Here is a 121,633-nt window from a genome sequence, read left to right as displayed (position 1 = left end):
AGATTCTGTGTGTAAAATTGCAACAATTTCTTCAGTTCCAGAAAGATTACAGTGTGTAATTAAAAGAAAATGTGACGTGACCCAGTGGTAAAGTTCCCTCTGTCCCAACATTTTCGGAGTGTGTTGCATCAAGGGTCAGCTACCCTGCCATGAACTGTACTTTCCAGTGAAGCTGAATCTTGGACACGATTAAGTGTTCCAACAGAATAGTGATCCCAAACACATATCAAAGCTGGTTTTGAACATATAAAACAAGCCAACTTGAAGCTCCTGGAATAGCCTTCCCCACCTCAACCCTATTGAAAATTTGTGGATTATGCTTTAAAAAAAACAAAAAAACAAAAACACAAACAACAACAAAAAACAAAAAAAAGACAGGTCTGTACCAGGAAACCAACAAATTTAAATGAACTCTACTCATAATCCTGCCAAGACTGTTCAAATATCAAGCCAGAATTATGCCAGAAGCTTTTTTTTTTTTTTTTGCCTGTCCCGTTTGGCTCTTTTGCCATCAGAATTATTGTCTAAAGGCGAAGAAAGATGCCCAACGGATTTACTTTACCAAATGGACCATCCCAGCCTTGCCGTAATGGTCTATTTGATTCACCTTTTATTGTTTATTTTATTTTATTTTCACTTGCTGAATACGGGACAGACTTGACTGGGGAAAAGAAAGGGGAGAAAGAAAGAGGGAAAGAAAACCAGCGGGGAAGAGGGACGGGGATAAAGGGCAAAAAACAAAAACCAACAAAATAAGCAGACAAAAAATACATATATCAATCACCTGGATCACCTGTTGAGAAAGAAAAAAGAGAAAACAAGCAGAAGAACAAGAGACAAAGGAAGACCAACAGGGGGGCAGCCGCGCCACTATCCCAGAAAGAGCTGAGGAGAGCCCCAGATGAGGGGTCACTCAGCAGCCGCGGAGCAGAAGCCAGGGGGGGTTGCAGTGACGTTCCCGTGAGCTCCGCCGGCAGCCAGCTGTGCCAGAGTGACCGAGCCCCAGGCCGAGAGGCTGAGGGCACCCCACCCCCGAAGTGGCCCGAGCGAGCCCCAGGCTCCAGGCCCCGACAAGCAGCCACCAAGGAGTGAGCCGGTGTGTACCTGGACGCCCATCCCCGGACACCAAGAACCACCAACGTGGGGGGAGATAGGCCTCCATACCTTGGAGGGCCTGAGCTGTCCCTAGAGAGGTGGCGTCTGATACCCAACCTGACATATAGACACAGACATACAGGCACACACAGATACAAACATCCATTCCCACCCTCATGCTCTCATATGCAATTACTCAACACTCACCCAACGTGGAGACAGCCATAAAGAGACACTGTACACACAATCACACTCCCCAAGTGTACTCTAAGCCCCAGGTCTAGGTACCCTTGCCCCTGGAGGGGGAAACTGCACCCAGACCCAGGTAGTGTTACCCTTTTCCCTGGGGTGGAGAGAAGCAGACTGCCCCGACTCGGCAGCAGCAGGGAGGCCCCACATTCCAGACCCCAATCGGACGGCCAACTCCTCCTCCTAGCCCCCCCGCTCCAACAGGCTGCAGAGAACGGGTGTGTGAGAAGACTCCAAACCTCACTCCGCCCGCTCATATGTAGTGTTGATGCATGTGTGTTCTAAGGTGCATTTAAAACCCAGGAGAGCATGGAGTTACCTGCCAGAGAGCAGCAGGTAAGCGCATAGCCCCTCCTGCTAGCCCTCAATGTCTACGTGTATTTAAAATTGAGAGGTGGGCAACGACACCAGGGGTGAGGTTGTACACCCTGATGGTCTTTTGGAGTCCGTGTGGCGTGCCCACCCCCAAGATCCTATATGTATGTGTTATGAGAGTGTGAGTAATGTGAATGTCTAAGTTGTGGGATAAAATTGAGGCACAGGCAGCCAGAAGGGGACAGAGGGGGGGGGGATGCCTCCCCTGCACCCTGGTGACACACCTTTACCCCAAGGCCCTGCATGTGTGGGTGATTGTGGTGGAGCGGGAAGAGGGAGGCAGCTGGAGATGGGGAGGGAAGGAAGGGAGGGGCAAGTGACCCCTCCCTGGGGCCAGCTCCCCCGCTGACCCCAGTAGGCACCCCCATACTCTGCAACCCACCAGGGAAAGGGGGCCCAGGCCCATCCGGACCTGGGCCCAGTTCAGCAGCGCCACCTGGCCCCATAGAGCCCGGGACAGCCCACCCGACCCCATCACAGAGAAAACTGCACCCACCCCATCATCCACTCATCTTCCAGACTACACAATAGACGCCCAGGCTGAGATCTTCCTCCACCTCTCCTATATTTCCCCCTCCTGCAGAGTGAGTTCCTGAAGAGAGGAGACCTCCTGCAAGATTATGCCAGAAGCTTGATGATAACTACCCATAGCCCCTTTCAGGGTGCACCTTTAACCAAATATTAGAGGGTGTATATATACACTTTCGTGCTTGTGGTTTACACACACACACACACACACAAAATTACTTACCCTTACTTGATAGGAGTCTGTGACTACAAATCAATATATATTTTTTTTAAATGTTGTATAAGCAACTTAATATAACCCTTAGCAAAGGTAGGACTTATAGTTGCATTACACTACCCGGGTTTGCCAAGCAGCCAGTTATAAACTCTGTGATCAATTACTGATTTGATGCAAACAAATCCTTTTACAATATTTATTAGAAAGTTAAAGTACATCTTGAAGGAAATTAAAACATGCTTTCCTGCACAAGCCCCAAACTCCTCAGCACAAACTATTCAAGAATATAAATGAGGCAGTCTAACAGTAGTATTTTGGTGTCAACACCATCTGAGGCAGCAATCCAAAACAAAGCTGTGTCAATTTTAAAAAGTAAAGAAATCACAATACCAAAAAACAAAACACTTCTAGAGAAGGCACTATTCATAGATGAGGAAATACATAAGGACTGTACATTTAAAAAAAAAAGAAGAAGAAGAAAAAAAAAAAAAAAAAAAAAAAAGGGTATGCGAGAATAGACAAACAGCAAAAACTGATTAACCGAAGTCATTTTAAAGCAAAAGAAGTGAAAGATTCTCTAAATTTGCAGGTTCTCAGAATTTGTTGTTCATCTTTGTCACACATGACATAATACTCTGAACCCTTTTTATGTATAAAATTGCCAGTATAATGGCAGTTTGAAGCCCATGGCAGTGAAACCAAAAAATATTGGGCCACAGTCTCTTGCGGAAGGAAGAAGACCCATCATAGGAAGGTGAGCAGGCTCAGGATTTCTTGACAGGGCAGGTTGGAGGCAAGAGCCTGTGAGAGTTGGCACGCACCCACTGGTGGTCGATGACACTCTGTAGTGGGAGGCGATTGATGGGGTTGTGGCGAAGCAGCTTGGAGATCAAGTCTCGGGCGCCATCAGAGACAACTTTAGGGAACTTCAAGTCCACCTGCAAATGGAAGATTTGATTCATGCATTTATCAGCAAAGGGGAATGCTGGGATTCTTAAAGTCTTAGCTGAATCACAAACTGCTAGGTACAGTCGAGTTTGATAATCATTTCCTGATACATGAGATGTAATGTCAAGTTAGAAAAAACGAAAAAGCAAGATGTGTCATTTTAAGAATTTATAACCAGATAATTAAACATATAGATAAAAGTATTTTTATTCATTTTCTAAAACTTGTGAAAGGAATAAGCAGTCAAATGTTGTGCCCTTCAGAGTCATCCACATGTGCCAGTCAGCTACTGTTCTTATGCACATTTCAGAAAATGCAGAAGTTTAAAACAAGCTGAACTTAAATTAAACCTTTGCTTGTGACTTATTTTGTTCAGAATAATTGTTAAGATCTGGGAACATTTGAGTGTCAAGAAAGTCCGCTCAGCGTAACACTTTAATCTGAGCTAAAACTCAAAATGTGTGTACTAAATCTGGAATGCATAATGCTACAGAAGGTAAATTATCTTGTGTAGTACATTACATTCCCAGAAGAAATAATGAAAAACCTACAAGAATTTTCCTTTTTTAGTATAAAGTAAGAGCTAAAGGGAAACAAGTGCTCGACTAGAGTGATATCTAAATGGCTTCTCTCACTACAGTAAAATCAGCTTCTTCTCTACGACTTTGAAACTTGTAACTTAATCATGAGATTTGACTGACCAAGTGCATTACACATGCAGAGAAACACCAACCTTCATAATCCTTTTGTACGTTTCTGAGTGGCTTGCTGTTTCAAACGGTGGGTTGCCAACTAAACACTCGTAGCAGAGGATGCCAATGCACCACAAGTCCACCTTCTCACTATGGGTGTGTCCCTCAATCATCTCAGGAGGAAGGTAGTCCAGTGTCCCACACATTGTGCGACGTCTGAGAAGGTTTAAAAGAGGTCAGCAGGGCAGGGTGAACAGGCATCTTAAAGAAAGTGAAGTAGTAACAGTGTGGTTCCTCACCTTAGAGAAGGTGCATGGACTGACCAACCAAAATCAGCAATTTTCAGCTCTCCACGATAACCGAGAAGAAGATTCTCAGGCTTGATGTCACGATGAATTACTTTCTGCTCATGGCAATACATTAGTGCATCAGATATCTCCTCCATGTACTAGAATTTTAAAGAGGTTGGCATTAGGTTATAACTTCACTATTTATGCAGTTCAGAGTACAGAATTTTTTGTCACCTACAATTCTGGTTGAGTTCTTACCGTGGCAGTACGCCGATCATCAAATCTGCCACATCTCTGAAGCTCTTTGTACATTTCACCACGTGGGGCGTACTCAAGCACTAAAAACACCCTCTTACGGTCATGGAAGTAATTGTAGAAGCGCAGGATGTTTGGATGCCTAAGGAAATGAAGCAGAAGAGATTTAAATCAGCATGCTAAATGCACCAAATATAAGCAGGCATCATACAGTATGCATTTATACAATATCAGCCTAATCTATAAGAGACAAATAAACCACTGAGAACACACCATTTCTTTGTATATCTTGTCCCCAGAAGCATTATACATGTAAATCATTGGTTAATAGACCAGACATTAACTACATTTCTCAGTGTATAGCAATGGCACTGTTAAAGATATTTTTTTGAAATTACACAAATTATTGAAATGTTTAGATATAGAAGTACACAGCTCTCAGCTTTAACTTGGCATTGTTTGACCATTTGAATGTCCCTGCAACAGACAGTGGAGGGTAGCACATAGCCTGCCAAATGTGTGTGAATTATAGGACGGTTGTTATAATCGCCCTAAAATGAGACAGTCCTACAAAAGGTTATTTTGTACATTTCAATGAATGTATCACCACACTTCTTATTTGAACACATATTGTGTAACAAATTAAACTTGTGTTTGTAAACTCAGTGTGCTTAAGATGACAAAAGGGAGTAGAGCCAAAAAAACAAAGAAGCAGGATACTAACTTGAGATGGGCCTGAATCTCAATCTCTCTCCTGAGTTGATGCTCCACACCCTCTTTCTCCATCTGAGACTTGAACAACACCTTCAGCGCCACAATTGTTTGGACTTTCTTCACTCTCGCAAGATAGACATTTCCAAACTTTCCCTTTCCAAGTGGCCGACCAATGTCAAAGTCATCAATGGAAATTTTCCTGAAATAAAAACAAATAAAAGGTCTTTTAAATATTCAGGACAAAGACAACATATCAGGAATATAGAACTAGCCTTAGGTAGTTCACTTACTTTGAAGCTGAGCTGGAGGATGAGCCAATGCATTCTCTCGCAGGACCTAAAAATAACACCACAATTAAAACTTAGCAATTAAAAATTTTCTGAGGGGTCTCAATCAGTTATCATAAGTTTGTGTATTGTGATTAGTTTTTAAATTTCATTTTTACTTTGTTTCAAATTCAATTGCAGTCATTTTCCAGAGTGGATACGAACACCTCAGTTTACTTTTTAATTTTCTGTCTTTTAATTTAGTTTTGTTTTAGTTTTTTTCTAAATGTAGTCAATCAATTTCTCCCCCAATATCCAGTTTTAGTTTAGTTAACTACAATAACCTTGGTCTCATCAGCATCTGCATGCAAGGAAAGACTTACCTGTGGCAGTATTTTTCATTGTGTCTGGTCGTTGCTTCATCACAACTCGCTGAGGGCCTGACAGGTTCGGTGTGGCAAACTGACATCAAGAGCAAACACAAAAACACAGCCATAAGTGATTTATTCATTCCACTATGGCTAAATCACTCATGTATTAATATTACTACTACAACAAAATTTTACCTACATATATTCTTTGATTTGCTCAAAGTGACTTTTGGTATTTTAATAACACCTCAGTCCAAGCTGAATCAGATATGCTTGCTAGATTTAAGCACAGTTAACAGTAATGGGCCAAGCAACATAATCTTTTACAATTTTCACTACTTACTGGTCTTTGAAGACCTCTGGGCTCGTAATTTTCCTTATTCTGTAAAGAAATAAATACAACTCACTAAAACACAGTACATTTGAGCTATTTTGTACCCCCCTTGTTTTTAGCTTTATAGTTATTTTAGACAACCAACAAAAGGAAGCAAGCAAGAGATTAAGGCACACTTTGTAACTCATAACCTAGGATGTTGTGTCAAGGCTCAGTGCTTTCCCTGTTTATCATTAATAGTGACTTTAACCAAGAGCTTGGAATTAACTCAATGTCTGAATAGATTACTTATAAAATATGATCTGAAGTTCATCCAAGTCACAATTACAAACACAACCAGGTGTTCTTTTCATTTCTTTGCGTGCGCACACACACACACACACTGAGCTGTAGTCTGGGGAAAAAAGTAAGTGAACTTATTTATGTAAATTGTAGAAACTTTCTTCATGTATAACTTATGATGCATGCACAATGACAAACATGAATGGTGGAGTATTTCTCCTTACCAAACTGTTTCAGTTCATCAGTATTTCTTGGAGATCTTTATTTAACAGCTCTCTTCACTTAATGCAACAGCATCTAAACTAGGTTCAGATCGCCAATAATCTTTCTAGAGACAAAACAGAATTTGTATGCTTTTACTTACTGGAAGTGCCACCTCTACAATCACTGTCACTTCCTGTTTTATACCAAAATAACACAGGGTGTAACACGTTCCTAAAGTTGGAGAGCCACCCTCCACTTCAAGTTAATACTTAATGTGTAAAATAAAGTAATATAATGGAGAGCACAGATGGCTATTACTGCGACCTAACTGATGGTTAGATTATTTCTACATTCCATCCCCTCTCGCCTTTTTTTAAATTGTGCATACACCTAAAGCGTTTTATAGTGCCAGAGACAGTAATATATTTGATTTCAGCTGGTTTTCCTTATCATATACAAAATGGAGAAGGAAACACTGTCTGTGGGTGGCTGAATTACCCACCACAACTCTTTACCCGGTTTGAGAGGTAAAGACGCCTTGTTTTATCATGACCTGATCGCCACACTGACCTTAGATATGCTGGTTCAATGCTTTATATACTGTTCATAAATTACACTTACTGGATTGAAGATCGAGTTAAACATTTAAATTAAACGTTAAACAAAGAACAAGGTTTACCAGGCCTCTGTTATTTAAAGTCAGCGTTCAAACAATTGCAGTACAAGTCACTGTACTGATCAACTTTAAGGAAAACATTAACTTAACTCGAAGTAGAAAACACTGCCTCGTTCATAGAATATACTACCTGTAATCTTTTTACCTCGAGTTAACGTTACACGTTAGTCTGCTAAGATAGCTTGCGAGCACAAGGTTAGCTAAATTAAGCTAAAATTTACGTCTACGTAAACATTATATACGGAGTTTAAACTGTTATCAACTGTTACTCGGTAACGCTTCGATATAAATGTATAAATATCGAATTACCTGCATCGTAGTGAAGGAAAAACAGTATTAACTTTACAGCGTGAAACCCCAATCTTGTAACCTAGAACTTCCTCGGCCGCCAGCGTTTTCAAAAAGCTAATCTTCCCGAACGTGATTGGTGGGCTTCGCACACTTAGAGAACAGTCATTGGACAAAAGCGCTGCAAGGGCAGCGTGTCATTGGTGAACGGTGGCTGTGATCCCGCCCACATGCTGTACATTATTTTTAAAAAGCAGGAGTAACGTCCATGGTATGTGATGTATGTAGGCTGTATACAGCATTTATATCCTTTGTCCGCGTCCATAAAGGCTCAAATTTTCATTGGCTAAAATCTACACAATTCAAGTACGTGACAGAAAACCAAAAGTACCTGACACACCTGGTACGGTTTGAATGTATTTTACTTCATTTCTATGTTATGCTACTTTCAAATCTTACTTCACAAACGCAAATATTTTACTTCATTTACTTTATACTTATTATTTCATACTGAAGATTTATTGCCTTCACAGTATGGTTCTAGTCTATATTGGCCCAAAAATTCCCTCGTAAATAACTCCATACATTTTAACCATTTTTTTTAAACCACTGATCTAATTAAAATGTATAAATAGCCTACCTGACAATAATAATAAATGGTTGATTAGTCCTTAATAAAGAGTATGGGAAGTGTATTTTCAAATTTACAACATTTATTTTGCAGAAAATCATCACACAGTAACACAACAGCCATAAAAGCTATTTTGATTTATAGCTATACTTATTAATTTACTGAAAGTGAAAATGGCAAGAAATTTCAGTTGTTTAATATTGTCCTCACTGCTATAGCATAAAATTCCTTATAACTACTATATATAATTAGCAACATTACTTCAACATTAATCAACACTTGGAGCACATAACAAGCTAATTGCAACTAGTTTGTGCATTCAGGGCAGTGGTAGGAAACTTTGTATGTAGGACTTGAATGTTTTTCCCACTCACCTGTTCTGAAATGGGTAAAACAGGTGCACCATATATGATCACATCTATGCTGTTTTACTAACAGTACATGTTTAATTTCAAGAGTCTCTAAAACCACTGTCTTCCTTGATTTAACCTATGGACCTATGGTGGATCTAAAATGTATCCAAATAGCTGCGGCTCAAATTTGATCAGTAAGAGCCATAATGTACACAAATTCATAGCACCCTTACAACAGTATAACATTTTTAACCATTTTAATCTATGTGTATTTTGGGTCACTTTCAATGTGAAATGTTCACACTGGACAAATTTGAACTCAACAGTATGTAGGTGTTAAATTCTTTGTTATGTAGCATATAAATAATTAAAATGAGCAAAATATACTGTATATCATATATAAATTCATGAATCCAAACTTTTAATCCCATAATTACTTTTAATTAAGATGCTTTTAATTTTGATTATACGGTTTGTGTACCATTAAGCTACTTGTGTAGGATTAATACTTGCTAATTTAAATTCTTGTCTTTCCACTTTTCAAAAACCTTTACTGGCCACTCCAACACTCAAAACAAGAGAAATGACCCGTGACAATTTTCTGAAGCTTAAGCTGACAAGAAATCACCTACGTAAAAGAACGTAAAATGTAGTATTTGACCTTGAAAAATGATACATGCAGTTTCATGACAAACTGATCAGTCATCTTTAAAGGTGCAGTCGACATACCGTATTTGTATTCAAGCACAAATTCTGGGTTTACTTCATCAAAATAGCTTTATTCAGAACAATTTGTTCTTTACAAGATGAACCTTCATTGAATGGTTGCTTTAAATGCAACACACTTCAGTATGATGACACAAATCTTCTATTTTTTTTTTCCTAAAATTGAGACAATATACACACATTCAAGATAAGCGGTTGCTTTTTGTTGTCAGTTTCTACAAAACACATATGCAACACCCAACGATATCCTGTGCATCATCCAACCAAACAGAGTAAAATATATGTTTTCTGACAGTATACGTTGTTGAGAAGTGGTAAAGGACAGGAAACAGGTGGATCATGACTTATTTGTCTTTGTAGCTGACACCTGCTTATCTGTTTACAGTCTAACAGCAACTGTTCTGCATTTTATTTCATATCGTTAGAGTTTCTAAGCACTAAAAAGGAGAGACTTCCCACTGACTTACCTCAAAGAAACTGAGTATTGTAGGAGATCATGACATATCCCTTAAGACAATATAATTTGTGTCTTCGACGACAGATGTTTTTTTCTTAACTTTCATAATGTAGTAACCTCAGCTTATGAGGCAACCTTGCAAACTGACGAGAAAGATGTTTTTCATGATGTTTGCATCAATGTGATGAAGTAATCTGATTTGTCAACGACAGACAATTCAGTTTGGAAGTTTTATGCAACTGTTACCAATCAGATTTTTCAGAAAACACCATATCACAATATATCCCTTACTTCTAAGTCAGCTTTAATCAAGACGAGTAACATTTTGAACATAATACTGTAAAAACCTAAATAAAGGGCCAAAACATTTATTGTTGTTCTTGCACTGCTGAAAACTGCAATCCTCCTCTAAAGCACTCAAAGGTAATTCTGTTGAGGAAGTCATTTATTTTTATACATACTATTTTTTTTTATTTAATCGCTCAATAAACCCTTAATACATTTGAATACATTACTGTGTACAGCTATTCAGTTTTTGTTACTTCATTCTAAAAGCCTAAAAATACTATAAACATGGATCATTGTGAGTAGACTTTTAAAATTATTTTTTATTTATTTAAGGACTTATTGTGGCATTGTCAGAAAAAGTTGACAAAGCATTCTGAATCGGGTTCTACTTATGTCAACATGATCTAAAAGCCTATGTAACAGGGGTTTTTTTGTTGTTGTTGTTTTATTTATTTATTTATTTTTAATCCCATGTGGGTTGCTTGTATATAGCAGCATATAGCTTCATTCAATCTTCATTATTCTGAACAGAGCAGTTGGTAAACACCAGTGTGCAGGATGGCAGCAGGACAGCCAGTGCGCGACGCAGACCTGGAATAGGATCGTTCATATCTGCCATCTTGTTCTCATCGCTGCTGCCATCTGCACCTGCAGCTTCTTCTCTGTCCTGCTCTTCTTCCTCACCGCCCTCCCCCTCTTCTGCTGGTGGATTCTGACGAGGCTGGAACCTGACGTCCACAAACTCCAGCTGGCGAAGTCCACGGAGCATCCTGCAGCTCCGGGCTATCTGCAGCTCGCTGAGTGTGCAGTCCCACAGGCGCAGACGTTTCAGGTCTTTCAAGCGGCTGGCGCAGAGTAAACCTGGACCCACCTCTTTTCCACCAAGACTTAGCTCCTCCAGCCCAAGCCAGCCAGCCCCCAAGCCAAGGGAGGCCATATGTAACTGGTAGCCCTGCCGCCCTGTAATGCCTATTTCCAGAAACTTGAGCCTGGAAAGCCCTTCTACACCACAGACACCATCTTTGGCAGCACAGCTTCTAAGCCCATTAGCTGTTACACGAAAGGTGTCACGTAGCTCTAGATGACAGAGCCTCTCCCATGATGTCAGACCCTGCAGGTGCTGGTCTGTAAAAGAGGGCACATTGTTAAGGACTAACCTCTCAATACCAATCCCTGAAGGAGAGCCAGCCCCTTTTCCTTTCTGGTTCCTTCCTTTCAGTTGAGCACCAACACTCGATGTGGGTTCTGCTCTTTCTTGGGGACTAGCTGATGAAGTAGGCAGGGTCTGATTGAAGAAGCCACGAGGCAGCTCGCAACCCCGCAGCTCCAGCACCTGCAAAGATGGAGGTAGGATCTGGCAACTGGGCAGGCTTCTCAGGTCTGCATGCAGAAGATAGAGCTTACTCAGTCGAGGGCATTTTGTGGACAAAGCTTTAAGCCAAGACTCAGAGAGAAAGGTTCCGCCACGTGCGGACAGCAGCAAACCACGCAAGCGAAGGCACCTTAGTCCGCAACCCAGGTACTGACGCAGCAGGACCCAAAGGATGCGGGATGTCACCTAACACACAGTGGACAGTCCATGAATATGTGTGTGTTGAGAGAGAGAAACAATAACCGTCAATAACTGCACAAACACACAACCCATGTGTTATTAAAAGATGCTCATAGTTTATTTTTAGAGCATATTTTACACACAAAAGCATTTCAAAATGCTTTACAAGGGGCTTTAAAAAGCAATACACAATTTTATTCACTATCAAAGAAACTAAAATACACATACAATAGAAAAACACATACCAGCCAGGAGAAAATATTAGTGGATGGCTGTTAAGAATGACTAGTAACAGCTCAGAAACTGCCAATAGATGGCCCAAGACTCAAATCAGCAACTAGGTTGTTGAAACAAAGACATGTCAAAACTGGCTTTGGGATGGATAAAGCAGGCTAAGCTCCTGGAATGGCTTTCCCAAAGCTCCAACGTCAATTGTACTGAAAACTTGTAGACTATGTTTAAAAGCTGGCTCCATGCCAGGAAACCAACCAATTTAACTAAACTCAACCAATTCTGCAAAGAAGAGTGGTCAAATACCCAGCCACTGTTGCACCAAAAGATTGTTGATGGCTACCGAAAGTGTTTAACTTAAGTGCAACCAATATTTATATTAACCAAATATTAGTTGGGGTTGTATGTGTGGATTTGATTCAAACTTGTGCATCTACTTTTTCCTCTTTAAAGCCATTAAAGCTGTGTTCTGTACAATTATTCCACCCTGGACAAAGAACAGTTCAAAGAAATTATGAAAAGCCCCAAATTCCTATGTAAAGAGCTTAGAAAGAAAAATGGCTGGACTTCTTTAAGTTTCTTGAAGACATTTCACCTCTCATCCCAGAAGCTTCTTCAGTTCTAAGACCAAATAGTGGAAAGCCCCAGGTATTTCAGCTCTAGTGGGAGTTGTCCCTTAAAAGGGGTTGTTTGGTCTTAGAACTGAAGAAGCTTCTCGGATGAGAGGTGAAATGTCTTCAAGAAACTTAAAGCAGTCCAGTCGCTTTTCTTTCCAAGCACCTTGGATTACCATGACCTGGATGACTGAGAACCTACACAGACCCAAATTCCTGTGGCATTCATGCCCATGATGCGTCTATAAATTTCTCAGCACAACTGTATAAGTGGGCCCGTTTTGAGACAGGAAAATCCCGGTGTTGTATTTTTATTTGATGATACAGTTGAAACCAGTGCTTTGATGTGAGAGGATAAATTAAAACATGAGTCAACAGCTCCCAGTCTTTCATCTTTATCAAAAAAAAAAAAAAAGAAGTTATCGCTATGAGTTTGTTTCTTTTATTATCCCCAAGTAACAGACTAGATTACTAAAATGCCTGGCCTGCATTAACAGAAGAAACGAAAAATTATGAAGCCACACTGGCAACAACATCCTTACCCCTTTCCATGAAGTCAGGTCGACATTTCTCCACAGTCTTTGGTCTTTAACAAGGCGTTTCCACCTCTTACATACCCTAAAACCACAATTTAAAATATATAAACATATACACAAATCACATAACAAAAGACAAAACAAACGAAAACCTGAGTTTTGTTTTAAACGACGAATAACTAGTAAATCATTGAGAGCAAAGTTGAAATCCCCTTACCTCCCGGCTCTGACGACCTCTCGTACGTTCAGGTAGGACAACACATCGATTAAAATGTTTTCGGGAAAGTAGTCCAGATTGCAGCCCCTGAATTCATCCATTTTGTAAACAAAACTCTCAAACCTCACACACGGAATGGTACACGAACGCACACGGGTTGCGCCCGAATCAGCAATCCCCCGGAAACACCGGTCCACTGACTGTGTGACCGAGCGGCCGCTGGGCAGTTAAATCAAATCAGCGGCTTTAAGCCCAACACAACATTCCCCGACCCAAACAGCCTATGTTTCTATAAACTCCCATCAGGTTTATGATCGTGAATATGAGACACGGTTTGTTTTAAAAAAAGAGCCCCACGAAGAGCCACTTAACGTCCTTTGCATCAACAGTCCACTGCGCCTGCGCGGATTACCGGACAAGATGGCGACCAGCAATGGTGGAGGAATGGAAGTGGATGGGGCAGGCGAGTATTTATCCCTCATCTTATCGTTTCTGTCCACATCAACCAAAACCTGCGCGCAGGTTGCCGTATATGTTGTTTTGTGTGTTGTAAGTGAGCGGAAGTGACGACTCCGTGGTGTTAAAGGGTCGTAAGGAGCTTGCTCGCTGACATAGCAGGTTAACGTACTCAGCTCTGTGAAGCTGTCAGTACATTCATCACTGTGCATGTTTCAGGCAGTTCCCTCTGCTTTGCCACAGGAGTTTGCATCAGAAATTCGAAGTAAAATCTAACATCACGTGTAGTTTGATTAAAATGCTATGGCAGTGCTGCAACATCAAACACGTAAACATTAGCTATACATGAGAGAAACCGACATGCAGGCCTATATCTGTGTGAATAGTTACATATACATTAAAATGACTGTATGTAGCGAGCATAGGGCGACCGCTCAGAGTCGCGTTTTATTAATTTATAAACTGTGTCATTGGGCACATCGCTGACTGATCTACCTGTCCAGGTGTGTCCTGTTGGGAAACTGTGGAACTCGTTTTATGATTGTATATGCTATTTAACTTTTTAGGAACGATCCTGAGAATGATCTTTTGTGCCAAACTAAACAGATGATTAATGCCAAAAGGATATATCCAGTCACTTATTTTGAATGGAAAGAAAACGGTGTATGTACTGTTGCTTGGCTCTGGAGCTAAGTGACATAGATTATTGTCATCAGCTACAATCTGAATGTAAATAATCTCTCTTATTATTTTGTCTGTTATGCATTGGTCATACGTTATTGATTGTTTTGGGTTCATACTGATTTACAGCTATTGATGTGTCTCTGCTTATTTTCTTGTGTTCCATATATACATGCAGTTTGATTAGACGTATACCGAAACAGGACTGATCCATTGTTGATTAACTTTCCAGTTAATGTGATTGGACCATATTAATCACTTTTGGTTGATCACTGTTGCTTTTTTCCTAATTTTTCAGTAATTATTTGGATTTGAAGAAGTATTTCCGTTTGTACCTGGGTCATTTAATCTCAAATCACTGTTGCCCTTTTGCACAACTATCTCAGATTTGCCTAAAAAGGCTATGGTCCACAGATTGGATACATATATATTGGTTGCTGTGAATTTGTAGCTTCATATATCAAATATTTTTCAAGGTGTATTCTTTTCAAAAATGGTCCATCGACACATTTTCATTGATATCATACGAAGTTAAAATTTTACAGCTTGGGACCATAAAATTCCCATGGTGATTTGAGATGGAATGATCCCTTAGTCTGGCTTTCCAGTAATTGTTTGAATTTGACAAAGTGCTTCCAATTAACAAGTTTTTTGACTTTTTTATATATTGTCATTGACATATTGTTAATCCCAATCTTGTTTGTGTCTTTGTGTGATTGTAGCCAGCCCCAGTGTTATGGCCTCAGGGGTCACTGGGAGTGTTTCTGTGGCCTTACACCCTCTGGTTATCCTAAACATATCCGATCACTGGATACGCATCCGCTCGCAGGAGGGCCGACCGATGCAGGGTATGTGTGAAAAAACAACACATCATCCTATCACATATTTATATATTGAGCTTATGGAATAAAAGTCTAAGTTAAAGATAAACATATGCTGTTGTGTTTGTCTCTGCTCAGTGATTGGAGCTCTGATTGGGAAACAGGAGGGTAGAAACATCGAGGTGATGAACTCCTTTGAGCTGCTGTCTCACACCATAGACGACAAAGTGCACATTGACAAGGAGTACTACTACACCAAGGAGGAACAGTGTAAGCTTTGTTCAAGTGTTAAAGACAATAATGCACATATTTGTGTGTGCATCTTCTTTGATGACTCAGTTGTTCGGTAGCTGGAGTTGTGCTAAAATTAGTAACACTGGCGTAATCATCATTCAGGAAAATCAGTTCACACATCAGTTTGTCGTGATTTGTTTTTCTAGACTTAGACTCTAGTTTTGTCCTTGCCTCCTTTATTAAATTGAGACATTTTCTATCTGTGTTCTGACTTTCCCACACAAAGAACAATAAACAGTACAACAATTGATAAGTCTTGAACGCCAGAATGGGACTCTGTAGTTTTGGAGTTTCAGTTCCCAAAGAGTACAGATACATTGTTAATATGTTTGGATGTGCAAGGAGTAAAACATGTGAAGGGAGATTTCTAACACTTGACCAAAAGATGGCAGCATTGGATCCAGTTGTTGAGCCATAAGTAAATGATTTACACACAAGTCTTTTGGTCACAATTACATAAAAACTACCAAAACTCTCGGTCTCTGCCTCTTGTTTTGGATTTTGTAATTTTGTTTTCAAGTCAGTTGCTGTTAATTTCCAGAAATCAGAACAGTTATTATAACAAAAACACAACTCTTTATGAAGGCAGTTGACTCACAGTCGTGGAGACATCCCAAGCCTCTGTAAGCACTTGCAACAAAGCCTCATCAAGCAGGGTTTTTATTTTATTTTTATTTTTTAACACATTTAAAATGACAAAGACTTAAACCTGTAGTTTGTTTTGTAAGTTCACTATATTGCTTTAGTTAACTGCTGTAACCTTGAAAAAAGCGGAGCATGAGCAAAGCAAAAAAAAAAACCCCTCTTCAGTTTTCATGTGACTATGAGAGAGTTCATTGATGATTATGTTCTCCAAGCCCCTCTCAGATGTTTATTTATCAGTAAGTCAAGTCTTCAGATCATTTTGTTCTTACATTTGTCCTCTGGTCTCTCAGTCAAACAGGTCTTCAAAGACATGGAGTTTCTGGGCTGGTACACCACAGGTGGTCCTCCAGACCAGTCAGATATCCACATTCACAAGCAGGTAGGCAGATACTGAAGCCCACTGACAGGTGGCAGAATGTCGATGTTTTGACACATGTACTGTGGCCATGAATGTTTCAGAAGCAAAATGTATCACTTTTAAGCTTTTAAATATCTTAAAATCCCATATACAGCTGCTTCACTTGTGTTGTACTTACAAACATGCCTTTATACTGCTATAGAGTCTACACACAAGTAAATGATGATGGATATTTCAGATCGTTTGCTTTTGCCTTACCCTCATTTCTCTACTTCCTGGCAGGTGTGCGAGATCATTGAGAGCCCTCTTTTCCTGAAGCTCAACCCAATGACCAAACACACGGACGTGAGTTCATTTGCATTGTTTCAGCAACGATGTCAGTGGTACAAACACAAACGCATCTGCTCTAAACAAAGTGTTCTTTTGTCCCACAGCTTCCTGTTAGCGTTTATGAATCTGTCATTGACATCATCAGTGGCGAGGTAGAGTTTACTTCCACTTTTATCTAGTGCAGGTCTAATCTTGATTGCCACAGATGTTTCAGTTCCATCTGATATGTATTGCTTTTGTTTGTTTGTTTGTTTTCAGGCCACTATGTTATTTGCTGAGCTGACGTACACTCTGGCCACAGAGGAAGCGGAGAGAATTGGCGTTGACCACGTAGCTCGTATGACGGCTACCGGCACTGGAGAAAACTCAACAGGCAAGACAAGCTGTTGCCTCAAGAATTACTTGTACATGTACTACTGTCCTACTAGCTACACACTGATCATAGTCATGAATTGTTGCTAATTAAGCTTTCTTTATTTAACAATAAGCCACAAAAGGTGGTAAATCAGTGCTTTTCTCCAGCTTCAAATCCAAAAGAAATGGCTTTTGTAGCTTTGTTGAGTTTCTAAAGGCTTAGATCAGGTTAGAGGCACTGTTGTCAAAGATTAAAGGCAGACTTGACTACTTTTTATGAAAATGTGTTTCCTTTAAAAAAATGCAATATACAAATGATTTGTGATACGAGGTATGATTAAAAAAAATACAACAACAAAAACACCTTCTACAATTTCAGTTTGGCTGTTCTCTAGTTTTGTCTTTCTGCACTCATGCCTCTGTGATGCATACTAGAGCTTCTCAAGTGTTAAAGTCATGTTTTTGCATTTGAATTTTTGTTATTAGGAAGTGGGCAAAGTCAAAAAAGAGGTGAATCTGGCCCCTGGGCTGCCACATGCATGGTGGCAGGATCCACGGATTAGATGCTTTCAGCTGAATTTTCTCCCTCAGGGTTTTACAGTAGCTCTCCAAACTTACTGCCTCACACTGGGGGGAAATTTTTTACATTGTACAACCATGTAAACCCAGAAATAAATGATTTAAATGAGGTGTAACAAGCTGTCAGTTAGGGCATGGGGTCACATGGTGTCTCCTCCATCAGTCAGCTGTCCTGTGACCTGCGTCTTATTGGTCACAATCAAAATGAATCGGGGTTTAACTGTGATGTTTGGTGTCTTTCTTCTGTGTTAGTTGCTGAACACCTTATAGCCCAGCACAGTGCGATAAAGATGCTCCACAGCCGAGTGAAGATCATTCTAGAGTACGTCAAAGCCGTGGAAGCAGGTGAGAGGATGAGAGGGTCGTTTAATGACGGAGTGAGAGCGAAGAATGTGAAAATAAATCTGAAAAGCAGATGTTTTTAAATTAGATGTTTCCTCTCCTTCATTTTTTTTAAAGGAGGCCCCTCAAACATGCCCCTCTGTAATTACAAGCTTCTGTTTGACAGTTTCTTGACAGCATTAAAGTAACTCAACATTTTTCAGCATGCTGTTTATTTGTTTCTCACAGGCGAGGTGCCATTTAATCATGAGATCCTTCGAGAAGCAAACGCCCTGTGCCACAGACTGCCAGTCCTCAGCACCATAAAATTCAAAACTGACTTCTATGATGTAAGTAATCTTTGTTGCTCCTTCACACACACACACATGCACACAAAAAAAATTGGACCAAGGCAGGTCAAAATCCCGGGAAAAATGAGAAAAGGAATAATCTAACTTGCCTCTCTTTGATAACAGTTTTTAAATATAGCTAATATTTAGCAGCATTGTAACAGTTAACAGGCAGGGAAACACGCGATTCAGGGATCAGTGTATTCAAATGTGATGTGTTTACATGTAATTATAAAGATGGAACTACAGTGTTTCAGTGGACAGAGTTTAGAGCCAAATAAATTTTCGTTACGTATCGAGACACATAAAATGCTCAAAGTACTTTTCAAGCATTTACTGTAGTTGGTAAAGATGTAAAGACAAATGCATCAGTTTATAAACTGACCCCATTGCTGCACCGGCCACATAAACCATATGGATCATTTTTGGTGAGATAGAAAATAAATGAAAAGCAGCTCCTAAGTAGTGCAACTGTATTGCAAAAAGTCACCAATCTTCAGTTTGATAAGTTCTATGCAAGACGCGTGAAGTCATTTTAGTTATTTTTCCATTGTTTTTTTGAATAATCTGCCAATGTACAAGAAATTAACGGAGCAGTGGAATGTATTTTTTGCCAGTACCAGCTGGTGATTATTTAGTCACTTTTACACAGTGTACTCCAGTCTCTATTTGTTTACTTTTACCCACATTACATAAATCTTTCACAGTGTACCCAAGTACTGGGTCCAAAAACTGAAGACAAACACAATCCTAAAATCAAAGCTCACATCTCATTTTATCAAAGTGTAGCTGCTAAAAACACCCTTTTTACTGCACATTTTGATGTCATCGATATCGAATAGTACATAATAAAATGAAAGCAGCAATAAAAGATGGTCAGTTAGATAAGATAAGAAGTCTCAGTCACAAGGAAAAATTCATTTATGATTAAATATCTCTTGTTGTGATGATGTTACTGTTCATTGTGCTGTAAAAGTGAGAACTCCCTGACGCTGTTCTTCTGTTTACCCTGCAGCAATGTAATGACGTCGGCCTCATGGCCTACTTAGGCACTATCACCAAGACTTGCAACAGTATGAATCAGTTCATCAACAAGTTCAACGTCCTGTACGACAGACAGGGCATCGGCCGGAGGATGAGAGGACTCTTCTTTTGAGCAAAGCAGAGAAACAAAACGAGCACCGCAGTTTATTATTTTCTGTTCTGTCTTTTTCTTTTCTTTGTTTTTTTTGTCTGTTTCTACTTTGATTAGCTAAAAAGCAGTTCTTAAACCAACCATAGCTTTTCAGAGCAGTTAAAAAATTTCCAACCACAAGTGTATCTAAAAGCACCGATCATTAAAAGCTATGTACAAAGTCACTCAACTCTTTGGTGGGTCTGCACAGCAATGAGTCCACTATACATGAACGTTCTGTTATTTTACCCAGTTTGTTTTATTGTTTCATGTTCCTGTATGTAATAAATGATCTGCTGATTTTTCGTTTTTTTCCCCATGAGACTTTGAATCTTCTGTCAACGAAGCACATTAAAAAAAAAAGTCAGATCTGCACTTTTAAATGAGCACATGAAAGTCTGCTACGTGGAGCTCGCCTAGCTGGAGGTTTATTGGCAGTAGCAGCGCGTTTGCAGATCACCTTCTGAAGTTGTGTTCCTGCTGTTTGATTGCCCTTATAGGTTTTGGACAGAGAGGCAGGAAAAAGACTGCAGGGTGACTTATTGCTCCAGAGTGTATGGAAAATAACAGGAGTCAGCATTTATTTGGCTATTAAATGTACAGCAGAACAGACATAATGGCCTACCAGCATGCATGCTGGTACTTCACAAGTGATTTTTACCTGCCATGTGGCGATGGGTGGAGCAAAGCTTTCCTTTTGAGGCTACTTTGCACCTTTCAAAAAGGATATTCCAACTCAAAATGCTACTCGCTGATGAAAAACTGATTTGTTACAATTTATTCTTGTCAAAAAGAAAATTGATTTTTCACATACTGGCAGTTACACATTGAGTCATCGATGTAATTACACTGCATCTAAAAATGCGCTAAGACATTGGTTTTATTAACATTACATTTAAAAGATGTGAAAGTGTGCAACTTGGATGTTTTCATAGTCTGTTTTGTTCCCTCTGGATGTTTTACTGGCTCTCCTCTGCAGGCTCGTCAGCAGCATCAGCAGGCCGTGGATACTGGAAGCGGGCTGGATCGTACAGATCATCCCTGGGGTTGTAGGGTAGAGGGTGCTGGTAGTAGTAAGGGTGAGGGTAGTAGGTTACTTTCTTCTCAATGGGTGCAGGAGGTGCTGGCTCCTCCACATGTTCTTCCTCCTCGACCGGAGGGGGTGGGGGTGGCGGGACCACAACCTTTCCTTTGATGGGCCTGGGTGGGTTGTCAATCAGGCAGTCGGGATCCCAGTAGGGGTCACAATCGTACTCCATGCCCTTAAAGTTGCGGATGTGAGCTGGGGGAGACTTCTTGACAAAGACTGGGGGAGGTGGAGGTGGGCCAGATTTCTTAGGAGGAGGAGGAGGTGGTTGAGGCACTGCCACGGGAGCTGGTGCAACCTTCTGGGGAGTGCAGTGGGGGTGGTACCGAGGGTCACAGAGCACAGGTACTGCACCTGTGGGCATGTAGACAATGTGAGGCTTGCAGAGGGGGTCCTTTTGGTTACACAGGTAGAGCACATCGGCCTGTGAAATGGCTGGAGCAATAGGAAGAGCAGGAGGCTCCGTGGGTCTTGGGACCCCTTTCATCGGCGGTGGAGGAGGAGGAGGAGGAGGAGCAACAACTTTGCACTTCTTGTCTGTAGCTGGGTCACACATGATCATAGGCACTCCCAGTTTGCTCTGGAAATAGGAAGCATCAGGGCCATAGGTGTGCTCCAGGTACCTCATCTGCTGGTAGAGCATCCGCAGCTTGTCGATCTCATAGAGCTGAGAGGCGGAAAAAGAGTAAAGGAAAGACAAACTCAGGTTTATTTATGTAGCATGAAACTGCAAAAAAAAAAAAAAAGCTGCCTCAAGTAGATTTATAATCTTCAGTTGGTTAAGAAAGAAACCCTGAGAAACATTTAAAATCTGAAAGCCTTCATGATTATATGTGTTTTTAAATTAAAAAGCTCAGTTGTAATCGCACTTCTCGACTAAGCCAAGAGGTGATGTGATTTGAATCCCAAAATCCCGACCCTCTGAGATCAAAATGAAAAATCTTTTTTCTTCCTGCTTTTTTTTTAAACTATGAAGGTTTAGATTTAAAATCTTCCACATCCAGATGTAACATGCCGGTGCTGATTTTAAACAACCAGAACCTGGACTGAATTCAAAATTTAACATCCTTATTAGCTAAAATCTTACATTTGCTGGTCTGCAAAGGTGACTTGTCACAGTTTTCTGTTACTACAAAGAATGTTCAAAATAAAGAACACCTACAGTGACACATTCTGAGGTGCTTATAAGTGTTTCTTACCCCCTCAGTGTGTCCGATGCTGCTGTAGTATTTGTAGTAAGCCTGGAAGTCTGGGTTTCCTCTGTACCACCGAGGGTCCGCATTACGCTTTGGTCTGGAGTGAGTCAGAAAATCATTTGCTTTCTCTGCATCAATGCTAACATCGCCTACAGGGACCATCTCTGTTAAAAGAGGAGATGAAGCTGAGTCTCTCAAAAACAGTTGGAAAAACAGCATCGCTGCATAAAGGTTCAGAAAATTGTTCTTTTTTAACTTACGTTCCTGCTTTATGACATTCAACAAAGATTTGGCCTCCAGCAGGCCTGAAAGAGGATGAAAAATAATTTGTGGATGTTGATTTTGATTGTTTTTGAGAGGTGAACCTGTGACATTGTGAAGTAAAAGAAGCAGAGCAGACCTGGGAGAAACACAAGACAGAAGAGTGCCCCCGCCAAACACGATGAAGAAATCATCTTGAACCTCTGTGATCATGAAGAAAAGGAAATGATCATTTTAAGGAAAACTGTTAGTTCGTACAAAATAACTCTGAATCAATTACATTTCACATCTACACATTTAACAAAGGTATGTGTCTAATACCAAAATTCACTTGTAAGACATAAAAATATGTCTTCAGGTAAAACTGTTCTGCAATCTGATGCTCTAAATGCAAAGATTAATATAGACTGTAGAATATAAATGTGGCTTGCAATTATTAAGTTTATTAATTCAAATGATATTTTTGCTTCTTATTGCACGACCCAATATTGTAAAGAAAACACATCTGCCCCTGTTTTACTCACCTGACTCGGGAGGCAGTCTTCACTGGTCTGAACAAGGCTGAGTGGGTTAAATACACATCTCTGCGTCGGTCACCCTGTAACATTATCTTCTATCCAATCGGACTCTACCGACTTTGAGACCGAAATCTTGTCTCCACCTTCCTTTTAATACACTTTAATGTGGGGCCTTTGGCGCCAATTAAGAACAGAAAGCCTCAGGACTTTTGCAGCAAAGCCATAAAACAAAACAGACTTCAAATGGAAACTCCCCATTAAGTCTGGAAGTGAAGCATCACCTGCTGGGGCAACTGCAACCGTAGTGAAAATGCTGCCTACTAACACAATATCCATGCCAGAAAAGCTTACAAAAAACATAGACGACAACCCACGTTGCCTTAAACATACATTCATAATGAGACTTCACAGATTTCTAAAGCACCACCGGTTTCTAAAGGTTGTCATTTTTACCCAGTGAACACCTGCTTTTCGAACACAGGACAGCTATCTACAGAAAAAGCCGTCTTTTTTGTCTCAGCATGTTCAATATTCAGACTGCATTCTTACTGGAGGCAGTCATACTAAACATACACGCAATAACACACGCTGGTCAGTTTAATGTTATTTTCCCACATTCCCCAATCATAACGATGTTAAATGTGATAAATAGATTGTGAATAACACTCATTGATGCCCATGATGAAAATGTAATTGCCAAGTTTACATTGTTTTAGCTTCTTGCTGTATTAGATGTAATTATTTAGATACATGTCATCAGTACAAGTACAGCCACCCAGTATTGCACCTTTTGCACTGAGGGCTTCTACTTTGCTCTCTAGGATGCCCTGCAATTGCCCTCTTTGTACTTTAGCATCACAACTTGAGGACTTTTTAGACCAAAACATTTAGGCGACACATGATTACTAGTTACTCTACCAAGACTGTGTATACAATGTGTTAGTGGGTTACAGGCTCATTCATTATACAGCTGGAAGCTTGTGGTTTTGAAAGCTAGATTTGGCAGCATTAAACATTTATACAATTTGTTGCCTTTTCTGAATATCCAAGCCTTTTGAAATCTTTGGTTCAGTGACTCACAAACCCAAAGTTGTGCAGGTTGTCCTTCAACATGAAAATTGTTACTTGCAGACCTGTATGTTTTGTGGGCAGGCGTTACTCAAAGGATTAGCGAGGCGTCCCCACTGTGAAACCAGGTGTTCATACACATTTCTTCATCCCACGTTATGTGCACAGAAGACTCGGCATCAGGCAGAGTATTGAACCATCATTTTATTTTAACTCTCACAATACAAGGCTCAATATAAATTTGTCTGATTTGCATCAGCAAGTATAAAATGTACAGAAATGCTCAATGTTAAACGGATGCTTGCAGCTAAACCACAGGAAATTCTTCACAATACTAACTTCTGAAATACATATTTACAAGCAAGGTACTGTTAACAGGATTCTTCTGGAGTTCTGGGTTTCGATTAGCTGGAATTCTTGCAATAATAGTCATATTTAAAAAGAATCTTTTATCTGCTGGACTTACAAAATGCTTAACCTCATTACAAGTCTGTAGAAAACCCACAACAAAGAGTCCCCCCACCCTCCCTCAGGTGACTGAAACAAAATGTGCATGAAGGCGTGTCCCGAGTTGTTCAGACGAAAGTGATGCGCGTGCGGGCCTGGTTGACCTGCCACACGTTCAGCTCCTCGTACTCCTCCAAGGCCTCCTGGAACTGGGCGGGCGTGAAGCCACGAGAGACGCAACGTTGCTCTGCTTCAGCCATGCGAACCAACCCACCGGCTCCACGGCCCTCTGCGGCGAGCTCGCGCACCAGAGAGAAGATGACGTCGGCCGGTCGCTGCGTCCTGCAGATGAATAATCAGATATTTAAAAAGTTAACTTTAAAGCCTCAAGGAATTTTGAATGAACCTACTCAAAAATGGCACAAAGTAAGGCATGTACTACATGTACACGTACGAATGCACAAACTACATTTCCTGCCCGTTCTGAACATGCTGTCGTGTGAACAGAGCTCCATAAAAATCAAGCAAGTTTTACAGCTTCCTTCAGGACATGCAAGAAACTCATAAAACAGCTCTGAATCAGATGACATCCGGTCATGTTAGTCTGAGCTCACTGAAAGCCATATTTAAAAAACAGGTCTGGTTTTTAGCTCTAACCTTGTGGTGCTGGATTTGTCAGCCTGTAATGAATCCTTGGACATCTCCATCAGCCTCATGGCCTCGTTTACATCTTCCTTCTCTACGGTGTCCATCATGCGAAGTCGAGCCTGAAGTAGGGAGTTAAAGGTGAAGATAACGCCAAGACTGTAGTTTGAGTGAATACACGAATAAGAGTTAAAAATAATCCTACAATATCCATCTCAACTTAGGCTGCGCTGTGCCGGCACTGTCAGACCGAGACAAGTGCAATGCCCTCTGGGATGCCCGGCAATTGCCCAAGTCTCCGCCTCTCAACACCAGCTAGTCTCTCTATAGCATGAAATGAAAACACCACACAAAAGATCCCATCTGAATACTGTTATGATCAAGTGGGTTTTTTTTTGTAGAACACACTGATGACAGTCCTGGCCATGGTCAGTTTTGCATGGGTTTGCACAGCTGGTCCTTATGCACACAGGCTGACTGCCCACCCTGCAAAGCTGGCCAGGATCAGCAAAGACATTAAAGCAGCTCCCTCGTGGTCGTGAAGAGGAAAATACCAAATGAGTCATCTGAAAACACACAAATAAGCTGATGTGCAGCTGTGGCACCAATACTGCTTGTGGCTGTGTTTTGCCCCCTTGTGGACATCTGTGTGCAGCACATTGCCTACCTGTTAACCTGAAGTGCTGGTTTTGCAGTAGTTGGATGACTGCTACCTGCACAAACAGCACTTTTGACAACCAGAGGCAGAGACAGACTTAATTCAAGCTTTTTTAATAATATTCATGTTGTGAGTGGGTGTAGCGTTTTTGCTACTGGGACTGGTTTTGGCAGTCAGAGCTTTTTGTCCAGCGTGGGAAAGAAGTGCTCACAATGCAGTAGGCCAGATTATCATCACTACCTGCACTGTAAGCACTTTATCCCACACTGGACGATCGATCAAGACAATTTAATTCCATTAAAAGCTCCACAAAAGCAGTGCAACCGAACCCCATATGACACTTTTCTGCAAATATAAGTTCCACTGGAGTTTGATGAAAAACAAAAACAAATGTAACCCTGTTTCACTTCTTAAAACAAATGTCTGACAAAATTACAACCCTCCTGCAGGAGTTCAATCAGTGAGATTGGCCTGTAAAAGTTTCCAGCCACCCACTACTAAAGTGGATGTGGAATTCTCACCAGTGCAGTGGAGAGACGCAGGATGGAGAGGAGGGTACGAGCGGAGGTGAAGGTGGTGTCTTTGCTGACCCGAGCCTCTTTTCTCATTTCCACGTAAGCAGCAGTGATGTAATCGGCCAGTGACTCGGGCACCACAGGCTGCCGCTTCTTGCACAGAGATATATAACGCCTGATGGAAATTACATTTATCATTAGTTAATATTGCCCATTACGCAGACCTATTTGAAGTGAATTATCTGAGCTACAACAATAACCTTCATGTGTTCATTTTTAAACATGCAAATTCTCACCTCATCAGTTTCATGTCAATAGGGGTGAAGTGTGTGGGCGGTTGGCGGGAGTGCTGGTGCACGTAGGTGATGTGCTGGGCCAGACGCAGGTCAGCATCAGCATCCGGTTTGTCCTGGATGAGCCACAGCAAGTCGAAACGGGAGAGCAGAGCAGCTGGCAGCTGAATGTTCTGCTCGATGCTCTTCCGGGGATTGTAGCGGCCGTAGGCGGGGTTAGCTGCTGCTAGAATAGAGCAACGGGCGTTGAGGGAGGTCATGATGCCAGCCTGGAGGGGAGATTAAAAAAATGAGTGTGGATATTAAACAGGCATTGAATTTTTCCAGATACTTCCCCTAATTAAGAGTACTGGCAGTAATTAAGGATACCTTAGCAATGGAGATGGTCTGTTGTTCCATGACTTCATGGATGGCGGTTCGATCTGCATCCGCCATCTTATCAAATTCATCAATGCAGCAGATGCCCAGGTCAGCCAGAACTAAGGCTCCTCCTTCTAGAGTCATCTCACCGGTTAGGGGGTCACGCATCACTGCCGCAGTCAGACCGACCCCAGATGAACCACGACCTGTTGTGTACTGGCCTGAACAGCAGACAGGGAACAAGAAAAAGCTACAGTTAGCTGTTGATCAAACGGTTCATACTTCAAGCTTCACTCAGAATAAAACTTCCAATTTAGATATGACAAGCTGTTGGCATTCAAAACCTTGCATTAAAACACAAAAAGTGAGTGCTCTAGTCAAACCTAGGACCTAATGGAAAGTAAACGCCATACTAGATAAAGCATTAAACCAGATAGGGGACAACAAACAGGACTCACTTCGAGGAGCCAGACGATCAATGTAGGACAGCAGCTGGGACTTAGCGACTCCTGGATCTCCCATCAGGCAGATATTAATGTTGCCTTGAGGAAGAAGAGACAACGGAATAAGAGCACTGCAGTGATTACAACATTTAATGAGGAAAAACAACTTCCAAGAAATGTACCTATGGAATAAAGAAGTTTGGTCTTGTGCCAGAGTGATAAAGGAGCATAAATTATATTAAAATTATACATTAAAATCAGTATTAGAAAGCTATGTTACAATATGATTAAACAGAAGAAAAGGATTTTGCCGTTATAATCTTGTTTGCATTTGTCCTCACCTCTAATTTTCATGCCTTTGGGAGCCTGTTCCACTCCTCCAACCAGCAACAGCAGCAAAGCCTTCTTCACATCTTCATGTCCATAGATCTCTGGCGCTATGGAGCCAGCTAGTTTCTCATAAAATCCTTCATCTATAAAGAAAAATATTCACCTCAGATAGTAAAGACCAAGGTCTCAGTTTATGTGTTCCTATTGTAGTGATGTCCAACAAACAAACCTGTGATGCTTCGCAACTCCTCATCGGTCAGCTCCTCGTTACCGAGTTCATCATCCTCAGTCTTGTTCATGAGTGTAATGCTGTGACACTCCAGATAGGTTTCTGACAGGAGACCCTGAAAAGAACAAAACCACAATACATGTCAGTTTCTTTCTGGAGATGAGATTATTGCAGTAGCCCATGTGTACTTTGACAAGCACATTATACCTGAACAGCCTGACTGAAGCCTGTGCGCAGCAGAGGGAGGAAGATTCCTGTGATGGCTACGTGGTCTCCTGGCTGGGCAAGACGTGTGTTTTCGCCACGCACGTACACCGTCATGCTCCTTGGGATGTTTCCAACAGGTACTTGGTCACTCTGTGTAATACCAGACGAAACTTGTGAGCAAATGTAAACCAAAACAAATGAATAAAAACATAACAAGTTTGGGAGTTTCTTACGTGTTCCTGAATACGCAGTTCCTGGAACTTGATGAATTTGGAGCCTCTCGTCTGCAAGTACAGTCGCCCTCCAGATTTGTTGGTGACACACTCTTGGCTGGGACACATAACAAGGGGCATGAAGGAAGGAGACTGGATCTGAAGGAAAACGAGAGATACGATGAAAAATTTAGTTCCTGTGAAAGCATATAAATGTATAGATGATTAAAAACCGTCTTACTGGTTGGTAGGTCTCAGCGCCACACTGGTCACATGTGTATGTAGCCACGGCCATCATCGGTTTGACCTCAGTCGCTCGGGTCACAATACCCCGAACTGCAACAAGGTGACCGATGCTGTCGGCTCGAATATCACGCACCACTTTGGGTTTAGAGGTGCTTGGAGCTTTAAAGTAAAGCTCGCTGTGGGAAGAAGTTCACAGTTGGACAATCAAAGGAAGAATAAAGACATGCAGTAAAAGCTCAGCTCTGAATCTGATTCAACTTACAATCTCCGCATGAGTTCAGGTGGGTATTGATTACGAGGGTCTCTTGTATCTGCAGGGTCACGACCCCTTTGTTCCATCATCAGCCTGTGCTCAATGTACACATCCAGAGAATCTTTGGCAACAATCTATGTATTAAAAAAAATAAAAATAAAAAATAGACGCATTAATACTGGGCAAAAATCACAATAGCAATGCATTTTTGGCACTTAAACTGATCAACATACATCTCTTTCTTTGTACTCTGGCAGCAGCTCGTGGACGGCATCAGCAAACAGCGCTGTGTAACGTTTAGCATTCTCACAGATGCTCTCGACCAGCTCGGGGTCTTCTTCAGCTACATCATCCAGATCCACAAAGAGAGCCACCTGCTCCCTGTGGGCCAGCGCCACCTGTAAGCAGGCAATTAATTAGATGATCTCCCAACAATTACACAACCATCTTTGCAGCTACTACTAACGCCAAACACACCTTCATCTACATTTTAGAAGCAAAAAGGGAATTATGCATTTTGTAAATAGGTAAGAGCCTTTTTCATCTTTCACATGGAAGTTTGATTAAGAGCCATTTAGTTTTGCTTTCGCTTTTACATTTTAATGCAATCCACCCAAAACTATTCTACTTATAACAAAAATAAATAGTTCAAATAAACATTTACATTTATGATTTTGTCAAATCATAAATTTCTGCTTGTAAAGACAACAAATGGTGTCAAAGAACAGTGTAGCTAAAATGTTTTATTCACTGACCAGTGAAGCATCAGCGCTCATTAGCACACCAGATTTGTACTTTTTCTTTTAAGTGCAATAATATCAAAAATCTGCAATGAACCAACTCTGAAAACTAAACCTATACTCATTATTTATACTCACAAGTTGGGCTCCATACTTGAACAGCTTCTTCCCGTTGTCGTCCTCTGTGTAAAATTCCTGCAGGAACCTTTTGCATTTTTCTGGAAAACAACCAAAAATACCTTCAGTACAATTTAACAGGAGGGAGACGAGAAAACAAACAAACAACAACAACAAAAAAAAAAAAAAAAAAAAAAACAGACAGGCCACATGCAGCAAACACTAGGTGGAGATTGTTTGTTAGCCACACACACACACACACACACACACACACACACAAAGAAAAGGCTGTTTACTTTAGTTCCCTTTAAATTTCTTTAAAAAATAAATCTTATTTCTGAGCTTAAAATCTCTTTAAATTGTTGATTAACACCACCGGCAATGGGCCTACACACTGGGAGCTAATTTGTTGTCCTGCGACGACCCCCTTTGTTGAGTAACATGGCATCCTGTAATCTCGATGAGTCACTACTGCCTTACAGTAAAGCACAAACTGCCACTGATGTGTTACATGAAGCCAATTCCGCTCTGACGTTTCCTCCATAATAGTTTTAGAGCGAAATAACTGGCGATACGCAGCAGATAGCTTCTGGGCAATAATGTAAATACAACAACAGGCGCGCTCAGTTCAGTGTCCATTTTTTTTTTTGGGAAAATATCCCCCCACTTCTCGAAAGAGCCACAACTGTTAACAATATTTAATTCAGCGCTTCGAGGAACGAAACTACTCTTGGCCGTGATAAATAAAATACTCCACTTACTTTGACGCGGTAGCAGCAAATCCGCACCTCTGCTTTTTTATTTCTCTCTTCGAGGATGTTATTGTAAACAAAGCAGCACATGGCTTTTTGTGCCCAGTCACTCACGGTATCCCTCCGCCATCCCTCCGCTCTTAAAAACAGTCCCGGCTGTTGTTTTCAAACCACAGCCAGCCATCTTCTAATGTTAGCCTAGGTTAGCCGGGGTGTACTGAACACAAGGCGCAGGCAGCCCCACCACTGCGAGCTTATTTCTCTTAATCTCTTGGCGGTGGAAGTAGCTTTCTTAATGCTATCGATGGTTGATGCACCGCAAACTTCAGCCTTTAAGCGGTCGGTTAGATTCTGCGAAAGATGACTCGGGTGTTTGTGAAGTTTACTCGGACGTTTAGAGTGACTCAAGCACGGCTGCAAATTTAAACTTACCGTAACGTAACGTTGATGGTGTTGTTATAATGATCGATTATTAGTAAAACCCTGCCCTTTTCGATGTTTGTGTAACAGAAATAAAGTTTGTTTACCCAAAGTAAACAATCATTTTGCGTCTTCTTACGCTTTTAGAAATATATATACACATATTCTGACCCTCAGCGTAAACGTGCTAAACACAGAACAACATGTTAACAGGTTAACTGACAGCAGCTAACGGGGTGCTTGCTAGCTCGCTCGCTAGCGGTTACTAGTTAACCCGATTTCAAGACGTTTAAACACCTCAACTAAACTCTAAATGTTGACATTATAAAATCCAGTTATTAAAAAGCGAAGTAGGGGTTAACTTACTGCGATTGTGTACCATTAAATTTTAAGGTTGCGCTCGCGTTTGATATGAACTTAGCTAGCATTTGAGTGGCCTTTATAAAGTTCTCTGAAACGATCATCAACTTTTCAGCCTAGTGCTTTATCGTTGACTTTAAATGTTACACATTAAAAATGAAAAACTTCGCGACATTAATGATTATCTTTAGTCGAACAGCTCGTGTAACTGTTGAGACATGTGCTTGCTGCTGCACAGTGGCGCCTGCTCCTTTGTTTAAGGATCCATCCGGGTCACCGTGGAGCCAACAGCCTCTGTCACTCGCGCGCACGCACACACACAGTACCGAAGTCGTTATCAAGAGGATAGCTAATGTTCACACAAGTTTGTGCAACTTATGTTTTAACACTGCTCCCGTGTGTCGCGGGTTTCTTGACACCATGTGCAAGCACTCATTTATTTTCTATCATTGTTTTCTTTAAAGTTGAGTTAGTAATGAAACGAAGCGGTAATGTTGCGCTTTCGCACACATAAATCAGATTTTATATTATACCCAACTTCATAGCCAGAACACCCCGTGATATACGTTCACCAAGGTTTCGTGTGGGATTTTAGAAGAGTCATTTGGTAAAAAGTTAACCAAAACGGGCCAACCTGTTGCTGCCATGACGTTAAAGATGAAACATTACCTTTCTCTGCTTCGTAATCCTTGCGAGCCATGATTGCAGCTACTGAGCTTCAGTTAAGATAACTTACTTCCAAAAACGCGAGGGGGGAAACGCAGTTTATCTCAAAGCTCGGTCTTTTTAAAAAAAATTTCACTAACACCGGACACTCATTCACTTGCAGCCAACGCTTCTCCCCTATCTCGGTACAAGAAGTGGCGCGAGTCTGACGTCTCCCTCAGCCAATAGAGTCGCTTCTTTCGGCGGGGAGAGGCGGGATTCTGTGGTGGCGCGAAAATTGCGGGCAGTCTGGTGTCACCTGACTGTGCGAACTTCCGCCCCGTTTGTCAGGAATGGCGCGAAATGCGATGATTGGATTCATGCGCAACCCTGTGTCAACAGGGTGAGCGTGGAACGAATGAACCCAACATAAAGTCATGATTTACAGCTGTATTTCCCCATTTTATAACATACATGTTATATAGCAAATGTTTTTCTGACATTTTCTCACATAAGGAGATATAATGAAAATGTCGCACATTTTAATTGGCATTAGATTGTATGGAAGCTTGTTTGTGGCTTAAAAGTGCCTGTCATAGCCAAGTCAACATTTTGATGAGTCTTAAAACTTTGACTTATTGAGTAGCTCAACTTTAAGTTACTTACAACTAGGACTAAATTTTGAGACGCCTAATTATCACCCCCCAATTCATTTTCTTTATACAGTGCTGAATCACAACAGTAGTTCTATAAATTATAACGTCATATTATAAGGTAGAGACCCTACAATAATAAAGAGAAAATCCCAACAATCGAATGATCCCCTATTAGCAGGCACTTGAGGACAGTGGGAAAGAAAAACGGCTTTTTAACAGGAAGAAACCACTGGCAGACGCAAGATCAGGGAGAGGCAGCCATTTATCACAACAGTTGAGGGTGAGGGGAGGAAGGCAGACAAGTACTTTAAAGCCATTTCAGAGAAAGTCAAAATTTCTAGATAAATAACCTCAAATTTTGATTAATTAAATAGAGAAAACCTAAAGCTGATTCTTAAGGTTTTTGATCACTGTAAAATACCACTGTATATCTTGACTCTTTCAACTTGTTTTTCTAAGCTCCTGCTTCATGGTGTAATTCACTACAAAGCAATATGTGTTACTTTGTGCATGTTGTTACTTTTATTAATCTTTTACAAAGGATACCCTCGGAATTCATTGATTTACTAGTGTCTACTCATTTTGATCTTATTAGTGATTTTTGTGACCTAGAAATAAAGCAAACAAATCACACATTACAAACAGGAATAACTAGTAGTGCTTCAGTGTATCTAAATAACATTTTGAGTTTGTTCATTTTTAAAACAATACATTGTAATGCCTTACTTTTATAGTATTGCTTTGTAAAATCAGGCATCTTTAATATACATTAAGGTGTTCAACAAAAAACAAAACAAACTGTGATGTCAATAGTGAAGGCTATTTTGAAAACTGTTAAACTCGTAAGAGCTGAGGAAAGACAGAGGAACCAAGTCCAACTTTAGTGAAGCATTTATTCTGAACATCGTTATTTTCAAAACATTCCTATTAATACATCACAACAGCTTCTAATTCCAGACTTCCCAATCAACAAAAAAATTAAGAGACAAAAACAGGTCTGATAGGTGAACTTGGCGTCATTCAGAAGAACAGATGACTCTTAATATTCGTCACACTGAAACTGTAGAAGTCCTGAACAGACGATCCACCGCTGACCTCAGTCAAAGAGCTCGTCAAGGACACTGAGTGAGGTGTGACGTGTGGAAGGCTGCAAGCAAACAAGTTTTAGTTTTCAAGGTATGTTGTCCTTAATCTAGATTTAGGTTTATGTAACATATTTGTATACAAAGGGTATAAATATAGCACTAGAAGCAAAGTTCAAAACATCACACATGTGCTTCTTTTCCTCTCATCATAAATAGCCTTGTACATTTTTTTTTTCTGCACAGATCCTACAACTGTGGTCACTGAAGGACCAAAATGAATTTGTGGTGACAAGTATATGTTCTTTTTAAAGAATTAATTCATTTTGTACCTGACCAGGTGCTGTTAAAACAGATTACACAGTCATGAGAGAAAGTAGAGTAAATATGATGTATTTGGTTTTTTTTGTTCTTACCAGTGTGTATCCAGTGTCAGAGTCACTGTGATAATCTTCAATCTCATCCTCATCTCTTTCTGAGATGTCGTCTTCAATCAGGGAAAGCCTGCGAAGCACACACACAGATCCACTCTGTGATTATTTCTGGTTGAAAATAGCTTTTGTAAAATGAAACATATTCACAATTTAATAGTAAGTATTAAACAGTCTAAAAATCAGCCTTACAAGTTGAGGTGGGAGTTCAGGTCTTGCTGCCTTGGAGAGGGGGTGTTCTTGCTGGAGGAAGCCAGCCGTCTTTTGTTGGGTTTCACTTTTCGCATTTGTAACCTGGAGAACAGCAGAAGACAATTTTCCCACTTTACTGTCTACCTGCTGTATTCTGTGTCTATGATTATGCATTAATACACAGGGGAAATTAAATTTGTTTCATCATCAGCAAAACTCTGCAGGAGCTTTAATCTTCCTTCTTTTGCTGATTGCCCCTTTTGACCAGTAACACAGCACACAGAAAAGAGCAGGAACTGACATGAAATCATCTGACCATGGCAGTAATTTACAAATGCTCGAATCAGAGGCAGCAGATACTGCAGACATGCGGATCATAAAATTTTACTTACCCTGGGGAGAACTCATCCTCTGACTCCGGCTCAGTTAAGGTGCTGCTGATATCCGACTCCACGGGTCTTGGTTTCCTGGATGCCATCCGCTTGGTGGGCTGCTTCTGGACAGTGGAGGTGAGGGCTGGGGTGTGCAGGCTGCTCTGGATGCTGCTGTTGTTCAGCCAGGATCCTCTGGTGGTGGACGCTGAACCTGCAGGAGAGAGAAGTCACCACACAAGGTTTTTGATGATGACGCTTTAATTGACAAGGTAAAGTAGCAAATTTGCATTCTGCAGAATTCAGCAGATTCCCAAACACAAATGTACATGTGAAGTAAAAATACCAAAGAATAAATATTTTTAAGGCTTTCGAAATGTGAAGAATGCTATTAATTTTACATCACTGTATTTTGAACAACTATGACTGTAGACCGCCACTCAAAGTTATAAAAAGTTTGATTGATATTTGTGAAAATAGGATCTAAAATGTCCAGTTTTGCACTGTTTCTCTTAATGGTACCGAGTCATTACAGCAATTCCTGGACTCAAATTCAGATCAACTCCAAAAGTTACCACCCAACCCAAACCAACAACAGAAAGAAAATAATGGACACATGGTTCATGTGCTAAAAAGAAAAAGAATAATATTCTTGTTATTATAATTGATTATGATAAACGATTTCACAATTTGGGTTGAAATAACTGCTTTGTCCTGACATTTGGGTCACTCGTCCTCTGAATGGCCCCAAATATTAATCAATCCATTTTCTTCCACATATCCAGTTACATGGGGCGAACTAGCTAGCTGTCCACCCTGGTCAGCTAGCTAGTTCATCTCAGGGCTGCCCCAGAGAGACAAACAGAGGGCATGGGGACAACATGCAAACTCCACACAGAAAGGTGGATTCAAACCTTCTTGCGGTAAGGTGGTAGTGCAAACCAGTGCAGCAGTGTCATTGTTTTTCATCAATTTGTACATAACCTCATTGGCAAATAGTAGCTAAAACTGAAAATAATAATGAGACACTTCTTAGGATTAAAGAGCACTTCCTTGCCTTAAATCATGTCCAACAATCGTATACCTCTCCTCACCCTCTGACCATAAGACAGGGTAAGACTGAATTTTCCATTAAATTAAGTTAAATTAAATTGACTTCCCACTTCTAAGCATTTTTAAAAAATATTTATTGCTGCTATGACGTAGAGCATATCCATGCAGAGTGTTTTGTGTAGCATGTGCATCACCCTGAGCTGTGGTCCTCCTGCGTTTCACTACAGGCATGTCATGAGAAGGGACTTTGTCACCTCCCTGCTGTTCGGTGGCTTTAGAGGTGGAGCGAGCTTCCAAAGAACGCTGATACAGTTTGACTGGCGGCCAGGAGAGGGCAGCACTGGGACATGCCGATTTCAGAAACTCAGCTCTGGGAGGAGATGACAGAGAATCAGGATGGGACAAAGACTGAGGAAACCTTTGTTTGCATTTCAAACAGTTTCACTGGATTTGAGCAAATAATTGTGAATCTAAGTTAAATGAATAATATGATCAACGCAATGAGTATGTAACAAGAATGAAGACACTGTTTTATTTTGTTTTACCTGTAATATAATAATTCATGTGGATTCATGACATCACAAGTATTCTCTCTCAGACTGTTGCTAAGTGAGATTTTTTTCCTCCATATGTATAACATACAGAAATACATGTGCAGAAAAGCTGCAGTGTTACGACTGAGCATGTCTGTGTGTTTTTGCTTCTCACAGCTGGGCGCGGTCCGCCTGCAGTAACTTAAAACTGAACTCGCTGAGGATCTCCAAGAAGGCCACATTTGGATTTGGCTCCTCTCCCTCCTGTGGGTCCCGAAATGCGAAACGTATGCCGTCCCTGATAAAAAAAGACAACACAAACATAATCTCTTGACATAAAGAGAAACACAAAACGATAAACCAAAGTGTGAAGAATACTGTAATTTCTCTTTACAGTCCTCAAATCTGATGCTTTCTTACTAGCTCTGAGTTAATTATTACACACGATTTCTGGGATGAAGTAGTGTTTTTCTATGTGAAACTGTAGCCGCTTCTAAAAATGCTACCATAGAAGTAACAGAAAAAATAAATAGGTAAACTAGGTCATGGTAAGGTTGGCCTGTGTGCGTTTGTCAAGAGAAACGTGTTACTGACATGTGCAGGGCCACCAGTGGTTTGCGGACACGATGAAGATCAATGCCAAAGCTCATGGCAAGCCTCTTGGCCAAGTCTCTAATCTCAGTGAGATCCTGCCTGCTGTGGTGCTCCGTGAGCATCTCTGAAAACAGCTGAGCACACACAGACATGTTGCATAAAAGGCACGATATATATCTGGATATGCACAAACAAATTTTCTCTGTTGGTTAGTTAAGGCAGCAAACTTTTAAGTAATTCAAGTACTGGATGTAATTATAGAAGAGAACTCCCACATAACCCACGAAAATGAAGAACATGTGTTTTAATTTCAAATTAAGAGACAGTAAATATGTGCAGCTGGTTATTTAAATTGGAAAAACAACTCAGAATGTACTTCAGCTAACACACAAAGTCACAAAGTTTATTGTGTATGTGACACTCGTCCTTGCATACAAAAATGTCACTGATATGGAGCCCTGTATACTTTAGGTAGGTGTCTTATTAAAAACAAAAAAACAAAAAAAAACCTTTTTAATGTGAAAATTGAGGGAAAATCATCATCAGACTACTGTAATGTGCTTAAGTAACAAATGAAATGATAAACAGTAAAACAAACTGTGGGAATTTTTAACCATTAAATCTGGCCGACTTAGGTGATATCTGTTCCTGTCAGCAGTGTACCCACAAATATACAAAACCAGTTAACTGGCTATTTTTATAGTGAAGAAAACTCTAACTCTGTTATGCTTCGATTGGATAAGTCACAGCAAATCTTAAATATTGTTTGATTTATGACTCCCAAGTTGAAGAGTTTGAAAGCATCTACCCATCACGTATCTACTGCTGACTGAAACACTAATAACTTTGTGTTGTTTTTAGAAGACCAGCATGCACTTTTCATCTCACCTCTCTCCTTCTGTGCCCCCGCTGTGAGCCTCCTACACTGTGCCAGGGAGGCGCACTGCACAGTTTGATAACCTCTACACTAAATACAAAAGATTACAGTGACATGCAAGTGCACACCTGCTGCAGACTCAGACAGACAGTCTTGGCGCTCTGCACGGGGTTGATGAGCTTGCTCTTGCTCAAAGTCTCTTTGATGATGTCACCAAAATCCTTAAAGTACTAGCGGAAAAACAAACAAACAAACAAACAAACCAAAAACCAGAAAAACATCAAATCTATTTAATTAATAGCTCTGATAAATGTCTGAAAAAAATTAATCGGACCCACTCTGTTCTAGTCACCTGTGCCTCTTTTAGCAACCGTTCTCTCTGACTCATTCCCAGCACCTCGGTGGTTCTAAAACAGATTTTCTCACCCTCCTCCACGCTCTTACACATCCTCTCCATTATTACTTTTTTATGAATCTGCTTCCCGTCTTTCTATCCCAATTAATTCCCCCAAAGAATGTCAGTTCAACGACTGATCTCCAATTAGATTACTAAAGTCACGACTTTACCTTTTAACACATTTTGCCTACATTCACACACGACTGTGATACAGAAACAGTAAGAATTGTAATATATGTAAATGTAATGTGTTTGTGGTCATATGTGATAGGCTGGGCTGATAAAACCCAACAATCCCTCCACCTTGCTGTAGTGCTTGAAGACATCTGTGGCAGCAGTTAGGTCCAGCACCCCGTAGATGACCAGCTTACAGTAGCCAGCAAGTTGGTTGCGCTTTTTCTGAAGAAGACGTATCTTCATCTCCTCCTCGTCCTCAGCTAAAGAGGAGAGCCAGGTTGGCAGAAATGAGGAGTTAACAGTTTAGAAATGCAGAGACAGAGGGAAAGCATGCTGTGGGGCCTATAAGAGCATGAATGAAAGGGATATTTGGCAGAACATTATAAAATATGGAACAGAAAGTAGATACAGAAGAAGACTTAAAACAAGACATCAAAAACTATACCCACAGGCAGTGATGGGTAAAGTACTCTGGGTAGCTTCTGGCAGTGTTACAACTAAGCAGTTTCCAAAATATGGTACAAGCTAAGAAAAACTACATCCCTTTCATTATTCAGTTCATTCTGACATCTGCTAACAGTGTTGTCACTTTGTCAACACTGGCTGACAAAGCGACAAATTGCTTCTGGAAAGTATCACAGTTCATGCAAACATTTATTGAGAGTAGGCGTACATTTTTCAGTTGGTGTCAAGATACCATCGAGCTCAACGTCTTCGGTGTCAGTGAAGACGTAGTCCAGAAGGAAAGCGGCCAACTCGGACCGCAGAGAATCAGATGGCAGGTGGGCCAGTGCCTGGAGGGCGGGCTCGGAGCGGACTGAACCCACACTGTACAGCAACAGCAAGTCACATAACAGCTCAAATGCCTGTAAGAGAAGGACAGAATTTATGTTATCCAAATATCAAGACCCAGCTCTATATGACTCCGAAATTAAACTGATGAATAACTATTTAGTTTGTAAAGAAAATTATAGACTATAAATCTGATTATATTTGTTTATATGATGACAACAAAAAGAATAACATGATAAATTAACATATATATCTGTGTTTTAATACAAAAACATAACAAAAACATGCCAGGCATGACTAATTTTGTAAATGGTGAGCCAAACTAGAGTCAAAAGGTGGCACTTTAGGGTGGCACCACCTTGTTCCTTAGTCTCATCAACCGTCACAGATCGTCTATGGTTTCAAAACATCAAAGCTATCATCACAGGACTTTACTAACCTGAGTGTGATGCAATGGTGGCTGCATCCATCATTACACACAGGCCCAACATGTTTGAGTAAAACTTATTTTGTGTGTTTTGTGCTCTTCACTAAAGTTTGATTTTTTTAAAAGCCCAAATTTATTATACATCACAGTCTAACTGGTCTATGCTTCTTTTTTTTTTAAAAAAAATATAAGACTCCATTGCAATCATCTGCTGAAATGAAGTTTAAGTAAATAAAACAAATGCATTTTATCAGCTCATGGGTTTTGAAAAAAAAATCACTGCAAACAAAGCCTCACAAATCTTTTTAATCCTTTCACCTCCATACCACCAGGGCAGGTGTTTTTCCTGACAATTTCACACAGGCCAATATATTGTGCACCACTGTATACCATGTTCTCCATGGTTTGTTTACAGATACTGGACATCTCACTGAGACTTTGGTATAAACAGGACTGTGTAAATATTAAAAAATCAAAACCAATTACAGTGATTAACAAGCCACAATAATAAAGATAAAACAATTACTGTCCATCTCTTTGGAAACAGTTTGGCTTCAAGGAGTTGAGCAGCAGCAACAAATAAGGTTGCAAAGCAAAGGTTGAATAACACGATCGTTGAGTTCATGTTGAGTTACTGTTTTAAAGAATTGTAATCTGAGCATTTAACACATAATTATTATGATTTTTTACCAAACTGATTAGCCCCAGTAATTTCCAAGCACTTTTATTTCAAGTTATGCTTTGCCATGTCCCACAGGGTGATCTAGGTCTGTTGTTTTGGACTGATATCCTAAGATGGACTTTTGTCTCAGATAGCTAAGTGTAAAGTTGCCTTTAGTTAAAAAATGATATGGCTTCACTACTACTTCACATATGGGATTGGTGTGCACTGTAAAAAAAAAAAAAAAAGAAAAAAGGAAAAAAAGAAGAAGAAGAAAAAAGACCAAAAAAAAGAGCTCTTACTTGATCTCTGATATCTATCTGATTCAAAGGCAAACAATCCTGACAGACTCTGCAGAACGACCGCACCTCCTTCTTCAGGCGCTTCAGTTCTGCCTGGAGTGAGAGAGGCGCACAATAACAGAGGAAGACAGATTAAATATTTTCTTATCTTCTTACTAAGGCGTGTGTGTGTGTGTTGGCAGGGTTGGGGCAGTTAATTTTCTAACCTAGAAATTCAGCTCCTACACACCAACAACAGAAATCCTAATTAAACCACTTCAAGTGATAAGATTATTTTGGCTGCTCCCTTATTCACACAGGGTTGCCACAGCAGGTAGCTCGGGTAGCCCCTTTCTGCTATAGCTCAAAAGAGATTCGTGTCTCCTCCCAGACTTGGCCCAGGAAACTTTTGCTTTTGGCAAGCATGGAACCACCTGTTACAAGTAGCACCTCTACATCTTAAATTGTTGGTGACACAATCTTCAAGATACATCTTCAGAGTTTTAAAGGTAGAATCAAACACTCCCAGTCTCCTGTCTTTGTTAACTATGTCAAAGCAGTCTGTGACACACACACACACACACACACACACACACACACACACACACACACACACACACAAATCCCTGTTTATCTTTATCTAGGCCTTGTTACAGCCCCTCAGTTAATCAAGAAGCCGTTTTATCTCCTCTCCCATTATGATCCTTTTGGCTGAACTCATTATTTGAAACTTTGTTTAGAATGAGCATCCACCACTATAACAGTAATAATGTGATACCAATGGGAAAACACAATTTAAGTGCATATCACACAGGAAGAGAAAAAGCTGTGTGAGTCATCAATCAAAACATGAACAGACAAGGAATGAAAATAACTGATCAAGAGGAATGGATCAGGATGTGTTCTCTCTGGAACAGTGTTGAGAAAAACACACAAATGGCTGCATGAGTAATAATGACATGCTCAGTGTGTGTAAAAAATGAGTGAGAGAAAAACAGCAGAAAAAGTGAAAACGAGCTCAGAAAGACAGAATAGAAACTAAAGAGAAGCAAGAATGAGACAAGAAACAAGTGAAGACAATCAATAAGAAAAAGTGTGAAGCGGTGGGAAATAAATATCCGAGTGTCACTGTGGGCTCAGATGCACTCTAACAGACTGTTGCGTTAATTGCCTGCTGTCTGCGCAGCTGGTGAATTGTTCGACAACACAGACAAGAAAAGCTTAACAAACACACAAGAAGGCCACCAGCACGGTCGCCTAGGGCTGCCTGTGATGTGATAGCCATTATGAAAGTATTAATCATGCAGATTAGCTTATTTCATGCAGGTAGACTGACACTACCGGGACCCATAACCGAATGTGTGTCTGAGAATAAAGATTCAGATCATTTGAAACCTTGTTGGAGGACAAACAGCAGTTTTATAACATGAAACCAGCACCTCAGTTGGCTTGGAGTTCACCACATTCACTTTGGCCCACATCAGGTGAAAAGCTGCACACTTCATAGCTGGCACCATCAGCTGAAATGACACAAAAGAGAGTTAAAATTGACCTTCAATTAGAATAAAATGTTTTCCTTAAACTACTCCTGTACAAAAACCTAAAAACATGACATGAGAATTAAGGGATCACATTTTTAGCCTTGCAATTCATATGACATTCATGTTTTGTTAACTAGAAATTCATTACATTCCCCATTTTACTTATTATTTTCATAAAATGGCACTGCAATAGTCATGACATTCACAATCCTCCCCCTCAAATATGAAACATTGGCATAAACCTCCTTATCAAGCTCTCTGGATTCCATCCGGCTCTTCAGCAGCTCAAGACAGGAATCAAACAGCTTCCAGGCAGTCGGGTCCTTAGCACTGGAAATAATGCACACACACGCAATACAGTTACATACTTCTGTGTAAGAATTATTTAACACTATTGTCGCATGTATTATAACAGCATACCTGCTAAGGGCAGCAATCCTTTTTAAGGCAGTGGCTCCACTGTATTTGTCATCATCATCTGCAATACCCTAGGTCACAAACACAAAATGATACAGATAATAGTTCCACATAGATATTATTTCAGTTTTTGTTTCCAGTTTTCATCATACATCATTATTAGTATTTCAGTAAAACTAAATAAAACTCATGCAATACTACACCAATCCAACATGAAAAACCCCAAACTAAATTCTTGTAAAGTTTCTGATCTATTTTCTTTCATAAATACAACTGATATTAAACATGTTTCATATGAGTCATACCAACATAATTAAACTAAAAGAGCACAGCTTTCAGACTGCTTTAAATGCCACCCCCCACCCACGTGCTTTGCAAGCCTTCTGTTTACAAAGGGCAGCCAATCATAACAAAGCCAGCTTAAAGGGAAGAGAGACAAATTAGCTATATTGGCTTGACAGAGGATGAACTGAGGGGCAGCAACGAGGCCCAATACAAGCTTTTAATTAAGATTATTTTACAGTGAATCAAGCAAAGCTACTCTAGTCCAAGACATGAAAATATGGAGATAAAAATAAGCACAGTACATCCCCTTTAAACTATATTAGAAAGACTAAGTCACTAAGGATTTTTTGAGGAATCTCTGTCTTTGTAAGATAATACATACAGAAAATACATAATAATGTATGTAAGTATGTATATCTTATATACATAAGTAAATTTGTATTTATTTAGCACCTCCCAAAACCAGGATTACAAAGTGTTTCACAAAAAACCAAAAAAACCCCAAAACAAAACAGAGGATTAAAAAAAAGAAAATATAATGTATTAAATTTCAACAAAACTTGCATTTAAGTATAAAGTATGCACAATATAAAATGTATCTGCTGGTATGCAAGCATCACTGACACTCTCTCCAACCTGGAGCAGGTCATTTACGTAGGTGCTGAAACATTCGGTAAGGACATCAAACAGCTGACTGAATGCCAGTTGTGCGCGGGAGGAGAAGGTGTAGCAGTCGGAGCTGAGCGTGCTGGCCAGGTGGGCGCAAGCCTCCAGTACGGCGACCTCTGTGTGCTTCTCCACAATGCCACATACCTGGGACAGCAGCAGGTCCAAATGCTGAAGAGAAGAAGTAGAATATGAATGTAGTGCTTAGGATAGTAATTATTTAAAGGTAAATTGCTTGACCTCCCACTCAAGGACACTGAACTGAACCACTGGTTCAGCATCTGGCTGAGGAAATCTATAACTGCAGGCAAGCTTAAAACTCACAGCTGTCATGACCTGAAAGTCAGCCACTGTTTAACTGTAGACCTGACAGGCTTCAGTTCATTTTCCTCTAATATTGGAATATTATATTTGCATTAATATTAAGATGCTAAATCATAAAAGAACAGTGAAGCCAAAATAAAAGAAATAAAATTGTCTTTGAGCATTGGTAGCCTCTTTTTCTCTTTAAGCCATTAAGTTTAACTTCTCCGATTTCTTTATATTATTAGCATATAATTCACATTGAGCGTGCACTGTAACTTGGATACTAAATAAGACAAAAAAAACTATAGAAGCACAAATATTTTCTAAATATATTTCATTACATATTGACGATAATAAACACATTTCTGGTCCTCCTACCTTTTCCAGCCACTGAGCGCTGCTGTACATCTCCAGGTCAAAGTACAGGGGAGCTTTGAGGAGCAGTTTCACGTTCCTTGCATCCGCCGAGTACTGCAGGTCAGTATAAACATAAACTCTTCTTTAAAAATTTAAAGCAACAATAAAAAAAAAGCTGAATATTTGTATTTAAATGAACCTTGGCAAGCAGCTGTGGCAGTAAAGGGATGAAGTGTGTTGTGATGCGTCTCTTGTCTTGTTCCTGGATTTTCTTATCCTTCATACTGAGGTTCTAATCCCACATGACCATTCAGCAATCAATCACAGGCAAGATTTGTTTAGTGGAGAAAATGTGCAAAATGTGTCACAAAATATTTAATTTACAGCCTCCACTGTTCCATTAAACACAAGCCACACAGCATTATTCTTGCATTTGGATGTGTCACCACCTTTTTGCCCTGAGTTCTCCCAACAGGTGGGGTTGCCTGTGCTGCCTGTCTGATCACACACATCATCAGCTCTATGAGCACCCCCTCCTCCTCATACATCAGTTCTGACAACACAAAAACAGACAGTTGAACAAACAGAGTAGGAACAAAAAGGAGCAGCTATCACTAACTTGCCATTTTTATTGGTGCTGGGGAAAAATGGCTACGTGCTTAGACTCATACTCTTGTCATGTTTACAGTTTTATCTTGTTCCTCACCATCATCTTGTAGCAGGAAAGTGGTCATTGTCTCCCAGTCTCTCAGCTCAGATCCTGCCACATGCCAAAGGCTGTCCACCAGATATGACCCATGCTCATGGAACTGTTAGGAGAATGGATCTTTTAGCATGTGTCTAAACTACTACTCCACATCAAAGGAGTCAGGTGAGGTGGTTTGGATATCTGATAAGGATGCCTCCTGGGTGCCTATTTGGCAAAGGTGTTTTTGACATTATACTGGGAGGAAGCCCCATATAAGACCCAGGGCAAGCTGGAGCAATTACATCTCTTAGCTGTCTCAGTGCCTCAGTGTCACCCCAGAGGAGCTGGAGGAGGTGGCTGTGGACAGCAAGCTCTGGGCGTATCCCCGAGACTGCTGCCCCCAGACTAGCAGCAGAATATGGTTGGATTAATTTTTTCATAAGAAAATTTTACAGTGTGTTAATAAGTATTATACAGTCTCTATATTTGAAATTAAGTCAGAGTTAAAGCATGTCCTCCTGTGTCTGTGCTGGTCAAGACTAGTTTCCCTGATGTTAGACAGATGTTTAGGGTCACCATTTGTCAATCTATGAACTCTTGCCAGAAAGCTGATGCGTTCACAGAAAGGTTAACAAGTTTGACCAACTTGAGTAACATCCACTTGGCTCCGCTCTGCATTTTTGTACTTTCATATCGCCTTAAATTCCAAACAGAGGAGAATGAAAGAGAGGGGGCATAGAGAGAAAGAAATACTACCTCACTCTGGATGTAGAAGGAGATGAGGATTTGAAAAAAGGCTGCATTGTTGGCTTTGTCATTCTCCTGGCTGTGACTGGTAATCACACTTTTCAGCCTAACATATACACATAAAATAAAAAACAAGAACATTTTACATAATATTAACTAAACATACAGGTGAAATTATGCAAATGAGATTGGTCAATTATAAATGAAACTACATGTTTGTATAGAATTTCCACTTTATTTTTGAGGGTCAGTAATGAATTAGTAAATCCAACAAAAATTAGAACATTTTTGTAAAAGATAATCAAAGGGAAATATGCAATAAATAAATAAATAAATAAACAGCAACATTTCCACTTCTGTAAATTTATGTGACCAAGTGGGGTTAAAGCGTACTTGTTGTACAGGAAGCCACCAGCTGCAGATGCCAGACCTCGGTGTGAAGCGTAAACCAGTGGATAAATGTGGCCACACTCCTCTTCGTCCAGTCCTTCATCTGTTCTCCTGCAAGTACGCACAGAAAAATGTATTGAACAACTGAGGTACATACACTAGATAAAGAAGATGACAAACATTTCAAAAACCAGCAGTTTCAGTTCATTTTTGTTCATCTTTTTGATTTCCCCTAAAAACATCTAATTTCACTGCAGTCAGAGGTGTGAGATATTGGCAAGCATTAGATCACGACTGATGCTATGAATCATCAGCAATCATGACCAAGCAGACTGCAGGAGTTATGTGGAACCATCACATATGTTGGTTGAGTAAGCATCTTTGTATTTAAAATAAGAAACTGGGTGTTAAAGTTTCTTATTCTGACTTCTAAACGAATGCTAAATGTGCGAAAACAAGACTGAATCACAGAATTGGATATGACTTTTCTGTGATGCAACTCAAAAGTATACACTTCCGGCATTAAAATGTGCTATATTTGGTATACTTTGAGCTCCAACTTTTCCTCAGATAATGAGAACAAAGCATGGGGACGAGAGAGAAAAAGCCCTTTACTGTTGGATCAGCAGCAGCAGATTGACCACTTCCACTGCCACGTCTGGGTCCTTGTCCAGCACCATGCTGAGAATCCTCTCCTAAACACACACAGACATTTAGATATGCAGTGGCACATAAACAGAATACTGTTCAATCATGCCAACAGACATTCGGTAGATATGCATAATGCACCCACATCAACAGACATACATGCACACACACGAGCCCCATCATTAGGCACTAAGCCATGGCATAAATACCATTTATCTGCTGCAGCACATGTGGCTTAGGAGGGTTTTTATATGTTTGAAAAGAGCTTATTAACCATCAGTAATTGGCAGCAATTAATGCACCCAGACATATGCCCAGACAAAGGATGAAACCATAACAACAAACAGGAATGGTGGAAAAAAAAAATCCCTCAAAAGGGAAGAAAATACAGGGAGGAGGCACAAAATACTGGGAGGGAAGACATAGGCAGACAACAAAATAGAAACAATAGAAAAAGCTGAAACAATAGATTAAAAGCAGATGCTGAGACAGGCAGACAGTCAAGGGGGAGAAAGAAAAGAGGGAGACAAGAAGAATTAAATGGGCCGAGTCCAATCCAGAGGGATGCCTCACTTTAAATCTGCTGGTGAAAAGCTCCAGGCGCCCAATGAATTCCTTCTCCTGGTACAGACCCTGCAGGGCACGCACACACTGCAGACGCACTGGACTTTGCTGAGGGGGAGGAAAAAACAGAGTATGGTAACACTCTTTCTATAACCTGAATACAGACTTGTGCTCAAGCCTGTACATAGTGGAATTTCTCTTTGTGAAAATGTGAGTCTTCCTTTGTCTGTACATATTCTGCTATGGTGTAGTATGTAGGAAGTCTACAAGAGCATGAATACCAAAACCAAAATTGAAGGTTCTCATTGAGGAAAAAAAGGAATTTCACATATAATTACTTCCATCTCTACTGTTGGTTGCACTCAGTGACAAATGATGCTGTTTAATGTGAACAAAGGGATGACATTACAGGAAGTTGTCAGGGTTTTTAATATTCCACCCTTCACCAGAGAAAAAAAACAATCAACTTTTTAAGCTGAAATTAAGCTTAAAATACATATTTGTTTATAGAATGGTCATAAAGGACAAGACAGCACCTAGACTTTGCTATAACTATTTGCAGACAAACAGTGCTTACATGCAGTCACCCTTCCAAAAGTCAGTGGACATACACTTTTTGTCCTCTCTATGTGTGTATACCTTGTCATGCATGGTCCATCCCAGATATTTAAGACATCCGTCATTAAGGAAGTCCTCAGGGTCCATTTTCAACCAAAGGCCCAACTCTTCAATACACACTGCCCGGATCTCAGGCAATTGGTCCCGATAACGATGCACAAACACACCACGGAAAGAGGCATTCATCATGGAGGACAGCTCCTCTCTGTTTTCTCGCAACTACAACACACAAATATCAAACAGAGCCACTCAGACACACACATACTGTACAGAAAGACTAAATAAATGAGTCTACCAGGACTCCAACACTGTCGGTATATATTGATCTGCTGTGGTAACCATCTTTTGCTGAAGTGGGCAGAATAAATAGCAACGACCAGTCCTTATAGAACAAAAGGTGATAACTCTGATGATTATCAGATTAACATAGACACAAAACACTGTATAAATGCTACTTTACATATTTTACTATTCCTCACAGAGCATGCACTTCCTGTTGTCCCTGTACTTGCACAACTCAGAATTAACATGAGCAGTAAATCGGACAAGCGGAAGAGAATGGATGGATGGATATTTTGTTAGTAAAATACAAACTATTTCAAACACGACAGCCATTAAACAACCTGGGCAACAAGAGAAGAAAATGTTGGTGTAGTGGTGCCAATAACTAAATTATTTTAAGGGATATTTGCAAAAAATGTTCTTCAATTACTTTTTTCCTAAAGCAGATATCACAGCTTTAATGTTGTGACCGAAAAAGTGGCTTTGTCTCTAAACTTGTCTTGTTTTTCTTTGTGTGTCTACATGTGTCACCTCTCTAACGGTGGCCTGCAGTTCCTCCAGTCTGTCAGAGGCTCTGTCGTGCGCCCTCTTGCTGTTTTCCGTGTTGTATTGCTGCTGGGTGGTCTGCAGCTGAACAGAAACTACTACAGCTACTTCCACCAACCCGGTCATCAACTTTATGGCTAGCAGAGGAAAACATGGAAATAGAAAAGTCTATAAAGTACTTCTCAAACAACATATTATTGCAGAAGGTGTATGTACTTTTTATTGACAAGTACAAAAGCGCAAGTATATTCTTACCAAAAATCAAACCTACCCAGACTAACCTAATTTTTGATATGCTGCTAAGCTTTATTTTACCTATTTTTTCCCCAAGACAAACCTATTAATTAACACACTGCATTAGCAGATTAAAGGCACTCTATGTATCAAATACAAAAGTAAATTGCACTGAACTACCTTTCCTTAATCATGGCAAGAGTTCTGTTTAAAAACTATGCTGTTGTAAGTATTTGTATGCCTTTCTTTTTTTATACACATGAATCAGATTGCTCACCAAGCAGGGTACTGGTGTGTCTGAAGGCTCGGACCTGGGAGTCTGAGAGGCCGGTGAGCAGAGCCAGCAGGGAAGGGAAGAGGTATTCATCATAAACAAGGCTATTCCGACAGGAGCGCACAAGAACCCTAGCAAACTCACACAGGCCTGCTTTGAAACGCTTCAGCTGGGGCCCTGGAGTGCACAGAGGGTAGTTCACTGAATCCTGGAATTAAAGGGGGAGGAAGCAGAGAGACAAAGAGCTTTAAGCTTCCTATTCTATGCTTCATGTAGCTATCTGAAGCACAAACTTCTGGTTTGTTCTGCTAATGACAATTACATCAGTGGAAAACCAAAGTGATTAACTCATTAATGTGTCCATTTATCAGCATTAAATTTTAATGAGAGTTTTCCATCATGCTGTGCTCCAACCTTCAGATCACAATCTCTTGAGACATGAAGGCTATTAAAGTTTCTGAACTAATTCCAGAAGGATTATTTGTAGGGAGAGGACAGACAAAGACTACAAACTAGATTCAAACTTTCATTCCTGTAGGAACAAGCTTTATATTTTAAATACATTTTAACCAAACTATAGCTGAACTGTTTTCTTCCCCTTTCCCTCACCTCATTGAACTCTTTGGTTAGGGTGCTGATGATCTCAGCATTCTGCATGCTGTCAAACATCTTTCTGGTAACAACACCTGGACATGAAAAAAGTTAAAGGATAAAGAAATGTTCCAGATTTGGAAATTAAGTGACCCCCCCCCCCCCAGATGAACCTAATATTACAATACTTAGAATACTTCACCTAGTAATAATTTCATCTACACGATTTCCTCTCATTTTCATTCCACTTTTACAAAATATCAGTTTTCTCGTCTCAACATTGCATCATTGGGTTACTAGCAGAAACGCTATTGATGACTGAGTCAAAATTTCAATCTCTAAAACTTTCACCCCCTCCCCCTCTACTACCCATCTTCTGGCCTGTCTTTTAACCTCTGACCTTTGCATCCGCAGGACTGAACAATGAAGTTGATGAGCACCAGCAGTCCCGCCTCTCGGCTCCGCTTATAGCTGTCCAGCCACTCGTCTACCACCGTCTTAAGATTAACAGGGAGAAAGCAGCCAGTGAAAATGCTTCATTCAGATCAAAGAGCAGATACACACGTTAAGAATATATCAATCAAACAACATTATTGATTTCAGCTTAAAAACTGGCTTTTTATATGCTCTGCACTATAAGGCGGGGGCTTTTTATTTCCTGGTTAAATCTATTAAATTGCAGTTTTTACCAACAACTCTGTATTGCAGACACCCCTTCAGAGAAGCCATTCTCTTGATATTGGAAGTGTAACCTATTGTAAAGCAGTCAAATTTAGCTGAGAACTGTGAAACCTTTTCAGAACAGATTTCTTGAACTTCCATTTGCCAGAATTTCTGAATGTGCATAATGAGCCTCCCCCCAGAGTCCCCATCTGCATTGTCTTGCAGTTCTACACTGTAGTGACAGACTATTTATTACTGTATTTCTTTTGTTATGCGGCCTTTCTTTTGTAGTCTTTACCCAAAAGCAGCTATAGCAAGAACAATACTTGGGATAGACAAGTGCTGTCAATCATTGACTACATGGTCCAGTGAGAACACCCGTCTCTCTTAATGTATCAGAGTCACTTCTGTAGGATCACATCAATCAGCCACTGACAGCACATGATAACCCCTCATTGTCAGCTTGTTTCTCTTATAATTACACATGCCTCATTCAGCACTCCCTCCCTTCATGTGTTTATCTCTAAGCTACCTTCCTCCTTCCTTCCACACTCCTCTGCTTGGGGTTTGCTCACCACCATGGCACTCTTTCCAGAGCAGACAGCATCATAGATATCCTTTGCGCTGATAATCTGGCTCTCCTCGTTCATGCTCCTAACAGATCTAGCAGAGAGCTGCATGGATGTCCCCTGGGAGACGGATTGTGGGGAAGGACCTGGAGGGGTGGGAACTGAGCTGCCACCGGGGCTGGACATCCCCTTCAGTGCAGCATTATGCCTGGTTCTCTTGGGTGGCTTGAGATGAAAGAGATTTATTTAGGGATTTAGAATGCATTTTGCTTGTCATCTGAACTAGCAACATGCCAAAATAAAGTATATTAGACATCTATTATAGTGTTGTTGTCTTTTTGCTGATGACACAGTGATTACCAGTTTGGCCACAGAACCTGGAGCAAAGTATTGTGGATATCTGGATGACTTTGATGTTTTACTTCAGTTAAACACCAAGAAAACAAAAGATTTTTTTAAATTTTAGTGCTATCAGGCAGAGACAACAACAGGTAGTGGTAAGTGGTAACTGTACTGAATTTGTAAATGAATACAAATACATAGGGATAGTGATTGATGAAAAACTATCATAGGAATCAAGCATAAGTGTCATTTAAAAAAAAAGGATTATAACATTTATACTTAATGTGAAAGTAGAGTCAGTTTGATGTGGGCAGATATATATTGTTCTTTTTTTTTATTGGTAATTTGCTGGGAGCACTAACTTTTTGTTTTACTGCCTTTTTGTTTTACTGCAATCTTACCTCCCTTACACGGGAGGCACGTCAGCAACAATACAGTCAACAAGTCAGCAACTTTGGGAAGGGTGGTGTAAAAGGGGTGAGAAACCATCAGTGATGAGTTACAGGCTCTTCATGGTGAATACAAAATCAGAATGGACATCTAAAGCTCAGAGGTCTTTTATACCTAGTCGCATATTTCTGATGAACAAGTCTAGGTGACATGATATGGATGTGGATGTTACTTGCAGATAGCTGCATTTGACTTTTGCTGATGCTTCTGCTAATGTCTTTAATCTTGATGAAAAACCCAGTGACAATATGACAAACTAGTATACTTTTAGCATCAGTTCAAAGCCTGGATGAATGGGGAGGATTGCATCAAGGTAGGGCATATGGCCACCAAATGAGGATCATTAAGAATGTGGAGACAAAGTTTGAGAGGCAAGCTTGAAATGGTTTTGACATGTGCAGAGGAGAGATAATGGCTACAATGGACAAAGGATGTTGAATATGGACCTGCCAGACAGGAGGAAAGAGGAAGACCACAGAGAAGGTTCATGGATGTAATGAAGGAGGACATGCAGAGGGCAGGTGTGACAGGGGAGGATGCTAGGGACAAGGTGAGATGGAGGCAGATGATCTGCTGTAGCAACCCCTGAGGGGAGCAGCCAAGAGAAGAAAGCGAATAGCTGTGGCTGTAATGTCTTTTCTGTTGTAGTTGTATTCGTCTGACAGTCGCCAAGTGACACAAATGGAATTTCTGAAAGGTCTATAAATACAACATTTGCAGCTATTGTGATGGCAGATTTATCTTTTACAATCACTAATAAAAAAGCAGAAAGTTATTTTAAAGAGAAAACAAAAATCTACCTGCTTAGATACTGCTGGTTTTCTTCGCTTTGTTCCTTTCATGGTGGCCTCATAGTCACTGCCTGAGTCAGTGGGGGACTCTAACTCCTCAAGACTAAAAGACAAGGGAAATAATTGACAAGTTAGACAAAGAAATTCAGCTTTACTGTGGTGAATTTAAATGAAGGGTGATAAGAAAACAGGCAGGTATCATTATGAAAAAGTAGAATTATTATACAACCCTTAAGCTATTAGCTTCAGCCAGAGCACCCAGAGCATTAGTAGCAACTTTCACAATGCTTTTTAATAAGAACGCTGTCAAATTAGAATTATTATTTTAATTTCTCTTAACCTTTTGACATTTTAACACAAAGTATCAGCATTACCTGTCCAAAGCTGAACTTCCACTTGCCATTTTGGCTGAAGGAATGTACCAGACTCACTTTATTCAGGAGTGGAAGCTGTGAAGAAAGATACAGTATAAAATAAAATTAGCAAGATGACAAGCTAAACTTCATTAGCCTGTTTGATAAACATTTACTAAACTTATGAAGCTCTTAAGACGCATTTAAAGAATTTCAAATGAAACTACTCAATAGCCACCACTAGCAGATTAAGGATATCAGTTTACCACCTGATAATATAGTTAGTGTTGAGTAATTTTCTGCCTTGGCTAACTTTTCTTCCTCGTAAACTGAGAACTGCCGAAAGCGCGCCGCTGTGGACTGTTACTAGAAGGTGATTGGTCCTAGCAGAAAATAACTCGATGTTCATTGGTCAATTCTTCTGCATGGTTGTCTAGTAGTATTGGCAATAAATGGAACCAGTTAAACATATCTCCGTGACTCGCAACCCTTTCACCTTGCAGCTAATTTACTCTTGTGTTCATATAGATAGTTTTCATTATGTATATTGTGTTCATAGGTTTCATGGTTGCATCTATAGCTTGTAGCACCCTGAGGTGGTTGACTGGTCCCTGCCCCGCCACCGCAGGATCCTCACCCCTCAGTTCCCAGTTGGTCCATTGTTCTGTGTTTGAAAGGCTGTGACCAGCGTCAAAACAGCCTGGGTGAAACACAACTTCTGGTCTTCACCTTCAAAATAAAATATTGATGTTCTCATGTAAATCACATGAGATTACTCTAAAGCAGGGGTCTCAAACTTAAATGAGCCGTGGGCCACTGCTGGTACGGTCATTTCATTGGAGGGCCACTTTAGTGTACAAGTAGTACAAAAAACCCGAAAAATAAGAAAACATCCACAAATATTTGCGAAAATTTTTGTGTTTTGTTTGTTTTTTAAAATGTCAAATATTGCATAACCAGACAAAACTGCAAATGTGAACGGAATGTACTTTTTCTTACTCTTAACTGAAGCCTTTCATCAAACTACCAAATAAACAAATTGGTACTCTCTTTCTGGCCAAACATGTACTGCTATATTTTGTTCGCATTTAACAAAATAAAAATGGAGACAAGTGTACACATTAGTTTTCTTTACAAATAACTCTCTCACTGAACTGATACAGCCAATGATTACAAAACAATAATGCAGACTGTCATATAACTAATATTAGACCATGTGCACTGTTTCTCTGGGAAAAGGGATCCTCTTGTCCAACATATTAGGGCAATATCCCACATGAACGGTGACTTATGGATGCATTCATAGTGGAATTCAAAGATGATCGACAGAACAGCCAGTGAAATAACAGTTAGTTAATAGCAGTTATTGCAATAGAAAATGTAAAAGCAGGGGAGTATAAAGACAAACTTTAGCTTCCATGTATGCTGATAAATCCTCTTTCAGCTGCTCCCTTTAGGGGTCACCACAGTGGATCATCTGCCTTCATCTGTCTCACCTTATTCCTAGGATCCTTCTCCATCACATCAGTCCTCTTCATGTCCTCTTCCACTAAATCCATGAATCTTCTCTGTGGCCATCCTCCTGCCTGGCAGCTCAATCTTCAATATCCTTTGTCCAATATCCCTCCTCTGCACATGTAGCCTTGCCTCTCTAACTTTGTCTTCAAACTGTTCAACCTGAGCTGTCCCTCTCATGTACTTAGTTTAACCTTGTCCATTCTCATCACTTCAACTGAAAATCTTAGGATCTTAAAGCTGCTCCCTCCTATCTTTTTGTCAGCATTACCATTTCCAAACCATAAATCATAGCAGGACTCACTAATGTCTTATAAAAAAATTCTCTTGGACCCTTGGTGCTGTCCTTCTGTCGCAAATCATCCCTGACTCTTCTCCACCTACTCCACCCCCTTTTCACTGTCCGTTGCTTGGATGGTTTGCCCCAGGTATTTAAACTCATCCACCATCTCTGCTCCTTGCAGCTCCACTGTTACATCTGTCTCCTGCTCATTCATTTACTCTTATTTAACTTGAGGTAATTTTTTTAAAAATCACTTACGCATACATCAGTTTTTGCACTATTGTGGCACTTCTACTTTAGTTATACTCTTTATCTATTGTAGACTACTATTTGCGCTGCTGCTGTAAAACAATTTCCCTTGTGAAATGAATAAAGTATGAATCAAAATTGGGACTCTTTCTTTCAAATGCTCAAAAATTGTAATAAAAACATGATTATACGGTTGTTGTTTTTGTTATGTCCTTACGTAGTCTTTCTGGCTGTCCCATCAACTACAAGCCTCCCCTTTTATTTTGACAGCAGTCCTCCTTCCGGTATCACCCTGGTTACGTCCCGAGTGTTTGACGCAGTTTGCCTGTCAGATGATGCTGTGGGCCGGGAGCGCCTCTTTCACACTCCCCGTGTATTTACGTACAACAGCGGGTCTCCCAGGAAGGACAAATTAAATGAGCACGGCCGATGGAAACGCAGGCCTGTCTGTGATGTAAAAGCCCGGCCCGGATGTTCATTGCACTTATTGGGGAAAAACTATGACTGTTTCAAACGACTGACGATTTGGGATCCCGTTACTCCTTACACTTTTGCGTGCATCCAAACCGGCCAGACATTCATTCATTTATAAGCTGCTGCAACCACAGTCTGGCTTTATCCGAACCCTTTACTGGAGTCTGTTTTTTTTCTAAGTCCTGCAGTGAGGATGGATACCAGGGTGTCTTTTCCCAGTCATCGGCTGCTGGTACTTCTCTGCACGGCTTCTGCCCTTTTAGGGACCCGGAGCCCTTTGGCTGCAGCGGGGAGAAGCTGCTCGGACACCAGGCAGGTGTACTTGGAGAAGGGGTACAGCACAAGCACCGCTCCGCTGACTCAAATTTCTGGTAAGACGGTTCCTACACTGCAAAGCGGGAATAAATTAAAGTATACAGTTCTCGGGACCCACATAGGGCAGTCTGTAATGATATATATAGGGAAGGTTTAATTGTAAGTTTTAGGGTAGGGTGCAGTTATGTCGCAGCAGAAATGTAGGCGCATCAGCATGGGATAAAAATAACATAATGCACATTAAGGTCAGTGTAAACTCACTGCTCCGCACTGCAAGCATCTTTAAGGGAATATTGTAGCAGGAAATGCCCTATAAACACAAACGCAACAAATCTCTGTAGAAAAGTGATAAAGAAGTACAAGGTGGCTCCAAACTCACTAAACGCCCCAGAGAGCCGTTGTAGGATCACCACGGTGAGTTTTTACCCCCCAAGAGAAACAATGCAGTATGGTTTAAAACAAATTACACCCGCCCCCTCCTCCTCTCTGTGCGGTTTAAATAGGATGATTAAGGGGATGAGCAAATTGCCAACACCGGTGCAACAAAGAACCTCGCCCCTAATTAGTCTTTGCCTACTGGCTCACTGTTAAATCCCTGCATATACACCCATAGGCTCTGTTCACCGCTGATAATCTTATCTTGAGAATGAGAAGATTGGATGCGGATTACAAACACTTAGATTTTGAATAATTTGAAGTTGGTGATGGGGTAGAACAGAGGAGGAGGGGGTACAGGAAAGTGGATTTTAGATGTTAAATTGTTCAAAATAAAAATGTCTGACCATGTGAGGGTGCAAATGACAGAGTGAAGATGTAGCTTACTTCTTGGAGGTTTAGCTTTGCATGTAAATCAGTGAGCGGATGTGTCTGCTCCTCTCAGACACACATAGAGCTGCTTTTAAAAGTGATTGTGAATAAAATGTATGTTTGAAGTGTTTTTTTCCCCTCCTTTTCTTTCACAGCAATTTAGCTTAGTGTGTGAGGCAACTGCAGAATTGATTTTTTGGGTGTGTGTGTGCATGTGTGTGTGTATGTTGGGCTATCACTGCCTGAGTCTTGGCTCACTGTCCCGTGGGCCAGGGGAGCAGATGGCCGGGAGAGTGAAGGATGAAGGGAGGCAGTTTAGCAATGGAAATAGAGGGATGAGAGAGGGCTAATAGTGAGAGACACAGGGAGAACAAAAGAGGCAGAGAGGAACATCAGCCAGGGTGGAGTTAGGAATCAGACTTTCGGCTCTATTAACAGGCAAAATATTCATGTCGGATGCAATATGATAGAAACAAAGAATTCAAGGCTTTTGCATATTTTGAGTACTCCTGTGTTATCCTCCCCCTTCTGTGTGTGGTTTGCATATATCATTACCTCAGACATATCAAAGACCCAACCTGGGCTGACAAAGAAAGACAGATTGAAGTTGAATAATTCATGCATGGAAATTAAATTCTTTCTACCACGGCGTTATCTTTAATAAGATTTCCCCACTGAATGGACTGACAAGTAGAGGAATTGACTTTCAAACTAAAAAAAAAATCAGCTTTGACCTCCATAATGGAAATTGGCCTTGCACTTAATAATACATTTTAGTCATAAAACAGCACAAAGTGCTTCACAAAACCAAGTGCATATTTAAAGTAGAAGCATATAATTACATATAGTTAAAAAACCCAAGGGAATCAGATTTCTCACCATAGGTTTAACTGTGTGATCAATCCTTGCTTTCTCTTATGGCCTGGTTTTATGTTTGTTCTAGGTGAGCACCTGCGGCTCTGTCCTCAGGACTACACTTGCTGCTCCAGTCAGATGGAGGAGACTCTGGCCCAGCAGAGTGAAAGGGACTTCCTCAAAGCAGTTTCAGACAACAGCCAGTTTCTCTTGACCACCTTTACCCAGAGACACCGCAGGTTTGACGGTGAGAGGCTGACACCTTCGTAGTTGTTGTGTTTGTAATGGGAACATTATTTGATTTGAAGCTGATTAAAAGCTAGTTATTACTTTTGATACCATAGTTTGTGAAAAAATGACCCTCCCCGAAATTAAACCAGTGAGTTTTAATTATAAAATGACCTTCCTAATTTAATTCAGATGATACTTCTGAGCTATTAAAATTACAGCTAAATGCTTGAAGCACAGCAAAGCAAATATATTAAAATGCTTGTTACTTATGTAATTTCAGCAACTGTGAGGCATTTTCATACAAGTGGCGACTCACAAGAGACTGATTATAAAACTAGTTACAAATCAAGCAACCAGGGCCAAGCTATCCTGCATTTTAGTCTGTAGCATTTTTTTCGCTCTAAATAACATTTTCCATAATGCAGCTAAACACCATATTTAACTGGAGAAAATCCCAGTTGAGGCCTCCCATTAAAAATATATAATCTGCTTGTCTAAGCTGAATTAACTATGATTATGCTGCTATGATTTTGCCAGGGTTATACAGACATAGAAGTCTTTATGAAAAAAGGTTTGACTGGAATTGTAAGACTACTTTATAATGGCTTATAAACTTTAAACTTGTCTAAAGTTTTTGGAAAACCCAAATATTTTTATAGTGCTCTGTATCTGGGAGATTTTATCAGTCATTGTTTCAAATAATGTGTCTACAGCTGCAGGTTTGTAGCAGCCACAGTACAGAGCTGAATTTACACTTTCTCCTCCTACCTGCAGTAGACTGCTATCACCCTTCCTCACACTTTTATATAATATATAATGATGAGTCATGTAAAGACGCTTAAGGAGTGGGAGACTGCATATGAGTCTTAAAGATGGATTTTAAATAGAGTACATTTTGTTAAACCCATTTACCAGTGTGCAGGATCTGAGCTGTTAATCTTTCAGGGAGGGGAGGAGGGTGAGGGAGCGCCTACATAGAAACCTGGCTGAGATATTAGAGAAAAAGAGGGTGGGTGACCAGTTTGTAGCTAATCGCTGCTTTTTCTGTCTCTGCACAGAGTTCTTCAAAGAGCTTATAGACCTTTCAGAGAAGTCTATGAACCAGATGTTTACCAAGACCTATGGCCTGCTCTTCACCCAGAACGCACACGTCTTCCAAGAGCTTTTCCTGGAGCTTCGCAGATATTATTCTGGTTGGTTTTAACACTCCTTTGTCCACCTTGACAGTCCTAGAGAGTCAGATAATTAATGATTTTGGCAAAGATATGTCACCTAGGTTGGATCAGAGACATTGTAAAAGAATTCAGTTCATTTCAGTTCAATTCACTTTTATTTATATAGCATTAAATCACAACAACAGTTGCTTTAAATTGCTTTATACTGTAAGGCAAAGATCCTACAATAAAGAACAAAGAAAAAAGAGAAAGCCCCAGCAGTCATATGACCCCCTATGAGAAAATGCTTTGGTGACAGTGGGAAGGAAAAACTCCCTTTTAACAGGAAGATACCTCCAGCAGAACCAGGCTCAGGGAGGGGCGGCCATCTGCTGCAACCGGTTGGGGTAAGGGGAGGAAGACAGGACAGAGACATGCTGTGGAAGAGACCGAGACATTATGAATCACTAAAAATTAAATGCAGAGAGGTGTATAAACACATGCTAACAAAAAAAAATGTGAGTGAAAAAGGCAACTGAAGAAGAAACACTTAATGCATCGTGTAAATCCCCCAGGAGCATATACTTATTGGAACATAACTAAAGGAGAATTCAGGGTCACCTGATCCAACCCTAACTATATGCTCTATCAAAAAGGAAAGTTTTAAGCCTAATCTTAAAAGTATTCTCTCATGACTCCAAACTGAAAGCTGGTTCCAAGGAAGAGAGGCCTGAACATGCCATTGAAGGGCATATCCTGGTCAAGAACTACTCAAAGATCCCTCACAGTCTTACTGGAGGTCAAGTTAATGCCATCCAGAGTATCTGGTTAGATACTGTATTTGTAATGTTTTTAGGGCCGAGTACAATGGCCTCAGTTTTTATTGAATTTAAAAGTAGAAAATTAGAGGTCATCCAGGTCTTTATTTCTTTAAGACATTCCTACAGTTTAACTAATTAGTGTGTATTATCTGGCTTCATGAATAGATAAAGTTGGGTGTCATCTGCATAGCAGTGGAAATGTATGCTATGCCTTCTGATGATACTTCCTAAGGGAAGCATGTATAATGTAAACAGAATTGGTCCTAGCACAGAACTCTGTGGAACTTCATAATTAAGCTTAGTGTATGAAGAGGACTCTCCATTTACATGAATAAATTGAAATGGTTAAATGGTCAAATCATGGCTTTTTAAGTAACAGTGTAAGAACTGCCAGATTAAAGGCCTGTGATTAATAGAAATAGGTTGATCACATTTAAGATTAATGGTAGGAAAGAAAGAAAAAGAGTAAATAAATATCAATGGTACTGAAAGTAGCTGTACATAATGCTACTTCTGTGTGATGGTTATGATGAATTTTTTTCTTTAATGGTTAAAATTTTATTTGTGATGCTTGCAACAACAGAGCTCTGACTTTTTGTCAGCCTGGCTACAGTGCTGAAAGAGAAACCTAGAGTTGTTCTTATTTTCTCTAATCACTAATTAATCACTAATAAATCAGTGATAAGATGTTCTAGCTTGAAAGCGGGGTTTTTCATAAAGCAGCAAACTAAGTTTCCAGGATAAATGATTATCTAAATTAGTGAGACTTCATTTCCTCTTCAGCTTATGAGTTGTCTGTTTTAAGGTGCACATTTGAGAGTTATAGCAGGTGGCTTTCTTTTTCACAGGAGCTACATTATCCAGAGTCGTATGCAGTGAAGAAGTAAAATAATTAACAAGATAATCGACCTCTGTGGGAGTAGTGTTCTGGTAGCTGCTCTGCTCTGTGTTGGCACAAGGCATAGAAGAAGATGACAGTGGATGAATTATATCCTTTAACCTAGTTACAGTACTTTCATAAATACATTTATTGTGATAAAATCTATAAACTACTGCTGTGTAATCCATTATTGTAAATTTAAATGCTATTAAGAAATAATCAGACAAAAGAGGGTTTGGAGGAAATGCTGATAAATGTTCAGTATTATGCTATATATCAGAACAAGCTCTAGAGTGGGATTAAATTGGTGGGTGGGATCTTTTACATTGTGAAAGAACCCAACTGAGTCTAATAATAGATTCAATGCAGTGTTGGGGCTTTCAGTTTTAGCGTCTACATGGATGTTAAAATCACCCACAATATTTATTTTATCTGAGCTGAGCACTAAATCAGATAAAACGTCTGACAGAAATGATAAATGATAACAAATACGACTGGTTTTTGAGTTTTCCAGCAAGGGTAGGCAAGGTGAAGCATCAGGCTTTGAAATGAATTAAGACTCTGTCTGAGTCTTTGGTTGATTAACAAGCTGGAGTGGCAGATTGCTGCCATTTATTACAAGTATCATTGTTACTAAAGGAGTCTGTGGAGTAACTAAACTTCTGGGAGCAGGAAAGTGCAGAAGGGACAGGTGAAAATGCCATGCTACTAGCTAGCTGGCTACAAGTTGAGCCAGCGAATCCCTAAAGAGACAGTAAATACTGTGAATATAATTAGTGAGTGAATCAACAGAGAGTGTGCTTTGGATAAAGCATGTGAAGATTACTCTATGAAATAAGTTGTTATGTATACGTTTTAATTAAATTGGCTACAGAAAAACTACAGTAACAGGAAGTGATACATAATCAAAGAGAGAGCCAACCAAGAGAAGGAGAATACCACAAATCAGCAAACTTTGTACATGGTTTTTAGCAATTTTTTTTGGCAGTTCTACACATGCAGTTTAAAATTAAATTCAGATAATCCTTGAAAATAACTTCCCTGATAAGTGCACAGTAAGTGACCAAGTGCACAGGGTTGTCAGGCTTGCTGCTGAATGGACTTTGGTTGGCTCTGCCATATAAAAGAAGGAGATTAGGGATGTAATGATGGTTTACTGATCCAAAACACAAATGGCAATCACTAGCTTCCAAACCAAACAACATGGAGGGAAAAATCCACGTTCTATTCCACAGTGTTAAAACAGTAATTTAAGTAACCCGCCTGGCTTATGTAGTCTACAGTGGGCTCCAGTACCACCACGAGGAAAGAATAACTGCAGGGAAATGTTTAAAAAGACTAATCTCTGTTTAAAGAGGTACAATAATTCCTTCCGACACTGACATTTATGTATAGTTCAGACTGTCCACGTCCATGTTGTGGTAAATCAGCAGTTATGGACAGCAATAAAAAAAGCATCATTGTCTTTTGAGGGGAACCGACATGCCAGGAAAAAACTGGAGGAAAAAAAGGAGAGCGAGAATTGGATTCCCACAGATGCCAGACCATTTCTATTTTTGTTCCGGATCGTTCTGTTTTTGGCTTCACAGCCGCTCGCTGACTCTTCCATCTGCAGGCTGCTAAGTCAGCCTGTCCTTCTCTGCCAAACAGCATGTATGGCTAATTTAAGGCAGTATAGTAGACTACAGATTGGAGATTCACATGCTCATTCTGTAGAAACACCCAAGCAGACAAAACATTATGGATACTATTATGTTCTAAAGCAGAAAACATTTAGTATTCAGATTTATGTGATCATTTAAAAAAATTGTGTTCATTTATCAACTGGGTTAAGTTTTATTAAATTTTTATAAATTTTATATAGTTTTATAAAAAAAATATGATTACAATATTTTTAACCTAAGTGAGACATACTACTTCGCTAGAGTGTTATTTAAAGAAGTAAGGACAGAGTTTGCTCTAAAATCTCCATCTTTTCCCCAAAACTGTTATTTCTCAAATGCATCAAAAATTATTAAGTGAGATATTTGTCAGTCAGACTTCTCCATAGCTTGTACTGTGTGTTTAGCCAAGGAGAAAAACACTTTAGTAAAACAATCAGGTATTTATAAAAGTATTTTTCTGTACTTTCCTTCAAAAACCTTGGAATTTTAATGCACACACTTCAGCAGTTAGTCATTTGGATGCTGAATGCAAAGTAAACAGCGCATATAAATATTGAGAATGGTTTCTTTGTCCTTCTAGCTGTTCAAATATGGCCGTACTTACCAAACTAATTTATCTGATGGTTTTTATAGCTTAACATAGCTTTTATTGGAAGAAGATGAGAGAAATTTGTCTTTAAATACTCTCCATCAGCATTGTCGTGGTGAGATCCATTCTAACTGCTGTGACTCTTCTTCAAAGCATTTATCAGATAAGAAAAAAAAAACATATTCTTATATAGTATAACTGTTACTCTATTGTTCACAGGGGGGAGTGTGAGTCTGGCAGAGGTTCTGTCAGATTTCTGGTCCAGACTTGTGGAGCGGGTCTTCTCTCTGGTAAACCCCCAGTATCAGTTCAGTGAGGACTACCTAGAGTGTGTCAGCAAGCACGCTGAACAGCTGCAACCATTTGGGGATGTCCCTCGCAAACTTCGTGTACAAGTGTGTATATAGTAAAATCTACAGAGCTCATATATACTGTACTTATATAGCAGGATGGCAAAGGGGGACCCTAATCTGTTATCTTTGGTTTGACATTCAGGTGTCGAGGGCTTTCATAGCAGCCAGAGCGTTATCTCAAGGGCTTGCTACTGGTCGGGACATTGTCAACAAAGCAACAAAGGTGAGTGCTCTTATTCAGCATCTCTTCATGCTTATCTTGAATGGAATATTTAATACCAAGATGGCATTGATGATATTCTGCTGTCTAAAGCATACTGGCAAGCAATTATACCCTTTCATTATGTTCCTGTTTAAATGGCTAGTCACTCAAAAACACAATAGTTAGTCTAGACTTTATAGAGTAATCCTGTTTATTAGATTATCAGACATTTAATCTAAACTTTGAAGCAAAAACAAAATCATCTTGTTACCAGCAGGAAGTGAATCATTATCCAGACAAGTCCACACTAAACTGCTGACCCTATAGTGTGAACTGGTAACTGAGTAAATTAGTTTTTCTAAACATAACTTGAAGTTCTTCAGCTGAGGTTGACTTTTGGAATTGCAAATATGTAAAACCCCTTTGTTAAGTAATGGTCATTGTGTGTTTGTGTATTAATCTGTTTTATCCTGTCCTTTGCTTTCAGTTAACTGCAGATTCAGAGTGTGTGCGTGGCCTGATGCGTCAGTGGTACTGCCCACTGTGTCGAGGTATGCCCTCCGTGCGCCCCTGCCGCTCATTGTGCCTTAACGTGATGAAGGGCTGCTTAGCCAATCAGGCTGACCTGGACACCGAATGGAACAATTTCATTGGTGGGTGATGGAATATCTTTATATGTGATTTCATAGGTGGTGGATGGCACATTTTAAAAAGCTAAAGCTTTTGAAGAACCTTAGTTTCAGCATCATTTTTAGATCTTTAGGAAAGAAGAGTCAGCGTCTAAGCACTTTGAATTATTCTCATCATAATTAAACCAGACATCCCAAAAAGTAGCATCCTTTCTTGTGCCGCTGTCACTCATTTACTTTCACGTCCTTTTCCCTAATGAGTTCCTCCTCCATTAATCATTCATGCCTCTCTGCTCCTTCACAATTGATCTGTCTTCCTGTGTTTCCTTTCTCCTTTCATCAAACCCATACATTCCCTCTATTTTTTTTCTTTTCATCTGGAGTGCTTCCTCTTACCTTTCATCGCTCCATCCATGCCTGCTGAACTCAAAACCATTTTACCCTCATGCAGCCTTTTGTCTGACCACCATTCTCCTCTCTTTTTCACGCTTCTCTTTATATTTTGACAGCTTGCTTCTTTATCTTACTGAACACCCCTTAAAGAGATGTAAATCACACTCTTTTAGCTGGTTGGCCAGGGGGGAGATTCCAGACACAGGGAACCACTGTCTTGACATTCATCAGGCTCTACAGAAGCCCACCTACACACAGTTTTTTTCTTCTTCTATATATTACCTGAAAGTGAGAACTGAAGTCAAAGCAAACTTTATCACCCTACCATCTCTATGTTTTTCAGATGCTCTGTACCAGGTTTCAGAGAAGCTGGAGGGGCCTTTCAACATGGAGCTTGCAGCAGACTCTATCTCTGTAAAAGTGTCAGAGGCCATTATGCACATGCAGGAAAACAGTGTCAGCATCTCCAGCAAAGTAAGAAAGCACAGCAGATGATCAGTACATAAAAATGAAAACCAAATGAGCATTGTTATATTTTTTTATTGCTTTCCGAGAGTTTGGCAATTGTGAATCAATCAAGTGAAATGTTAACTGAACCTTTGAGAGGACATGCAAATGATCTTATTCGATCTTCAAGCAAAAGCTGTAATCTTAATTATTGTTTCATTTCATTTTTAATCTTTCTAATGAGACAGCATGCAGTAAAGATGAGAACATGATAGCCTCGGAGTATGATTAAAACATGGCAGACATCCCAGGAGTGAATCCACCAGAGAGACACCCACGTCTTGTTAGAAACAGAAAAGCTCCTGGTTTGTGTTGGTAGTGCTTTAAGGAACAGACAGCTCTCTGCTTTACAATCCAGCTTTGTGCGACTGCACTCTAACAGAGCGTGACTGTTGAGGTTAGGGGGAGCTTTTTCAAAAGTGTTACATTGTTCAGTTGCAACAGTTTTGTCTGTAGACGTCATTGACTCTTTTCCCTAGAAATCCAAGGTCCCTGGTGTTTTTTTTAAGCTTTAATTCAAAACTTAAATCAAAGCTACCTTTTTTCTCTCAGAAGAAAGCACTAAGCCTTTTGCATTTATTCTTCAGGTGTTGTTAGAAGACATTCTAAGAAATCACATATTAGTTCGAGAATATACAGTTTTCTTGACACAGCATAGAAGAATCTTCTTGATCTTAATCTTAAAACTGCTGTTGCTGTGCACCTCAGGTGTTCCAAGGCTGTGGGAACCCCAGGCCAGCTCCAGCAAGGTCCAAACGCTCGCCCAAAGAGTCCGGGGGCAACAGGAGGCCTTTCCGCACCTACACTCCTGAAGAGAAACCCACCACTGCTGCAGGCACCAATCTGGATCGATTGGTAAGGAGCAAACAGCACGGTGACGCGATACCAGTAGGAATTCTTAATCTTGGGTTGCACTTACTTGTCAATAAAGGTAAAAAAAAAAAGAAAAGAAAAGAAAAAAATCAGCTAAGACCTAAAATTATTGTATTTCTGCTGTATTTGCCATTTGGTGCTTGGTAAGTACCATCCATTGGCCATTTAATGCTTTTTCACTAAGAGTGCTTACATTGAAACCAGATAAAACCCTTTGAAGTGGTTCGAGAATGCTGATGAGTGACTGTTTTTGGTGGGTTCATGATAAGTGCCACTTTTCACATGTTACAGTGAGCAATTTGGCACATTGTTGATACAGAAATAGATACTACTTGTTTTAATGGTGCACAATTTACCCTTTTGTGTTGAGCATTCTTTAAATATATCAGGAAAAAACTGTAAGAATGTCACACATGTTTGCTCTGCACATGAATCTGATTCAGATCAAGAGGGGGAAAAAAAGGAAAAAAAAAAAACCAAAACACTAAAATAAGTCAGAGCGACTAATAACAGAGAGCCCTGTGGTTAGAGCCCAGACAGAATTTCTGTGAATAGTGTGGTCTTGCAAGATAGAAATGCCTAAATAAAAAAGAGCTTAAGATCAGAGCACAGACGAAGAGGGTATTAGATATTTATATCTGTTTATAAGACTGAAAAGAAATGTCATTTAAGAGCTGACCCAGAAGCAAAGCTGTATTAGGTTTTTACCTTTACCCAGCATCAGCCCTGCAGCTTTCATACAAAGATACTTTAAAACCATGTCTGAGTCATAGCCAGTTTCCTTCCACCTCCACACAGGTTACCGAGCTGAAAGAGCGACTGCGGCCCATGCGGGGCTTCTGGGTGTCCCTCCCACACACCATCTGCAACGACGAGAAGATGGCTGCCGACGTCACTAATGAGGACCGCTGCTGGAACGGGCAGACCCGGGGGAGGTGAGCGAGATCAGAGCAAAAGGCTGCTGAGGGGAGGGTCTGTACAGGCGGAGGAGGAGGAGTGAGTGAGTGAGTGATGGTGCAGAGGTGGAAGGATGCAACAGATGGAACTGAGTTTATTTAATTATGCCACCGCCACTCACCCACATGTTCTCTACCTGGGTCTGCTTGTTCTGTGTACACACCAATGAATCAAGCTCATTTGAGAAGAAACACTGGTGAGTGTGTTACACAGAAAGAGGGGAACTGATTGTCCACCTTCATCAGTCAGCATTTTATATAAAAGCACATCCATCTTCGGTCACAAACCAGATGTGCTGGCTGTGCTATAATTATCTTGTATTATCACATATACAATAAGTGATAATAACTGTGAAGTGTCCTTTGGGCATTCCAGATTGTAACTTTAAAAATATATATGGTGCAGCTAACCGTCTTGTAAGCAAAAAGTAATACATACATTATTAAAAATTCAATAAAGCTTGACATAAAACAAACCAATAGCTGCTGAAACATTGTGCTCTGTACCGAAAATGTCAGCCCAGTGGTCCAGGCAGCCACATGAAACCAGAGTCAGTGGGATTAATCCTCTGGGGACTGTTAGTGTCTGTACAAAATGTCACAGCAATCCATCAGATGATGACTGCTGAGATGTTTCTGTCTGGACTAAAGCAAGGGGACTGATTGGCCATAACCATCTCTAGAGCCTCGCCATTAAAGATTTGATTACAAAAGGTATCACTGCACATAAACCTTTAGTGTTCTTAAGAAAATTAAATAGCAGAGAATAAGCTACTGTGTATGTGAATGCCTCTTTGTGCGTATGCTCAGGTACCTGCCAGATGTGACAGGTGACGGTTTGGTGAGCCAGATCAATAACCCTGAGGTGGAAGTGGATATTGCACGTCCAGATGTGAGGACCAGGCAGCTGATCATGGAGCTGAGGGTGGTGACCAATAAACTGAGGCATGCTATGAGTGGACAGGACATGGACTTCATGGACAGTGAGTGTTCCTAAAATTTTGACTTGATATTCTTATATCTGCTCCATATATCAGATGAAAATGTGCTTCTTGTTTCAGGTGAGGAAGGCAGTGGCTCAGGAGGTGGAGATCATGGCGAAAGGTACAATCATGACTGGCCAGGTTATGGGCCTTACTCTCCACCCTACACCAAACCCTCAAATAACCCCGCCTCCAACCCTGCAAAGCCGCCTCGAGGCCGAGACAGAAACGGGTCCAAGTGGAACAGAAACAACGGGCAGGGACGGGTTCGATCTGCAGCTGGTCTGCTCTCTTTCTCCCCGTTTTCTTTGTTGCCTCTGCCTTTTCTGGTCACTGCTGCCACCATGTGGAGATAGCTGGTTATTAAAGTGTGGAAGTGAGGGGAAAATTTCTGTCATGCTGGAGTCTAAAGCACATTATTAAGAAAATAATTGCCATTCCATTCGGTTACACCAGCATTAAAACAACAGTAAAAACAGGCTAATTCAGCAATAATCAAAGACCTGTTTACAGCACTAAATAAACACTGAATATTTTTCCTACTCCCCAAGCAACTAATGAGACATAAAACACACTGATAATTAAAAACACAACTTCAAAATATCATCTTTTATTTTTTTAGTGTCATGTTTGACTGATTGGCGTTAGATGCTGAACGGTGTGCAGTGCTGGAAGTCTTAAGGGGAACAAAGGAATAAACTTTTTAACATCAAATGAATTGGCAGGATGTGTGGGTGATGGCGGTGACCGCTTGGTGGTCTGTGAGGTAGAGATTAGCCGTGCCCATAATTACTATGTAGTTTCAGTGAGCAGCTGATTTAACGTGATTACATTTGTTTGCTGCTTCTCTCATTAAATTAAGTTTCAGTACATTGGAGTTTAGTTTAGCTGTGGTTCATTTAATTAATTTTTCTATCTTTTTAAAGCAGTAAGATAAAGTTTAAGTTTTTTAAATTAAAACTCCATATTTTGGCTTGGAAACATTTGAAAAAGGCAAAAGTGTGACTCTTGAAACCAAACAATGGGCTGATTTTGAATGTAAAAGCTCAAACCAAGTTGGGTTGCTTATATCAGTGTAATATATTGCTGTTTTTAATTTATTTGTAATATCATATTTTGTTTTATTATTATTTCAAGACAATGGCTGTGTGTTTTCTTCTAATGTAAGTTTGTCTTTCTAGTTCTCTGGCAGTGAAAAAAAGGGAAAAATCAAGTTGTATTAATACTTTTTTGTAAACCAGTCATTTTAAAATATTATCATATACATCAGAACACTTATTATCAGCTGTAGTTGTTTTCTGGCTTCTTTACTTCTAAACAGAGAGGGGTAAGGAGCATCATGTGTGAGTGTGTGCATATGTGTGTGTTTGTGTGATCGTTTTATAATGTTTGTTATATGTGCCGGTCTTGTTGAGAGGACGTTGGGACTTTTTTAATAGTACACTTTTGTACTTATTTTTCCTAAAAGCAACAAAAGTTGTTGAAAACAGTCGGTGAGCACACTACGTATTGTAACGTTGGACTGAATGGTTTCAGAGAGAAAAATGATGTCAGAACTTAGATGATGGTTCTTAATTTTCATGTGCTGTTTTAATGAAGATGAAATCAAAGAGTTTTCAAGACAAAGCTTGTGAGGAGTTGTCATCAGGAAAGAGGAGAAGAAAAGATTAGTTTAACATTCTGGGAAGTGTGCTTAACTTGCAAAGTGTAAAATGAGAAGATTAAGATTAAGAAAACAACAAAAAGACAAACTCAGCAGCTGATTAGTTTAAAACAAAGTAACTAGCTTGGATGCGAAAATCTATATCCAAGAAACGGTTGAATTTGCAAATTAACATATTTTGACTATTTTGATTTCTGCAAAAACAATTGATCATTTTACACGGGTTTCATGCTGATTTTTTATTGGCATGAAGAAATTGACAGATCTGCTAATAAAAATCGATCTTTGCCAAGAAATAGACCAACACACACTTACCGGCCACTTTATAAATTATATCAGTTCAGTTGTTGATGTAAATATCTGCCTAGCTAGTCACGGCAGGCATGTAGACATGTTAAAGATGACCTGGTTAATTTCCACCTGGGCAACAGACTGGGTAAGAATTGGTGTTTTAAGTGACTTTGAACATGGTATGGTTATTTATGTCAGATGGGCTGGTCTGAGTATTTCAGAAACTGCTGATTCACTGGGATTTTCCCCACACAACCATCTCTAGGGTTTAGAGAGAATGGTTTGGCAAAGAGAAAATATGCAGTGAGTGGCAGTTCCCAGGGACAAAATACTTTTTTGATGGCCTGAGGTCAGAGGAGAATGACCAGATGCATTCAATCTTGAATCAGATGGTCTGCAGTAGCAGAAGACCACACTGAGTGCCACTCCTCTCAGCTAAAAACATTAAACTGAGTCTACAGGCTAAAATTGGATAATAGAAAGATTGCCTGGTCTGATGATCAGATGAAGATGGTTCGGTCAGAATTTGGTGAAAACAAGAACATAGAGCACCTTTGGGATGTGGTGGAACAGGAGATCATGGATGTGCAGCTGACTAATCTGCAGCAACGGTGTGATGCTGTCATATCAATAAGAGTGAAGTCTCTAAAGAATTTATCTGACACCTTCTTTAAACTATGTTGCAAAGAATTAAGGTAGTTCTCAAGGTCTTCTGAAGTTGTAGCCTATGAAGTGGCCAGTGAGTGTATAACCTCAGTATCAATTTTTACACTTTTCAGCATCTTTAAAGTAACATTTTCTTAAACATTATTCAGTGTTGCATTTTAATTTGTGTTTTGTAAAGTGAAAGTTGACAGTGTTTCTCACTTTCTAGCTTTTATGCTAAGATGCTTGCATTAGGTCCACCTTCAAAAAAAGCAAATAAGCACAGTTTCCAAAATGCTCAACTGTTTCCAGGAGACGATGAAAGTGACTGAATAGAACAGCTGGGGACCAGAGAATATAAGAGAATGTATAGATGCTGCAAAAGGACACTTAAGTTGAAGAGAAATTGTAAAATCCCATTTGCTTGTAACAGAATTAAATCTACTGAGGTGGAAATATGCCTGTAAAATAGAAATATGATCTAGAGAAGGATTTCCTTTCATAACATATCCATTTTTACACCAATTACCAACTGTTTCCAACTCCTTTGAAAATGCTCAGTGGATAACGGAAACTGTGTAATGCTAACATATTAGTATGGACCAAATTCTCTGAGGACTGTTTGCAGCACTTTGTTAAACAAAACTCAAACAAATTGCCAGCATGTGAAGGTGGATATGTTCATTTGAAATAAAAGCCTTCAACAACAGTAGGAAACGCGGCTAAGACTTCACCACACACAGCATTATATTGCACAAAGAAAATGACAAAGTGTTTCACAGTATTTTAAAAGCAACAGTGTTTTAATCGTGTGCTTTCAGTGCTCAGCAGTCAGACATGTCTGTGATGGCTGCAGTATTTCCATTCAATTTTAGGAAAGTTGTTTTTGAGTCCGAACTCGCATCCATTCCTACGACTCACATTCCTTCATGGTGAAAGTATAGCACAATTTTTTTTTTTTTCATGTTGTTGTGACAGTTTTTTGGTATCAAACAAGTGACATTTTTTGCTTCATTAAAAAACTGAAGAAAAAGATGTTGATTCTTTAATTTTTTTAAGGTAATTATATTTAATAACAGCCAAAATACAAAAACTAAACAACACATGCTTTAGTTACAGAATATTTCCATGTTCAGGCTTAGATCATATGCACAAGTCACCAGCTTAACAAAAAGAACTATGGATGAACAAAGAAGACATAAGAAGACTGCAGAGAACAAGCAAGTGATCCAAAGTGGACTACGAAAAAACAAATCCAAAACAAGAAACAAAGTCACTGAGGTAAACATGAAGACAAGAACAGATACAGGAAGGTAAATTGGCAGGCAAACAAGAAGTAGAACAGGACAGACTGACAACTGACAAATGGAAAGAGAACTACTGGGTCATTTAATAGTGCTAATGTTTACTTCTGTCTCAGCTCCTATAAATACATGTTAGAGACTTTTCCTATTTCTCTGATTTGTGCCTCATTGTCTCCTCTATCCTCCTGCTGCGATCTGGAAATCAGTATCAGTATACCATAGTAAAGGATGTCTCACTTCCTAAACTGCATCTGGAGGGCACGGAAGAGAAGAAGCTTTTTTTTTTTGCATGTGACCTTCACCACTCCTCTTTGAAAGATTAGGAAGCATCTTTTCTTTCTGTGTGAGAGGGCAAAACTTACCTCAGTGAAACACAAGAAAACAAACTGGATTAAGTATGAACAGACAAAGATTAGCAGTTAGTGCAATGGTTTACAGTTTATGCTGTGAAGTTTAATTTAGAGCCTGAAATTGCCATTTAATTTAAAAGAGGACAAAATGAAACACAGAAGCAAAACACTGAAGTGCAGGAGCTACAATTGAGAGCGCACAGGTGTGTCATTTATGGGAGCTGAATATCCAAACAGGCTTGTCCTCTTTTTCCATTTTTTTCAGTTATTTAAGATGATCAGATTTTCTGCCCTTCACTGTTTTGTGTCTGATTTAAAAAAACGAGTATGTTTATAAGGTTTGGCTGTGATTGTTATGCATTTTGTGAACATCTGCAAATTACTGTGCGTATGACTACACATAATATCAAATTCTTCCATGGTGATTATGACAATTTAACAGGAATAAAAAAAAAAAAAAACACTGCCACAAAATATGTAAATTTGCATTTACTTGAAATGCATGAAAAAAATGACCACTCTTAATTAATTAGCTGGGCATTCAAAACATTGTATCTTCCTTCTACTGGCTAGAAATAAAAAAAATGTTTGGTAGTCTCTCCTTTTTTGTTATGTAGCCAAGATGCTGAGCATTTGAGGTGAGACATAATCAACTTTCCATACCATTTTGGTAAGTGCACTTGCACACATACAACAGAAAGTGTTAAGTCGGGAAATGAACAACAATGGAAAAAGAGGGAGACAGAAATGAAACAGGGAAAATGCTGGAAAAGTGTAAACATGCAAATAAATTGGGTTGACAAAACACAAACAAAAACCAAAACAATAAAAAAATAAATCCTAACACATCATAAAATTATCAGATAATTCTGTGCTAATAGTAGAAAATATAAAACAACATCTCCCCATGGAAGCCTCCGTGTTGTTCTTAAACCTTCAAGGTGTCCTTAAGGTTTGCCCTTTAGCCTTTAAGGGGCGCTGTCTCTGTGTTTGGAGCTCCATTACCTGAGAACTTCTTCTTATAATCAATGCAGTGGATGCACCCACGCTTACACAAAGAAATAAGGACAAGGGTCAGTATGACAGTTCACAGACAAGTTTGTAAAAAGTAAAGAATTCATGAAAAATAGTAACTGTTTCAACTGTTCATTGTACATTCAAAAATCCTCATCTATGCCACATTTAAGTGCTTTCAGACTGCAGAAATGTGCCTTTTCTATTCAAAGTATTCACAATTTAGTAAGAATGCTAAGAGTAAGGTGCAGTTTAAATGCTTACAACTGCTGGAAAAAACAAACAGCTTTTACTGCTTTGTTGGAAGATTACTGAGAGACTGATTTGACACTGATGCTATGTACTGTATAGCTTCCAGCTCAGTGAACTTTTAAAACAACATTTTACAGTTATTCTGTATTTCTTGTTACCTTCCACAGTAAGAAGCCTAAAAAGGCCAACAGCAGCAGCAAAGACATGACTGTCAGGAGGATTATCCACCACGCAACTTTGACCAGGAATGCAGTCTTTCTCTCAAGGAACACTGTCAGTTTTGCCTGTGGACATTTAGATAATAATAATAATAATGATGTGCAAACAACCAGTATGTCTTCAGATGCACAAATCCTAGAAGGCCGTGACTTTCTGTCCATCTTAGACTGTTACAAACATTATTTTAATGTAATTGTTATAGTACACTGAACTCAAAGGTAGCTGTATTAAAGAGCAACTGCTCATGTGAGTAATTTAACAAAATTGGTCTTAAAAAACAAACAAACAAACCTAAAAAAACACTTTACCTTTGTCCTGAGTTTGTCTGGTTTAAGTCCAATGTTCTCTGGAGCGTTGGTTAGAGTCAGAGTTGCATCAACAACAATGAGAAGATAGTTTAACGTGCTGTAATCCTAAATGGAAGAGAAAAACTGAATAAGATACTGGAGACATGCTACTAAGTAAGGCTGGAAATGGGTAACAGAGTGAGAAACAAGTCCATGTGAGTGTTTTGTAGAAATAAGAACCTACACTAGATTATTGTTTATTTGTCATGAAGGTTTCTAATGGTTTTAATTTGTTCCTAAGTATTAGCCTACTCACAGGACCACAACTGTCTAAAATAATCAGAGGCATTGCATTCACTTCCCTCATAGTAAAAGACTTTCAAAAATGTTTTTAAGTAGACTATATTCTTGTCTTTCCTTGCTCACTTTTGTTGCCGATTTTTAGTGTTTAATGGTATTTTACAGGATGAACTGGTATTATAGCATTAATGACCACTCAAAGCGCTTTTACACTACAGTCAGCATTTTACCTTTTCATATATATTCATGCAAAAATGTATCTACTTTGCATTTATACCTCAGGTAAATTTAGAATCACCAATTGAACTAAGAAGTAAGCTGAAGACAGAGAACCCAAAGGAAACTTCACACAGAAACGCCAAAGACCATGAATTCTGAGCCTAGAATTTTCTACCGTGGGTCCAGTACTACACTAAACACTACAACACTGTGTCAACTCTGGAAATAGAGGTTTCTATATGAGCTACAATGTACACCAGCTAGTGTCTAATTTTGATAGTATTCCAATTAGAGGGGGGAATACAGAACGATGTGGCTCGTTCCCTGAGAACAGCTACCTGCTGTGGCTATACACACTACAATAGCACTTTTCAGAAATGGAGCACCTCTGCCAAAGTGGCGTTCCAAAGGCGAGAATGCAGAACAATCCGTGCACTACTGTCCAGGCCCAGCAGAGGGCAGCGTATCTCCACACAATTCAGTCCATCTGAGCAGGTCTAAAGGGAAGACAACAGTCCTCAGGTGTGCATGTTCATCTGTCTCAGTTTGCATAAAGTATCAGTTCAGCAGTAAAAGGAAACTGCTGCAACATTTTAATTTATTATAATTAATGTTTAATTCTAATTAAAGTATTATTCTCCTACCAGTGTTTTATATTTTCTTTTTGTTGGAAGAAATGTGAATCCATCAGTAGAGAGAGCTTTATGTTCAGCCTCACGTCTTTTTCTTGCTGTATCATGCCAGCCCTTGGTATCAGACATGATCTGGTTAGATGTATTTGCCATTAAAGCACTGCTTACATTTAAACGATGACAGGATTTCCTTACCTTTACATGTTTAAGTGGACTGACTTCATCTACAGGTGAGCAGGGGACAGAATGCATCCCGTCATTGGTGATGTGAGTCAAGTAGAGAAGCCATTTTCCTACAGAGTTCTCCTTTGGCCAGTAGATGCTCAGTGATGCATTTGCAAAATGCTTCAGTGGTCTGCCCAAATTTGTTATCTATTAGAAAAACAGTGCATGTTTTCTTGGACCCATGAGCAAAAACCAAGCAGCAGGATTAATTTAAAATTTAGTACCAAATATCACCTTACCCTAAATTCATACTGAACTGAGTTTCCTATTTGATCCACAGATTTTATTGCACTTTCACCCTTTACAATGTCACCAATTGACACCTGAGAAGGTCTAGCGATCCTGATGAGGAAACACATTATGATATAATATTAGTCATTTTTAAATCCTTCAAGCCAAATCATTCATTTTTAAGATGACAAATGGAACAAGCAATGTTAATTTTGAACTCACCCGTTCACTTGCAACTGCAGCTCAAAAACAACTTTGGCAAAGGCCTGTATTGGCTGTATGGTCTGCTCACTCGTCCTACATCGCAGGAAGAACCAAGATTATTTGTAAATTATTATTTCTGCTTACTGAATGTCATTTACATTCCACTTATCACTGATTAGTAACATAATCCATTCAGATCAGCCTACTTACGTCTCCAGCTGTAAAGTGATGTTAATTAATTTTGTGCTCAACGTGAGGCCAGAAGTTGTGAGCATGACATAAAACGTTACCTGAAAGGAACAAAGTAACCATCAAACATGCAAATAGTGATGCAGATGTGGAAGAAACTGAGCAATGCTACTCACTTCAGCATCTCTTTCGAGTGGATTTCCCAGGTCACAGGCAATTGGCATCCTGTTGTCTGCACAACTCACTTGTTTTTCCTGAGGAAACAAGCAGGCAATCTCATTGCCAAATGTATAACTCTATAAATATACAGTGATTATAAAAAGGTCCTGGGAGATGACATCAAATTTTGGAGTACCAAAATTACCAAAAGTATCATTAAAATATTCCAATATAATTTGTCCATCACATTTTAGACTAACACAACAAGTAGGAAGTAGGAAATCAAAGTTGGAATCTAAAAGTGAAGCATAAGGAACAGGATATGGATTCATGGAGTAAAACATACGATCTAACAAAGGGGAAAACCAGCTTTTCTGTACTCACTGCAGTGGTCGAGTAGGATGAGTAGCGCACTATGTCTGGGAGTGTAATGGCCAAACGACTCTGGTGTGCATCATCCCCGTTTTTGTTAGTCACAGTGATCTCCAAAGCTATGTCTTCATCTGATGGAGTGATGACCGCAACACCATCCTCACTAAAGGAGTGACAGTAAAAGTTAATGCAGCTTGGGCTGAGGGGTCGCATGTTTTGGTTTACCAGGAAAAAAAAAAAGACTTTATTTTTGAGCTTTTATATTTTTGCTTTACCTGGCCAGTGATTTGAAAACATCTTGACCGTCTTGAGTTTTTTTGGAACAGAACTTGTACTGTAAGTCCAGGTTACTTTGGCAAATCTTGTCACTGCCACAGCCTCTATTTATTAGAACGATCTGTTAAAAAACGAAGAAACTCTTCTCTAATAAAGCTTCAGCTAGGTTCCAGGATTCTGTTCATATCCGTCACAACAACAGAATTAAAGGATTTAATTCACACAATTTCAATAACTGCAGTAAACAGAAAGATGCAGTCAAGAACATTCTAGTTCTAGTTTTAATTTTATTATTTTGTATTTCACTTTTCACAGACTTCTGACACCTTCTGAATTTAAGTCGGTTATTCAACTTGTTCAAACACTGAAAATGATCAGTGGGATTAAAATAAATGTGACACAAATCACTGGTTGACATTGGAAGATGAGAGGAAATATATCTCTTCAACTGAATCGACCCTCCTTTGCATGAACATTGGGGATGTCATATAGGCCCCTTTATACACCAGCTTTACCTTATCTATGTGTTGATATTGTTACAGTTTTATTCTTGTGAAACTGACACTAAGTATGCTACAGGCTCATTTAAGTTTTGTTTTTTGTGTTGTTTTCATTATTTTCTGTCTGATACATCTGTGCTCAGGTCCCCCTGAGGGTCTTTGAAATAAATACAGTATTTTTTTTGTCTTAAGCTAACCCACCAGTCTCCAGGAAACCAACCATTTTTAATTTAACTTGAGTATATGTGTATATTTCTGACCACAGTTGCAAATATATTGCAGCTGAAGCCAGTTAACTGTACAGTTTACACACTGTACAACTAGTAAATAAAACACATTAGTATTAGATTGATTCTTAATAATACTGATGTTGCTACATAAACATCCTGCAACTTTGATTTTGATTATATTTTTACTAAATGCACATGCAGGTGTAATGTGCAAAAACTTGAGTTCATTCGAAAAACTTTACTCTCTAAGTCTTCATACACCCAGCAAAATCTGAGTAAGTTTGATTAGAACTGCATATAAACTCATTTCTACCTCTGAGGAAGTGGTCTTCTGCTGGTAGCGGTTGAGGACAGGAGTAAAACTGAGCTGATCCGCACTAGCACTGGTTGTCTGACTGGAGCTCAGAGACACAGTGACAGAGATGGGGATATTCTGCAGCTTGTCCTTGATATTTCTCTGGAACGAAAAAGCTTTGCTGTGATTTAATGTGATTTTGTTTTTTAACCCACAAGGTTTTGTATAACACCTAATGACAAATGTTATAAGTCTCTGTAAATTGTACTACATTTTAAACATTTTCATTTTAAAGTAACTTTCTGCAAAGTCCAATATAACTAAGTGAAGTGAAAGTGTTGAAAATCAAGCAGCATTATGAGACTGTGTCTGCTAACGAAATGAAACAGTACCAAAAGCCGGAGCGTAGTTTTGTGACAGGCCTGTCTCCCTTGACCAGACAGCTCCAGCTTGCCTTGAGATGAAGCCATAAAGTTGACCCTGACTCTTGATTTTTTCATCTCATAATCAGCATCAAAAGTATAGTTGAGCACTGTAATATAGATAAGTACATTCAACAGATTAGAAACAACTGACTCCAGTTAACATAGTATTAGTACTACTGTAAATAACTGATTATAGCACACCCATATATATGTACAGCAACATGTACCTAATGTTACACAGTTACACAGTACAACTTAAATTGACCAGTTATATTTCTTTAAATGCTAAATGCAAACTAGAGCAGGTACAGGAAGGTTTTATCCCAGAACTTTCTTGGCAACATTGTTATCCTTTGCATCATATTAGCACCAATAAACATGTCAAAAAGAGAACAAATGTATCAGAATGCATTACTTTTTTCAGTTAACTTAAATTGTCAATGAACAATAAACCCTTAAAGACATTGTTTTGTATTTGATCAAACTCCTGAAATTTTACCATAAAATCTACAATAAATGCTACAAATATGTACCTTTTATAGCCTGGGAACATATATGTATTTTTCTAGTCCTCAAAATTGTGCACATAGCAAGGTCATATAATAAGCCATTTTAAAACCATGGATTTAAGGAATACTGAACGAAGAAAACTTACTCAGTTTAGGGTTGAACGACTCAGGATGTGCTGTGTAGGTAAAACATGCCTCGACTGCAAAAGAACTTGAAGTTTGTGCAGACATGTTCGATTAAAACCCAAAAGCGTTGCAAATAGAGCATGTTATAATTTGTGTTTTTGAACATCTTACCATATTTGCTCATCACATCGTTTCTTTGCGATGTCTATTTCATTTGGTGCAATCTTAAGAGAGGTGCTGACGGTGACCACTGGCCTTGCTCTGCAACATATATGAGAAAGAAAATCACTAATGAGACTTTCTGTACCGTCATATTTATAGAATCAAAACCAGAGAGGAATTTTAAACATTAAAGTACATGTAGTGGTTTGTGGAATTGAAGTTGTTCTGTCAGAAAGTGAACCATTAATAAATTATTGTGCATGTTTAAAAGTATTTATACAGCATATTTGTTTTAAAAAAGTAAATCAATATGATTAGAATAAAATGATCAGAATGATAAAATGTGTTTATTAAAAGAAATCTGAGCTCGGGGTTAGTTTCTATCCACAATACAGAAATTTTTTTAACATAAAATTAAACTGAGCTTCAAGTATAAATAAAAAAAAGAAAATTAAGTGCTGGGATGCATTTATCATTGGTTACTTTTTATCTTGTGCTTATGCAGTAACTCTCTCTCTATATATACCTGTAAACAAAAATGGAATCAGAGAGTGATCCAACAGCCAAGTCAGGATACTGATTATCATCCACGTCCAGGTTACCAGTCAGAGTATATCCAAACAATTTCACTTTCTTTGATCGTGATGAAATTATCTAAACAAGAAAAGATATAAGATATTAAGTTTTTTTGTATTGTAAATATTCATATATTATTGAATTAAATCGCTGATGTTGAGGAAGCTCAGCAAATTCACCTGTGCAGGCTCTCTGTTGACACCATCTGGAGAGCCATAGTAAAGGTATACAAGTCCAGAGCCCTCATACGGTGCTCCCACTGCAATATCTGTCAACACAGGCAAACACTAATACAAATCATGGTGACAACACAGAGACAACAAAGTTGGGGGTTTATCCAAAAATGCATTTAAAGAGTACCTACAATAGTAGATCCTCTTTTTTTTAACATCCTCTTTTTTTAACATGGCTAAAGTCATCTCTGTGAGCCAAGACTGAAGTGTCAGACTGCTTTAGCCACTCTGTTTCATGCTTTTTTTTCTACTCTTGGGTCTGTATGATGTCAAAGAGAGGGCCTATCCCTAAGTAATTTGTTGGTAAATAGCATCTAGGAAGGCTAAGATACTGTGTAGTAGGATATTTGTTAATCATGCAAAGGCAAGTTAGAAGAGTCCAAAATGGAAATTAACATAACAAATCTTCAGAAATGACATTTACACTGGAGTGTACTCCATGTATCATTTGTCTTTTGTGTCTTTTAATTCCTATTGCTTTTAGGCCTTAAATTGAAACCCTGATAGTTACATTGAGAAGATATGAGACTTCCTATCAGTTACAAATTTAAAGTCCAATTCATAAGCAATAAAACACTCCCACTGTGTGCTGAGGATGAGTGTGGTTTATTACATTTGTGTATTTTATGACATAACTCAATGTGGTTTACCCAGTAGTGAATGTGGTTGGGGTATGTAATATTATCTATTGTTATTTAGTGACTTTTTCATATTCTGTAAATGTAGTTAAAATGTTACAACCTCCATAATGATCTTGATTGATGTCTCCAATATTTTCTACTGCGAGGCCAAACATGGAGTCTTTATGTCCAAGAAGTTGGACTGGAACAATATTCTCCCAGTTTCTTCCTTTGTTATTGATATAGATATAGACTGCTCCTCCAACCTCGCCATCTTTGACAAAGAACTGCGGTGCTCCCACAGCGAGGTCATCCCACCTGCATGCAGCAAAAGAACACAATATAAAACCAATTAATACTACTGAATATTAATAGAGACAGAAAGTTATATTGACTGTGTACTTCCTAATCTGTAATGAATAATGTGTGTTTGAGTGTAAAATTCACAATGTTAACATGACAGCTCTCTGAATTTAGAGAAAGAGAAATCTATAATCTTTTTCATGAAAAGCATATTTGCTATTAGATACTCAGACTGAACCCTTTATTTCCATCCATCCATCCATCCATCCATCCATCCATCCATCCATCCATCCATCCATCCATCCATCCATCCATCCATCCATCCATCCATCCATCCATCTTCTTTCGTTTATCCGGGGCCGGGTCACGGGGGCAGCAGCCCAAGCAGAGAAGCCCAGACCTCCCTCTCCCCAGCCACCTCCTCCAGCTTGTCCGGCGGAACACCAAGGCGTTCCCAGGCCAGCCGAGAGGTATAATGTCTCCAGCATGTCCTGGGTCTGCCCTGGGGCCTCCTCTCGGTAGGACATGCCCAGAACACCTCACCCAGGAACCCTTTATTTTTAAATCTGAAATGAACTCTAGTGATAAATCAATGAGAGGAACCATGAACATGAGTGATTGTCATCATGAAATTTGAAGATAGATGGGTTGGACGAACCAACCAATAAAAATACTGTCATGGTCCTGGGTTGGTGACCCAGTGTTTTGTAGCTTTTTTATTTGTCCTTCTGCATTATTTGTTATTCGGGGTTGTCACTATTAATATTTTGGTTTCTGTTCTAGTATTTCTAGTTCTCAGGTTTAGTATTTTGAGCTCCTTCTGTTCTGCATCTCTGTGCCTGCCCTGGTCCTACATCTTTGTGTTCCCTCCCTGTTGCCATGTCTGATGTCTTAGTGTTAAGCTTGTGTCTGTGCATACCTGTTATGTTTCCTGTTTCACTCTGATAGTCCCTGTCCTGTGTGTATTTAGTGTTCCACCTCCTAAGGCTTTTTGTATAAAACTAAAAATGTAGATGTAATGGCTGTGGTTTAATGGACATAATCTTCAACCTACCCATCACCGTTGAGATCCACCACTGCCAAATCATAGCCAAAGGAGGAGGCCAGGCCTGGTCCAGAGAGGACCAGCTCCACAGACAGATTTCTCTGTGCCACAGGGTCTGCCTTCAGAAATGCCACCTGTCCGCTGTAACCTCCTCTAGGTGCTCCTGATACGATTGTCAGCTCGCCCTTCCTGATGAGGGCCATTCCGGAGTCAATGGAGAATCCTGGATAGTACAGGATGATGCTGTTTCACTGTGATGTTTCACTTTGTAAGAGTTTTATCCATTGACACCACTAAAATTTACATCTTAATTTTAACATTTGCTTGACCATTAACCAGTATTCAAGAGAGAAGAAACTGACCCAGGTAGCTGTTTGACTTAAGAGGAATGAGTTTTGGGTTAAAATCGTCAATATTTCCAGCCTCGCGAGCATCCTCACTGTAGATGTCCAGATTGTCCAAAACCTCCATTCTTACTATTCCTTTGAGCAGGATCATTTGAGTGAAAACAACATGAAACATTAAAAAAAACATGAATAAGTGAATATATTTTGTCAAACCACTCGACTGCTAAGCTTTAATGTACCTTTCCACTGATAAGCTCCTGGTGCTCCAAATAGAAGGGATATGTTATCCTTTGCAAAAGATGCTCCATGACCTTGCTGGCAGTAGGCAAACCAGTCGTGGTCCTTTTGACGTCTTGTTAAGTGTTCTCTATCACAAACGACCCTCCGCCAGCTCCTTTCTTCTTCACCCACCTTCAGGTCGTCTCCTAAGAGGTAGCACTGACCCGTCAGCAGGTGAGGAACGTAAAGACCTGGGGTTATGTCCCAATCCTGATAGTGATGCGCACAAGTCTAAAAGGGAAGGAGGCTAGATTTACAAAAGATGTTGACTTTCTTAAAATTTCTTTTAAAATCTGAATGCATTCCTTACCATTACATTTTTACCAGGACCTTGGCTCGTGACTCTAACTCCCATCCACTGGTTATTTATGCCTTTACTGCTGAGGAACTCTGCAAAACCAGAAAGTTGAGCTCACTCTGTTAATGTTTAGTTGAGAGAAAGTGTTATGATTAATCCCAGAAACAGATTTACATTAAATGAGTTATATCAGCAAAATAAATATACTTTGCCCAAACAAGTCCCCAAACCCTTACAACAGCCTTTTGTTTAAAGCATTAGAGATAAATTCTACAGATATCTTGTTCTATTTTGCACTTAAACGCTTCAGTAAATATTGACAATGAAATTTGAGCATGTGTTGGCGTGTGTTTTCTCTTTTTCTTCTTTACATTTTGGCACAATTTTAAGTAGTTATATATGGTATTGGACTATTAAACAGGAGTTTAAATTAATAACTTTGCTGCACAGTGTTTTGGGTGGGTGCGATATAAATAATACACTCAGTGGCCCCTTCATTTCTTACACCCTGCTTGTACCAGGTTGCACTCTGTTTTGCCTTCAAACCTGTCTTATTCCATTGTGGCACATATTGTGCAAAGTACTGAAAATATTTCTCGCAAACTTTGGGCCACATGATGGCATCACTCAAAAATCGCAGGTTTGTCAGCTGCACTCAGTGTGGTCTTCTGCTGCAGTTTATCTGCTTCTAGTTCAGTATGTTGTGCATTCAGACACACTCCTATGCAGACACTGGTTGTTTTCAGTCATTACTGGCTCTGATGGAATACCCAAGAATGCACTCAACCAAATCATGCCTGTCTTTATGAACTTTAATTTGTCTCTAGCACATGCCCCTCTCTCACCCTGGCTATCACCAGCCCCTGTTATCCTTGAAGCAAAAAAGCCTGCTGTTGACAGTCTGAACATTACAGACCAGTTGCACTCACTCTGGGGCTGTCAGAAGACTGCCCGAACTGGACAGCTAACCAGCTTTCACAGGGGGTCATTTGGCTTTAGTCACTTTGCTGATCAGTAAATTTACCTGGACTTCCACTCTCACACCTGCACTTCCATCAAAGATTTTCTTGCAAACCATCGACAAAATGTGTAGCCATCACCTCTCTTTCATTATCTCACTCAGGACTAATTCCCCACACTGTGCTGTGTTCTCAGCCTAATACTGTGCTCTCTATACAATTTAGACTACACAAAGTCCGTCCTACCAACTCCTTACTTAAACTGCATATAACACCACTGTCGTTGGACTTGTTTCAGGAGATGAGTCTGCTTATAAAGAAGGTGAAATCATACAACAAGAAAGAGTCCACAGCTTAAAATTCTTGGGCCAGCAACATCAAAGACGCTGACAAAATAACCACAGCAATGTTTGCACTTTATGAAAATGTTGAAGAAAAGTCACCAAGGGAAAGCTGTTAGTGAGCTTTTACCACACAAGAGCGTATAAACATACTGTCTCATATTGTGTTATGCTAGCTGCTTAATAACTGATAAAGATCTATAGAAGCCATCAGCACAGTCGAAATATTCATTGGCTGCCCCCTTTGTTCTCTCTAACATATTGCAATCACATGCAACTGTTCCAGAGCAACACAATGTTAAACACTGTTTACTCTCAACCTGGCCATCACCTGTTTGACATTCTGTCCTCAGGCAGACACCACATGTCCCTAAAGCCTTGGACCAAGTGATTCATGGACAGTTTCTACCCTAAAACCATTCTCAATCAGCATGTAAAATGAACAGTCCGGTGTCCACTATCAAATACACTCATACGATTATTATATTTTATGTTATATTTTACTTTCATGGCAATAACTTTGATGCATACAATAGCTGTTGACTAGGAAATCAGTTGATTATAATTCCAGGTAAGTCTTTTATATTGTTTGCATGTGGTTCTTTGTGGTGTGCATAATGTAATTTTCCTTTAAGAAATGCATGTGAATAACAAGCAAGAGTGGCACTGTCAAGCTGACTGTATTGAATATTAAACACTTATAAACTCGCTACCATAAAACAATGATAAATATAGCTTCAGACAAAGTACACAAACCTTTATCATCAAAATCAATGGGCTGACAGCTCTTAGATGTTGTAGTCAGATCACACTTGTAAACAACTCCTGTAACATTCACTTGGTTCTGATGCTTTGCTCGTGGAGCTCCTACCAGCAGTCTGGTGGAAAATACCAAGCAGTAAGACAAAGGTGTGATTAATTCCAAACTTACAAATTTTTTTGCTTTCACTCACAGGTTCTTTCTGGCAGGTTTGAGCTGTTGGTGGAAGGCAACAGAAAATCCAAACAGGCTGCCTGGATCTCCATTTCTCTGCAGTACATTCTCCGTGTCCAGGTTGAAAGCTGTAACATTTGAGGTCTGAAAATGCCATATGATCCAAAGACACACCATATGCCATTGCTTTGCCATGGTATTTAAATTAAAAACTGTATACTTTGCTCATTCTCTTGCTGCTCTTGAAACGCAAAGTGGAGAGTAAGCCCTCCTAGAAAAGGGATTGGTCCTAGCAGCTGCTGACTGGCTCATTGTAGACGCAGACAAACAAGGTGTGGTGGGAAGGAATTTATCTTCACAGTCACAAAGCCACACTGTTTAACTTTATGGTTCATAACTTAAGTTAATATTAACCAGTTTCTGAGTTGATAAAAGTCACACCCATTGAGCGCGTCTTCTCTTATGGAAGTTAGCTGGAAAGATGAATGAGATTATGTTTGGCCTTTAGTTGCAGCTGTAAAAAGCAGTGCAAGAGATGTTACACACAGATAATCAAGTCTATCAGTTGCTCAAAAATAGTCTCATTACAAAAGATGCTTTGGGTTAATTAGACACAACCTTGTGCAGCTCTTCTCGTTCTAAATCCTTTGAAAGCAACCTTGATTTGATTTTAAAATACAGCGCAGCACAGTTGCACAGTGGTTAGCACTGTTTCCTGACAAATTTTAAGTTTGGGATAAATCAAATCTTTGTCTTACTGCTTGAGCATTTTCCACCAGGATGCTTATAAGAGCTCTATGAGCACTGCATCACAACCAAGTGAATGTTACAGAACCTTTTCGAATCCACCATTTTTGATCAAATCCAATCATCATGGAGCCACTAAATGTATTTGAGCTGAATTAATGGTATCATTACACATATTAAAAAAAGCCTACTGGCTGACCCAGTGTTTTATGTTCACTTTATATTTCTCAGATGTTGTTATTCATGGTTTTAGTTCTCTGGGTGTTCTATTTATTGTTCTAGCTAGTTTTAGTTTGTAATAAAATCCATCACCAGATTAAGCACTGGTTAGCCTGCAGTGTTGGCAGTGAAACCTAGCAATTGTGACTTTTAATATGTTGGGATCAATAACTGGGGGGACTCAGGACTAGTGGTTAATCATTGTTACTCAGATTCAGCAAATTAAGATATTAAGGTGCCAGGTAAAAGGCTATGTGACACATTTTTAATGAAATATAAATTTTTTAAATTTAGTGTGTTAGAGTTCAAGAATGTAAAATATAATTTGCAGAGATAAATAAAAATAAAAATGTAAGTATTTTGGGAAATAATAATAGTTATAACAATTTTAATAATTTTTTTGGTATACACCAGCCATTATTTTATCAGTTACAAGAATTTAATGTTCTGGCTTTATGAGTGAGATGACACTGAGATGCAGTTGCTTTTCACATAAAGAGGAGGAGGTATTGTTTTAGATATGAGTGGGCTATAACCAATGGTAAGAAAGTGTTGTAAGATCCCCTGATGTAACAGAATGCATTAAACATTAAGGACCAAAATAGCCTCAACACACATAATGGTTAATCACATGTAAGCTCAAATCAATTTCTACAAATAAAATAACAAAAAAAAAAAAAAAAAAAAGACTAGCATATCATATCAAACTAGTTACATTTTATCAGTTACAAGAATTTAATGACTCACCAGCAGGTGGAGTGTTTGTTATCACAAACATGTTGGGCCAGCAATGCTCCACCTCTGCTTGGTGCAAATAAAACTAAGTGAAAGCTCAGTTATGCTTCTTTAAGACAGCACCAAATAAAGGCAGTTACTTTTATGTATCAATTGTAATTGTAACAGGAGTTGTTATATTTTTAGTAAGTTGTGGTCTTATAATAATTTGTGCTGACTTCTTTTAATGTAAGCAAAATTATAAACAAATAACTTAAAAATAAATTGTTTATGCATTTTTATGGTCGATGTTTCACAGTCAGCAACATTTAGTAGTCACCACCACATTTCAGCAACAATTCAGCAGCGATGTGTTTGCGTGGTCTGAATGAGTCTTGTCTTTTTTCTTTTCGCCTCAGTCACACATGAGCGTCTGGCGGTCTGACCAAATATCTGGTGGCAAGTGACAGCAAGATTAAATCAGGCCTCCTTAGAAAAAGTTGTAGTTGTGTGTTTAAAAAGTTTTGCTTTTTTGTACAGTTCTACATTACAGTTTTTTACAGACGCTAGGACACATTTCTCAATACTTAGGTCACTTTTGCAAAACTCCTCACACAGTGAGCACAACAGAAGTCTATGTGGGCTAAACTGAGGATCAGTTATCATTGTTTTGGCACAAAATGCATTCAATGACTACATCTCTCAAATTTCATGAATTATTTTCTCACTCAGACACAACAACTGCCAAAAATCTTTGTACGTACAGGACATTTTGCATGTACTTACATACTGTTTTCAAAACTGTTAAACTTATGGTCAAAACAATAACATAATGCAAAACTGAATAAGACAGCAAAATTCAACAGCAATATTTTATTGAAACATATTTTAAATCTAAAAATGCAGTTTAACCAGCCACAGCTGATTCTCATTGTAGATGAACATCTACACAAGTGTTACTCCTTCAATTTCATTACAAAAGGAGACAACTGCTGAATAGGTTTGTTTTGTGATGTAAACATGGACCCAGCCAGAAATGGAGAAGTGGCTGAAAGAGGAAGAAGAGTGGCTGGGAGGGGGCGAGGAATACGTATGCATGGTGGAAGAAGAATAAGAGGAAGATCAAGAGCTGTAGGTTTAGATGAGATCAGAGCTACTGTAATTGATCATGTAGTAAATCATGGTCACTCAATGAGAGAGGCTGGTCAGAGAGTGCAGCCAAATCTGCAACGCTCTACAGTGGCATCTATTGTTAGAGTAAACCAACAGGTAACTTGTATTCTGCAAGGGCATTTGCACATTTCAGAAGTAAATAAGCTTTTGTGTAATTGTTGTTGCATTTCTGCTTAGGACTCAACGGTTACCTCACACAGGAGGGAGAGGACGGATGTTCACTGATGTGCAGGAAACTGCCATTGTTGATATGGTCATCAGAAACAATGGGATAAAACTCACTGAAATTAGACACGGAGTCTTGGCAGACAACGTTACTTTCGCAAATATTCACAGTGTAAGCATAACAACAATTTCTAGAGTCCTGAAAAAACATCAGGTCAGGATGAAACAGTTGTACACTGTGCCTTTTGAGAGGAACTCTGAACATGTCAAGCAACTCAGGAACCAGTATGTCCAGGTAAGATCACAATAAAATACAGATCAGTTTTTGAACAAAACCAAACACACACAAAGAGAATTTTTACAAATTTACTACTGTAACAGCTTATGTTGCCTTGTGGATTTATGTTAGAGAGTCATGGAGATTGAAGGCAGGCAAACACACCACATTTTCATCTTTGTGGATGAGGCAGGTTTCAACTTGGCCAAAGCACGGCGACGAGGGAGGAATGTGATTGGGAAGAGAGCCACAGTGAATGTCCCGGGCCAGAGGGGTGCCAACATCACAATGTGCGCAGCAATATCCACTGATGGACTGCTGTTACACAGACCACTAATTGGGGCATACAACACTGAACGGCTCCTTGCGTTCCTGCATGATCTCTATGGAAGGGTTGTGCTAGGTGAGGAAAGGGATGCGGAGAGAAGGAATCAGCCAACATTTATAATTGTATGGGACAATGTGGCATTTCATCACTCCCGTGCAGTCACCGAGTGGTTTGCAGCCCATTCCAGAAAGGAGTCTCTTTTCCTCCCACCTTACTCTCCATTCCTCAACCCCATAGAGGGATTCTTTTCCTCATGGCGGTGGAAGGTTTACGACCATCATCCACATGATCAAATGTCCCTCCTGGATGCAATAAATGCTGGATGCCTGGAGATATCAGCAGAAGATTGCCAGGGATGGATCAGGCATGCCAGAAGATTCTTTCCTAGGTGTATTGCCCTAGATGACATAAGATGTGATGTGGATGAGAACCTGTGGCCAAATGGAGAAGACCGAGTAGATTAGCATTACTATTGTATGTGTATCAGTGGATGGTGTGTATACAAATTCTTGTATTTTGGGATTACTTAGTGCAAAAAAATAAAAATACATAAACAAATATTAACGAATTCTGCATGATGTCTGATTCATTCCAGTAACATATATTGAAATTATAAACGGAGATGTGTCCTTGTTTTACACAAGAAAACACTGTGTAATGCTACATGTTGTTAGTGTTTTTTAGGTCATTGTTTTGTGGGTGACAAAGTGTGTTTGTCGGCTGTCAACCTTTGCTAGTGTTCCGGAAGAATGAGTTTATTTGAGACCTGAATAAAGTGTTTTGGTAGTTGTAGTGCATTCTGAATGTGAAATGACCTGCTTTGCCAAGCTGAAGGTCAGTTGGGAGAATTGTGTGAAGAGTTTTGCAAAAGTGACCTAAGTATTGAGAAATGTGTCCTAGCGTCTGTAAAAAACTGTAACTGAAGCAAAATGAGGCCATGTCATGTGTGCCGAGCTGTTGTGAACTAGATTCATGTCCTGTTGATGCCCAAATTCCTGTGCATTCTGAGTAAACAGGCTTGGTGGTGTGTCAGAAGTATAGAAGTAGCCAGTCACAGCTTGCATCTCGCATTCACATGTGGCTTTGCTTGTTCTTTTACAAGCGCCGATACTGGCACATGCTACAATTCTTGAATGAAACAATGAAATGAAAATTGCTGATTCAGTCAAACTATTTTTACACAGTTGCATGTGCGCTGGCAGTTGTTAACTAGTAAATGTCTTAGCTTTCACACATAAACATACATAAATTGGTAAAAACTTTGCAAAATTATCATTAAGGAATGAAAAAAAAAACCCCCCAACACATGGAACAACGACGTTTTATACTAAAAGAGAATGACTACTTGCTGAAGTGAAGCCATTTGTCTGTTTTAGAGACTTTGAGAAGGCTATCCATGCTTTTATTTAATCTCGACTCGACTATTGTAATTGTCTTTACTCTGGTGTTCATCTGTCATCAATTAGCCGTCTGCAGCTGGTCCAAAACCCTGCAGCACGGTTACTAACTGGCACACGCAAGCGAGAACACATATCTCCCATACTTTCACCAGTTAGTTTTTGAAATAATTTTAAGATTTTATTATTTGTTTTTAAGGGTTAGCACCCTCATTCCTTTCTGATCTTTTAAACTGGTACACTCCTGCAAGATCACTGAGGTCTGTGGATCAAATGCTCCTGGCTGTTCCGAGGTTCAGATTAAAGCACAGAGGAGATCGGGCCTTTGCTGTGACTGCTCCCAATTTGTGGAACAAACTGCCCCTTCACATTAGGACCTCCCCAACATTAGACACTTTCAAAACCTGCCTGAAAACCCACTTTTATTACTTGGCTTTTATTTATCTTATTTCTTACTCAAATCTTCTAATTTTATGATTCTTTTTCTTAATTTTTATCATGTCTTCCTATGTTTTTATTTCTTTTGATTATCTTAATTGTACAGCACCTGTATTGTACAGCAACCAAGGTGCTGTTGCTGTTGTTGTTTTAAATGTGCTATATAAATAAATTTGACTTTGACTTTGGCTTTTCATACCTTGTGGGTTTAGTAATATAAGGATAATGTATTTTTTCTCTATTCCTGTGTGCTAACTGCAGCTTGTCCATAACAAAAACCATGTTGGAGCGTTAGGGTTACTGTCAGTAGTTTCAATATTGTGGTTGATGAGTGTATGTCATGTATATGTATTTAAAGATATCTAAAGGACAACAGTTTGGTTTGTAAATCTAAATATATATAGTATATCACTGATGCCCTGATGAGTTTATGATATACAGGAGGACATTAGTTTTATGTTTGCATCACTTTCCATATCCTTTGCCACAACACTTAGAGAAAGATTGATTTTGATTAAAAGTCATTTTAAGTGCAATGGAAAATGAATTAATATGTCATGTTTTCGATGAAACAAGGCCAGCAGGGAGGGAAACAAAAAAAACCAAACAAAACTGATTTATTAGACACTAAGCTGCACACTGCACAAACATCCTGCAGTCAGTTTTTATCAAGACAATCAGTATTTGTCTGTGGTGGCCTCTTTTTATATTTTCTATGTCAAGTCAGAACATACTTGCTAGTCACAGATTTTTGAGAATGTCAGGTTAAGTTTTGTCACTTTGATCTTTTAGTATAAAAAAAGTATTGAATTTGGTTTGAATCTATAAGTCACTTTGAACAGGAGCTGGCCTGTGTAAACAGAAAAAATATAGAATAAAGCTTTTTTCACTAGTAAATCACAACACGCCTCTTTTAGTAACTGTGAAAGTATTCAACCACTGTTAAACGTTATATTATCACTCTGTAAAAGTAGCTAACAGTCAGTCTTTTTTTAACTGGCAGACAAGGATCTAATTTTAACCTATTTGTTCATTTTTAAATGTACAAATCAATCAAATGCAATAGCTGAAGCTAAAAGGTAGATAGTACCAGATCACGTAAAGTATAATCAAATCATGAAATTGCATTATAATTCTCAATGAAGCAGAGGTATAATGCAACATAATTTATGTTAGTAAAAGCACTGTCCTGAGAAATAATCTTTTTTCTGTAACCAGCTTTTAGTATTTTTTCTTCTAAATATCTGAGTTAATTCCTTTCATTTTTTTCTTTAGCTTTTACAGGAAGTACATTTTCTGTGTTTTAACCAATCACTGTGATTTCCACTTTGTAAACCTTGATCAGCTTCATATCACAGGATATCAGTTATACAAGAGAAGACTAAGGTAACACAATGATCGGAAGACTGATTCCTTTGATTCTTCTAAGTACATTGTGTGAGTTTGCTTCATTTTAAACAATATGAAACAAAACATGAGACATGGGGCTTTGTCATATTTTACATTACACGATGAATATACCTTTTAGAATGTGTTTTTTCTGTCGTGTTCTAACTGTTACTGTTTGTCTCTTTTATTCAGCTGGGACTGAGATGAATGAGGTTCCTCAGCAGATCTCTTTAATTGCGGCTAAACTTGGAGATAATGTGACTCTGACATGTGCGCTATCTGGAAGTCAACAAGGGTTGTTTTACTGGTATAAGCTGAATCCTGGATATATGATTCAAACAGTTGCTGAAGGAAGTTTTGACAAAATATTATTTTCTATTAACAAGTCAAAATTCAGTGCCACAAAAGTGGGCAATGTGCATTCTCTTATCATAAGAAATGTAAGCAAGGAAGATGAAGCAACATACTTCTGTCAAGCAGGATCATCATTCAGTGTTAACTTTATCAACGGGACAATTTTGGCAGTGAATGGTAAAGTATATTCATTTGGTTTAAGGGTGTGTCAAAACCTAAACAATTACAATGGATACAATTTCATGTCTTTTTCAAATTCCTACAGATCCTAAAACCCAGCATAAATTTTTCACAGTAAAACAAACTCCAGATGTGAATTCAGTCCATCTGGGTGATACAATGACTCTGCAGTGTTCGTTCCTCTTTGAGAACAAAAATGACACAGATCAGTGTCCAGATGAAGACAAAGTGCACTGGTTTAAAGGTGCATCAGAATCCCATCCAGGCATCATTTACCACGGCAGTATCAGAAAAAAAGAGGACGGGAGATGTGACTACAGTCTGTCCAAAACTATAACAAACTCATCTGATGTTGGGACGTACTACTGTGCTGTGGTGACGTGTGGAGAGATCCTGTTTGGTGAAGGAACAAAAGTAGACATAAGTATGTATTCACAACTTTATCAAAATAACAATTTTAAATTAGAGTGTTTAATAATGTAAAATTTAAACTTCTAATTGCAGAAATCTTTGTGCAGAAAATTTTCTTCATGCTTTAATTCACCTTATTGAGACTGTTAGTATTGGTGCATTGTTTTTATGGCTACATGAATAATTTGAAAGAACTATGAACACACACGAAAATGTCTTATTATATTTTACATTAATGTAAATACAATAACATTATTTGTTAGTGTTCCTTGTGGATTTGGTTGAGAAACGTTGCAAACTCTTTAAAACCTTTAAACCTGAAAAAGGCCAAATACATTTAAAGCGACAGATCAGACTTGAGCATCTCAGGATTAGTTTCTTGCTTTCCACAGTTATAAAAAGCTATTAAATGTCTCTCTGATACTGACTCAAAATGTTACAAATAAGTGAAATGCACTTTTGGTAAAATTGTTCATATTGGTTCTTTTATGACATTTAAACACATTTTCCTTTTGCATACTATAAATGTCATTTATGACAATTAATTAATTTAAATCATTTTTGTGTGATTTTAGGACAGAAGTGGGACCCAGTTGTCATCATGCTTGGGATGCTGTTGGCTCTCTGTGTGATCGTGATCGCAGTTCTTATTTTATCCAGAGACTGAAAGTTTTTCCTGCTTTGCTTTTTTTTTCTTCTTAACTTTAAATTGAACATATATCGAGCATATAGACCCATTCCTTTCTTTTCTTTTCTTTTTTTTCACCACATCCAGGATTTGACCCAGAATATCAAATAAAACCCTTGTAAACACCAATGTTTAACCCAAAGACTGTTTTACTAATTTTGTCATTGTGAAATTATTACGTGTTAAATTGATTTTGACATGTTTCATTAAAAACAGGAAAACATGCTTAGGGTAAGTTGTTTTGTTACGGTGGAGTAGGCCAGAGCGTGAGAGTGGACCTAAAGGCAGATTCATATAAAGGCACTCTACTCACTCTAGATTTAATAACAATGAGATAGATAGATAGATAGATAGATAGATAGATAGATAGATAGATAGATAGATAGATAGATAGTTTATATTAGCAATGACCTGATGAAAATGCTCTTCAGGTTTATAATATGTGGAGGACATTAGTTGTATGTTCACTTTCTCATTGATTCTGAAATTCCTCTTTATTCCAATGCTTATTATTAAATACTAATTATTGTCTTGTATGTCATTTCCTGAGGTCAGAGTATTACAAGCGTGGTCTATAGTCGTAAAGTCCACCGAGTAGTGCACTTTTTTGTTCAGGGTTGCAGGTATGTGAACATGGTTGATTTCGCTTGCATTTTCTGTGAATTATGGAAAATGCGAGTTGCATCTTAGCGTACATTAAGCAGCAAAACATACAGATGTATATCACACTAGGCTGCATGCAGAAAGACTGCAGTCAGTTTTTTATTGAGACTGCTTCTGCTGGGATGCCTTTTGATTTTTTTCCCACATCAGAATTTCTCACATCTGTTTAGAGTTTCATCTTCTCTGTCCTTTGGCGTATAAATGATTTATTTATACAATGACAATTTTGTATGTAGTCAAAATCCACATCAATGTAATAGCTTACAAGAGACAAAAATAAATAAATAAATAAGAACAAATCGTTTTCACCTCACAGACAAAAGTATGTACGTTACAAAAGAAGTCTTGAATATATTGAAAGGTAAAAGGCTCTGCAGGCTACTTTCAGGCCTTTTTGCAATTCGGGTGAATGAACTAAATGAAAAGCAAACTACTTTGGTAGTTGATAAAACAGATTTAATTGCAGTTTAATTGCAAAAGAAGAAACAGATAGAAAGACATATAGACACCACAATAAAGACTTACTCTATTAGCTTCTGCTTGCTGCATGTTTGTTTGTGAGTAGGACTCTAGTAAGCTCTGATTCACAGAAAACAGTTATCAGCACTGACAACACAATCTCAGTGCAGTCAGGGAAGTTGTATCCACCAAAACTACCTGGTTAGGGTTAGAAAAAGATGACAGTATGTCTACTCAGAGGAGACTCCAAAACGTAGTCAGGCATGAACATTATCTAAATGATATAAATTGTGTAAATTGTGTAAAAGCACAATAAGGCTTGCAGGGAGGGAAACGAAATGAAAACTGATTTATAGGATCCAAAACTGCATGCAGCAACACTTCAGTCAGTTTTTATCAACAACAATCAGCATACACTTGTGGTGACCTCTTTATGTTTTCTATGTCATTGCACAAAAGAGAAAAACAAAATGCTTGTTAGTCACTGATGTTTGATCGTGCATGCACCCTTTGTCACTTCAGTATTTTAGTGGAAAAAGAATGAATTTGGTTTGAGTCTAGTTCAGTCAATTTGAACAGAAAATGTGTAAACAGAATTTTTTTTTTAGAATAAAGTGTTCTTTTATCATGAGAAAATTACAACAACTAAAAATGTTCACGAATGCAAGCATCAGTCAGATTTATACATAATTTTCTAACTGGAATTCCATCTATATATAATCGAAGTTTATAAATACAGATTATGTTTCCATTTCTGCAGAATCAGTGGAAACTGATGATAATTACAGTAAATGGCTTTCAAAATTTTCCAGGAAGTACATTTTCTATGTTTCAGCCAATCACTTTTTAAAGCTTGATCAGCTTGTAACTAATACTTTCTTTTTGAGAAAGACATCAGTTATACAAGAGAAGGCTGCGGTATCACAATGATTGGAAGAGTGGTTTCTTTGGTTCTTCTAAGTACATTATGTGAGTTTATTTCAGCACTGTGGAATATTTCATTGTAAACAATACAAAAATACATGAGACATGAGGCTTTATAATATTTTACATTACATGATCAATATACCTTTTTAAATGCTTTCTTTTATGTTGTGTTCTAACTGCTACTGTTTGTCTCTTTTCTTTAGCTGTGACTGAAATGAATGAGGTTCCTCAGCCGATCTCTTTAACTGTGGCTAAACTTGGAGATAATGTGACTCTGACATGTCCACTGTCTGGAAGTGATACGAAGTTGTCTTTCTGGTTTAAGCTGAATTTTGGATATATGTTTCAAACAGTTGCTATAGGAAGTTTTGGGCAAATATTACCTCAATTTAACAACTCAAGATTCAATGCCAGAAAAGTGGGTAATGTGCTTTCTCTTTCCATAAGAAATGTAAACAAAGAAGATGAAGCAACATACTTCTGTCAAGCAGGATCATCACAAAGTATTAGCTTTATTAATGGCACTATTGTGGCAGTGAATGGTAAAGTATATTCATTTTATAATTTATGTCATAACTGTGTCTAAACCCAAACAATTACACTTAATACAATTAAATGTCTTTTTGTGAATCACACAGATCCTAAAACCCAGCAGAAATCTGTCACCGTGAAACAAACTCGAGATGTGGAGTCAGTCCGTCTGAGTGAGCCAAAGACTCTACAATGTTCGCTCCTGTCTAAGGACAAAAATGGCAAATATCAGTCCCCAAATGAAGACAAAGTGCACTGGTTTAAAGGTGTATCCGAATCCCATTCAGGTATAATTTACTATGGCAGTATAAGAAGTAAAGAGGAAGGGAGATGTGACTACAGTCTGTCAAAAACGATAACACATTCTTCTGACGCTGGGACGTACTACTGTGCGACGGTCACATGTAGAGAGATCCTGTTTGGTGAAGGAAGAAAAATGGACATAAGTATGTATTCACAACTTCATCAAAATAACAACAATGTTAAATTTGCTTGCTTAATTTTGGGAAATAAAAAAAAGTGTGTACGCTTTAATTGACCTTACTGAGAAGATTAATATTGGTGTAGTGTTTTTTTTGCTACATGAATAATTTGAAAAGACTATTAACACACACACACACACACACACACACACACACACACACACACACACAAATGTAATTCTAATGTAAATACAATAATGTAATTAGGCAGTGTTACTTGTGGACTTTGTGATCCTGGGTCTTTTGACGCAGCTTTTTGAGTTTTAGGTTATTTTGATGTTTATGGTTTAGGTTTACTGTTTTTTCTAAGTTAATTTGTTTATTAGAGTCCCCCTGTGTTTTCAACCCCTGTGTTAAGTCTCCCTCGTCCTTTATGTGTTACATGTCTGCTTGTCTTTTGTTGTCAAGTTCACGTTGTCATGTCAGCGGTTCATTATGTTTCCTGTTTTATTTTGAAGAGGTCCTGTGTTCCTGTGTTCTATGTATTTAGTTTTACACTCCCCTTGTGACGTTGTTATGTTCATGTGTGTCAGCTGTTTCCCCATGTGCTCCCATTTCCCTCATTATCCTCCTGAGTGTATTTATTCTGTGTTTTCTCATTCAGTCTTTGTCAGGTTGTCTGCTAGTCCACGTCATGTCTCCAGGGGTCCGTTCTTCGTACCTCGCTTACTACATCCAAGATCAAATGACACATCCAAGATCAAATCATCGCGCTAACTTTGAGCTCGCTAATCCGGTTCTCCGAACACACCTGTTGTTGACGATTAGTATAGCTGGATGAAGTAATCTGAGATCACTGGGTGGCTTAAAAGGGGCTACGCATCGATAGTAGAAACATTGATGGGCAACCCTGTGATTGGTCGGCGAAGATGTGGAAGGAGCGCGCTCAGTATTTCACGGCAGCAGACCAAGAACTCTTGATTGAGGGATATCAGGAGTTTCAGAGTTTAATTAAAACGCAGGGGAACACTGCAAAGGCTGCAAAAGCAAGGAGAGAGGGCTGGCAGAAAGTTGCTGACAAATTAAACTCGTAAGTGATCCATGATATTACATTATATCATGCGATATTATATTATACCACATTATATTATATTACATCATATCCTCTTTCACATTAGAGCCACAACAGGACCCACTAGAACATGGGAACAAGTAAAAGTGAAATATAAGAATATTCTACAGAATGGTAATATTTATCACTTATATTGCTTTTAGTCTCTTGAAAAGAGACTAAAATAAAAATAATAAAATAAGACTGAAATAATCTGTTTGTTTGTTTATAACAGCAACCAAGAAAAGGGCAGAGCAAATAAAGACAGGTGGTGGTCCTGCACCACCTCGTCACACCCCTTTTTGTACCGTGACATTTATTGACATTGTGGGGTTTTTTGTGTGTAGTTTGACATAACACTCCATCACTTTTACCTGTTCCCATGCAAGGGGTGACTGAAGCATGCACAGTAAGTTGGGAGATATCTATCTATCTATCTATAGAGAGAGAGAGAGAAAATAATACCCTCACGGGAGAATCGATATCTCTCTATGAGCACACTGTCGCGCTGAGCTAAAGGATCCCGTCTATCCCGCAATATACGCTGAATTCTGAAAACCCTCCTTATCAATCTTGCACCTTCGGCAATGGGTTGCTCGCGTACAAACGGACAGGACATGGCTGCGACAGACTTCCCAAATCCACCTTCGCTTTTATAGCCGTGGTCTCTCATCTTGATTGCACGTAGTAATTTACTATTACTACTCTAAAATATGAATTACATCTGAAATAATCAAATACATGACATAGAATGATTAATAGTACATTTCCCTTTTTTTTCGGAAATGACCTGTATGTATCTGTATGAAATCAATAAAAGAATCAAATACTGCATTATCTTTAGTTACATTGATAATATTTATTTATGGTAAAACAGTGGCGAAATATCGCTGTTGCTTTGTATAAATGAAGCGGACATACCTGAGTGGCCGCGATCTAATCCTGTTTACATAAAGTAAGCCTGCTCCCAAGCAGGTTTACGCTTACGGATCTGTTGCTATGACAGCAAGTCCCGGATGAGCTTCGGAGAACCGAATGATCCAAGATCACGCGAAATCGTCAACAATCAAATCCGGCTAACTTACTTAGCGAGGTACGAAGAACGGACCCCAGGTATCCATGCCAGTTCTCCATGTTTAAGGCTTTTTCATGTTTTAATTTTAGTTCACCATGTTTAGGTTTTTGTTTAGTTTCACCCATGCCCTTTGTTTGTATCTATTTTTGCCAGCCTTAATAAACGGCTTGTTTTTGTTAATTCACGTCACATTTCACATCCTGTTTGGTCTGCATTTGAGTCCTTTTCACAATACATACAGTCTGCCTCAGCCAGACTGAGACACTTTATTCATAAGTGGTGCAAACTTTTAAAAACTTAAACCTGGAAAAAGGCCTAATATATTTAAAGCAAAAGATCCTTCCAGGATTAATTTCTTGCTTTCTCCAGTTATCAAAAATCATTCCATGACTTTTTGATGCTGACTTAAAATTTTATTAATAAGTGAAATGCACTTTTGGTAAAATTATTCAAAGTGTTTGTTTCATGACACTTCATAATATTTTCCTTCTGCAAACTATACAATTTATTCATGATAATTAATTTAAATCATTTTTTTCTGATTTTAGGTCAAAAGTGGGACCCAGTTGTCATTGTGCTTGGGATGCTGTTGGCTGTCTGTGTGATCGTAATTGCAGTTCTTATTTTATCCAGAGACTGAAAGTTTTTCTTGCTTTGCTTTGTTTTCTTTTTACCCATAATATCATAGAAACTCTTGTAAACACCAATGTTTAACTCAAGGGCTGTTTTATTAATTTTGTAACAGTCACTGTGAAATTATTCCATGTTTCATTAAAGGAGGAAAACCTAGCCCTATGTTTTTGTGTAATACATGCTCTGGTGGTCTTGTCTTGTTCAGTGCTCACAAGCTGCAGATGGGTGACTGACAGCAGGATATTTGGCTCTCTGTAACATACAACGTTGCATTGCTAACTTGTTCATATATAATCATTATGGTATTTTGTTAGTGTATTAAGTTGTATGTTATATTCTTTTTAATAAAAAATGTTACATCTTTGATTATGAATAAAGTGTAGCTAAAGTACTAAGGTCTACTTGTCTGTCTACTTAAAAGATCACTGTATAATCACTGTATATATCCCACAAAGTCTTTGTTATTATTGTACAGTACAATAGACAAACTATGTAGCACCACAAATCCTTTTTCTTTTTAATATTTTTTAAAAAATTCAAGCAAACCTTTTTAAGTTTGCTTCTCGTGTCATTATGGGATTGTGGGGTATTCTTCATCGAATTTTGAGGTGAAAAATTAATTAAATCACTTTTGGAATAAGGCTGTAACATGACAAAATGTGGAAGAAGTGAAGTACTGTGAATACTTCCTAGATGCTCTGTATACAATTATTACAATATACTATAAACACAGGAGTAGACAGAGGTGAAAGAAGCTGGAAAGGGTTAAAAAGTGTTCTTATTGCACTTGGTATTTTTTGCATTCCTTTGCTAGTTGCTGATTAGGTCAGCAACTAGCAGAGGCTAGTTGGCTTGGCTTGGGCTCAAATAAAGAATTATTAAATAAATAAAATTAATCTAATAACCTTGGTTATTTGGACGTCTCAGAACTGTGCAATTCCAGTTAAAGAATGCAAGAGATATCAACAACAGTAATCATAAAAACTGTCATATTTTCAGACTCAACACGAATGTCAGTGAATTATATACAGGGTTTATTTCTCATTTATGGGGAAAACAAGAGCACACTTTAAAAATGAAAGCAAAACTCTGGCCAGAGGTAACGGGAGCTAATAAGAAGGTGCGTGCCAAGAGAAGCCGAGATTGGGACCGTGGGAAACTGTAGCAGAAGATAAAACAATTACTTAACTGTGGGGAAGCAGTGGTGAGATGTGAGACAGGGCAATGATGCTGCGGGCTTATTTTCTGAGCCAGGGTTACGGAGAGAGTGATCCAGTGGGCAGACAGGAGGACAAATAAGATAAGACTTTATTGATCCCACTGCGGGGAAATTTGTGCGTTACCTCGGCTCAGGTACCGATAGAAGAAGAAGAAAAATACAAAAAATACAAATAAAATACAAACAAATACAAATTAAGCAAGATAATACACTATATACAACAGTAGCATACAGAGTATGTGATTATGGATAAAGGGTTGTGGAAATATGCAAGACATAAATTTTACTGTCCCTGTCCGTGTATCCACTCCCTCAGCAGGCCATAGAAAATGGAAAATGGCAGATTTTACCACAATATCATAGGATCTCCTTAACAGGGTCCTGAGACTCCAAAGGACCTCAGTCTCCTCAGGTGGAGTCGACTCTGGCCCTTCTTATACAGGATGTCCGCAGTCTGACTGGTCAGACCGTGCTGGCAGAAGTAGTCCTGTGATTGCCTGTGGATAGAATTCAGGTGCGATGCTGGTGGCCCTGCCCGAGGGCGTAGCCGCAGAAACACTCCCCGCATGACTGCTCCCATAGACCATCACAAAAACTGAGAAAAATCTGTACTTATTATTCATAAATTAATACAATTACTGACCTGCTGTGTTGCTTGACCATGCCCTGCTAATTTGCCCAGGTGCATTCTAATCTGACTTTTATTTTATCATCTTTTTCTTTTGCTTGCCATTCACCTGAGGTGGATGCACAAGCACTTGAACTTTTGTCCTTTTCTGGAAGTGTTATGTGTCCAAGTCTTATTCAAACATCTCTTGTTCAGCAAAAATGAATGACTGTTTGTTTGCTTGATTGTTATTTGAATACACCTTTTATTTATGTTAAATCCAGTGTCGTGAAAAAACATGGAATGCCTAACGACCTGAAAATGGGGTAAATGTCAAAATGTGACACCTCATGGATGAACTGGTTGAAAATGGCAGCTCTGGACCCAGTTTATCTGGTTTCTTAACCAGGCTAATCAGAGAAGCAGTTCCAGCCTCTCTTCTTGTTTGAGGAGTTGGACTTTGATCTTCATCCCTGTTTTCTTTAATTACATCCAAAACCCCACCCGGCTTCCTGCCCAACATCAACTCAAAGGAGAAAATTCTGTGGAGTCCTGGGGCACTTCCTGCACTGTAAACAACAGATAGTCCCGCCAGTGATCCCAACTGCATTTATGCTGGTGAATGAACTTACGACTAATGGACTTTAAATTGTTATTCAGCCACCACCAACCCATCAGTCTGAGGGTGGTAGACCCTGGTCCAATGCCCAATTGCCCCAGTTTGATCACGGTAACCTTGAACATAGTATTCACAGCATGGTTAATGAGTGTATATGTATCATGTATAGGTATTTAAAGATCACTAAAGAACTAGAGTTTTGTGTGTAAATAGAAATACTTTATAAGCCCTGATGGAAATGTTCTTTGAGTTTATGATATTTAGGAGGATATTAGCTTAATCTTCACTTTCCATATCATGCAATAGAAACTATCTCATTAATTGTGCAAAATTCTCTTTATTATTATTATTATTATTATTATTATTATTATTATTATTATTATTATTATTATTATTAATAATAATAATAATATTAAGTATAAGGTCTTCTCTTGTATGTCAGTTCCTCAGATTAGAAGATTACAAGTCTCCTCTGAAGTGGTAAGGCCCACCAAGTGTGCTTACAGTACACTTTTTGTGTGTGTTCACTGTTGCAGATATGTATACAGGTTGATTTCACATGCATTTCATGTGAACTATGAAAAATGTGAGTTGCATTTTGGGGTACAATAAGTAGCAAAATGTATAGATGTATATCAAAGCTAGGGTGCGTACAGAATGCACTTCATGCAGTCAGTTTTTTATCAGGACTTTCAGTAAACCAGTGTACTTATTTTTTGATGTCTTTTGATTTTTTTCTCTCATCATTTCTCACCACTGTGAAGAGTTTCATGTTCTCTGCCCTTTAGCTATACATGTCAACAGTTTACCAAATACACAAAATCCACAGCAAGGAAACAGCTTACAGGAGATAAAAATAAGAACAAATTTAATTTGTCTTACAGGCAAAATTATGTAACTTGAAACAGAGGCCTTTGAAATACTGAAAGTATTCTGGAGATAAAATACTCTGCAGGCTACCTCAAGTACTTTTTTGCAAATGAATTGACTGAAAATCAAACTACTTTGATTATAAATAAAACATCATCAGCTTAATAGCAAAATCACAAACAAACAGACACCACAATAAAGACTCTTGTTTGGTATGCTTCAGTTCACTGTGTGTTTGTTTGTGAGTAGGAGTCTAGTAAGCTCAGATTCACAGAAAACCCATTCAGTAATCAGCACTGACAGCACAGTGCCAGGGCAGTCAGTGAAGTTGTAGTTGTAGCCACTAACACGTATGGTTACATTGTAATGTTGGTTTGGTGGAGATCAAATGATTACCAAAATCACGTCTGCACAACTTTTTTATAGTTAAACTTTGGTGCATGACCAGAAAAGTCAAATTGCCTTAAAGGAGTATCCACATGACCTGACGAAGGAGAATCATTCCCCATTATAACTGTGTGAAGCAATATGGGACAGGACCCAAAATGCAGCACACGAAAAATAAACTTATAGACAGCTTTATTGCTGATTTCAAAACACAATAAATAAACTGGAAAGGCACTAGAAATCAAAACAGAACACACAGCCAGGGAATGAGAGAGACTGCGACACTGAATGGAGGGAGACACAGACAATATACACACAAGAGGGAATCAGGGCAAAGAGGAAACACCTGGGGAACACAGCTGGATATAATCTAACTGACTAGACAGGGGAAGCAAAACTAAACATGACACACACAGGACAAGTGACTATTAAAATTTAACAGTAAGTGACAAGCACACTAAGACTGAGACTAAGACACATGAACTTGACAGACCAAAGTAATCACAAAGAAAAAACTGACTAAACACAGAAGATAACACCGATAGGCATGGTGGGAGGAGGACAGGAAAAATGTAATAATCAACAAGATCAAAATGAAAACTAAACCTAGGCAAAGATAGGATCCAAACTGGAAACTACAACAACGTCAAACAGAAAATATCAAACAGGAAACTGAGCCCAAAACAGAAAACGCTGGGTACAAACCCAGGATCACGACACCATACGTATGGGATGGAAAAATGTAATGGAGTGGAGAGAGATTGTCTGGATATGATATACTAACCCTAACCCTTTTTCTAACCCTAACCAGGTATATCATACCTGGTTAGGGTTAGAAAAAGATATAGCATCACTATTCAGGGGTCAAAAACATAGTCAGGCATTAACATTCATCTAAATGATATACATTTGGATTAAAAGTCATTCTAAGTGTAATGTAAATAATGAAAATAAATGACTATTTCCTGTTTTGCATGAAACAAGGGCAACAGGGAGGGAAACAAAGAAAACGGATTTGGAGAACACCAAGCTACACACAGCAACACTTCCTGCAGTCAGTATTTATCAAGACAATCAGTATACATCTGTGGTGGCCTCTTTTCATTTTTGGTGTCATGTCAGGTAAAAAAAAAAAAAAACAACCCTGCTTGTTGGGGATTGATGTTTGAGCATGAAGTTTTGCTAATTAGATCTTCTGGATTGAATAAACAATGAATTTGGTTTGAGTCTAATTGAGTGACTTTGACCATAAGCTGGACCAAAAAACAGAAAACAGATTTAGAGTCAAATGTTCTTTTATCACTAGCAAAATCACAACATGCACCTGCTGACTGAGTCATGCTTAACATAAGCTATATTTATAAAAATTGCCACGTCTGGCATGGCAGACAGCATGGCGCGAGGAGATAGTGGACCCAAATGCAGGCATGGAGGCGAAGATGGATGATAACAAAAAGTGAGCCTTTATTTTTGGCTGGTAAAAATACAGAGAAAACAGGAAGGCAACTGAAGGGACAGAAACACTAACAAGCAAACCTAAATTGGGAAAAGCTGTGGACAGAGGGCAGGGGCAAGGAACGAGAAACCAGCAGACATGGAGAAACAGGCAGAAAAATGCATAGGCACGTGGGGAATGACACACAGACGGACTGACGAGGAACACAGGGAAACACACACAAGCTGTGTCCCAATCCAGCGACCGCACGCTTCGTAGTATGCGCACTTCGCAGACTACGTACGGTGGGTACTACGAAGTACGAGAAGTGCAGAAGTGAGAGGCTTGTGAAATGGGACGCTCTGGCCTTTGTCGCGCTGCTCAGGTTGCCTAGCAACCATGATACTAACCATGAGAAACGTTTCATACAGTATTGTTTGACAGAAATGAAGAAGAAATAAGTTTTGTTTGTTTAGATCTTATAGGTGACAGAGTTGATCATGCAGACAATCGGTCTTAAAGGTGCACCCTGTTTATGTATTTTCGGTAAACCATACAGACTTGGTGTAGACTCCCCTGGGTATAGCCTGTGGCATGAGGTCCGGTCAATAGCCTTGTCTTGTTCTAACTGCTTCAGACAGTCTATCACCCTCTTCCTGTAGCCACTTCCTGGGTCTCGTTTCAGGGGCTCATAAGTATTTTCATCACTGAGTAGTGACAAAATCTTCTCATGATAGTTTTTCTGGTTTAGCAATACTGTGCACCTACCCTTGTCTGCCGGAAGGATGATAATGTTGTTGTCATCACTAAGTGATGTGAGTGCCTTCCTCTCCTCCATGGTGATGTTGGATGCTGGGGGCTTTGCATTGCTGAGACAGGCTGAAACTTTCGTCCGTAGTTGCTCTGCTTCCACTTCTGCAATATTGTTGTTACAAATTGCTGTTTCTGTGATCAGCTCCACTAGCGGGATTTGTACAACAAGTAAGTCAAACTTCCTTTGTTGCCTGGTCTTAGACTTCTTGTGCTGTGCTAGACGAGCCTTCTCAGTAAAGTCAAACACCTTTTTAAGAGTATTCTCATCTAAAAGCATTGTCAGTCTCTGTCGTATCCGCTCCTCTTGAGATTTTAGCATGTCGGTGGTAAAATTTGTTTGCCTCACCTATTCATTCAGCATCAGCTGTGCCTTCTGGAGTATTGGTACTCATGGCCATTGATCAGTGGTCTTTGATCAGTGGGTTTTGGTCAGTGGTTGTTGATCAATGGTCATGAGAATTTGCATAATTATGATTAAGGAACTGACCTCCCAGCCCATTGTTCCTTCAGTGGGCTGGTTTCAGTCATTATGCAAATGTACTGTTTATAAGATTTGGGGAAACCTGCAGTCAGCTGAGACTGAAGAAGTCACTTGGATGAGTGATGAAACATTTCTCCCACAAAGCGCCACGTCCAGATGAGTAGAATCACATTAACATGTGTATCTCTGTATTAACAAACATGCCATATTGGCCCAGTTTATCTTTCTTATCATTGTTGTGAGGAGACCATAAATAGCATTTGCATTTTCTGTTCAATTCATTTGCTGTTATGGAGTTCTTGTTATGGATAAAAAGTGTCTTTTTGTTGTTGTTTCAAAATAGCTGATAACTATTCGCTGATAGCTGCCAACATCTGCGAACAAATATAATTCTATAGGGTGGTTCTATATAGTGTGTAACTGTTGATATAGAGCATTATTAAATTTTTTGCTAATGCAATCATATGGCATATTGACTTCTGAAAAATTTAGATGGCACTCATCATCAGAAAGGTTTATACAATGAAAAATGAAACAGCCTAGATTTACTGTAAATGGTTAGAAAAATTTTACAGAAAGTGTCTTTTCTGCACTTCTGCCTGTCACTATGATCTTGACTTTGTAAACCTTGATCAGCTTATGAAAAAACTCTTCCTTTGAATGGGAAGACATCAGTTGTGCGGGTAACACAATGGTTGGAAGACTGGTTTCTTTGATTCTCTTAAGTACATTGTGTGAGTTTATCATAGTAAACAACGTAAAACAAAATATATGAAGCTTTGTCATATTTTACATTACATTATTAATATACCTTTATAGAATGATTTTTTTCTGTTGTGTTCTAACTGCTATTGTTTGTCTCTTTTCTTCAGCTCTGATTGAAATGAGTGAGGTTCCTCAGCAGATCTCTTTAACTGTGGTTAAACTTGGAGATAATGTGACTCTGACATGTGCGCGCTCTGGAAGTGATCCAGGGTTGTTTTACTGGTATAAACTGAATTTTGGATATATGGTTCAAGCAGTTGCTGAAGGAAATTTGGAGAAAATATTATGTCAAATTAACAACTCAAGATTCAGTGTCACAAAAGTGGGTAATGTGCTTTCTCTTACAATAAGAAATGTAAGCAAAGAAGATGAAGCAACATACTTCTGTCAAGCAGGATCATCATTCAGAATGAGATTTAAAAATGGCACAATTTTGGCAGTGAGCTTTTCATATTTAAATTCACAAAACAATCAAATGTAATAATTCTAAGCTAAAAGGTGTAGAGAAACTAGCAGATTGAGTGAAGTAAAGTATAATCAAAATGTGGAATTGCATTACAATTTTAAATGAAATGTACCAACATATAACAATTTATTACTTTATTTTAGTAAAGTATTTACTTTTATATTTATGTTAGTAAAAGCACTGTGTTGAATAATGTTCTTTGTTCTATCACCAGCTTTTAGTATAAAAAGCTTTCTATAAAACTATTAGTTAATTATTGGTTTACCTTAATTATACAAGATTAATATAAAAAACAACTACAGCTAAAGGCTATTTGACTTTTCTTTTATATACTGATGGAGTTGAAATAAACATGAACCATATTTAGCATCATGTGCTTAAAATGACAAATTTGACATTATGAACAACCTAAAATTGTTTGATGATTAGCATCTAGACTCACTGTAAATGGTTTGGTAAATTTTACAGGAAGTGCATTTTTTTGCATCAGCCAATCACTATGATGACTTTGTAAACCATAATCAGCTTGTCACAAAATATTCCTTTGAGTGGAAAGGCATCAGTTGTGCAAGAGAAGGCTGAGGTAACACAATGATCAGAAGACTGGTTTCTTTGATTCTTCTAAGTACACTGTGTGAGTTTACTTCTTCTGCACTGTCAGATGTATCATTGTAAAAAATATAAAACAAAATATATATTAGGCTTTGTAATATTCTACATTCTAACTGTTACTGTTTGTCTCTTTCCTTTAGCTGTGACTGAAATGAATGAGGTACCTCAGCAGATCTCTTTAACTGTGGTTAAACTTGGAGATAATGTGACTCTGACATGTGCGCTCTCTGGAAGTGATAAAGAGTTATTTTACTGGTATAAACTGAATTTTGGATATATGGTTCAAACAGTTACTAAAGGAAGTTTTGACAATATATCGTTCCAAATTAGCAACTCAAGATTCAGTGCCACAAAAGTGGGTAATGTGCTTTCTCTTAACATAAGAAATGTAAGCAAAGAAGATGAAGCAACATACTTCTGTCAAGCAGGATCATCATTCAATATTAACTTTATTAATGGCACAATTTTGGCAGTGAATGGTAAAGTATATTCATTTGGTTGTCTTTGATAAGGGTGTGTCAAAACCTAAACAACTACAATGGATACAATTTCAATTTCTTTTTCTAATTCCCACAGATCCTAAAATCCAGCATAAATTTTTCACAGTAAAACAAACTCCAGATGTGAATTCAGTCCATCTGGATGATACAATGACTCTGCAGTGTTCACTCCTCTCTGAGAACAAAAATGACACAGATCAGTGTCCAGATGAAGACAAAGTGCACTGGTTTAAAGGTGCATCAGAATCCCATCCAGGCATCATTTACCACGGCAGTATCAGAAATAAAGAGGATGGGAGATGTGACTACAGTCTGTCCAAAACTATAACAAACTCATCTGACGCTGGGACGTACTACTGTGCGGTGGTGACATGTGGAGAAATCCTGTTTAGTGAAGGAACAAAAGTGGACATAAGTATGTATTCACAATTTTATCAAAAATAATAATGATTTTAAAATACGTTGCTTGATCATGTCAATCATTATGAAGCTACACTTTTAATAGCAGAAGTATTTGTGAAGAAAATGAATGTGCTTAATAGACCTCACTGAGACTTTGAGTTGTAAATGTAATTTGAATTTTTAGTCAGATTTGTATTTATCTATTTATAGATAGATAAATATTATTTATCCATATTTATCTATTATCTGACAATTTATGAATGCTACATAAATGAACTGCTAAACCTGAAAAGGGGGCTAAAATGACTTGAGCATCCCAGCATTAGTTTCTTAACACTTGCCCCATTTAGCAAATGGTATCTCATCACTCTCTGATACTGACTTAAAATGTTATCAACAAGTGAAATAAACTTGTGGTCAAATTATTTAAATTGGTTCTTTTATGACATTTAATAATATTTTCCTTCTGCAAACTATAAATCGTTAGCTTGATAGCATAATTGCCTAAGTCATTTTTTTGTGTTTTCGGAAAACAAGAAAAAACTAATTTTCTAAATATCACATGCATATTTTTAATTGATATTTTCACAGAACATTTAAGTATATGTGAGGAAAAGTATGGAAAAAGAACAAAACCCAACATCATTTCTTTTGTCTAATAAAAGTGACTTAGGCAGATTATGCCTATGACTTAGGCAGTTTTTCTTCAAACTATAAAATGAACATGACATACTATAATGTAACCATAACACACTGTAACTTTTCAATTTTAATCACAAAATGGCAGCTAGAGTAAGGAGACTTACTCACTTCACCTCACCCACCCATTAATTTGCAGAGGAGGCCTGTAGGCTCATAAAAGAGGTGTGCGTGTGTCTATGTGTGTTTGTATCTGTCTGTGTGTGTTTGTCTCTCACTTCTCTCTCTTTCTCTTCGTGTGCGGGTGTGTGTGTGTGCGTGTGTGTGTGTGTGTGTGTGTGTGCGTGCGTGCGTGTGTGTGTGTGTACTATTTGGTAGGCTATGTATACTACTGATGAGGAAGATCATCATAGTACTTGTGGGCCACTCTTGGTAGTACATTTTTCATTGACTGTAAGTCACTGTATTTCCTCAGGGTGATGGGCAACTGAGCAGGAAAGAGTGGGATCCACTTGAATGGCTTGTTGTCGGGTATGCTGATGCGCCGAGGCAGGTCTTCCCAGTCAGATTCAAAATCCAGCTTGTACCTGATCCGTCCATCAGTCAAGTACTGCAAAGCCCGGAGGTCATGGACTGTGGGGTCCCCAACTTTATTGCCGGGTCGAATATTGGTGACATAGGTGCCAGATAACTTCATGAAGTCATTGTGGTATAGTTGAGTCACCCTGTATGGGGATGGATTAATGCGTGCAGCCTCAAAGATGACAACGTAATCTCGTGGAGTGTAAACGTCTTGCACAATGCGCCGTTCAATTAGACTGTGCATGGAGTCACACTCCATCTGTGTGTGGCCTGCAACTAGAAATTTCTGCTCAATGCTGACACCATGCTTCATGGCCAGGTAAAGGTAGGCGTTGCTGATGGTAGCACACCGGTTCTGATACCCGCAGCCATCACTCCAGACAATGACTTTCTCAATGTTTCTGTTGGCCTGTAGGACAGACTCAAAGTGGTTGGACTGCAGATGTGCAAAAACCTCACTGCTGAGGGAGCCTTCATGTTCTTCCCAAGCATAACAGTACCCATCTCTGTTGTTCATGTTGAAGCAGGTAAAGTTGTGCATCTGTAATTTAGTTTTGTAGTACATTGTACTTGCTTTTGTCTGGGGGCAAAGAAGAACGCGTTGAAGGTCCATTGTCCACACTGAAAGTGTGTCACTGGATTCATTTTTGTCTGCAGCCTTTTCAGCTTGAGCCTGACTCTTCAATCTCAAGTGTGTAGCAAGAGCATCCTCATCTGTATTTCCTACCTTGGCGCTTACACAGATGTCACATTGGTCTTTTTTTGGAATGAACACAGAGTAATCCTGCTCTCCAAAAACCTTCCGAAAGTATGTCTCACTCACAGCACGCTTTCCATTCTCATTGGCAGCATTCTGGTATTCCTTGTGAAGCTCTCTCAAAACTGTTCCTGGCTCCAGGAACTTCTTGTTCTGATAAGAGGGAACCTGGCGGCAGTAATGGGATGGGACTGTAGGTATTCCAGAGAGCCACTCTTTCAGGAAGGCCTGGTCTCCATCTGATATTGGCATATGAGGACCAGTCTTGTTGATCTTGGGGTTGGGCTCGGTATGAGTGTTGGGTTTCATGCCTGCAGTTAACCATGATCCAATGGTTCTCAGGGCAATACCAAGTGTGGAACAGAAAAGATTTTTGCACACAGGTATTATGCATCTATCTGAGAGTTGCAGGTGGTATAGCAGAGATGTTGTTCTCCTTGAATCAACACCACCTTTCTTCTGTTTTATGGGCACATTTTCAACAACAGTCTGGATATACACCTTGCGTGTCTCCCAGGAAGGCATGGACCAGAAATTGTTGAAGATTCCTCTTCTCTCAACTTCAGTCAGTAGCTCACAACTTCTTTTCGTTGACTTGAAGCAGTGCTGTGATGTGCATGGTGGGCCCATGGCCTTTGGTGGTCTCTCCTGTCCCATTGTATTCTTGTAATTCTCTCCCTTCAGACGCTTTTCTTTGATGACATTTTTCTTCCACGTATGGGGCAGTGGACGCTTGTGACGAACAGCAGAAGTGCTGGGGGTTGGACTGGCTTCCTCTTCCTCTGCTTCCACCTCCCCTCCTTCCTCTTCCTCCCCTTCATCTTCGTCTCCTTCCCCTTTCTTTTCCTCTCCTTCATCTTCCTCTCCTTCTCCTTCCTTTTCCTCTCCTTCCCCTTTCTTTTCCTCTCCTTCATCTTCCTCTCCTTCTCCTTCCTTTTCCTCTCCTTCCCCTTCCTTTTCTTCTCCTTCATCTTCCTCTCCTTCCCCTTTCTTTTCCTCTCCTTCATCTTCCTCTCCTTCCTCTGGCTGCTTATCAGTCTGTTGCCCCATATCAACATAATTTCCTCCTTCTCCCTCATCTATATCCACCAACTCCTCTAAGTTCACATCAACTTCCTTTCCTGATGATACAACAGAAAATAAAATGCTGTTGGAGTATCTTAAAATGGTAAATCAAGATGACATCTAAATCTACTTGTGTAGTCAAAATGTCTGCTATGTAAAAAAAAAAAAAAATCAATTTGTACTATTAATATCAAATCAAATCAATTTATTTTTGTATAGCCCAAAATCACAACAACAGTCGCCTCAAAGGGCTACATGAATATTACTGGCAATAGAGTTCAACCAGTATCAGTCATTTGAACACAGTCAATATAAAGTCCAATTTAACAATTAACAATGAACCCAGGGCGTCCCCCGTCCTTAGACTCCCCTCCTAATAAAAAGCAAATGTTTGAAACATAATATAATTTGCAAACTTGCTGAAAATGCTCAAATTGCCTTTGAAATTGCCAAAGATTTACTCTGGTAGCATGCTGCTGTTAGCTAGCTGCTAGCTTGTACTACATTACTATGCTAATGCTACACTACTAACGCTAATGTTAGCTAGCCATCATACTTTGTTTGCAACAAAAAAGTAATCTTTTAACATGGTCATAACCTCTTTGATTGAATGAAAATACATTTAGTGACCAAAAAACTAAAAAAATATGAACTTTTACCAGATGTAAATGAATCAAAAAGAAGAGCAAGGGCTTCACTTGTGGTCAACCTCTTCTTCTTATCAGCCATTTTGCATACATCAAAACTGCCTAAGTCAAATTGATTGTAGCAAAACTGCCTAAGTCCAATGGTAAAACTGCCTAAGTCAAATGAATGACTTAGGCAAGTATGTTTTTTGACTCTTATGAGTGTTGTGATTGGCCAATGACATAGGCAGACGGACAGGATGATGCAGCAGTGGTAGGGGAGTAAAGTTAGGCAAAAATCTCAATTTGACCAGAAAATGACTTAGGCACTTATGCTATGAAGCTAACGAAATGTCATATATGATATTTAATTAATTTGATGCTTTTTTTCTGATTTCAGGACAAAAGTGGGACCCAGTTGTCATTGTGCTTGGGATGCTGTTGGCTCTCTGTGTGATTGTGATTGCAGTTCTTATTTTATCCAGAGACTGAAGGTTTTTCTTGCTTTGCTTTGTTTTCTTAACTTTAGAACATCCAGGATTTTTTGATCCAGAATATCAAAGAAACCCTTGTAGACACCAAAGTTTAACCCAACGGCTGGTTTACTGAATTTGTAACAGGCACTGTGAAGTTATTCCTCCTTATACTAAATTCAACATGTTTTATTATACATGAAAACATAGCTCTGGGTTTTTTGCATAACACACGCTTTGGCCAACTCATTTTTGCAGTACTCATGAGACTGACAACAGGACATTACATATTTGGTATGTTGTAGGATATTCTTGTAGCATACAAGATGATAATTCTAATTTGATCATATATAACAAATGTATTATATTGGTAGTGTATTATTTGTTCTATGTTATATTCTCTGTTATAAAAATTTGCTATATCTCCTTTGAATATATTAAAAAGCCGCAGCAATTTCCTCATGTTGTAAAGCTGCTCAACATTAGGCAATAAACCCTTTTCCTGATTCTGATTCTAAAGTATACAAAAGTCCACCTGTCTGTTCACATAAAACAACACTGTATATTTTATACCCCACAAAGTGAGTAGTCCGATTTATTCTGCTGCTATCGTATGTTAACATGTTTATATTTATTTATCTTTATTGTGCTTTTGTACCAGTGACTGTCTTTGGACAAACTATACAGTGCTGGAATTCCTTTTTCTTCTTATTTTGAACACCACGTTTAAATTCCCTGCTACTACTCCTTACTTACTACATACTACTCCTTAGCACATGTTACATTTTTGTTTTATTATTTAAATAAATTTGCACAAATTTCACTTTTTAAAATTTTGTCATGCTGTTTATTTTATTACTTTTGGAATAAGGCTGTTAAATGACAAAATGTGAAACAAGTGAAGCACTGTGAATACTTTCTGGTTGCTCTTATTAGAATATACCACGAACACAGGCATAGACTGAGTTGCAAGAAGGTGGATGGAGCTCACAAAGTTTTCTCATTGCACTTGTCAGGTTTATTGCTTTTCTTCGTTGGTTGCTGATTAATTCACATATTTCATTTAAATATCCGAGGCTTGGCTTGGGCTCTATGCAGTGGTTAAATAAAATAATTCAAATAGGCTTTGTTATTCGGGAACCTCAGAATTGTGGAATTCCAGAGTTGCCGTCCAAGTGACGGCAACTATGGTCATCATAAAACTGAAGGTAATTTGTCATTATTATTCACATATCACTACAATTACTGACCTATTGAGTTACTTGGCCTTGCCCTGCTGATTTACTCATGTGACCTCCCACAGTGAAACCTTTTTGGCACTTCCAGGTGGGGGAGAGATACAGGAGAGGTGGAGAATGAACTCAACCTGCGTGTCTTTTGTCTTATGTAGTGGATGTGGATGATGTGGATGATGAGGTGGGTGTAGTTTCCTCTGTGATGGGGTTGGGTGGGCTGCCAGGGGCTCTGTGGGGCTTGGTGGTGGTGCTGCTGCGGGCCTCGGTCCGGATGGGCCTCTTCTGCCCACCTCTCAATTTTAAATGCATGTAGACATTGAGGGTTCTCAGGAGGGGCCGGGTTGACACCTACTGTTTACTATTTGTATTTGTATGCATGAGGGGGGAATATAAGCTTGTGTCTGTGTGTGCCAGTTTGTCTATGTCTATGTGTCAGGTCAAGTCTCCACTTCTGCCTCTCTGGGAACATCTGAGGTGGAGAAGGGTCTGGCTGCAGCCAATATGGAGCACCATATGGTGACATCCACAGTAACTGGATACACATGACCTCCACAGAAGCTGGAAACATGTGATCTCCACAGTAGGCAGAAACACATGCCCTGCATGGATACAGTGGAAACCTTGCAAGTGGATCATAAAGGTTGGGACAGAGTCTGTCATAAATTTGCCGTTACTAATTTCATAATTCTAGGAATCATCTAGTTTGCTTACACTGATCATGTTGGCACTGTGTTTGCATTACAGAAACGGTCATTTTTAAATTTTGTTTTTTTTTAATCGTGCTCCATGGCAGAGAAACACACAGATATGTTTGTTCCTGGCCCTGGTTTAAGTAGGAGAGCTGGATTAAGGTCTTCTGTGGGCGACATGATATAAAATACATATTTTGCATTAGAATATGATTTATTGTTGGCATCAGAGACAGAAAGTAAAGAAGTACAAATACTTCATTACTGTACTTAAGTAGAATTTTCTGGTATCTCTACTTTACTGCTGTACATTTTTGTGCCTACTTTATACTTCTACTTCTTACATTTTAGCATCAGTATCTGTACTTTGTACTCACTATATTTTCAAATCAGGGTCGTTACATGCTTGTTATCGAACAAATTCACTACTTTTCACTATCTGTAACATCAATGCACATTGTTCCATTTAAAGCATATTGCACTTTATTCATGCCTCTAATCCCACCTGCATCAACATTGTAAAGTTCATCACAAAGAGGTTTATATATTTATAAATACTTTTATTCTCTATTCCATTCTCTACTGCTTTTTTATTGCCCAGATTTTAGTTAGCATCTGTTACATTGTCTGTTATATGTCAATAGATACGTATGTCACAAATAAAATTGTCTTGTAAATTGTTTTTTTTAAAGAGTTTTCTTCCCAAATCTGTTACATGCTAAGTGTAATGTGGTATTTCTGCTAAAACCTGAACTTAAATTGTCTATATGGTGTTTATCTTTTTTTCTCTCTGTTTTAGATGCACATATCAATTTGGAATTCTGCCTCAAAGCCAGAATTGCAGGAATGCACAACATGTTGCAGAAGACTTTTTCACTGCCCTCTGTGCCCACTTTCAGCCCTACTGTCAGGGAAAAAAGTGAGAAGCATATAAATGGACACATTACAAATGCTTTGCCTTTCAAAGGTATGTTGGTATTAAATATACCTCATAGCTAAAGTTATAAATATGCACTTCTTTTCAGCACTTTTGCAGTCTCTTTGTTGACTTAAAAGTTGCTGTTCACATTGTACAGTTCAGTGCATTCATCAGCAAGAAAAAAAGTGTTTTTTTTTAATTAAATAAATTTTTTTTTCTTATTTATTTTTCTTTTTTCTTTTTTTACATTTCTTGACAGCTCTTGTGATCCATAGGATTTTGCTTTCAATATTGAGGATGGCTTGGATGTTTTTGTTAACATCTACAATCTGATTGTTAGATAAACTGATTGCATTCTACACAACTACATTTAAATTCAATGTGGGTTTTTTTTCCTCAATTACAGACAAAATGATATGCTGGTGCAGGCTGCCATGTAGGACGACAGGACACTTTCACTGCGCTGTCTGTAACATGGCAATCATATGGCGTGGGGATATGGCAAGGCATTTATTGTCATGTCAGCATTCAGGACTGCTCCCCACTGAACTCTCCGAAGAGCCCCGCCTCCCTCTCGCTGCACTCTCCGTCGAGCCCCGTCTCCCTCTTAATGTCTTGTCTCCAGTATCTAAACCATTTTCTGAATCTTCGGTAGAACACTCATATGCTCTACTCTCTGTGCTAAATGAAACCGCAGCTTATGGAAAGTCCATGAAAATGAAATGCCCTCACTGTGGTCTTAGTCTTCTTAAAAGAAAAATTCAAGGCTCACATGATGAGGAGGCATTCAAACAGATCAATAGATGTTTACCTGTCCTGTCATCTGCAGTGTGTTTTTGTAGAGGGATGTCTTCGTCTTTGTTTTTCAGTTTGCAGAGGACATGGAGCTCTTTGTAAAAGCACGTGCTGACGAGCAGGGACTATGGGTCAATGCGATGTTTGACGTTTAATGGAGAGATGAAGGCACTGGCTGTTTGGTTTTTTGTTGAGGGTTTTTTGTTTTGGGTACAGAATTCCAAATAAACTTATTTCAAAATGGTGTTCACTTGTTTCCATGTCAATACTTATAGTAAAACATTACAGTGTAAATGTAACAGCATTGTTTATACTTGTAATTTCAAAATAAAAAGCTTACAGTTGCTATTAACAGTAATGTATCACCCTGTAATCAATAATATTTTTATATATTTTATGCATTAACCCCCTGGGCTCTGTACTGGCCAATTGTGGCTTTTTTTATGTTTTTTTTTGACCATTTTTCTTGTGTTAATGCAAATGGAATGAAACTTCCCAAGGGTCTAGATTTTTTTCAGGTTTAATAATTTTCAGCTTCTTAAATACATCACAAATATATACACCAAACATTGTTCCTCTTGCCTCTATCATGGCAACTTTTGACCAATTGAAATCCAATATTATGACATTTTTAAATTCCTTGTTATTGACAGTACTAAATCATACAATTGAGGTAAAATTGCTTTTATTCTAAACTCAACACATGAAAATAGAGTTTTTATTGTTTTTTTACCAGATTACATTATTTACCCATTTTTGGCCAAACAACCAATTTCATGTAATATTCTTATTTTCGAATAGAGGCATTTGATGGCTTAACACACTCCAATGGACCAAAAAAATGACGCAGGTTTGATCTTAAGGATCTAATAGTTTGTATTTGTGCATGACATTGCAGCATACATATGTATTTGCAAGATAGACTGGCATAAATTATGACACATCAAATATTAAATAGGCTGCAGTGAATACCCATCGATGCAGGCTATTGAGCTTTGAGGTTCCCAGTCAAAAGTAGCTTTGAAGCACATGCTAAAAGCACTTTTACTCTTGTACTTTTCATAACAAGATACCATAGCCAAAATATTAACTCTCTAAAAAAATTCATAGGACAGTTCAAAGCTGCAGCCAAGCAGCAACAAACACTGTTCGTAAATCATTCTGGGAGTTTATGCGTGCAGAAAGTGCTACTGCTGTAAGTAAGTCTAACAACTTCCTGATCATTTTTCTTTCAGGAAAGATGGAAAGAAGAGCATTACTGCTTTGTTCTACAATCTCCTGGATGTCTTGGAATACAATGCCTTTGTCCCATGGAAACCACAGTAGTAGCGGTCCTCTAAAACCTACAAATCAGTAGTGATCCTAGAAGAAATGGGCCACACACTAGTGACCTCAACAATTGCAAGACAGACTTGCAAAAACAAAAACAAAATAAAAACAAACCAACAAACATGAGACATAATGATATAGACTTAGAATTTGCACCGATGTTTTTTTTCGAAATTCTATATGCGAAAAGTGGGCGCGAGAGCCCTCGGTGCGCATGCTTGCTGCTGTGCTTAAGTCAAAGTAAACTTTATTCTCATATATACAGTACAGTATATAGAGAGACAAGGTGGCGAGGCTCCAGTTACAACAGTGCAAGTAAACAAACAATAAATATAAGAAGAGTAAGAAAATAAATATACACTTTAGGACTAGGGGTAAAGGGATCAAGCAGCTTCTATCCCAAAGGATCCAAAAGTAAAAAAAAGGTTGCATAAAGTTAAACTGTGCTTCAAGTAATGATAAAATCAAGAATTTGCTGTGTTGGCAGGAATTTATCACCAGGAATATCTTTGTATTTAGTTTTTATCTTGGGCTTATGCAGTAAATATATACATATATACATGAAACACTCTAGAAATGAAAAGTGGAGCGTAAGCCATCTTAGAAAAAGGATTTGGCCTCGCAAGTACTGACTGGTTCATTGTAGAGGCAGGCAAACAAGGTGTGTTGGCAAATAATGTACCTTCACTGTGACAAATCCACACTAACAGCTAAGTGTCAGTCAGTTGGGATCCCTCCCTGATATAAACACACCTTTTCATTCATTTGCAGAGTGTCACCAAGAGATGGCACTTTCTTCACAAAAACTTTGACTTGAATAGTTACATATAGGAGATTTTCTCAGTATTATTGTAGGATCTGAACCTTATGATGTAAAGTGCCTTGAGACAACTGTTGTTGTGATTTGGCACTATATAAATAAAACTGAGCTGAATTTAATTAATTTGATAGCTTCCCTTCTTAAACACTTGTCAGTTTGACATTTTGCACTGCAAATCACCAAAATTATATTAACCTAATAAATCGATACAACTTAAAGGAAATTAAATATAGAAAAAATATTCTTGCACACAAATTTCATTATAGATCCAAAACCATATTTGGAGCTGATGTCTGAGGCTGGTAGAACGTAATTTTTTATTTAGCCTGGGTTGGTCAATTTGCTCGGTTGTTACTTGTTCAGACTTCTGTTTGAATTATGAGCATGTCCTACCTGTTAGGTTACAACTTAATATTTTAATGTATTGTCTAATTTTCTTCAAATTCTAAAACTCTGCAAAAAGTATTGAGCCACCCAATATTTTTCTATATTTACTATATTATATCTATAATTGTATAAAAGGAAAAAACACATGAAATGGGTGTTGCTGCTGGAGGAAGGCTTTTATTTCATGATCATTAAGGGGTGACAATAGTTTCAATGTAATGCAAATGGTGCGCGGCAGCTGAAAAACAAGCACTAAAATGGTAAAAGCAAAAATCCCTACATCCCCACAAAATACAAAGAAGAGGTTTGTTTTTCTAACACTGTTCTGTAAATGTTTTCTGTCAATGATTCCTGCAAGGACGACCATGTATGTATGTTAAAATCACAGCTGGGAGTAACATGTAGGCCAGTGAAGTGGCCACAGAAGTCACTGCCCTTCTGCTTAGTGTCAGAGAGCTGTTTGAATGGTCACCTAATGTGAGACAAAAGAATCAGCTGTGATGCAAATGACAGTCTGCTTTGTCTTACGTGTCTGTAAAAGTTGAGTCTGGTCTTAACATTACTGCAGCGATTTACCAGAGATGTGCAGAGCACTGGAGGAGAGTTGTTCACAGCAGGCAATTTAAAATTATGCAATCCATACATTATTAGTAAAACTCCTGTTAAGAAATATTTTTTTTATATTTTTTACAAATTGCGTTATTAAAGTATTTAGCAAAGTATACTGTAGCATACTTTTTGAGGAATGCACCTAGGACTAGAAGACATAAGTAAATTGGATAGAAGTAAATTAAAATTCTCATACAAATTTCAAACAAAGTATAACCAACTAAAATATGTTTCTGTCCTGAGAGCTAGTGTAACTCAAATTGGTTTTAATCTGATTTAGCTTAATAAAAGCTCTCACCACCTGCAACAGCCATAGGCAGTGTGCAAAATATATGCAGGGTGATAAACACTCCAAAAATGCTGTGCTTTATGTGAATTGTTGTTGTTGTTGTTGTTATTGTTGTTCAGTACACCAAAATTGTGGGCACTTCACACCAACTGTGCATCATATAAACATATAACTTGTTGGTCAGCAAGAATAAATAACAGACAAGAGGAGTGTATATGACAAGAGGAATATATACAAACTAGAGAAATATATACCAAACAGGAAGAAGGCACACAATAGAGGACAGAGTACAAAGTTCATGGAGATGGGAGTGGCCCGGGAAAGCCTGAGCTAAAGGTTTGATTTATTACAAGAATTTATCAACTCACCAGCAGGTGGAAGCAGAGTGCCTGTCATCACTTGATCAACATGCTGGGCCTGCAATGCTGCATTTATTCTACATTGACTTAAATATTTCAACTACTGATAATGAAACAAAGTGCTATAAAGAAATTAGTATTTCATTTAAAAATAAAAACTGCATCGAACTGCTGGGCTAATACTTCTGACAAAATTTTAACAATTGGAAAAAAAAATTACTCATAATCATCTCACAGATGTAACATTATGCACAGCTACTTTCAGTTCCAATGATGTTTATTTAAAGTCTTTTTCTCCAACTGATCTTTCTGAGTTAACTTCAGTAATTGCTTCCTCCAAACCATCAACATATCTTTTAGACCCCATTCCTATAAAACTACTCAAAGAAGTCCTACTATTAATTAATGCTTCAATCTTAAAGATGATTTACCCATCTCTAATAATAATGTATCACAGAGCTTCAAGCGGGCAGTAGTTAAATCCTTAAAAAGCCATCACTTGGCCCAGCGGTCTTAGCTAATTATAGGCCAATCTCTAAACTTCTTTTTATTTCAAACATTCTTGAAACAGTAGCTGTAAAATAGCTAAGCAGTTATCTGCAGAGGAATGGTTTATTTAAAGAGTTTTATTCAGGTTTCAGAGCTCATCACAGCACAGAAACAGCTTTAGTTACAAATGATCTTCTTTTGGCCTCTGACAGTGGAGTCATCTCCATGCTTGTCCTGCTAAACCTCAATGCATGAAGCCAGATAAAACCCACCAATTAGTTAAACTGCAGGAATATCTTAATAAAGACCTGGGTGTCCTCTAATTTTCTGCTTCTAAATTCAGATAAAACTGAGGTTACTGTACTCGGCCCTGAAAATCTTAGAAATATGATATCTAACAGGATTCTTACTCTGGATGGCATTACCTTGGCCTCCAGTGAAACTGTGCCTCAGGAACCCTTGAGTCATTTTTGACCAGGATATGTCCTTCAATGCACATACGAGACTATTTTATTCCATTTGTGCAGTATCTCTAAAATTAGAAATATCCAGCAGCAGTTTGTGTGATCCGAATGAGGTGTGAATCTACTGAGGGCATCTTTTTCTCATTTGCTTTTTAGTTTTAGTTTCGGTGTGTGAAACTAACGTGCTGAACCCCTCCAACAGAGCAAGTCATGTTTTGACACTAGCAGTTTGCATAAATAGTATGCATATGCTTCACTTGTGATATGAAAATTGTTTTATGAGAATTTCCATTGTAGCAGTGTGGTTTCCTTCTATAATTGATCGTGCCTGCTCGAATCATTCATGTGTCATCCTGCACATTGTGGTATTTGCTCATCAATAATCTGAGTTAAAAGCTTCTACTTTAAAAAGAAGCATTTATCTTAGCCAAGTCAAGAGTCTAAGGACCTTTCGGTTAAGTTTAAATTATAACCTCTGACTTGGTTTAAGTTAAATTGGATGTAAAAATCAAAGGTTGTACAGTTTAACCACATGTGTGGTTGGTGGGTGTGTACATTGTTTTTTTTAGTCCCCCACACTCACCTCATAAGAAGCCAAACAACATTCATCTTGGTTTATAACACCTGTCATGTCTTTTTTCTTATCGCACTTATCACACTAGTCAAAGATTCCGCTCGACTGAAATTATTAATTAACTAATATATCTATATCTATTTATATGTTTTAAAAGTTGTAGTTGTATATTTTAAAGGTTATTTTTGTACAAATCTAGATTAATCATAGCAAAATGAGGCCACATTCAGGAAGGAAGGTCTAAAAACTATCTACAGCTTCAGCTAAAAATAATCCGCGGCAGCTTGTTTTGAACTAGTTACACGTCCTGTTGATGCCCAAATGCATATGCATTCTGAGTAAACAGGGTTGGTAGGGCGTTGAAAGCAGAAAAGTAGCCAGCCATAGCTTGCATCTTGCATGGGGCTTACATGTGGCTTTGCTTGTTCTTTCACAAGCACTGATACTGGGACATACCACAATACTGGAAAGTGAAAAAGTACAAAACTTTTGCTGATTCAGTCAAACTATTTTTAGACAGTTGCCTCGTCACTGGTAATTGTTAGCTTGTAAAGGTCAGTGTTTCCACCTATAAACATACATGAGGTCTGAGAAGTTTTGGAGAATCTTGATTAAGCATTGAAAAAACAAACAAACAAAAAGAAAACACATGGAACAATAAGTGAATAAGCCCCAGGGTGTTAGCATGTGTATGTGTAACTGCCTATTT

The 121,633-nt window shown here is 38.8% G+C and overlaps 11 protein-coding genes across 12 annotated transcripts; 5 read left to right on the top strand and 6 right to left on the bottom strand.

Moving 5' to 3' along the window:
* Positions 1-3,075: 3,075 nt before the first annotated feature.
* On the bottom strand, positions 3,076-7,879 carry aurkb (aurora kinase B). Its single transcript, XM_063485693.1, has 9 exons — positions 7,806-7,879; positions 6,344-6,382; positions 6,013-6,091; positions 5,654-5,699; positions 5,374-5,562; positions 4,653-4,791; positions 4,404-4,552; positions 4,146-4,320; positions 3,076-3,402 (listed from the first exon to the last, which is right to left on the bottom strand). Exons 1-9 carry the CDS (start codon positions 7,809-7,811, stop codon positions 3,229-3,231), a joined length of 996 nt encoding a protein of 331 aa, XP_063341763.1. The 5' UTR covers positions 7,812-7,879; the 3' UTR covers positions 3,076-3,228.
* A 1,671-nt stretch (positions 7,880-9,550) lies between these two features.
* Positions 9,551-13,732, bottom strand: LOC134641759 (uncharacterized). The gene is made up of 3 exons (XM_063494301.2): positions 13,390-13,732; positions 13,179-13,254; positions 9,551-11,797 (listed from the first exon to the last, which is right to left on the bottom strand). Exons 1-3 carry the CDS (start codon positions 13,488-13,490, stop codon positions 10,748-10,750), a joined length of 1,227 nt encoding a protein of 408 aa, XP_063350371.1. The 5' UTR covers positions 13,491-13,732; the 3' UTR covers positions 9,551-10,747.
* On the top strand, positions 13,719-20,074 carry cops6 (COP9 signalosome subunit 6). The gene is made up of 10 exons (XM_063494314.1): positions 13,719-13,852; positions 15,249-15,374; positions 15,486-15,617; positions 16,577-16,665; positions 16,927-16,989; positions 17,079-17,126; positions 17,233-17,347; positions 18,160-18,252; positions 18,478-18,578; positions 19,594-20,074. The coding sequence occupies exons 1-10, from the start codon at positions 13,810-13,812 to the stop codon at positions 19,732-19,734; spliced, it is 951 nt and encodes a 316-aa protein (XP_063350384.1). The 5' UTR covers positions 13,719-13,809; the 3' UTR covers positions 19,735-20,074.
* Positions 20,075-20,191: 117 nt separating this feature from the next.
* Positions 20,192-22,197, bottom strand: and3 (actinodin3). Its single transcript, XM_063483078.2, has 2 exons — positions 22,039-22,197; positions 20,192-21,506 (listed from the first exon to the last, which is right to left on the bottom strand). The coding sequence occupies exons 1-2, from the start codon at positions 22,195-22,197 to the stop codon at positions 20,712-20,714; spliced, it is 954 nt and encodes a 317-aa protein (XP_063339148.2). The 3' UTR covers positions 20,192-20,711.
* A 1,887-nt stretch (positions 22,198-24,084) lies between these two features.
* On the bottom strand, positions 24,085-31,947 carry mcm7 (minichromosome maintenance complex component 7). Of its 2 annotated transcripts, none has more exons than XM_063485676.1 (15): positions 31,779-31,947; positions 29,599-29,678; positions 28,954-29,118; positions 28,730-28,854; positions 28,463-28,643; positions 28,243-28,380; positions 28,010-28,159; positions 27,803-27,917; positions 27,585-27,716; positions 27,259-27,342; positions 26,810-27,021; positions 26,444-26,709; positions 26,154-26,322; positions 24,987-25,096; positions 24,085-24,671 (listed from the first exon to the last, which is right to left on the bottom strand). In XM_063485676.1, the coding sequence occupies exons 1-15, from the start codon at positions 31,807-31,809 to the stop codon at positions 24,458-24,460; spliced, it is 2,172 nt and encodes a 723-aa protein (XP_063341746.1). In that variant the 5' UTR covers positions 31,810-31,947; the 3' UTR covers positions 24,085-24,457. The 2 variants fall into 2 exon arrangements, with proteins under 2 accessions (XP_063341746.1, XP_063341755.1); XM_063485685.1 differs by lacking the exon at positions 31,779-31,947 and adding an exon at positions 30,339-30,372.
* Positions 31,948-33,234: 1,287 nt separating this feature from the next.
* LOC134634037 (cohesin subunit SA-2) lies at positions 33,235-54,612 on the bottom strand. The gene is made up of 31 exons (XM_063483068.1): positions 54,500-54,612; positions 52,257-52,350; positions 50,671-50,889; positions 49,833-49,929; positions 49,451-49,527; positions 48,845-49,049; positions 48,319-48,470; positions 47,527-47,724; positions 46,897-46,995; positions 46,291-46,370; positions 45,679-45,786; positions 45,295-45,391; positions 44,557-44,659; positions 44,297-44,403; positions 44,050-44,142; positions 43,872-43,964; positions 43,158-43,358; positions 42,240-42,307; positions 42,062-42,149; positions 41,718-41,798; positions 40,300-40,392; positions 38,815-38,983; positions 38,244-38,377; positions 37,672-37,773; positions 36,667-36,800; positions 36,248-36,370; positions 35,734-35,909; positions 34,508-34,694; positions 34,116-34,217; positions 33,909-33,996; positions 33,235-33,557 (listed from the first exon to the last, which is right to left on the bottom strand). The coding sequence occupies exons 1-31, from the start codon at positions 54,610-54,612 to the stop codon at positions 33,507-33,509; spliced, it is 3,732 nt and encodes a 1,243-aa protein (XP_063339138.1). The 3' UTR covers positions 33,235-33,506.
* A 416-nt stretch (positions 54,613-55,028) lies between these two features.
* gpc2 (glypican 2) lies at positions 55,029-70,927 on the top strand. Its single transcript, XM_063494288.1, has 11 exons — positions 55,029-55,492; positions 57,187-57,345; positions 58,388-58,522; positions 62,657-62,832; positions 62,933-63,013; positions 63,480-63,645; positions 64,358-64,488; positions 65,230-65,376; positions 66,193-66,329; positions 67,161-67,333; positions 67,412-70,927. Exons 1-11 carry the CDS (start codon positions 55,315-55,317, stop codon positions 67,687-67,689), a joined length of 1,761 nt encoding a protein of 586 aa, XP_063350358.1. The 5' UTR covers positions 55,029-55,314; the 3' UTR covers positions 67,690-70,927.
* Positions 70,928-72,547: 1,620 nt separating this feature from the next.
* Positions 72,548-86,091, bottom strand: LOC134634033 (integrin alpha-6-like). The gene is made up of 26 exons (XM_063483063.2): positions 86,061-86,091; positions 84,367-84,475; positions 84,170-84,291; positions 82,126-82,205; positions 81,776-82,046; positions 81,552-81,671; positions 81,199-81,412; positions 79,963-80,159; positions 79,168-79,256; positions 78,939-79,066; positions 78,422-78,511; positions 78,271-78,335; positions 77,583-77,722; positions 77,209-77,352; positions 76,165-76,286; positions 75,902-76,052; positions 75,535-75,612; positions 75,380-75,459; positions 75,188-75,262; positions 74,974-75,076; positions 74,705-74,881; positions 74,522-74,623; positions 74,264-74,374; positions 73,380-73,484; positions 73,011-73,136; positions 72,548-72,634 (listed from the first exon to the last, which is right to left on the bottom strand). The coding sequence occupies exons 1-26, from the start codon at positions 86,089-86,091 to the stop codon at positions 72,548-72,550; spliced, it is 3,117 nt and encodes a 1,038-aa protein (XP_063339133.2).
* A 5,306-nt stretch (positions 86,092-91,397) lies between these two features.
* On the top strand, positions 91,398-92,806 carry LOC134634025 (uncharacterized). Its single transcript, XM_063483052.1, has 3 exons — positions 91,398-91,725; positions 91,814-92,152; positions 92,715-92,806. Exons 1-3 carry the CDS (start codon positions 91,398-91,400, stop codon positions 92,804-92,806), a joined length of 759 nt encoding a protein of 252 aa, XP_063339122.1.
* A 2,269-nt stretch (positions 92,807-95,075) lies between these two features.
* LOC134634009 (signal-regulatory protein beta-2-like) lies at positions 95,076-96,606 on the top strand (the record flags this gene model as incomplete). The annotated part of the gene is made up of 3 exons (XM_065472125.1): positions 95,076-95,418; positions 95,515-95,853; positions 96,494-96,606. Coding segments are annotated over 3 exons (795 nt in total), but the record flags the coding sequence as incomplete, so codon positions are not given.
* Positions 96,607-103,465: 6,859 nt separating this feature from the next.
* Positions 103,466-113,747, top strand: LOC134633993 (uncharacterized). The gene is made up of 7 exons (XM_063483050.1): positions 103,466-103,472; positions 105,952-106,029; positions 107,063-107,401; positions 107,499-107,837; positions 111,894-111,944; positions 113,357-113,466; positions 113,616-113,747. The coding sequence occupies exons 1-7, from the start codon at positions 103,466-103,468 to the stop codon at positions 113,745-113,747; spliced, it is 1,056 nt and encodes a 351-aa protein (XP_063339120.1).
* The last annotated feature ends 7,886 nt before the right edge of the window (positions 113,748-121,633 follow it).

This window comes from Pelmatolapia mariae, linkage group LG2, assembly GCF_036321145.2.
Source record: "Pelmatolapia mariae isolate MD_Pm_ZW linkage group LG2, Pm_UMD_F_2, whole genome shotgun sequence".
In the NCBI taxonomy this organism is placed as follows: Eukaryota; Metazoa; Chordata; class Actinopteri; order Cichliformes; family Cichlidae; genus Pelmatolapia; species Pelmatolapia mariae.
This window is presented reverse-complemented; position numbering and strand designations above follow the sequence as displayed.

Bases quoted from the DNA above. Each gene is read 5' to 3' on its own strand.
- mcm7 (XM_063485676.1), bottom strand. From the start codon at position 31,809: ATGGCTCGCAAGGATTACGAAGCAGAGAAAG. The intron at 27,918-28,009 runs GTATAATGTGCT...TGTTCTTTTCAG, and splicing joins GCTTCAGTCAGGCTGTTCAG to GGTCTCCTGTCAGAAACCTA. The intron at 27,717-27,802 runs GTTTGTTTGTTG...TTTTCTTTATAG, and splicing joins GGAGTTGCGAAGCATCACAG to ATGAAGGATTTTATGAGAAA.
- LOC134634033 (XM_063483063.2), bottom strand. From the start codon at position 86,091: ATGTTTGTGATAACAAACACTCCACCTGCTG. The intron at 78,512-78,938 runs GTATATATAGAG...TATATGTTGCAG, and splicing joins GATTCCATTTTTGTTTACAG to AGCAAGGCCAGTGGTCACCG. The intron at 77,723-78,270 runs GTAAGTTTTCTT...TCTATATTACAG, and splicing joins GTCGTTCAACCCTAAACTGA to TGCTCAACTATACTTTTGAT.
- LOC134634037 (XM_063483068.1), bottom strand. From the start codon at position 54,612: ATGAATGAGCAGGAGACAGATGTAACAGTGGAGCTGCAAGGAGCAGAG. The intron at 44,660-45,294 runs GTAGTATTTCTT...TTCTCCTAACAG, and splicing joins CCTTCTACATCCAGAGTGAG to TTCCATGAGCATGGGTCATA. The intron at 40,393-41,717 runs GTGCTGGTTTCA...CTCTCACTCCAG, and splicing joins TGAACTCCAAGCCAACTGAG to GCAGAACTGAAGCGCCTGAA.
- LOC134634025 (XM_063483052.1), top strand. From the start codon at position 91,398: ATGAATGAGGTTCCTCAGCAGATCTCTTTAATTGCGGCTAAACTTGGA. The intron at 91,726-91,813 runs GTAAAGTATATT...AAATTCCTACAG, and splicing joins GACAATTTTGGCAGTGAATG to ATCCTAAAACCCAGCATAAA. The intron at 92,153-92,714 runs GTATGTATTCAC...GTGTGATTTTAG, and splicing joins AGGAACAAAAGTAGACATAA to GACAGAAGTGGGACCCAGTT.
- LOC134641759 (XM_063494301.2), bottom strand. From the start codon at position 13,490: ATGGATGAATTCAGGGGCTGCAATCTGGACTACTTTCCCGAAAACATT. The intron at 13,255-13,389 runs GTAAGGGGATTT...TTGTGGTTTTAG, and splicing joins GAGGTCGTCAGAGCCGGGAG to GGTATGTAAGAGGTGGAAAC. The intron at 11,798-13,178 runs GTAAGGATGTTG...ACTGTGTGTTAG, and splicing joins ACCTGACTTCATGGAAAGGG to GTGACATCCCGCATCCTTTG.
- and3 (XM_063483078.2), bottom strand. From the start codon at position 22,197: ATGGTCCCTGTAGGCGATGTTAGCATTGATGCAGAGAAAGCAAATGAT. The intron at 21,507-22,038 runs GTAAGAAACACT...TCCGCCTCTCAG, and splicing joins GCATCGGACACACTGAGGGG to CTCTATGAGATCGACAAGCT.
- LOC134633993 (XM_063483050.1), top strand. The intron at 107,838-111,893 runs GTATGTATTCAC...TTCTGATTTCAG, and splicing joins AGGAACAAAAGTGGACATAA to GACAAAAGTGGGACCCAGTT. The intron at 111,945-113,356 runs GTGTGATTGTGA...TGTCTTATGTAG, and splicing joins TGGGATGCTGTTGGCTCTCT to TGGATGTGGATGATGTGGAT.
- aurkb (XM_063485693.1), bottom strand. The intron at 6,092-6,343 runs GTAAGTAGTGAA...TCTTGATGTCAG, and splicing joins CCAGAGGTCTTCAAAGACCA to TTTGCCACACCGAACCTGTC. The intron at 4,553-4,652 runs GTAAGAACTCAA...TTAAAATTCTAG, and splicing joins ATGATCGGCGTACTGCCACG to TACATGGAGGAGATATCTGA.
- cops6 (XM_063494314.1), top strand. From the start codon at position 13,810: ATGGCGACCAGCAATGGTGGAGGAATGGAAGTGGATGGGGCAG. The intron at 16,666-16,926 runs GTAGGCAGATAC...ACTTCCTGGCAG, and splicing joins ATATCCACATTCACAAGCAG to GTGTGCGAGATCATTGAGAG. The intron at 16,990-17,078 runs GTGAGTTCATTT...TTTGTCCCACAG, and splicing joins CAATGACCAAACACACGGAC to CTTCCTGTTAGCGTTTATGA.
- gpc2 (XM_063494288.1), top strand. From the start codon at position 55,315: ATGGATACCAGGGTGTCTTTTCCCAGTCATCGGCTGCTGGTACTTCTC. The intron at 55,493-57,186 runs GTAAGACGGTTC...TGTTTGTTCTAG, and splicing joins TCCGCTGACTCAAATTTCTG to GTGAGCACCTGCGGCTCTGT. The intron at 63,014-63,479 runs GTGAGTGCTCTT...CTTTGCTTTCAG, and splicing joins TTGTCAACAAAGCAACAAAG to TTAACTGCAGATTCAGAGTG.